The 139,147-nt window shown below is 42.5% G+C and overlaps 2 protein-coding genes and 1 long non-coding RNA gene across 5 annotated transcripts; all 3 read right to left on the bottom strand.

Annotated features, from left to right (window-relative positions):
* Nucleotides 1-6,882: 6,882 nt before the first annotated feature.
* Nucleotides 6,883-18,280, bottom strand: LOC124232918 (neuronal acetylcholine receptor subunit alpha-9-like). Its single transcript, XM_046649829.1, has 5 exons — nucleotides 18,190-18,280; nucleotides 17,750-17,895; nucleotides 16,665-16,819; nucleotides 10,397-10,929; nucleotides 6,883-7,427 (listed from the first exon to the last, which is right to left on the bottom strand). The coding sequence occupies exons 1-5, from the start codon at nucleotides 18,251-18,253 to the stop codon at nucleotides 6,883-6,885; spliced, it is 1,443 nt and encodes a 480-aa protein (XP_046505785.1). The 5' UTR covers nucleotides 18,254-18,280.
* Nucleotides 18,281-50,384: 32,104 nt separating this feature from the next.
* LOC124232927 (uncharacterized) lies at nucleotides 50,385-74,543 on the bottom strand. Of its 2 annotated transcripts, none has more exons than XR_006886944.1 (4): nucleotides 74,469-74,543; nucleotides 60,510-60,630; nucleotides 59,166-59,272; nucleotides 50,385-50,809 (listed from the first exon to the last, which is right to left on the bottom strand). It is a non-coding gene; the product is annotated as an uncharacterized LOC124232927 (long non-coding RNA). The 2 variants fall into 2 exon arrangements; XR_006886943.1 differs by lacking the exon at nucleotides 50,385-50,809 and adding an exon at nucleotides 56,518-56,905.
* Nucleotides 74,544-85,310: 10,767 nt separating this feature from the next.
* On the bottom strand, nucleotides 85,311-120,269 carry LOC124232963 (rho-related GTP-binding protein RhoH). 2 transcript variants are annotated; one of them, XM_046649930.1, is made up of 3 exons: nucleotides 120,037-120,269; nucleotides 86,570-86,690; nucleotides 85,311-86,276 (listed from the first exon to the last, which is right to left on the bottom strand). In XM_046649930.1, exon 3 carries the CDS (start codon nucleotides 86,069-86,071, stop codon nucleotides 85,481-85,483), a length of 591 nt encoding a protein of 196 aa, XP_046505886.1. In that variant the 5' UTR covers nucleotides 86,072-86,276; nucleotides 86,570-86,690; nucleotides 120,037-120,269; the 3' UTR covers nucleotides 85,311-85,480. The 2 variants fall into 2 exon arrangements, with proteins under 2 accessions (XP_046505886.1, XP_046505887.1); XM_046649931.1 differs by lacking the exon at nucleotides 120,037-120,269 and adding an exon at nucleotides 111,815-111,864.
* Between the last annotated feature and the right edge of the window lie 18,878 nt (nucleotides 120,270-139,147).

Here is a 139,147-nt window from a genome sequence, read left to right on the forward strand (position 1 = left end):
ACAGGATTGGCCCTGAACCCCGGCTGAGAGGAGCTGGAACCAAGTGACAGGGCTGCTTTAGAATCTGCAGTTGGACCAAGGTTGGTGGGCTTACCTTGGGGACATGGAGCAGTGTATCTCCTGTCAGGTCCCTGTGTGGGCAGGACTACTTCTGGACTGCAGCTGAAAAGGGCTGGAACCAAGTCATAAGGACCCTTCAGGATCATGATTGGACTGAGATCAGCAGGCCTACCTCCAGGGGCACAGATGAGCACGTCTCCTTTTGGGTCCCTGGGTGAGCAGGAGTATTCCTGGCCCATGGCTGAGAGGGGCTGGAGCCCAGTTACTGGGCCAATTCAGGATCTGCAGTCAGACTGAGGTTGGCAGGCCTGCCTCAGGGGGCACAGATGGGCATATTTCCTGCTAGGTCCTTTGGCACATGGTGCTGGTGGCAGAGCCAAGGCCAAATGAGTAGGCAAGTCCACAGGGGCTGTTTTTAGATCTGTAGCCAAGACCACAGTCGGTGAGTCTGCCACTTGGACATGTGTCTCTCTTCTCAAAATGGCTGTCCTCAGTCTTGGGCTCCACCAAGATTTCACAATCTCTTCTCTGGATCCCACAACACTCCCAAAAAGGGACTTTGGTCTGTGAATGGCTGCCGAATTATTGTTGCTGAGGGAGGACGAGTAGGGGACCTCCTACTCAACCATCTTGTCGATGTCCTCCTAGATTTTCTCACAAGATTTATATTATTTCGTTTTCTTTTTTACGTTTAAGTCTTTAATCTATCATGAATTAGTATTTGTATCTCATTTAAGACAGGTGCCCAATTTTTTTTTTAATGAGCAGTCTTTCCCCACTGATTTGGAATACTCTCATTGTCATACGTTAAATTTTCACATACACTGAGATCCGTTTCTGGATTCTCAATTCTTTTCCACTGATTTTGTTTGTTTGTTTGTTTTCGTCTATTTCTAGCCTAGTCCTAACATTATTTGCTTATCATACCCTCCAATATCCTCTCAGGCAAGCACCCCTCACCGTCTTCTTTTGCATATTTTTCTTGACTGTTGATATTAACCACTCGTTCTTCCATATAAACTCCAAGATTCAAGGTCTCAGGTGAGGGGACATGTCTAGCTCAGTCTTAGTCACATGCCCAGGGTGGGAAGGCAATTTTTCTCTTCCTTTTTTAACCATCAAACACCAAATGTCTTAATTCTATACCCACTCTCATGATGAAGATCCTGATTGCTCCTAGGGATCTCAGACTCTCGTGACAGAAAAGCTCTGATTATTTCTCTTGCAAGAGATAGTAGGATGGTTATTTTCTATGACAAGAAGGTAATTTACACTCCCAGGGTGAACAAAGGAACCCCTTTTACTAGAGCAGCATAAAAGAAAACACACATACACACATTTTTAATCTCTACTATATCATATTAAGGAAGTTAGACTTTACCCAACTTGTAGGTATTTAGTTAGCCATTTAAAAGTTTTAGATGAAAGAGTCACAAGATCAGTTTCGCAGCAGTGAGGAAGATGAAATAGAAGAGGAAGAAACTGGAGACGGGAGGCCCAGTTAAGGTACTACTGCAACCATCCAGGCAATGATGACAAATACCTGGAATAAGGCAATTGCCAGGGATATAGAGAGAAGAGGATAGATTTAAAAACCACTTAGCAGGTAAAACTGACAGAATCAGTGATTAGTGTAATGTTGGGTTAGGTAAGAATACAGAATAACTGCCTGATTTCCAGCCTGGGTGGTAGAGCTGATGGTGGTGTAGCTAAATGATACAGAAACACAATGGGAGGAGTAGCCTTGATTGTCAATGTAGATAATGAGCTTAGTTTGGGAAATGTGGAATTTGAAGGTCTGTGAGAGATTCAAGTGGTGATACTCAGTTGACATGAAGAATGTATTGGGTTTGGAGCCAAGGGGAACACCAGATTGGACAAGTGGTTTTGAGAACCATCAGGATATATGTGGTAGTAAAAATCATGGGGGAGGAGAGCTGAGGACGGAACACTGAGGGACATCAACCTTTACCAGAAGAGAAGGAATTGGAATCAGCCAAGAGTTCTGAGAACGAGCCGTTTAAGAAGCAGAAGGTATTAACACAGAAGAGAAGAGGTTCAAGAAGGAGGAAGTGGCCTGTTGTGTTGAAAGCAGCAGAGAGGCCCCAGAAGTGTTCAGTGGAATTTGCAAATGGTGAACTTGGCAAGAGCAGTTTCATCTGAGTGTGGTGAAAAGAAGTCAGGTTTTAAATGTAGGTTGAAGTCAAAGAGTGAGAGAATGTGCCACATGTCTCCTCTTTGTCCCTCTAGATCTGTGTTCTACCCTTTACCACTCTGTTCTCTCTCCCAGATAAATAGCAACATCAACAGATTTCTAGGACTCCACAGAGTTTGGCCACTGGTAAGCCTTGGGAGGAGATTGGAGGGAAGAAGGAAAGTGGGGTGGGGATACATATTCCCCCAGTTCCCTCCCTTACGAAGTCTGCTGCATTCACTCAATCAGAGGTCACTCTTCCCTCCTGCCTCCTCTCAGGCCTCAGAGTGGTAATAACTCTGCTGTGCTAGTCCTGGGGTTCTCAACCACCCATTGTGTTGCTCTACAGCCTGCCCACACCTTTATAAATAGCCCTTTATTAAACCTTCCTTGAATTATCCTAATTTGAGCACACTATTCATGTCCTGCTGGAAGCCTGCATGATGCAAGGAGGAACCTTGGCTGGGAAGAGTAGAGAGAGGGAAATACACAAAGACAAGGGAGGTTTTGTCAAGGGCTTTATCTTTTAAGGATTAGAGAGGCTTAATTAAATATATTGACAAGTTCATGAAGTTTTAACAGCCAGGGCCTATTTCAAAGGTGTGATCTGAGAGGAAGGAAGAGACAGGCAGAGAGCCTTTGCTAGCCTCTGGAGTTGACGACATTACAAGTGGCCTCACTACTGTTGGCTCAAGATGCTCTCGAACCTGTGTTTCCAGTTTGACCAAGACAGTCCATTTGCCAGGTTTGCCCATGGCTGTGTTGGCAAGTGTTGATCTGGGCAATAAGCTGATGGAAAAGTAGGTACATAGGCTAAAGAAGGGGAAAGAACAAGATCAGGACCTCAACAAACCCAGGCCCATCTCAGAGTACCAAGGCAGTCAGGCAATAAACAAAGTCGTTGGTGTTTTTTTAAACTTTGCAAGGCTCTGCCTGTCCTTGCCCTGCTCCCCTGGCCAGTCTCCTCTCTCTCGGGTCGCTGATTGGGTCACACTTTGGGCTTCCTTTCTCTTTCTCAGGAAATAAACTCTGTTCTGCCCTTGAGTCTGAATTCTGACCTTTCCACTGCCTGCGACCTGGCACTTTGCCCAGCTCTTACCCTTGCTAACTCCTTCTCAGACTCAGATCTCGTCTTAAACGTCACTTTCTCAGCAGGCAGACCATCCAATCCAAACCAGGCCCCTTTGTGACCATCCTTCAGAGAGCAGTGGACTCCTCTTTCGTAGCAGTCACCACATCTTTAAATTTATTGAGATGGAGAATCTTATTTGGAAAGTCTCCTAGATTTTCTTTCGAGCTTTTTGTTTTTGTTTGTTTTTATATCTAAGTCTGTTTACTTTTTGTTTTTTTTAAGATTGGGACCTGAGCTAACACCTCTTGCCAATCTTTTTTTTTCCTTCTTCTCCCCAAAGCCCCCCAGTACCTAGTTGTATATTGTAGTTGTAGATCCTTCTGGTTGTGCTATGTGGGACACCACCTCAGCATGGCCTGATGAACAGTGCCATGTCCACACCCAGGATCCGAACCAGCTAAACCCTGGGCCACAGAATTGGAGCATGCAAACTTAACCACTCGGCCATGGGCTGGCGCCTACATCTACGTCTTTAATTCATTGGTAATTTATTTTTGTATACTGTATGGGATGGGGGCTCTTTCACAGTCCGTGCTTCTATAGCATTTTGTGAGACCCTCTTACACCTCTTCCTTTCACCCACCATCCATTCAACAAGCGTTTAATGGCCAATGACCTCACACTAGGCCCTTTATTGCACACAAAGGATAAAAAGAGAACACCCTTATTGTGAAGGATGAAAAGAGAATAATGACAGCTTCTGGGCCATAGGCCTATATAGGATCTCAATATATTTGGGGAAGTGGACATGTGAATGGAGCAATGACAGTGTAACAAGCTAAATGCTTTAATGACGCATGATGATTATAAGCTTCTGGTATTATGGCAAAGAATGTGTTTCTATTCATCTGAGTCTCTAAATGCTCGTAGCACCACGTCTTACCCACTGAAATCACTTAACAAATACTTTAATGATTAACCTGAGTATAAAATCTTCTTTTTTAAGCTTTCATTTTTCTCCAAAGTTCCAAATACTTGTTCAACTACTTACTAGATATCTCCACCGTGGTGTCCTATGAGCATTTCCAGCTCAAAATTTCCTCAGCTGAATTCTTTCCTCCAAAACCTGGACCTCCGTTACTCTTCACCTCAGTTGTCCGAGATAGAAAGCTCGGAATCATTCTTGATGCCAATCTTTCCCTAACTCCACATCCAACCTGTCACCACGTCCTGTCGATTCTAGGTCGTAAATACAGTGTGATCTGTTTTCTTATTCCCACCATCTTGGGTCAAGCCTTCATTACCACTTCCCTGAATTGGTAAAAACATTCCAACAGATCTTTCTGCCTCATCTCTTTTTTCTCTACAATCTTCTAATTGCCACCACAGTCTTATTTCTGAAACACAAATCTGACACTATCACTCCCTTGCTTAAAATCCTTTTGTGCCTTCTCAGTGTTTTTAAGATTAAGTTCAATTTTTTTAGCATAGCTCAATAGGACCGTCTCAATCTGGCTAGAGACAAATCCAACTCAAACAAATAATCTAAAATGCAGAAAATGTTACCTCCACCAAGTTGCTCATTGGGTACTGTATTAATTTTCTATTGTTGCTGTAACAAATTACCACAAATTTAGTGCCTTAAAACAACACAGAGGAAAGATGGAAAGATTCCTGGACTTAGTAACTCTGGATTTATTTTCGTGTAGATGAGTAACTTCTGTCTGCCTAAGTCGTGGTCCATTGGGTTTTCTGTTATCTGCAGCCAAATGCAACTAAAGCTGGTAAAAGTACTTATGTAATTAAAATAAAGAAGAAAAATTGTCTGATTCCAAGTTACATTTCCCCAATTCCCTGTCATCCATTTCATGAATAGACCAAGCCTCTTCCTTTCTAAGCTCTGCTCACACTCCTTTCTTTTCCCTAATGCCTCCACTTCCTGTCCTACTTCTTTCTCTGTCTAGCAAACTCCCACTCATCCTACACAGCCCAGCTCAAATGCCACACCCCACAAAGTCTTTCCCAAGTTTTCCCTCATCATCATTGTTCCCATGGCATTTTGTCCATGCTTCTGTGGTAGCACTTTTTACACTAGATTGTGTTTGTCTATTTTCTTGACTGTCTCCTTTACTGAACTGTGAGACACACGTGAACAACTGGAGGTCGAAACCGTGTTTTGTATTTGTTCCCTCCAAGGCTGACTTAGTACTCAGTATACAGTAGTGCACAATAAATGTTTTTTGAATAAGTAAACACAAGAACAGAAAACAATGTCTATATGTTTAAACCACATGCCATCCTCTCTTTCCCAGGCTGACCCCTATCTTCTCTCCACTTCTCTTCCTTTGTTGGTTGGTTTGTTGTTAATTGGTAACAGAATAGTCAAGGAGTTGGAAGTTAGGGAAGGGGTATTAGTACTTGGATCAATTTAATCAAGGTGGAAATGGGGGGACTTTAAAGACATTTAATTGAAAATAGGAAAAAGAAGTTGAGAAGGAGAGGAAGTAATTTCAGGCAGAAACTCAGAGTTAAGAACGAGAGTCCCTCAGTCTCTTCTATCCTAAATCATGATCTGTCATGGCCAAAAACTGTGGCTTCAGCAGATCTGACCCAAACTTGGAGTCACAGTGCTGAGGGTATGACTCCCAGCCCCCTTACCACCTACTTGGATATTGAGAAGGTAGGTCGCTTTCTCTGACACAGTTTCTTCCTTTGAGAAAGAGGACTAGAAATACCTGCTTGCCTAGTTCACAGAATCATTGTTAAGGTCAAAAGGGATCGGCCCTGTGCATCAGATTTGCTGTGACACCCAATGCAAATGTGAATCATGTAGCTTTAATATTTGTAGGAGGAACTCAATAAATGTTTGGTGAATAATTGAATGAGCTCGGTTTGCTGATTATCTTACTTAAATCAAAGACTAAATGCAGGAATGACTTCATATTTAGGGTTTCTATAAAACATAACCAACATATATGACGTCATCATTATAAAGAAAGCTCTCTTCCCCATTAAGTTGCTGATCCTTGGACTTTCTTGACACAGGACAAAACTTTGTATTCCATCATTTGAGATATGGCTTGAAATGTACCCTGCCCGAGAAAGGTAACATCAAGACTTAACTGACATTAAAAAATATATGACTATTTTCCTTTTTTAAAAGCACATTTTACTAGGGACTAAGGAAAAAATAAGTTTGTTTTGTTTTGTTTTAAATTTAAAACAGTAATGTAGTGCACTTTATCTGCACTGCTAAACAGGAGAATAATTGTGTGATCTAGACGCAAGCCACCCACCACTCTGGTAGGCATAAAGGGCTCCTTCTCTATTTCTTCCATCTCCCCACTCTTGAAGTTTTGGACCTCCTGCTTAATTTAACCTGACAGGTAGCTATAACATTGATTTGAAGTTAAAAATAAAAAGTAAAGACAATATAACCCCTAAATTGTATATAATAATAACAAATATATACATTTGTGTGTGTATCTGACTTGGAAGAACATTAGAATAGATCACAGAGAATTGCATTGATTTATCCCCACATACCAAATGCCCACTAATCCGCTCTTGCTATGATCAAAATAGTCATCACAAACACCATAATGAAAAAAATCCACATGAAGAATCGGTCTATGACCTTTGCAACCTTCTTCCATTCGCTCCCCTTGGAATTGGTGGCCTTGTGGTCTTTGAGGCACTTGGCAATGTATTCGATATTCCTTGTCAGCACTCTGTACCGTGCACAGTAACTGCCAGCATCCTGCAGGTTCTCACCCTCACACCCCAAGTCATGCTTTAGGAATCTGCTCATTTCCTTCTTTCTGGGAAGATTTTTGTTCCTTGCTGTTTTCAGGTTAGGCTCTGGGAATTTGCCATAAACCCTCGTGAGGCGGTCCCGTTCCTCCCTATTGTGGTGGGGGCTGAGGCAGCTCTCACCCACATCGTAGACAAACAAGATCCTGGACATGTATTTCAGGATGACCACCCTGGCCCAGTGTGGCACTGGCCGGGCCTCAGCCCCACAGAAGTGGATATTCATCACCATGATGGTCAAGGCAGTGGAGGCTGTGATCAAGGCCATTGTGGCTATGTAGTATTTGCCTGGAAAATAACAACAGTCAAGTTAGCTTGAAATGTCATGTTTGGCTCAAAAATAAACAAACACCTTTTCTAAGGAAACTGTGGACACTAATAGTCACCAGTATAGACTTTTGAATCAAACTTCTTGGGCTTCCAGCTCTAGACTTGTGACCTGGAGCAAGTTATAGAATCCTGCTAAATCTCAGCTTCCTTCTCTGTGAAATGAGTATAATAATAATAGTTATCTCATAGGAATATGATGAGGCCTGATGGAAATAATACATGTAAAGCATGTCCCTTGTGTTGAGTTAAAAAGTTCATAAATGTTTGCTGACATCATAATGTGAAAAACTTCCACTTTTGCCAAACAAACACTTAATGATCTTGGCCAGTTCTCAGACATTGTCTTCAGACTTAATTCATACGAAAGCTCATTACACTGTGTCACTATTAGTCTTTAACATGAGATTTTATAAAGCAAATATTCATGAAAAAGGAAAGTTAAGGAAGAAAACAATAAAGATAAGGGCACAAATTAACAAAATATAGAACAATAAAACAAGAAGATAAAACCAAAAGCAAGCTATCTGAAATGAGTAATAAAATTGATAAACCTTTGATAAGGCCTTTCACAAAATAGAGGCAGTGGGGGCAGGGGAAGGTGTGGAGAAAGAGACGGAGAGGATGCAAAAGAGGAAATAACAGAACAGAAATTTCGAAAACAATAAAATAATATTACAAATAGCTGTATGATAATACATTTAAAAACCTAGATGAAATTTCTAGAAATATATTAGATGTCAAATTTAGCATAAGAAGAAAGAACACTTGAATAGAAATGGGAATTAATCAGATACCTCTACCTACCCATCCTGCAAAAAGCTAGGGGCCAAAAGGTTTTATAGGTGAGTTTTACCAAACTTTTATGCAACAGATAACTCATATCTTATGCAAATTGTTCCAGAGATAGAAGAAGAGTTCAAACTGCCGAGCTCATTTTATGAAGTCAATTTAGCCTCGATTTCAAAAGTAATAAGAAAGGAAATATTAAGGCCATTTCACTTATAGACATATTGGAAAAAGTCCTATAAAAATTATTAGTTAACCAAATCCAATGGTATTTCTAAATGATAATTCATCTTGAAAAAAGAGGGTTTAGTTCAACATCAGAAAACCTAACTCACTGCATTAATGAAGTGAAAGAGAAAATTCACGCGATATCTCAACGGATTAAGACAATGCATTTGATGACGTTTATCATCTATTTATTATTTGTTAAAAGCTCTGAGTAAACTAAAAATTAATGGGACCTTTCTTAATATAGTAAAGGCTATGGGCCAGAAGCTACATCAAATGCTACACTTAATGCAGAAAACAAACACATTTCTAGAAGATTGAAGTACCTTTCATAGGTGCTACAAATAACAAATTGTGATTGTTAGTAAATATTCTCAAGATCTGTGTACACCCTTCCTAAAAAGATACATTTCATATTATCACAGAAACAGGACAACTAATGCTTGCAAAATTCCTGAGGCATCTCTCTTCAGAAATTGAGCCAACTTGCTGTTGAATGTCACTGCTAAAGAAGAAAGAGGGATCTGCCAATGGATCCTGCCTCAAACAGGCTATGATTGGATGTCGCCACTGTCAATCCTTTCTGCCTCAGGAGAGGTATTAAAAATGCCTATACACCTCTTCCTCTTCATTAGTGGTGGTGGGGGCAGAAAATCTGCTGTGTTTCTCTCTAAAAAAAGAGTGTGTGTAGTACTTTACTTGGAGAGACATGAAAAGGAAAAGCTCTTCAAACAGAGAAAGCAATGTAGCAACATCTGGATATTGGACAATACTGGACTCAGTCGAGGGGAAAAGGGCAGTCCCATATCCCTTTGATATTCGTTTCTAAGTCTCTTGGCATTCTGAAATTTCTCCTCACTGCTTGTTTAAGGTCTAGCTTATGATTTGGGTAAGCATCTATTACAACAGCGAGTCACTGAGACAGAGGTGTTGGAGCTGAGTGGTGTCCTCGGTGGCAGGGAGTAGGTATTAAAGGCGTTAGAAGGGATCTCATAACAAGGTAGGTAAAGCAAAAAGGAGGCAGGAATGGTAGCCGCAGTCTACACTCCTACCCTTAGCGAGATATTTCATGATTGCAGGGTTTTGAAAATGTGGTCTACTTTAGAATCAGCTCAGATTGATACTAAATCCAACTCGTTGGGTATAGGAACCTACATTTTAGCAAGCTCTCCCACACCTATTACCACCCAGTAAAGGCTGAAAATTATTCTATTAAGGGTAAATGGCAGGATTAAAAAGCCAGTCCATTTCTATCGTGTTTGTTGCTCTTCCCAAGAAGAGATCCCTTGTGCTGTGAAAAGATAATAATAGTCACTGTTTACTCAGTGCTTACCATATACCAAGTTCTGTGCTAAGCAATAACACAATGAGGTAGCAATTACACAAATTGTGCAGGTGATGAAGCAGAGACTCAAAGATTAAGTAACTTGTCTAAAGTTGATCAAGGAATGAGAGAGAAAACCAGAGTTCAAATGCAGATTTCTTCAACTTCAAAATCAGAGGCTTAACCTCCAAGCCAGAGGAACAGAAAATGCATCAAAATTACCTGGAAATCTGGTTAAAACAGATTGCCAGCCATCACTCCCACAGTTTCTAATTCAGTAAGTCTGGGGTGAGCCCTGAGAATTTGCATTTCTAAAATGATGTTGTGCTGTGGGTCCAGGGAGCACACTTTGAGAACTATTACTCTAATATACATATATTTCCTCTTTTGTGTAAACCTAGAGACCGTAAGACCAGTTTTGTTTCCACAGTCACATCTGTATTCAAAGATGCCAACTGAAGAAACTAAATGAAGTACATGACAGCCTGTGTTGAGTTTGAAGTTGACCTCACTGTTAGGAGTTTAAAGGCACAGGCACAACCCCAGTCACTACCAAGCTAGGCTGGAAGTGTAAGACATTTGAACTCACCTATCAGAGGGACATTTTCTGAGGCTGGCATGATCTCTGCCACCATGAGCTGAAATACAGTCATGGCCAACAGGATGGTCACTCCCAGAGAGACCTTTTCCCCAGAGGCTGCTGGAAGATAAAAGCTCAAGGGGGCCAGGAAAGATATGAGGACGCACGGGATGAGGAGGTTGACGATATAGAATGAGGACCTCCTCTTCAGAAGGAGAGTGAATGTCACATCCGGGTAAGGCTCTGAGCAGCAGCCATAAGAGATCACATTCTTCACAGCGGGCATGCCATGCACCTCCCACTCCACATCTTCAATGAAGTCAGAGAGGTCTCCGCTGTCCAGGGCATTGAATATGTCCACTTGATTGCCATTGTAGGTCCAGGAACCAAAGGTCAGGTTGCACTGCTGGTTATCAAAGGGGAAGTAGGTGACATCCACCACACAGGAGCTCTTGGTAATGACAGGTGCATCCCAGGTGATCAGCCCATCATACCGCAGGACCACATTGGTGTTCACAGGCTCAGAAGATTCATCGTCAGCCCTGGAGGTCAGAAGAGAGAAATAAAGTTGCTTGCCAGGAGAACTCACCAACTTCCTTACTCCAGACAGCTCATCGCCCTGTGCCCATCACTTCAGTGTCTTTGGCAATGGTTCACCATTCTCCCCGTCACCCTGGCTTGAAAATCTGGAATCATCTCTAATTCTCCCTTCTCCTCCATCTCCTATAGTTTGTCAGGGCCCAGTTCTCTTGGATTCTTCCTTTAAAGCATCTCTGCCCTGTGTGCCTTCCTCTCCTTGGTCCGGGTATAACGATTTAAACATCCAGACAAAAAGTTAACCTGTCCAGGCTAAAGTCCAGGGAGGCTCTTCTCTCCGGACTTGTTAACTTTGGGTACAAGATTATTAAAACAGCTTTTTGTTGCTGTTGGGAGAGCTGTACACGTTTATTATAGAATATTTGGAAAACACAGAGAAAAAATTGTTTACGCATAATCTAAGAAATAATCATCTATTCTGAATATATCTTCTTTTTTGTTTTATCAACATTTATGCTTGGCATTTTTGAGTGCAGAATTTCTATTTCCCTTGACTCTTTCTCCACCACCATTGCGAAGCACATGAATGTTGACTAAGGCACCCCAGCATCCCCTGGCTAGGGGCTGCCTGTGTGACCCGAGCGAGCTCCAACGAATCCACTCTCCCTGGAGTTTGGATTTAAGCAGAGTGAACCAAAGACCAAAAACAGACACCCAGGTGAGGGCTCCCTGTTAGAAAAAACAACAACAACAGTTCAACAGTCCCTGCTCCCTCAAAGTCTAGAGCAGTCCTGGTCTGTCCTTTCCAGAGCCTGGTCATTGATTTTTTTCCTTTAATTCAGTGAGCTGTACAATATCCTTCCAACAAATTCCTTTTTTCACAAGGTAGCCAAAGTCAGTTTCCAATGCTTACAACCAAGAATCATAATTGATATGTTCCTGTTAACATTTTAATGCATATTTTTCCAAATCTTCCTTATAATTTTTCCCTACAAAATATACTATGGAGGGGCTGGCCCCGTGGCCGAGTGGTTAAGTTCACGCACTCCGCTGCAGGCGGCCCAGTGTTTCGTTGGTTCGAATCCTGGGCGCGGACATGGCACTGCTCGTCAAACCACGCTGAGGCAGCATCCCACATGCCACAACTAGAAGGACCCACAATGAATAATATACAGCTATGTACCGGGGGCTTTGGGGAGAAAAAGGAAAAAAATAAAAATCTTTAAAAAAATATATATATTATGGCTAAATGTCCTGGATTGGATCCTGGAACAGAAAAAGTACATTAGTGGAAAAACTGGTGAAATGCAAGTAACATCTATAGTTTACTTAATAGTCTTGTATTAGTTTTAACAAATGTACCACAATTATGTAAGATATAGCATGAGGGAAAGCTGAGTGGAGGATATACAGGAACTCTCAGTACCATCTTGGCAACTTTTCTGTAAATCTAAAATTATCTCGAAATAAAATAGTTAATTTACCAAAAAAAAAAGAGACAAAGCTTAAAAATACATATGGTCATCTGTTCATATTCTTCTGCAACATTATTTTCATGGCTAAATAGTATTCATTATATTCCCTTATATAGATATGCCATGGTTATTTAACTGATTCACTGATGTTCGACATTTTAGTTGTTGCCAGTTTTGCATTTATAAAAAATTCTGTAGTGAACATCCTTGTAGTCAAATCTTTGCATTTATCCACTAACTCTTTCTTTAAGTTAAATTGCTAGAAAAGGATGTGCTAGATCAAAGAACTGGCATGTTTTTAAAGTTCTTTTTTCCTCCACACATTAAAAATTGAGCACCACAATGTTAACTGTAATGGTCTGATTGGAGTGGACCCATTCCCACGGGGAGCTACTCCAATCGGCCCATTATGGCTAACATTGTGGTACTCAACTTTTAATGAAGGGTTAGAGAGGGGATCTTTAATGAGGGTCTTGTAAAGATAACAAAATGAATTTCTTAAAATGCCTGAACTTAACCTCAGTAACAATGAGAATAAATAGAGTTAGCCAAATGAGAAGTGGGAACTATAGATGAACTGAGAGCATCCCTAACTCTTCCTACTTTTCTTGGAGCGAGAGGAGGATCTGCTGTCACTTCTTCATCTTGCTTTTATTCCTTGAATTTAGCTTCTTTCCAATGTGTGCTCTTTTTTTTTTTTTTTTTTTTTTGCTGAGGAAGATTCACCATGAGCTAACATCTGTTGCCAATCTTTCTCTATTTTGTATGTGAGCCACCACCACAGCATGGCCATGGATAGATGCATGGCCCCCAATGTGTGCTCTTCCAAAGGTCACTCATGGCTTGCAAACTGGCAAATCTAAAGACCTCTTCTAAGTCCTTATCCTCTTCAACTCTTCCCAAGCATTTCACACTGTGGGTTGTTCCTAGACATCCTTTCTTCCCTTGGTTTCTATGACACCTCTCTCTCAGTTCTCCTTCTACCTCTTTAATCATGGCTTCCAAGTGCCCTCTCTAAATTTCTTCAATGAAACTCTTCAACTTTGTCCTCAGCCATTTTCTTTCCTTCCTTGAGTAGTTCTATAAGGGCTGAAAGGACTTTTGATATCTCCCTCCCTGAACTTATTTCCAGGCTTAAGCCTTGCCTTTGCAATCTCTTTATTGGTTGTCTCCATGTGGATGTTCCTTTTGGTCCCCCAAAGTGAACAAGTCTCACACCAAACTTATCTTCTTTTCCTCCAAACCTGTTCCTCTTCCTCTTCCTCTTCATTTTCAATCTCACTTAAAAGTTTTACCATCCTCTCAATCATTTAAATTATTTAAGCAAAACTTAAATTCTTGACAAATCTTTCTGAATATAATAGGGCACCTAGTTCCTCACTAGGTCTAAAATCTAAGTATTAAAACTGCTTATTAAAATCAAACCATTAAAACTCTCTCATAATAAATGCACATTTGGATTTCTGTAACCCACTCTTTACCTCATCTAAAAATGTCAGGAATCCTCGCAGCCTCTTATACTAACCATTATATTGGTCGTATACTTACATTAAACAACCTCACTGGAACTTTGAGCCTCAATATATCTATTCCTTTACTGATTTGGTAACAGAGCCAACATCTGCTTGAGCCATTATCTTGCTAAAGAGCTCATTGCCTCTTGGGAAAATTCATTACTCAAGTTATTAGCTACTATTTTTTTAAATTGCTTATCTTTCCTTTAACTTCGACTCATTGTCTTGGGTTTTGTCCTCTGCAGCAATTTTCTCTTTTCTCTGCCTTATTTTCTCTATGATTGCCTAAGATAGCCATCAAGTCTTCCCAAGGACTTCTCTCTTCCAAGCTAAGCATCAACAAATTCAATGCCCCTCATATGAAGTAGCTTCCAGGCCCATCACCATCTGTCACTCCCTAACAAGTCTGGCCCATGAATACAGGCACCACTGGTGAATCTAGATGCTAAGCATCTTCCTACCTAAACTATCTTTATCACACCTGATTGGCTCACTGGCCTTATTGCCCTCCTTCTCTCCCTACCACCATGCAGAAAGCCCATTTTGTGGTCTACAAGGCTCTATGCCTGCTTCTGAGAAGTAGTGATATAATATCTGGGATCAGAAGATTCTGCAGGTCCAGAGATTCAGCTAGAAGGACGAGGGTCAGGGAAATGGGTATGACTGGGGTCCCTCCTTTGCCCCATTGTATAACTTTCATCCATTCTCTTATCAGTTGGTTAAAGGAATGCAAATGACATCCAATCACAGCTACATTTAGAGTTTTCTCTAAATAGTAAAACGCTGATGTTACTCAGAAGGAGAATGCAAAGGAGATTAGAGGATCTGAAAGAGAACTGCCCATGACAGGAGGGCAGAGAAAACGAAAGAGTCAACCCAGGGGAATTGAAAAGAGCTGATTAATCAGTATGGTAAACAGGCTCTGTGTGTGAAAGGAATGGGGAACAGAATTCACACATCTCAAAACCAGCGATGGGCGGGGAGGGAGGGAGAATGGGGACAGAATTTACCAAAGCCACAGTAGGTTTGTGTGAGCTCACGAGCGCATAACTGGCTTCTCTATTAAGGGGAGACTAGGGCAGGCTTAATTTAGGTCACCGTGCAAGCTCACAAAGAAGTGGTTCAGTAAGAGTTGGTCACTGCTTCAGCCAATCAAAGCAGGAGGGAGAGGAGAACCAGCATTCTGTTCGTTTTCCAGGGAGAGCTGTCAGCACTTATAGAATGCTGTAAGTGATCTATGTAAACTGTATTCTCTGATCACTCTCCTGCACCCTGTGGCTGCGAGGAGGTGATGGACAACATGGCTCATTCTCTTTCTCCTGTGCAGGCACTAGGGGTCAGGGGTGGGGGGAAACTAGAGTAATGAAGCACTGGAACTTGGAGGTTATCTTGCTTGGGAAAGGATATGGAAGCTTCCTCTGGCCACTCAGAGTGGGGAATAGTTGGCAGGATCAGGGTCATGATCCAAGAAGTCGTGACTCTTGGACAAGCTCTCTGAGTAAATAGTGAGAAGAAAGTCCAGGCTGCAACCCACGAGTGTTGCTTCCTGAAGGGAAACTCATGCCCACTAGAAGGGTGGGCTCTCAGGAGAGCCCCCTGAACTGTCCCTCAATCAGCTTGTTCTGAGTCAGAGAGGAACCTTTCCCAACCCACAGAAACCTGGGTTCCGGAATAAAAAGGGAGAGAAGCCCCTTTCACAACAGGTAGAGCAACTGAGCCTGAATTGTGGCAGAGAAATCTGGTTCCTTCTCCAGGTGTGGTCCATGGACCAGCAGCACCAGCACCTAGAGCTTATAGAAATGTGGAACATCCAACTCTATGTCAGACCCAGTGTATTTTAACAGGCTGCTCAGGGATCACGTGCACTTTGCAGTTTGAGAAACATAACCTCACCTCCCTGTTTACTCGAGGCCCCTTGCCCTGGGACCAGGAAAAGGCCAACTGCTAATCTTATGGTCTAGTTCATCCTTCATCCATACAAATTCCAAAATCCATAGGCCAGCTTCTAGATGGCTCATTCTGGTTTAATCTTAGTAGTATCATCATTATTGATACTTGGTCTTAGACAAGGGAGCACCACTGTTATGGACTGAATTATGTCTCCGAAAAATTCATATGTTGAAATCCGACCCCTCAGCACCTCAGAATGTGACCTTATTTGGAATAGAGTCATTGCAGATGTAATTAGTTAAGATGTCGGTAGAGTGTAGAGTGGGCACAAAATCCAACATGACTGGTGTCCTAATAAGAGAAAATATGGACACGGACAACACACAGGGAGAATGCCATGTGAAGAAGGTAGAGATTGGGGTGATACGTCTACAAGTCGAGGAACAACAAAGATTGCCAGCAACCACCAGAAGCTGGTGGGGAGGCATGGAACAGATTCTCCCTCACAGCCCATAGAGGGAACAACCCTGCCGACACCTGCATCTCAAACTTCTAACCTCCACAACTGTGAGCCAATGCGGCTCTGCTCTTTAAGCCACCCAGGTTGTGGTACTTTGTTCTGACAGCCCTAAAAGGCTAATACAGCCTCTAATACAGTTTCTCACCTGAAAAGGAGAATGTAACCCTAAGCTTTTCTGACCTATTATTTTATCATCTAAGATTTTATGACCACCATTTCAGGGCCTAGGAACATGAATTGGTACTTAACTACATGCATGTTTTAAACATTCTTTTTTATTTACATTTAAATTCTGTTAAATTGACAAGTTCATTCTTGAGAAACTAGTGACTTGCACTTACTTGTTATACAGGACGATATCTGGCCTCCACACCAGGTCACTGGGGATCCTGATGGAGTCCAGTCCATCATACTTGTCTCGATCCCACATGAGGTATGCATCATGCCAGATTTGGCGGATCCATAAATAGGCAGTCAAAATTTGGTTTCTCTCATCCTGCACAATTAACCAGATATAATTTTGTTCAGTAGACACCTCAACTGAATGCCTTCCATCTCTAGAACCCCTGTTATTCACAACAAAAATTCCAAGAGCACTAGTCTATTTTCAATAAATAAGTGAGAGCTTTTCTAGTCTATCCCATTGGTTGACTGCCAAGGCCATATTTTTTTCTACTTGATTTAGTGTTTGGAATGTAAAGCGGGCAAATATTTAAGTCATCAGATCTTCGCATGGATCAGCTGTCCAGATTTCTCTGAAAAATTGATCAACTGATGATTCACTTGAATGAGAAAGTCAGGAAATAGCTGCAGTGTACAAAAGAAAAGTCTTTTGAGTTTTATAACTTTGTGTAATTAAACATATATAGGCACTAAATAAGGTATGTCATTTTAAAACACCATCTTTTTTTTAAATTGGGATAAAATTAATATTACATAAAACTCACCATTTTAAAGTGTACTATACAGTGGCTTCCAGTATATTCACAATATTATGCAACCATCACTACTACCTAATTTCCAAACATTTTTGTCACCCCCCAAAAGGAAACCCTATGACCATGAAGCAGTCACTCAACCATTCCCTGCCCTTCCCACAGCCCCTGAAAACCACTACTCTGCTTTCTGTCTCTATAGTTTTGCTTATTTTGACATTTCAAAGAAATGGAATCATACAGTATGTAATGCCATCTTTCTTCAGATGATGTAAGACTGTTACTGTTAATGGCCAGGATTAGGTAACATTTAGCGAAATTAATTTTGTAGAAAGCTTCCTTCCCCTGATGTTGCCTTCTCCCAACAGTTTGCACACAGAGCTCCCTGTTCTCAGTTCCTCTCAAATTCCCAGTTAAGACACCCCCTTTGGAAAGGACTGTTAGTTCATTCTAAGCAACATTCCAAAGGGTCACCACTATATGTTACTCACCATGTCCTTAATCTGAGAAAGTGTAATCTGCAGTGTGACATTCAGGACTTTATCTGTGTCTTCTACTGGACGAAGAGCATTGGAATAATCTTCAAAAAGGTCATTAAACAACTTCTGAGCATATTTTCCATCTGCAGTTTCTACAGCTGCTCAAAAAGAGGGACCTGGATCAACATTTAGGGCAGTGTATGTTTCAAGGCAAAGAACAACAGACTGAGGACTAGAATAGTGGATGATCCAGGATCAGTTATGGACAAGCTTTGGGTCAATGAGAGTTATTTTTCTGACATGCCCTACCGGGATCAGCATGAGTCAATAAAAAGCACGGAACACTTGCCTGCAGTTAGATCATTTGTTCTGTTTCCTGGCCTACCCCACCTCCTACCAAAGAGGTGGCCCCAAATGAGCCGAGATGGTTACCAAACCCACCAGCCTCTTACCTCTCAGTCTGGAGGCAGCAAAGTAAATCCAGCAAAAGGAGATGCAGGAATGAGGCCAGTTCATCTTTTCCCTGAGCCTCTATAAATTCCTAGCCAGGCTGCTTGGTCTTGCACTCCCCTCCGTGAATGGGAAGGGTCTAGGCACAGGGATCCCACTCTATCGTAGTCTCGCTCTGGCAGATGGAGAGCTCAGACCTGCAGCGCACACAGAGCCCGAGGTCCTGAGATCCAGACCCACCCTCCCTCCCCTCCGGTAATCTGAGACTGGCAACTCCAGCAGCTGAGATGCTGGGAGCCAGGGGGGCTAGGTCAGGTGGTGCTGCTCTGGGGGAGCTGTCACAGTTGAGGGACCCTAGCCACCTTCAAGAGGAACATCCAGAACAAACTTTCAGGAGAAGAGAGGTAGGGGAGCCCAACACCCCCAAATCTCTGTCTAAGCAGAATGGGTGCTTTCTATACCTGCAGCAAGCAGATTCAGCCCGAGTCCAGGGACTAAGGGAAGCTGAACAGAGCCTGCCATGAGACAGCCTTCCAGAAAGGCCCTGTGAATGTGCTTCCAGCAGCATTTGAAGAGGGAAAGAGAAGCAGTTCCATAATCTCCAGAACAGGTTGCCCTGCTTCTCCTCACTCCATCAGTTGTCACAGTGGGCGTGGATCTTGCACAGTAAGGTGTGTGAGTCTATGCGCGGAGGGCTGCGTTGGATGGGAAAAGAGCACTCACACCCTTCAGAAGCAGCAGCACTGTAATTTGGATTAGGAAGCAAAGACCTCCTAGGTTTGACTGCCAGCCCAAACCCTTCCTACCTCTGTGATGCTGAGCCTTCCTGAACTGAAGACTGGGAAAATAATATTCCCCCTCTCCCGGAGCTACTGGGATACCTTACATGAAAGCACTTTGTAAAACTTTAAAGTACTACGTAAATGTTAGTAATTTTCACCTCTGATCAACTTCTTAAATCCTGAATTTCCATATTTATCAAGTCACCCAGGGTTTATTAGCTCTAAAAAAAAAGTAGTTCAAAGGCTAACCAAATCAGCAGAGAAATGATTCATAATTCATGATGATATTACCAAGGATGTTATTCCTTTGCATTTGAATGCTGCTTTATATAATTTCACAGTCATTTCTCATATGATCTAATTTTGCTCCCACAAAAGAATGTCAATTTCCAATTGCCATCACCTGTCCCTCCTCTTGCCTGGGGAAACTGCCTTGGAAAACCAAATTAAGACCATTCGGTTGCCTGGAGTCAGAGCAAGGACATTGGAGAGCTCTATTTCATCAGTTACAGCCGTCTGATGAGTCACCCTGTCCCTCTCCAGGAATACATCCCCGAATGGAACAGACACTCAAGCCACCAGCTAAGTGCGTTTCTTAATTGCCTATGCTCTTGTGTTGATTGCGCAGACATTATTTTCCTGACATCCCTAGTCTGACTCACCCATCAAATGACACAGTTCCTGGTGCCCACGCTCAGGCCTCCTTCAACAAACCATCCGCTCTGGAATCTCAGAGGCTGAAGGTCCTTTTGAAATTGAGTTGAACGCCTCATTTTTACCTGGGGAAACTGAGGTCCGGAGATGCGAGTGGCTTGCCTCCAGCAGCCCTTGGCCAGAGGCAGCATCCAGGCCCCCTGTCCAAGCCCAGTGCGCTCATCACACTATGGCTGCCTTTCCTCCTTCTCATTGTCATTCATCCGCATGGCACTTGATGCCAGCTAGGTAGTGACCTCCTCACGGCTAGAGACTCCCTACCTTATGTTTCTTTGATTCCTCATGACAATTGGAGTAGCCCCTGGTTACAGGCACTCAGTGAACACCTGGTGCTGTGGCTGCTGCTCGAAAGCTGCCTGGAGGGTGGTCATCCCTGGTAATCCTTGATTGCTTTCGATTAACTCAGTTCATTCAATTGGTCACTCACAATTTTTTTAAAACATGGTAACAGTTGATGCCTACCTTGTCAACGTTAACACAATCCAAATTAAACGAATACTTTTGTGGGGCAATTCTGCCTTTTAGGGCAAAGATGCTAGTGACTAAAAAGCAAACTCCTCTCAAATTCATTCAAAAAGAACAAGGCATGAACAAACTGAGAATTTCAATGAAAAGATAGAAAATATATTTTAAAAATTCATTCTAAAAACAACTCCTGGGTGTTTTCCCAGACACCTGCTCATCTTTACTCCATCACTATCTCTTCCTCAGCTCCAAACCATATAAAAAAAGAGAGAGAAGCCTGTAATATGGTGTAGCTTACAGGACACTAAATGGAAGAAGAAATCCTTAGAAATCACTATATAGGGTTCAATAAGGCTGAAAAGCAGGTGGATATGCTTTAGTTGATTTTCTAAAATGTGGGCTCAGGCAATGACAATAATCTGAATAAACCTCAACCATCCAGAAATTTGGACTCTCTTGAGCACATCCAGTTTCCTGAGTCCCATTAACTTAGGACTGGTCCTATCTGTTGGCATATTAATTCAGGTTAACAGAGCACTACACCATTTAAGTTCAGTTCATGATTTTCATGCCAGCAGCTACCTTTCCCTGGCTCCTAGGTAGAATTTCTGAACAGCATCTCACCATAGTTTGTGCAAAATCATCACCCAAGACCAGAAAAAAAGGACCCATAATTCAAATAATTTCTAGAGAACATAATAATCTTTTCAATACCTGTGCCTTTCGAGGAGCAGTCGTCCCTTTTCACAAGTTCCCGGGCATAAAGTATTCCAGCCATTTCACAGTTGCAGGGAGCCAAATCCTAGCTTAAGGACCAATTCTGAGGGACTTGTCTATTGTCAAAATGTGATAATGGGATATTAGAGATTTTCCATAAGATCTTAATATTTTTTAAACATAATTTTTATCACATAAGTAATACATGTCTATTGTAGAAAACTTAGAGAGTACAGAAAAGAAAGGACACCCAGAAGAATCCAGCCAGAGATAGATAGGGTTCACGCAGCACCCGTCTTTTTTAAGTTCTCATGGAACTGTGTTGTCACGTCCTGTGAGACCTGGAAGGACACAGGCAGCTGGCAGAACTGTCTTGCTCCATGCAGATCATGAGCACACAGAAGTGCAGAGGATGCTTCTAAACACTCTTTTCCCGTTCTCATAGGGTTGCATGGCAGTTCGCACGTGGTCTACCTTGAGTGGTCTCCATCATGGTCTACCTTGAGTGACCTTCCATCCTTCCCTACTCCTCTCCCCTCACCTCAGGGTCCCTGCTCAACGCTTTTTGGCTGAAGCTGCTGAGAACACTTTGCTCATTGGGGTCAAGTCTGCAGAGCTCATCCCTGGCTTCATTCCAGGAGGATGATGCAGTGCTCCCATTCCTTGGAATAGAGCTCTTGCCTGACAAAGAATCCTAACGAATTCTTTTGCTAAAAGACCTCTCCCCAGTAGCCAAAGTGGGAGGAGGAAGGATAAAGGTGTGAAGAGGACAAATACCTTCATTCTGTTACATGTATTTTTTTTAACAAAAATTGCAAAAATCTAACAATGTTTTGTAAAGGATTTTCCTCCACAAATTAATACAGCATGAATATTTTTTTCCATTTTATTAAATCTAGAATTAGAATATTTTTAACTTGTGAAAAGCTCTTGGAGACCATCTGGCTGACTCCCTCATTTTTTTTTTTTTACCTTTTTTTTTTAATTGAGTTATTGATAGCTTACAATCTTGTGAAATTTCAATTGTACATTAATGTTTGTCAGTCATGTTGTAGGTGCACCACTTCACCCTTTGTGCCCACCCCCCACCCCACCTTTCCCCTGGTATCCACTAAACTGTTCTTGGTCCATAGTTTTAAATTCCTCATATGAGTGGCTGACTCCCTCATTTTACAGATGAAAAAACTGAGGCCCACCAGAGACAGGATAGATGGGAAAGGATGTTAACTTGCCATCAAGAGCCAAGCCAGAGACTCTCAGCCTCCCCAAGGAGCCCAAGCTCCTGGTAGAGGAGAGCTGTCTTGGGCACTCAGACTACGTCACCTGCTGACAATGCTTCTTGACTCACTGACATCTCAGGAGATGCCTCAGTGGGCCTCCATGCCTGAGGACCTATTTCACTACCACTTTCTAAATTTGCTGGATTCATCCTGGGCATGTGTCTCGAAACTAAAAACTCAAACTTCCTTTAAAGGAGTAGTCTCCAAATTCTCTCACCAAGCACCAGAGTCGGAGATAAGGTTTGGTGGCTGGGATACCAAGCCATGCCAAGAGGGCTGCCCACTAAGGCAGATCTCTCTAAACACTTTCAGGGTTGTTTCTGTCCTTGTTTTTGTAATCGAGAAAAGCAGTATAACATAGAGTTTAAGAGCATAAACTCTGAAGTCAAACTGCTTGGATTCAAGCCTGCCCATCACTTACTAGCTGTGTAACTTTGGGCAGATTACTTAACCTCTCTGTGCCTCAGTTTCTTCATCTACAAAATGGGGACAAGTATAATAGTGCCTCCCTCTTAGGGTTGTCTTGAGAACTAAATGAGTTAATATATGTGAAACCCTAAGAACAGTGCTTGGCCACAAAAAGCGCTAAATAAGTGATAATTAAAGGGGGGGGGGGAATGCACCCCAGCATTTTTTTTAAAAATTGAGCATGTAACCTGTAGCCACAATTCCTCTGTCCATCCATCTATCTATCTATCCATTTCTCTCTCCTCCCCACTGCCCCCAGCTCTTTTCTCTCTCTCTCTCCTTCTCATTCTCTCTCCACCCACTTCTTGACAGACCTGATTAGAGGATTAATATTTTATCTGACAAGCTGTTTGTACTATGGTGGGAGAATATCTGTCCTGCCATTTTCTTGTTGTCTTTTTTTTATTGCAATTGTCAACCCACAGTGGATTTAATTATTTACTTACTTATTTTTGTGGTAGTCTTTTTAATTCTCTTACCGACTTGATGAGAGTTAGCCGATCTAAATCTATCACAGAGGCTGCCAAACTCTTTCTGTAAAGGGTCGGATAGTAAAGATTTTCACTTTGCAGGCCATATGGTCTCTGCAGCAACTCCTCTTCTCTGCCGTTGTGCTGTGAGAGCAGCCACAGGCAATACGTAAATGAATGAGTATGGCTGTGTTTCAATAAAACTTTATTTACAAAAATAGCTGGCTGGCCACAGTTTGCTGAGCTTTGATACATGTCATCCAATCCTTAAATCACTGAACCAGGCTCAAGCAAACTGCAGTAGTGGGGTCAGCATCCCAGGTGAAAAAGGAGCACAGCCTGAAGGGAAAAGAGAGTCACGATGCACAAGCTCGATGTGGGCAGGGGCATAGTGAGGCCAAGGAGATGCTGAGTGAGGCTCAGCCGGTAAATTCAAACTGTCTTCTGGTGCAGGCCCCCGGGGGGGGGGGTGCCCGTCCCTGATTCCTGGAGAAAGTGCTCTCATGCATAAAAGGAGCCTTTCCATTGAAGAGCCAGACCACCTGGGAACAGGAGAACACACAGCAGCCCTGTTTGATATCTGGAGCCTGGACAGGCCTCCTCAGTTTCACATAGCGACCACTGGAGTGTCACAGGCAAGGAATCAGAGTCTCCAAATATGGGTGACATGCCAGTGATGACACACACTGTGGCTGCAGCCAGGCTAGTGGCTGAGAGCAGTGGACAGCAGGGGAATGTCTCAGAAGTACACGTGAGTCCCTCTCAGGTCCCCACGAATGAGACAGACAGAGCCTGGAGGCAGAGCTCTAGCAATTTCACTAAGTAGAGTCCCAGGACACTGTTTTGTTTCCAGGATGGTGACTCCTAGCCCTCAATTGTACCCAAATCCATTCGGCTTAGGAAACGCAGGTGAAATCAGAACAAAAGGGATTCCGGAAGGGAGGGAGGGAGGATCTGGGAACAGGAAGAGCGGCTACAGATCTCAGTGTGGGGCTGGCACCAAAAAGCCCTCCTGCTGGTGTGGGGCCCATTCCTCCTTTGTAACTGCACGTGTCTGTGTCTCGATCTTTCCCCATGGTCTTCTGGCAGTGTTAGAAGGGTGGAGTGGACTGGAAAGGTCTTCCTAGTGAAACCCTGAGGGGCAGGCTGTCTTGGTGCTTCTGAGCATTGTGAAGAAAGGTCCAACTCTTAAACTTTTCTGACCATGACTTAGAACAGTCCACGCTCCTGGGTATCGTCTTTGACTCCTCTCTCTCTCACGCCCCATGTGTTAGCCAGCTCAGGCTGCCGTAACAGAATACCACAGACGGAGTGGATTAAACAACAGAAATTTATTTTCTGACAGTTCTAGAGGCTAGACGTCTGAGATCAAGGTGTCGACACAGTTGGTTTCCTCTGCGGCCTCTCTCCTTGCCTTGCAGACGGCCATCTTGCCCCTGTGTCTTCATGTGGTCTTTCCCTTTTGTGTGTCTGAGTCCTGATTTCCTCTTCTTATAAGGATGCCGGTCGTATTGGATTAGGGTCCACCCCAACGACCTCATTTAGCTTTAATTACCTCTCTAAAGGCCCTATCTCCAAATACAGTCACATTCTGAGGTACCGCGGGTTAGGACCTCAACATACAAGTTTTGGGGGATACAATTCAGCCCATAATACCCTACATTCAATCTGCCAACATATCCTGGCTGCTCCACCTTCACAACGTATCTGGAATCCAGCCAGCTCTCACCCCCTTCACTGCTATCATCCTGGTTCAAGCCACTGCCGACTCCCATCAGCACCACTGGGTTAGCCTCCTACCAACAAACCTTGCCTGCATTCCATTCTCCGTATACGGGCCAGGTGGGCATTTTAAAACACAGGTGAGACCACGTCATCCCTCTGCTCAGGCCTCTGCAGTGGATTCTCATCTTGCTCAGAGTAAAAGCCCAAATGCTACCAGTGACTGCAAGGGACCTGGCTTTCCATCTGTAACACTCCCCCTTGCTTACTGCACTCCAGCCACGCTGTCCTCTTTGCTGTTCCATAAATGTACTATGCCACTCGTGCTCGGGGCTTTTGTTTTTTCTGCTCCCTTGACCTGGGGGGCCCTTGGCCATATCCTCTCGGTTCCCTTTCCCTCTTCCTTCTTGGTTCAGTTGAAATGCCCCTTTATCAGAAGGCCCTTCTCTGACAACCCTCCATAAAGTAACTCTCCACCCTTCTCTAGCCATGTTCCCTGCTTTACTTTCTCATTGTACTCATGACCCACTGATATATGTGCCCGTGTGTGCACTTGCTTGTTTATTGTCTGTCTCCCTACAAGAAATTGTTTCATGAGAGTGGAGACTTGGCCTTGTACTGGGCTGTACTCTCAGATACGGAGAAGATATTTATTGACTGAATAAATGAGTAATATCTAGAATGAGAAAGGAAATCTAGGAAATTAAAAAGTAGGAAAAAGGCCAGCTTTCAGAAAAAGGATGGTGGATATATTTCCTATGATTCATAAGCTTACCAGAATCTTTTTCTCACTCATGGCTGGGGTGTTATTTACGGCCTTACATTGGCTAGTCTACTGCTGTATTGTATTTTAACCTATGTCAAAGCAAAATTCTTTGAGAACATGGATCACAATTTCTACTTCTCTATATGTAACCTGTGCCATATACATAGTCCTGGCTCAAGGGGAACAACCACCAAGATCAATTAGCAGTGTCTGCCATGGATGCAGGAGGAGGGAGTGGAGGCATCTCCCCTATATCTCCACGGACCTAATGTAACAGAAAAAATGTTAAGACAGGAGGAGTCCTGGGACCCAGGTTCAAGTCCTGAGACCACCATTTACTAGTTACACGAGCTTGAACAAGTCACATAATTTCTTTGAGTCTCAGTTTTCTCATTTGTAAATATGATAATTACAATATTTACTTAAAAGGGTATTGTGAGGATTAAAGAGAAGACAGAAAAAGTGCCAAACATACACTTGGCATATAGCAGGCTCTCAATAAATGTTCATATGATTACCCCGCTGAACCTTTACTGGTAAAAACAGACTCATTACACTGCCAACAGAAGAGCCAGTTTCATCAAGAGACATGAGCAGGTGATAAGGGATATGCAGTTTTCTGGGTCAGGAGAACAGCTGGTACATGATACGGGGTATCCAATGTGAGCAGGTGAATGATCCGGGGGCTGTAGCAGGCTCTGGTGTCTGTGCTTTGTTAGAGAGCGCATACTATTCCCCCTGAAATCCCCTAAGGGAATATATTTGAAAGCCATAAAACTTGACACAGTTGTGTAGGGTGAGCACCTTCGGCTTCCTCTTATCTCTGGGTCTTTCTTCATCATAGGCTGAGGAACCCCCATCCATGAGACCCTTTGGCTTCCTTGTTAGGTCACTTGATTCTTGGAGCTCTTCTGAAATTTTCCTTTGTTCTTGAGTTTCTGATCCCTTCTCACTCCGGTATGTTCTCACCCTACCAGCTTTCCTTCCTCTTTTCACGGCAGCCTGTGTGGTTACAATTGCACAATATTTTCCTGCTATTTGCAGTGACCATCTCTCTGATGACGGTGCAAGAGTTAGGTGAAAGACGAGCCCGGGAGGAGGCAGAGGGCAACGCTCTTCTCTGGTCAACAGTAGCACGCTACTTCCAGCTTGCCGATCCTCGTGAAGGGGAATGGGGAAATGCAGAGACAGCACATCCAAACCAAACTGGTACCCTTCGCAGGCTATTTGGGAATATACTAGCTACCAACATCTCCCACAGACATGAGACCCCTGAAAAGCAACATGTCCCTGTGGTCCCAGATCCTCACTTACCCCACCTCCATCCCCTGCCCCGGTCCTGGTAAGCGGAAACTACAGAACGCATTAAAACAGAAAAGAAGCAAGAAGTGGCTTTCTCCCCAGAGCAACACCCTCCTCCATCTCCCATGCCCACCTGCCCTCAGTGTCCACGTCTCATCGGCAAAGAGCAGCTCACTGGGATGAATGATTTAGGCCCTGCTTCTGAGAAGCACGTTTGGGAGGAAGGAGGGTCCTCAAAAGTAAAACAGGACAACTGGAAGATTTAATTCCCAATTTTTTCCTTCAGGATCACTTTTTAATTGCGTATTTTCTGTTTCTTCTTCTCACCTGTCATTGCCATTGACCTAGGCTCCCTTACGCTTGATCTGAATGAGAGGAGACAGGGAAACCACAGAAAAGACAAGGGAAACCATGGCGGGTGGGGGGAGTGGTGGCCATGCATTCATTGACCGTGAATGAGCCAGGTCCAGGGCCAGGCCATTGGGTACATTAGCTCTTTTCAGTGCCTTTCAGATCTGTATTGGAGCCTGAGACAAAAGAGAAAGTCAGTAATACTGATCCTATATTTAAAATTTTGATATTTTTGTTTATGATTTTTTTGAATTCATTTTGATGTTTTAAAATATTGCATTAAAATGTTATCTGTATTTATACTGAGATTTTTGGCACTTCCTTAAATTTGCACTTACCTCGCCCTGCTCCCGGCTCTGATAGATTTAGCCTAGCTGATGGTACTGGTCAATTCACCTGGTTGATGATTTCTTTAGGAAAGAAAGGCTGGAGGCTATAAAAATAATATAGAAGAATCAAAGTCTATTTTTAAAATATGCAACTGCAATCCTATGGAAAGAATAGGAAAAGGAATGAAATTCTCAATCACAAAAATAAGCAAAATTTTAGACACAATTCAAACCCTTTATTTTCTAACAAAGCCAGGGGACTTCACCTTACCAGCCACCAGGTGTCTCTAAACTCCCTGCAGGTCCGGCACAGGCGCTGAAGGTAACGTCATAAGTGAAATCTGTGGTTTTTAACCGGCTCCAAGGAGATGGTACACACACACACACACACAAAAACAGTTTGAAACGCAACAGCCTCATATACCAAATCTACGGAGATCCATCCATTTAGCCAGGATTTCTGGCTAATAGCTAAATGCTTAGGATAATAATGATTTAAGCTATGAAATAAATTGAGTCCATCTCTCCTAGTCAATACACTTTCTAGAATGTTCCTGCGTTATTCTTTCCTCATCCCTTAGCCAGATCAATTTCTAACAGAGCACAATCCTGCAAGACCAAAACAGAGTATTCCAGGAGGGTCTCAGAGGAATTAATTCTTCCCTGGGTTTGGAACTAGATCTCTCACTCACACCTTTAGGGCAGGGAATTTTGGAAATGATATTCAAACCATTTGCTTCTGTTAAAAAAATAAATGCATGTTATAATCCAATGTTACTTCAATAAATTTTTTTTTAACTAAATGCATGAAGTCAAGGACCAGAAAATGAGGTGGTGGAAAATTTGTGCCATTCCTCAAAAATAAGTTTACTTAGGTGTGTTATCATCCTCTCCCTTCGTGCCACCTCGCCCTGCCCTCAGAAGGAAAGGTAAACACTTTAGTGAACAGACTATTTCCTCTGACCTTAATTTTTTTTCTGAGTTCATTCTGCAAATCAGCCCTCCTTCATTCAATCCCCCGCAGGACCACAGATCCTTCCTCCAAGCGTCCGAGAAAATGTCTCCTTTGGGAAGGCTCTGTGATGATGCTTCTTGAGTATCCCCACCTTGACCAAGACAGCACCTGTCCTTCATTTTTGAATCACTGCTAACAACAATCACAACGGGAACAATGGCTGATGTTTACGGACTGCTCACTACATGCCTGTCGGTGTGTAAGAGAACCGGGCAAACACTGTGTCCTTGGAAGGTCATTGTTCTGAGCTTCCACGACAAGCTCTCTTGGTTTTCTCCTAGCTTTCTGGGCAACTTCTCCTCAGCTACCCCCTCCTTCGCTATTGGATTTCTCAGATTCAGTCCCAAGCCCTCTTCGCTTGACCAGTGTAGCAGAAAATCTTAGCAGTTAAAATAAAATCTCAAACTATAAGAAGAGAGGGAGAAACTGTGAGTTCCAAGATGATAAATTAATTGCATGTCCTGAAGAGGGATGCCAACTGCAGGCTTGATCCCTCATTTCCAGGTAGATGAATTCTTTATATTAGCGCTTCTCAACTTTAAAGTACAATCAAATCACAGGACAGGGGATGGGAGAAATGTCTTGTTAAAATGCGGATTCTGAGTCAGCTTGTCTGAAGCGAGGCTGAGATTCCTCATCCCATGTGATGCTGATGCTGCTGGTCCGTGGACCACACATTGAGTAGCAAGGCTCTAGATGACTCTATAATTATAAAGAGGCACTGATAACACATACCTAACTTGCCCATCACACCAAAAACCAGATCAATGTACAATAATAGCCAAATTCAGGGAAGGGGAATATAGATTGTGAAAAATTTAAAGAATACATGCTTCTGGTTTCCAAAACTCAAAATCGATTTGAACTTAAAAGGGACTTAAAAGTTCCATGACATCTGAAATAATACTTGATTATTTTTAAAAGGGCTTAATCTAAAGACTGTGCAGGTTTGAATTGCGAGGTCCAGTATCCCTGTCAAAAATGAATGATTTGATAACGCAGAAACTGCAACTTTGGCAGGAGGGTGATCTGTATGTTTATTGCAACTGCAAATTAATATAGAAATAGGAATCCCAGAAAGGCATAAAATAAAAATTAGACTATGGTAACAATGGAGATGATGAACAAATAGCCTTAAATCCATGATAATATTAATTTAAAAATAAATTTTACATAATTTCTGTAATCATTGTGAGTAGTGTGTGTTTTCTCAGTTTTTAAAGTGTTTGATGTATTTAAGAAAATCCAATGTGTTCGCATTGTGAGTTTAATTAAATGAATGGAAGAACTCAACTGAGGTTTGCAATCAATACTTAAATGTTTGGGGGAAATTATTTTCTTAAAATCCTAAGTCTTGCTTTATTAGTTATATATGTAGTGAATAAAGAGAGAAATGCTGACTGCTGAAGATTTAAAAGAATGCGAATTGCTTAATAAATTTATGAGACGGTCTCATTGACCTTCTTTAGGGTATCACACACTCCAAGTTTCCTGTCAAAGCAAGACTTCTGCCATTCCTTTTCCCTAGAATGTACTTCCTCCAGTTTTGACATATCTATTTGTGTCTTAGTGCACTTAATAATTCTTACCCTTGATTGTGAACTCTATGCCACCAAAATCCTTATAGCCCTACGAAGTTACTCACAATATACCATGTATGGATGAGGAAAGCAGCCTTGGAGAATTCCGGGTGAGTTTTTTGTTTTGTTTTGGTTTGGTTTTTTTGCAGGGGAAGATTGGCTCTGAGCTAAGATCTGTGCCAATCTTCCTCTATTTTTTATGTGGGTCACCACCCCAGCACAGCTGACAAGTGGTATAGGTCAATGCCCAGGATTCAAACCCACAAACCTGGGCTGCCACAGCAGAGTGCACAAAGTTAACCACTAGGCCACGGGGTCAGCCCTCAGCCTTGCAGGGTTTTAAGTAGCATGTCCACGTGGCAAACCTACGCTGGAACCAAGGTCTCTCTTACTCATGAGCCCATGATTGATCATTATTATAATGTTGAGTTCAGTAAACAGCAACCTCTAACGCTGAATGATGACGCTGCTCAGGTAGTCTGCTATGATTTGCAAACACAAAGTCACACAATTACGGGAAGTCCCAGACCTTTCCTAAAAAAGATTTGGGACAAATCTTTAAACACTGCTTCCCGGGAGGACCAATCATGGGGGAACACAAGAAAATACACACCTAGAATTTAGGCCTTAATATAAATCACGCCACTTGCCCTTTACAAAATCCATGGACTGATAAGAACTCGAAGGCCCTGCAAAGTGATATTTCCTCACGTTTTTTTACATGGAGAGGCATCATAGCACAGTAGTTAATTGCCTCTCAAAGAACGCTGGGCCCAGACTGTCTGGGTTCAAATCCTGGAACTGCCACTTTTCAGTCGAACGGTCTTGGTTAAGTCACTTACACTCTCTGTGTCCTGTTCACTCCTCACCAAAGGAGGCATAGCAAAGGACTTACCATGAAGCCGTTCTGAGGACTGAATGAGTAAAACATGTAAAGAGCTTAAAACTGTTACTGTGTCTCTAAAAGAGGTAGCAAACATTTACTACCCATCTGATAATCTATTTCAGACACCCAACTAGTTAGTTAAGGAATCAGAACTTGAACCAAGGACATTAGACAGTCACCTCTTCTCCCCCAGATCAGATCTCTGCCTTACCCATTTTAGCTGGAACTTGCTAACATTTTCACCCTGCAGGCACGATGTGCCCTCCACATGCCCCTCTCCCTCATTTCCACTGCAACATTCTTTTTTCACTGTGTAATTTAAAACTCTGACTGCAGAAGAAGGTTTATTTATAGGTGGAAAAAATTAGTAGCTCGAGCTTTTCTGCAACCATCAGTCCATTACTGTAAGAGCATCCACGTTTACACTGCAACATCGTTCTGTTTTCCCAGTGCCCTGTAATCATTAATTAGCTACTCAAAACAACACTTATTGAATGTCTACAGAGAGAGAAGCCTGATCCAGTTTCTTTCATCAGAAAACAGAGCCTTCCCTGAGCTCAGATTCCCACTTACCAACCACTTACTAGATAGCTCTGCTTGGCTGCACCAGAGTCGTCCGTCATTTTAGATGTGGTCAAACTTTAACTCACCTCCCTCTGAGCTTCTCCCTCACCTCCCCTCATTTGTTCTTGACTTTGGCGAATGGAGCCACCATTCCTATCACCTATGCCAAAACTAGGAGTTGTCCTAGACTCCCCTCACACATCACCACATCCCATCTGTCATCAGGCTTCATCAGTCTCACCTCCTAAACCCATCCTGCTCCTCATCTCCCCCAACACATAACAAGGTAGTGTGACCCGGACTATTGCAAATGACCTCAGGGCTGGTCGCTCTACTTCAATCTTTTTCTCCTCTAGTCCCTCCTTTACCTTGTCATTACATAGATCTTTTGAAACCTGACTGCGTCACACCCTCCTCCCTGTTTGAAATCCTTCCATGTTCCCCCATCATCCGTAGGATGGAGCCCCACTCTAAGTCACAGCCTAGAAGGCCCTTCATATTCTCAGCTCTGCCTTCCCCATTGGACTCATCTCCTGCCGTCCCCAAACAGCTTCGGCAAAAAGGTGGATTTGCTGCACTCCCTCACGCTGCAAGTCATGTGGTAAATGTTGCTCTCTCGGCCTGGAATACTCACCCCGCCTTGCACAACCAGTGAACAGCGTCTCCTCTTTTAAGACTCATTTTGAGAGTTCCTAATCAATGAAGCTTTTCTCCAACCTCCCTGGGCAGAATTCTGTACTTCTGTGTCCTTGAGGTTTTGTTTACATGCTACTATTATAAGGCCTATCCTATTGTTTAACTGTTTACATGTTTGTCCCCCCAACCAGACTGAACACCTCCCAAATGGTCTATTTGTCTTGGTATCCCCTGTGCCTGGCACACAAGAGGTGCCCAATAAATGCTCATGAAATACATGATTGTAGTGGCAAGAGCCTGTCAGGAGGTCTCCTGTTGGCCAGTTGACTTCCTCCCAGGCCACACTTCCCCAGGCGTTCTCGGCCAGCCTCCTCTGAGACATGGCGCTGCCTGGTGTCCACTGTGAGACAACGGTGGGAGCTGAGTGCTCTAGGTCTTAACATTACTGCACCAAACCTATGCCAAGCTTGGCTCCCTGGAAGCCAGCCCTAACAGGAAGAGGAAACAAACCCGGATGTAAATGGGCCTGGCAGAGAACCCAACTACTTGTTCCCAGGTCCATCAGTGTCCCAGCTTGTCAGAGAGGAACACCGTTTCTGAAGGGGTGTGCTGTGTTTGGCCTTGGAGCCGACAGATTCCCATCAGAACAGAAGGAGCTAAGTGAATTTAGATTCCACCTTTGACCCAACAGCCAAGCTACACATGCGCTGAAGATTCTAAGCTTCTAGAGAACGAGATCTGTATTTAACTTATCTTAGGTCACAACGCTCCTCATCAGGGTCAAAAGTCACTTAACTGGGTCTTTTTGAGGAGAATAAATGTTTTCAGGTAAAAATCAAAATGGTATCCTGGTTTCCTAGTACAACCGGGCCTTGGGAGGTAAGTTCTGACCAGAACTCTGCTTCTTAATTCACTCCTCCTGCAAATATTTACCAAATGCTGGGCAGAGAGTTTACCAAAGAATTAACACATTGTCCCTTCCTTCAAGGTACTTATGGACTGTTTGGGGAAAAAAGACAAACTTCTAAGAAAAGCTGAATAATAATAAAAGAGTTCAATAATAGAAGAAGAATAGGCCTTAAAGGGTGACTCACTGCCAAGTGAGAGGTTCAGAGAAGAGAAGTTGGCCCCCAGGGTAGATGCATTCAAAGGACACAGAGACAGTGGGGCTCTCACCTCACAGATTGGACCGGCAAGATGGAGGGCATAGGGCAGGAGTGGGGGGCATCTTGGTGGAAAAAAAAAGAGCAGATCCTTTGGAACTTGGGGTTTGAGTTTCCATTCTGTCATTTATTAGCTAGAGACCTCAGGCACTTTTAAACCCCTCTGCACCATCGGTAAAGCAGGAATAACGTTATCTACCTCATGGGCTCCGTATATCACCCAAGACCACGAACATTTAGCACAAACACATGTGCTAAGCCTTGGAGTACAAAGATGGAAAGAGAAGGGTCTTGCCCTCAAGAGCCACTACATGAGGAGGGGTCGGCAAATACGAGGCCCCCTCTTTCTTTACCCTCCAGGTGTCTTTCACGTTAAAGGAGAGGTGGCCAGACCCAGGGGACCTTACTAAGTGGAATGTAAGACATGGGTTCTGAAGTTTAGAGACAGAATCAGCTCTTCATCTTCCATGTTGGAAGCTTCCTTGTCCCATCTTCTATTAGGTATTGGGTCTGTCCCAGTTCTGAGGCCAAGCTCCTGATTTTCAGCCTCTCCCCTAAGCTGTGATGAAATCTGGGGGGAGCCAAAGTCAAAGGCAGTAACCCTTAGTCAACTGCTATCATTACCCAAAATGCCTGCCATTACATCCTCACAATTTTTTTAATTGCAAAAGACAACCACTAGGGGGCTTAGAAGCAAGAGCTGAGCTCTGACCCCATTTATCAGGCAGCATGCCTTTCTTGCTGAAAAATGTAGGCAAAGTCGACGACACATACATTGTGGGCTGGGAACAACACCTTCTGCAAACTTTTCCTAAAGAACACGGCTCCCTTGAGGCTAAAAGCATTCTTAGCTCAGCCTGTCCTCCACAGCCCATCAGGCTGGGCCAAGGGTTTCTTATCTCTCATTCTATTTTTCAGTGCTGCCTTCTGATTAAAAGCCCTTTGGCTCAGCAGGATTGTCTGTAATGATAGTAAATGGTTCACATGATGATGAAGCAATCTTTTCACATCGTGAGCTGCAATCCGTCTTGCAAAGCCTTGCCACTGTCTGAATTCACAGCCTTGGATTCTCAGCAAAGCCATCGAGCCGGAGTTACTGGTTTTGGCTCTTGTTCCTCACCCCTCACCCAATTTCCCACACTATATGCAGAGACTGGAAAAGCTGTGTACTCTACCTACCTATGGCAATCCCCATTAAAATCATTTGCCAAAAAAAAAAAATCTCAGGCCCCTATGTGTTTTTGGGGTCATGATAACTCAAGTCCCTGTGACCAAAACCGGGTTGCAAAGCCTTTATGTCTTTAGCAGGAGTCGGCTTTCGCAAGGGTTCCTCTCTTACATTTTCTCTGAGACACTCATGCACACTCCAGCAACAATGGAAAAGAACATGATTTCCCAAGCAGGTTGCCTAGAAACCACTCCTGTGTTTCTGAAACTAATTTAAACATGAAAATTCAGCGCCTGACTCATGCCAGGAATGAATGTCATGGTTTTCTCAGTATTTTACTTTCTTTTTCTTTCACATTACAAAATAATGCATGCTCGTTGCAGAAAAATTGAAAAGAGTATGAAAATTTAAAGGTCCAGGACAAGAAAAATCTCCCAAAATCTCACTATCAGAGGCAACCATTGTTGTCATTTGGGGATATTTTCTTCCAGGCTTTTTTTCCTAAGCTTCCCCCCCCCCCCCCCCCCACAATATTATTGAGAAATAATTGACGTGCATCACTGTATAAGTTTAAGGTGTACAGCGTGATGGCTTGATTTACATATATTGTGAAATGATTAACCCAGTAAGTTCAGCTAACACCCCTCTTCTCATATAGACGCAATAAAAAGGAAAGAATAAAGGAAAAAAATTTTTCTCCTTGTGATGAGAAGTCTTAGGATTTGTCTCAGCAGCTTTCCTGTAAATCCTACAGCAGTGTTAGCTGTAGTCATCATGTTGTACATCACATCCCTAGTGCTTACTTATCTTATAACGGAAAGTTTGTGCCTTTTCACCAGCTTCTTCCAACTCCACCCCCCTCCCCCCACCTCTAGTAACCACAAGTCTGATATCTTTTTCTATGTGTTTGGTGTTTTTCTTTTTAGATTCCACTTACAGTATAAGTGAGATCACACAGTATTTGTCTTTCTCTGTCTGATTTATTTCACTTGGCATAATGCCTATGTATTTTTAACATTGTTGATATTAATGCTGAATTTACATAGATCTTGCTTTTTTCCACTTAGCATATTGTCAGCATTTCTCCATCTGGCTCAAATTTTCAGAAACTTGAATTTTTAATGACTGCATTTTATTACAGTCCATTTTCCTTTATTTATTAACCATTCTCTTAATGCTAGACACAGGTTATTTCCAATCTTACAGCATTTTAATAAATGATCATCTTAGTACAAAATATTTGCTCTATCTCTATCTCCTTAGGATAAAATCATAAATGGAGTTTCAAAGCGCCTGAAAATTTTTAAATCATTTTTTTTTCTTTAAAGTTGAACTAGGGGCCATGCACAGCAGTTAAGTTCACACGTTCCACTTCTGCAGCCCGGGGTTCACCAGTTCAGATCCCGGGTGTGGACATGGCACCGCTTGTCAAGCCATGCTGTGGCAGGCGTCCCACATATAAGCAGAGGAAGATGAGCACAGATGTTAGCTCAGGGCCAGTCTTCCTCAAAAAAAAATTGAACTAATATATGTTAATGATTTCTTAAAAGATTTAAACAGTACATTACAAAGTAAATTTCCCTCTCCCTTCTATCTAGTACCTCTCCCGGAGGTAATCACTGTACCAGAAATTTTCTATGAATATAAAAGCACATATATTTTTTTGTGTATTTGACACTATACATTGTGCTACCACTTGCCTTTTTCAGTTATTATACCCTGGACATCTTTTCACATCAATCCAAATTGCTCTATTCTTTTTAGAAGTCGCACAATATTCAATTAGATGGTGTATTATCACTTATTTGCCCTAGACACAATTTTTTAATGCACTTGGAACATATTCAATGAGCTGGGTTTCCAGCAGCAACTCTAAATCGACACTGCTCCGTCTACACCATATCTTTGCTGGAAGAAGGAACAGATGGTGGCAAAGGTAACAGACTTACCTGGTTGGAATTAGTCACTGTTACGGTCTATAGAGGTCTCCAAACTTTTCCTTTTTTTTAACTGAAACTTTGTACCCTTTTATCAACCTCTCCCCATTTTTCCCACTCCCCAGCCCCTGGCAGCCACCGATCTACCCTCTCTTTCTGTGAGTTGGACTTGTTTTTTCAGATTCCACATATAAGTGATATCATGCAGTATTTGTCTGTCTCTGTCTGGTTTATTTCATTTAGCACAATGCCCTCAAGATTCATCCATCCTGTCACAAATGGCATAATTTCTTTTCTACAACCAAATAGTATTTCATCATATGTGTGTTTGTGTATGTGTGTATAAAACATTTTCTTTATCTATTCATCTGTCAACAGACAATGAAGGGTTTCCTCGTCTCAGCTATTGTGAATGAAGCTGCAATGAACTTGGGAATACAGATATCTCTTCGAGATAGTGATTTCTTTTCCTTTGGATATATACCCAAAAGGGGTTGCTGGATCACATGGTTGTTCTATTTTTAATTTTTTGCGGATCCTTCCTACTGTTTTACATGATGGCTGTACCAGTTTGCATCCCCACCTACAGTACACAAGCGTTCCCTTTTCTCCACATCCTCACCAGCATTTGTTATCTATATTTTCTTGATAGTTGACATCCTAACAGGTGGTTAAGGTGATATTTCATTGTGGTTTTGGTTTGCATTTCCCGTTGATTAGTGATGTTGAGCACCTTTTCAAATACCCGTTGGCTATGTATACGTCTTCTTTGGAAAAATATCTATTCAGTTCTTTTGCCCATTTTTAAATCGGGTCATTTGGGTTTTTGCTACTGGAGTTGTATGAGTTCCTTGTGTATTTTGGATATGGACCCCTTATCAGATGTATGGTTTGCAAATATTTTCTCCCATTCCATAGGTTGCCTTTTCATTGTGTCGATGGTTTCCTTTGCTTTGCAGAATCTCTTTGGTTTGATGTAGTCCCACTTGTTTATTTTTGCTTTCATTGCCTTTGCATCTCCAAACTTTTCTGATCTCCATATCTATTAAAATTTTGAGCGTGTACTCGCTGCCATTTATGTATATTTGTTTATTTATAAACTATATACATATATTGCTCTATGAATATATTACTATTTACATGATAGAACATACACTAAAAATGGACATTTTAATGAGTTGAATTAAAGATGAGTTAGATATTAAATTTATTTATTTTTATAATAATAAATTATATAAAAATAAATAACAATAAAAGCATTTTACTCTTTCTGATAGGAGCAATGTGACTGAATATGCTTTATTATATTTTAAAATATTGATTTAACGTCTTGCATCATAGTTATTTTAGGGTCTGATTCTAAGTTCGGCTTATTTCGATAATTGATTTTAAGGGTTGTCATCTCAGGAAAAGACTCCTTACAAATATACGTAACTTCAAATGGAAGAAGAGTGTTGCTGGTCCCATTTCTAGTCCAGCCCACCAAATATGCAAAATTGTTTTGTAAATTCACTTGTACTCACATTGTTAGTTTATCTTTGACTCATGATTCATACTTTAGAGAAATCTTTTAAAGCCAGCTATGCATTTTATAAACTTTTGCTTATTAAAATTAGGTAATATACTCCATAAATCCACTTAACCAAGCAGATGTTCCAAACCAGAGCCTCGCCCTTCCACTTCAGACCTGCTCATCCCGCCATCTTGCCTGTCTCAGTCGCTGACAACTCCTTCCCCTCATTTGATCAGGCCAGAAAACTTGTGTCTGTCCCTTGCCCCCTGTCCTTCTCAACTCCACCTGGACTTCATCAGCAACCCTATTAGCTCCACCTCAGGGACGTATGCAGACCCTGAGCGCTTCCTGTCTCTCCTCCTGTTACGGTCCTGGTCTAAGCCACCATCTTCTCTTACCTACAATCGCTCCAGTGGCACCTTGACCATTTGCCCCTCTTCTGCCCTTTCCCCCGCCATCTCTGCATCACGGCAGCATGGGGGAGCCTTCTAAAAGTTGTACTGTTTTTTTATTTGGAAAAATTTCAAACTTACAGAAAAGTTGCAAGAATAAGAATAGTACAAAGAACTCCCTATTCCCTTAGCCCATATTCACCTATGGTTAACGTTTTGCCCATCTGTTTATCTGTCTACCTATCTATCTACCTATCATCCAGCTAGCATGTGTCATTCTAAAGGGCAAATATTGTGGTCCTTTACTCTTTTTTTTTTTTAAAGATTTTATTTTTTCCTTTTTCTCCCCAAAGCCCCCCGGTACATAGTTGTGTATCCTTCGTTGTGGGTTCTTCTAGTTGTGGCATGTGGGACGCTGCCTCAGCGTGGTCTGATGAGCAGTGCCATGTCCGCGCCCAGGATTCGAACTAATGAAACACTGGGCCGCCTGCAGCGGAGCGCGCGAACTTAACCACTCGGCCACGGGGCCAGCCCCATGTGGTCCTTTACTCTTAAACACTTCAGAGTGTATTTGCTAAGAATAAGTATATTCTCTTACTTAGCAATAGTACAGTACAAACCTCAGTAACTATAGCATTGATACAGTAACTTTATCCAGCCTAGCATCTGTCTTCCTAGTTTGTCAACTGACCCAATAGTGTCCTGTACAACAGTTTAATTCCTGTAGTACAGGATCCAGTCTGAGATCAGGGTCAGGTACAGTATTCAGTTGTAGGAACTCTTTAGTCTCCTTTAGTTTGGAACATTTTACAACATCTTTCTTTGTTTTTTTATGATACTGACATTTTTGAAGAATACTAGTTGTCTGTCCCCTATTTTTGAATTGAGTTTTCTCATTTTGGGTTTTCTGATCTCTCCTCACCATTAAATTCAGGTGATGAATTCCTGGCCAGAACGTTACGTAGCGATGTTGTGTCCTTCTCAGGGCATCACATCTGGAAGCTTACGAGGTCCATCGGCCCCTCACTGGCAGCGGGAATCTTAATCGCCAATCAAGGTGTGGTCTGACTTCTCCACTGCATAGTTACTGTTTTTTCTCTTGCAACTAATAAGCAATTTTTGAGTAGGCACTTTGAGACCACACAAATATCCTCTTCCTCATCAAAATTCCCACTTGGGTTTAGCAAACATTGAGGATTCTTGCCTGGGCTAATCTTCAGATGGGTGATTGTAAATGATAACGGTCTGATTCCAGCATACCTGCACATTTCTAGTCAGCATGCTGCATTCTGCTGTCTGCACAATCCCTCCCTTGCCCCTATCTATTTATTACCAGTATGACGTGTAGATGCATATTTTTCAATATTCTATAACCTGTGGCTGTCCTTATTATTTTGGTGCTCAAATTGTCCCAGATTTGGCCAGTGGTCACCCTGTCACACTGCTTCCGGTGCCCTTGTTTTAAAATTGGATCCTGTAATTCCTCTGTTCTGACTTCCGGCCCTGCCACCTCTCCAGATGGAGAGCCTATCTCTAGCCCTGGTTTTAGAGCCCTCTCTCAAAGAAATAGCATGCAGCCCTGACAGTCATGGGCCGTAAGGAACGATTCGCCCTGAATGAAAAGGTGTCTGTTAGAGACAACACGGTGCTTATGGATGCACTGGCTCAACTACGGCACCCTCCTGAGGGACAGGTGCGATGCCCTGGGCATGGAGGGCCAAGTAAGAAAGAGCTCTGGAAGCATGCAGGTGCATCCGGGAGGCTGATGTCTAAAGGGACAAAGCAAAGCGAGGCAGTGTTGCATAGTGGTTAAGAGCAGAGGCCCCAGTGCCAGACTGGCTGGGTTGAAACCCAGTTCTTCCACTCCACAGCTGTATGACTTTGGCAAGTTCCCTAACACAGCTGTGCCTCTGTTTTCTCCACCTGTAAACTGGGTGTAATCATGGTACATCTGTCTGATAGCACTGCTGTAACAATGAAATGAGTTAGTGCATGTGAAGTACGTAAACCGGCATCTGGCACACCGTAAGCTCTCAATAAATGTCCGCTGTTGTTAAAATAAAATACAGCAATAGATGTGCTGTAAAAAGGAAGATGTAACCCTCCTGGGAGCTTTGAAGGCAATGAGAAGTGAGCTAGACCAGAGGGAGGAAAAGAAGAAGGACTCTCAGGCAGCCCGGGAGCTCTCCTCACGGAGGCAGCATTGCATTCACTCAGCGCCTGCTCATTGTTTATACACTTTGTCTCTCCCCTCCCCTCCAGCTTCTTGTTTTCCTTGTTATGTAAAGGAATGAGCAAACTTACCCATGTATACCATTCCCCATGGCATACTGACAGCATTTCACAATGTTAAATGTGACTGCAGTTCAGTCAGGATCAGCTCTCTGCCCATCTAATCCTACCTCCCCAGGCTCTAAATGTCCTCACCAGGCCTACTCTGATTTTCCCAGGCCTAGGCACGGGAGAACCAGAGAGTCAGTCCCAGGCCTGGTTTGGGATGATGAAGGGATGGGACAAGAGTCATGAACTCAAATGTGGGGTATTAGCCAAAACAAGTGAAAAGGCAAATAAAAAAGGCAATAGGGAGTAGTGGGGACTGTGGAGCTGGTGCTATCATGACCAACTCAAGAATTCCAATTCGTATTTTGAAAACACTGTGTGAGCAAGGGAGATATTAAAAGTAATTAACAGGGGCAAGCCTAGTGGCATAGTAGTTAAGTTCACACACTCTGCTTTCCCTGCCTGGGGTTCACAGGTTTGGATACTGGGTGTGGACCTAGCACCGCTCATCAGGCCACACTGTGGCAGCATCCCATATAAAACAGAGGAAGACTGGCACAGATGTTAGCTCAGTGACAATCTTCCTCAAGCAAAAAGAAGAAGATTGGGAACAGATATTAGCTCAGGGCCAACCTTTCTCACCAAAAAAGAAAGAAAGAAAGTAATTAACAACATCAGCACCAACCCCTCAGAACAGATAGCAGCATAAACAATCAGCAGGAGTACAGACCAGCTGAAGGCCACCCTACACTCTGGCCAAAGTAAACATATCCATACTCAAGACCCTGGATACCCAGCTGGTGTCCAAGTTGCCACCTTTACCCTGGTCAAAGTCAGAGCATGGACGGTAGGTGTCAAAAGCAGGATCATACACAAGCACTGTACATTGTAGGTACTCAATAAATATTTGTTGAATGAACAGGCATCATGGTTAGAATCATGGACTCTGGAGCCAGATGGCCTTGGGCTAGAGTCCTGGCTATGCCATGAACTGGCTGTGTGGCCTTGAGCAAGTTACTTAAACTCTCTGTGCTTCAGTCACTTTACCTGTAAAGTGGGGAGAATGGTATTTGTGAGATTAAATTAGATAATACATGTTAGAATAGTGCCTGGCCCACAGTGAGAACTCAGTAAATGTTAGCTATCGATATCAGCTATGTAGCATTGAAAAAAGAGGTGTGTCAGGGAGAGTCGTGCCAAAGTGGACAGCCACCAAAGCTGACATGGAGGATCGAGGCCACCACTCAGGCAGAAGGAGGTCACAAGGTTGGCCAGCCCCAGGAAAGAAACTGCTCTCACTTAACTAAGTCAGACAGTTTTTACCAGAGTGTCAGATCAAATCTGCCTTGCTGTAGAACTTTCTGTATCCTTTCCCCTTTGATTCCAGGCTTGGTCTTCCTGACCCTGAGGAGTCATCCTAGTAAGAAGGCAGATGTTATCCTAGAGCTACACCTGGGAGGGCCTGTCCTCCTCATCAGACGGGCCAGTCTCTGGAGAGCCTCTCTCAAGTCAGGAGCAAGGCTCCCTGGGGCTGAGGGCACGGCAGGTTGGTGCCTCGTTTCCTGCTGGGTGTTCTTTTTGTCCTCTTCCTGACACCATACAGCTCATCCACTATGTCACATGGGGCTGGAAAAGTAATATGACATAGCCATGGTGACCAACCAGCAAGCTGGTTCACTGGCCCCAAGAAGCAGACAAGGCTGCCCTTTTGTTTGCAGATTCGCCGTGTGTAAAGGCACAGATACTGGTGTTCATTGGCTATTTGGAAGGAAGTTTAAGTAACATCGACTTATGTCTTTCCCCCTCTGGGTGGGGTTAGGAGGTGTTTTCTCAAACATAGTGTTCCTTGGCAACTGAAAGGAACTCCAAGAGGGCTCCCTTCTGGTCTGTGGCTAATCCAGGTGCCTTTGGGATCCCCATTTCCTCCTGTGAGGTTGGAATGCTCACAGCAGATACCCTCTTTATCAATTGGCTGCATGCACTTCCTGTTGCGGTGGTTTGAGATGGGCAATTACAGCCACTACTCCCGGATGCGAACAGAGACTCGGCGACTGCGAGGCTCCCCGTCCTTCCCTTGAGCCCTTCTGCTTCCCAAGCTCGGTGGGAAAATAAAGTCCACCCCCGGGCCAACGACTCCATTGTGAGCCAGCTCCTGCAGGAGGGGGTCCTGCTGAGGGACGACGAGGGTTAGAGGATAACTGGGGGCCAGCAATTGCTTATCTAGTCTTAATTCTCCACAGTATTATGTTCACAATGGAAAGGAAAAAGAATATGCTCATTCTCTATTTAAATGCTTGGTTATAGATGCCAAGACAGTGTTACATAATGTTACATAATGTTAGAGCAGGAAGGGACCCTGGAGATCAAATTAAGTAACTTCATTTTAGAGAAACTGAGGCCCGGGAATGTTAGGCAACTCTCTCAAGACCATGACAGTGGTGAGCAGCAGAGCTGAAACTAGAAACTCTCTATCCTGGCCACAGGGCTAGAGCATTTTCCCTCGAACCGGTGGCGTTTCCACAATGAACAGAGAGAAGTGCGAGCGTCTGATCCTAGTCCTGGGATCCAGTCCTACCTGGGTCTGAACATTTCTCACAAACGTAGCCATAGGCTTGTGGAGGAGACGCTAATTATCTCCCAAATCCGTTCTCCCACCCTTCAGTAATAACATGCCAAATGTTAGCAGGGGACATGGCTGCTCAGGAAAAAAGTGTCACATTTTCTAGTATGACTTACAATGAAGTCATGTCTGAGTCCTGGTCAGCAGGATGACCAGGAAAGTGGTGAGCACTCTAAAGGAATAGAGTGCACCCTTCTCTGGTACCTTTCCTCTTGACCTGTGACTGGAACACTTGACCGAAGGTCTGGAGCTGGAGCAGCCACCTTGGGCCACAAGGTAGAAGCCACATATTGAAAAGAGTAGAATAACAAGACAGAAAGAACCTGGTGATCAGGAAGCCACCATACCAGGCCTGGGTTGCCTCTATTTACGTGAGAGAGAAATTTTTATTTTTTTTAAACCACTGTTATTTTGGGTTTTCAGTCTCAAGCAAAATAATGTGACTCTAACCCCAGCAGTGAAACTATTTTGAAAGTTTCTTGCAGAATTTCTTGGAAATAAATATAGGGATTTCATTCCCTCGACCTAGATGCCTACTTAAAGAGAAGCATCTGTGACAAAGAGGAAGCCGGGAGGCGAGGAAAGACACCCATCACGAAAATACGAAAATATGGCCACTTCACTTCCTGCCAGTTTGACTTCATTCGCTTTTTAAACCAGTTCCTCTTTTAAAACAAACCTCCCCGGGAAAGCGAAGCTCATTGGTTGTTCACACCTGAGAATCAGAAACTCCTCCACTGGTTTGTAAGGAGTTTGGGGAAGGGAGATGTTGCCACCAGGGTGGAGGAGGAAGTGACACTTTGGGGAGGGCAGACCACGGCTGATGTGGGAGCTCGGGGAGGGGAAGTGGCAGAGGAAGGGAAATAAAGAGGTGAGAAAGGGGCCAGAAAGAAAGGTGTATGGGTTCTGGGTTCTAAATTGCAGTGGGTCTGCTTGGCTTGACTTGTATTCAGGACTCTGGGACAGCCCATGACCACCAGGGGCAGTGGCAGGAGACCCCATTCCAGGAACTGTTCACAGGCTGGTGAACTCCAGGTCCCCAGTTTAACCCACTTCCGGTCCAGTCTGGGCCTCTTTCCTTTTCTTGGCCCAAAGTCACTGTTCTTAACTAAGGGGAGTGGGGAAAGAGTCACTTCCCTGAGCAGAGGAGGCTGGGCCCGCAGCTGTCCTGTACATCAGCTCAGGGTCCCCTGAGGAAGTCACTCCTTCCTTCTACCACTTTCGCTTCTCTAGATCACACATTTAACATGTTATTTAAAAAGACTTTAAATTGGATTGCATTCTTTTACTGAGCCTTGCCCTAAGCAGTAAGACCCGTGAAAGGACAAGTTTGATGTACTAGCTATATACATGTGGCATAATTACGACAAAATGTCTGTGTCACCAGCAAATCATCTTGCTACCACCAGTGATACGCATATCACGCTTGGAGAGGCATCACGTTGTTTCTTTCAATCTCCCCAACGACCCCACAAAGAAGGTAATATTATCATCCCCATTTTACAAGACAAGGACACTGAGGCTCCGAGAGGCTAAATCGCTTCCTCCAGAGTTTTCACCAGAACTGGGATTTGAACCACAGTCTGTTTGACTTAAAAGGCAGTGGCCGCTGCTTTCTCCCGGGAGAAGGAAGGCAGAGACCCCTAAAGCTAAAGAAGAGGAGGAAGAAGAGTGAAGCCTCCCCATCCTACGTGAACATCCTCCCTTCGAGCTTCCTCACTTCCTCCTCTTCTTCTTTGTCTTCGGTATCTAAGGATGTCTCCCTCTCACCAGAACAGAGAACCCCAGAAGGCACTCCTTATGCATAAAGGCTGCCAACTCAACAGCAGGGATAAAATCCCCTTTGGGAATTTTTATCACTTCTTAAATTAATAAAAAATTTCAGCTCTTTGTAGTTCTGGATGCAGTGTGAGAGAGGAAGAACCAAAGATTCGGGAGATTCTGCTACACACCTGCGCAAAGCTGAGTAAAGTGGACTTATCACACTGAGCCCTGAGGACTGCTGGGAGTAGAAACCTTAACGTTTATCTGAAGTGACTGCTCATACCCTCGAATTATGGCAACTGGTGTGGTAGAAAGAGAAAACCCTAGACTCTGCCACTTACCAGCTGTGTGACCTTGGGCAAGCCGCTCACCCTCTCTGAGCTTCCATTTCCCCATCCAGAAGAGAGGATAACAATCCCTGTCTCAGAGGGCTATCATAGCATTGAATGAGGAATCTATGAGTTAGTGCTAAAATACACTACTACTATTATTATTTTAAATTACTGTGAGAGTAAAAAGGGCCTTTGTGTTCATAACCCAGCTTAAAGTAAATTGTAGCACTTGGCAAATATTGCCTTTTCTACTCGGAAACTCACACACACAAAAAAATGAGGTGAAAGAACAATTCCTAAAGCAAAAGGAAATTGTTAAATTTTGAACTATCCTTGACCCCAAAGTTCCACTTCAGACATTGTTTCCTCTTCCCTGATATTCTAGCCCAACAAGCAAAACCCTTTGCTTCTACCCCAGGGCCCCACAGAAGGAAGGGATAAGACAGACAGGATGCATCTTTGCCCAAATTGGTTTCACTTCCTCCCAACCAGGCCTGGGTCACGGCCATGGAGAACTGTCTTCCATGGTGGGAGGGGCTGCAATTTTTGGGGAAGATTAGCCCTGAGCTAACTGCTGCCAATTCTCCTCTTTTTGCTGAGGATGACTGGCCCTGAGCTAACATCCGCGCCCATCTTCCTCCACACTATACGTGGGACGCCTACCCTGGGCTGCCAAAGCAGAACGTGCACACTTAAGTGCTGCGCCACCGGGCTGGCCCTGTTGCATTTCTGTTTTTGTCAGTGCAAGGCAGGCAAGGGACTTAAGTCAGAGAGCTTGGTGAGGCAACAAATTTTCCAGCTGCCACTTACACTGGAATCTCATCACGTTTCTTTGTCATCCTTTCTCAGCCCAAATCCAGCAGGCATCCACGGTCTCATTAACAAAGCCACGTATTAGCACTATCGGTGAAGAAGGATGAGTGAAGCTGCCTTTGTCTGCTGCCTGTCTACCATCTGACATCACAAGACGGAAGCGACATATGGAGAGCAGCAGAGCCGAAAGGTAAAGGGAGACTGGGTCTCCAACATCATGGAGCCACGCATCAGCCCCGGAAAGCTTCTGCATGATGAAATCACCGAGAAGCCTTCTGGAAACCAGATGTCCCTGTCCTTCTCAGGACCGTTCCCATCCCCTATGGCCCTCTGCAAGCCTCGTCTCCAACGTCGCCCTGCTCTGTCCCGGCACAAACATAAGTTCCGCAGAACCACGGAGAGCCTTGCGAGCATCATTCTCTTTGCCTCGTCAATGTTTCTATTTTATACCCTTCTCTGCCTCTGTCTGGAGAATGGTGTTCAATCACCCGAGACACATTCTGTAGAAAGAGCTTGAATGACCCAGGGGAGAAGACATCAGACTTGTTACAGCCTGAATGTGGATGCCTGGGATGCCAGCCTGTCCACCCACTATCACAAAGTCTAAACAGCTCCATCTTAGACAGCTTCTCCATTTCTGAGGATTTTATCCGTGTGACCAATGGTCTTAGTGTGGAGGAGTTTGGAGCTATCAGACGCTGTCAATGGTTGAGAGGGAAAGAAACATGTTAAAACATCCGTTAGCAGTCACCTGTGCCAAACAGAACTCAGATTTGTCTTACGTCTAAAAAGCTGCTCATTGACTTTGGGGTTTTGCTGATGCTGTTAGAAAATATTTTACCACTAAATGAAATTAAAGATGAACTGCCTCTCTGAAGAGACAGAAGATAAGAGATAATTTTTTAAAGGAAGAAAGTTGACACAATTTTCTTTCATGTTTGAGGACATTCGGTGTCCCAGAACACTGCTTTGGTAATTATTTTCCCCTGTGATCTTGCAGAACAGTATGAACGGACACAGAGGCCGTCTATGCAAAAGAATAACCTGGGTACAAATGGCAAAAACGAAAGAATTTGCCAGGAATGAGAAAAGCACATTTATGTAAATAAGCAGAAACGTTAACTCCTCTGTCTGGCTGACTGTCAAGTTGAAATCCCTTCTCTACTCCATATCATCCCAACCAGTGGCTCAGCAACAGCCTTCAATGTAAAGAGCACACGAATATTTATTTTTCAGATTTATTGCATCTTGCTGCCAGGTCAGCCCTCCCCATGCCCATGTGCTGTCTCCCTCTTCCACAGTCCCTTCTCCCTCAGGGACCGAGTGGCACTCGTCTTGATATCTTCTGTACACTGTGGGGCCTTAGCACGATCTAAGGCAGGTATATAGTCTTTTTAAGATGGCTCTCCCACTTTCTTTTCTTGCTTTCCTGCATCTAATACAGACCACTCTCCTCACCATGATACTTCCACCCCTGGCAGTGTTGTCCATGATCTTACTCGCCTCCTCCTCTGATTAGGCCAGCCTTAGAGCTTCCATGAGGCTGCAGGATGTGGAAGGAACATATGTCACCAGAACATCAAAATCTGGCTTTTTACTTCTTAGCTGTGCACTCTTTGTCAAGTTACGTAGCATTTCTGCTTTAAGAAAAAGTAGTTGTAGGGACCGGCTCCGTGGCCGAGTGGTTAAGTTCGCGCGCTCCGCTGCGGCGGCCCAGGGTTCGGATCCTGGGCGTGGACATGGTACCGCTCGTCAGGCCATGTTGAGGCGGCGTCCCACATCCCACAACTAGAAGGACCTGCAACTAAGATATACAACTGTGTACAGGCGGGGGTTGGGGAGATAAAGCAGAAAAAAAAAAAAGTAGTTGTAATACTATCTCATAGCACTTTTGAGATGATTAAATGAGAAAATGTGTATAACATTCATGGCACATTAAGTGCTCAGGAAACAATCGTTCTTTTCTTCTTCTGTCTGTTCTCCCCAAATAGCCCTGGTTTGGAAGACTCTTTGTCACAGGCTACACTAAATAGTTTGACATTATTACTACCTGAATTTCATTCAATACTTTCATTCATCATTACAATGTGGTAACATATCATTTCTGGCACCTGCCTCTGGGGAGATAGTAACGTCTTTTTTTGTCAGAGATCATTTTCATAACTGGCCCTTTGCCCTCACATAATACAGCAGGGTCTGCTCAGATCGAAACTGTGAGGATCCTCAATAGTTTCACGCTTAGCACCAGGAGCCTCTGTCAACTGAGAAGTTCTACTTCTCTTCCACTCAGAGGACCCTGACGAGAAAAGGCTGGCGGGCTGCCTGCTCAAGTGTGGCCCTCAAAGACAGGGTGGAGCTCGAAAAGAGGTGAGAAGGTGGCACAGCAGCCTGTGAACCTGAGACACAGTGTCTGTGTGTGTCTTCTCTTGAAAACCAGCAGATCTGGAACACCGAGCAATTTCTGCTTGACGTTATTATCAAGGGTGAAAGCAGCTGCCCTCAAAGTGGGGCTCTCCCGTTTACTCCACCTGTAGGCTCCACCACCCACATAAAACATGCATATGTCCTATAGCCAGCAGGCTCACTGATTCATAGTCCTGTCTGGCCCTTTGTGCAGAGTGCTAACTGTCCCCCACATTACACTGTATCCTTCTTCTGTAGTAACGGTTCAGCTGGACTCGTGATAGCCCATCTGGGACTACATTTCCCAGCCTCCCTTCTGAGTGTGGTCATGTGACTAACTTCCGGCCAATGGTATGAAAGTGGAATTGATGTTTGGAACTTCCAGACTGCTTTTAAAGGAAAGTAAGGGGACTAGTGGCCCCTAAGGAGCCATTTGTACAAACCACTTCACAAGTAGAAGATGGAACCACCTGCAAATGGAGCCTGTGGGACACGGACAGGGTTTCCCAATATTGTTTTTACCTTAAAGAGGATTATGCCTCATCTCGGCTCACAGTGCAATTTCATTTGATGCTGCCCTCAAAGGTTCTTTTTACAAGGAAAAACAACTTGCAAAATCATGAATTCTCTTTTCCTTTCTACCTCAGTTCCAATTAAGCCAGGGGCCACAGACTCAACTGCAAACAGGGATGTATTAGTTAAGATGAAGTTGAGGCTGCTGTAAAAAAAGAGACACAAAAGTGGAATTTTATTTTTCTGATGTAACAGTCTGAGCATAAGCTTTCTAGAGCACGTATGTGGCTCCTTAGTATTGGAGACCCAGTTTCCTCCTATCTTTTTACTCAGCTATTCTCAATGCATAACTTTCATCTTGTGACGTCAGATGGCTGCTCCAGCTCCTGCCATCACGTCCACATTCCATCTGGCAAGAAGAAGAAAATGAGCAAGAGAGGGCATCTTGCTTTCCTTTAAAAGCAGTCTGGAAATTCCAAACATCAATTCCACTTTCATACCATTGGCCGGAAGTTAGTCACATGACCACACTCAGAAGGGAGGCTGGGAAATGTAGTCCCAGATGGGCTATCACGAGTCCAGCTGAACCATTACTACAGAAGAAGGATACAGTGTAATGTTGGGGGACAGTTAGCACTCTGCACAAAGGGCCAGACAGGACTATGAATCAGTGAGCCTGCTGGCTATAGGACATATGCATGTTTTATGTGGGTGGTGGAGCCTACAGGTGGAGTAAACGGGAGAGCCCCACTTTGAGGGGCAGCCACTTTCACCCTTGATAATAACGTCATGCAGAAATTCAGGCTCAATGTTCTAGATCAGCTGATTTTCAAAAGAAGCCAAAAATCAACATTTTTAGAAAATATGATACCTCTCAATTTTAAAATGTTGGCTCAAAAAAATTGTTTTAAACACTGTATGGGCCAAAAATATCCGTGCGCTGGTATTTGGGGCCCTGTGTTAGATTTGATTTGCATGAAGTGTCAACTGTGCTTGACTGTCTGCCTAAAGTGCTAAATTTTTGAAATCCAAAATTAGAGCTAAAAGGCAAATAGGTTTAGTAAGGAGTTGTGATCAAGACAAACTCTTTAGAGTAAATAATTCTTTGGCTTGTTAATTGGGCATCGAAGCAAGAAGATCATGGCGTACTCATGATTTTCCCATGATTTTCTTTTATCCTTAAAATATGATATTTCACTTTCAGGTGTGAGATAATTTTACTCTCTCTCTCTCTGGGTTGCAGTGACAGGTAGTTAGTTAACCAGAGAAACGAATTGGAGGAAACCCTCAGGATCTGTTTTTCACATGTAGGATGGAAATGATACGCGTGACAGCCACGAAATACGCAACTCGGATCTCCTGCTGTGGGGAGTATAACTGATTGTCACCCGAGATGCTGTCCTTCAGGATCCGCCACTGTGTTCATACGAAGGCCACACTCCCCACGAGCTGCTCCCAAGCAATGACTTAGCACGGAAGGGGGACTTCTCCAGTGGTTGACTTTGGCTCCAGGGCTCCTCAGCGGTCTGGCCAAACCTTTCTTGTAACTGTACTGCGGTCTGCGACTCCTCTGGCCCAGGCCTCCTTCCTCTCAGAGGTGTCAGAACTTCTCTCGCCGCTTTCTCCTGCTCCCTCCTCCTGTATCCGCCACGGGTAGACGCCAACTAACGGATGACGCTAATGAAAACGACAGGAATCATAGGAGCAGTTACACTTCATGGTGTGCTATGTGCCAGGCACTATGCTCATCCAAGCAGAGTCCCCTGGCAATAGTAGTAATAATCATGGCTAACTTTATTGAGTATGTTCCAGGACCATGCGTTACGGCCTTACAGGCATTGTCTTCACAAAAATTCTAAGGCGGGTAGTGAACTGCCTTTCTTCTGATGTTAGAGACGTGGAACTGGGTTAAATCACTTGCTCACGGTTATGCATCCAACAGGGGCAGACAGTGATTCAAACCCGAGTTTGACTGACTCCAAAGCGCGGTTGCTTCTACGTCAGATGTTTGCGTCCTGCCTTCCCCATTTCTACCACATCCAAACATCGCCACATACGACCTTCGTGACTTATATTCCTTATGAATAGCACCTGTACAGCTCTTTACTTAATGTTTTTCTTTAAATTAACTAGTTTTTAAAACTTGAATATAGTCATTTTAAAAAGAAACAGTAGTTCTGAAATAAATAGCAAACTGCTATCCCTTGCCATAAATTAAAGATAATCCCCAAAAGAATCACAATTAAAACAAAACATTGTTATTGAACTCTATCTAGACAACATTTAAGTAGACACTATATATAACTGAAGACTCCAAATCAGAGGTCTGCATTCCTTGTGTTTTGTTTTGAAAGGAAGATTAGCAAGTGTTAGATGTTAAAGAAGTACGAGCTTCAAATGAAGATTTTTTTTTTTACTTGACAAAACCAGAAAGATTGAAAAAAACTGAAAAGGGACTAACTTTCTCAGTCTGTGGCTCGTGCTCTTCAGTGCTGCGCCCGCGTGTCCCTCTTGGGTGGTACGCTCTGGGAAATGCGGACTGATGTGAAAGCGGAGAATGTCGTTGGATAGAAAAACAATTCTATACAATTGTCCCTTGCCCCCCAAAGAAAAGGAAATCCATTTTATCACTTTTCAGCCTCACAGGTTCTCAGTGCACACAAGTGTACCCTCTGGTTTATCTGGAGGGTGCAATCTTTCAAAAGTAAAACACACCAGAGCCTTCAGCAGAGTGAACCCTGCTTTGGGGGCAGGTGTATCCGGTAGAGAAACAAAACACGGCTCTGTGGTTAGGCTGCCTAGTGCACTGGAGTTCAGCACATTCACAAATCTGCCTGCCTGGGAGGGGGCTGAACCACACACATCGACAACGTGGGGCCTGTGTAGAAAACTCCCAGCCTCTTTGGGTTCAGAAGACAGCACTGATCCACAGCTGAGCAGCATTGATGGTCAGGGATAGGCCATACCCCCTGCTGGGCTCTGCATCAGGCACTTTCCAGCCTCAGCCTCCTTGTTACTCATTGAGACGAGGAATGAAATCCTGCTGCAACAGACAGCACTGCTTTCTTGCAGTGTGAACACATTTCAGGAAATCATCCCCCACTGTGCAAGGTTTAACCCAAAAGAAGAGACCAGGGGCCAGCCCCGTGGCCGAGTGGTTAAGTTCATGTGCTCCGCTTTGGCGGTCCAGGGTTTCGCCGGTTCGGATCCTGGGCGCGGACATGGCACCACTCACCAGGTAGCGCTGAGGCAACGTCCCACATAGCACAACCAGAATATACAACTATGTACCAGGGGGCTTTGGGGAGAAGAAGAAGGAAAGAAAATAAAAAAGAAGATTGGCAACAGATGTTAGCTCAGGTAGCCAATCTTTAAAAGAAAAAAGAAGAAGAGACCAGCATCTGGCCACTCTGTGAGCCGGACAGTGCTGGGAACCCAGCAAGGAGGTGGAGAGGGCTTGTCACTAACCCTCCTTTCTGTCTCTGAGTTCCTGAATCGACTTCCATCAGGTATCATTTGTATTTGGTTTGGTAAGTGGTCGGCAAATTTAGTTGGACCTGGAGATAGAGAAAGGACTCGGTTGCCATAGTGAGAAGTGTTTCAGGTCCTCCATTCGTTGTCACAAAATCCCATTCATCACAAAATCCCAGTCTTGTGCCCACTTCACAGATGGGAACACAGAGTCACTAGAAACTAAAGCGAGTGGCTGAAGGCTGAGGTCTGACAGTGGGTCTATGGCAGATTCCTCATTCTGTACTTCCTTAGATTTCTGGATCTTTAGCATATTATCCTTTTGAATAAACCACCATCCTACCAGACACAAGTAGTAGAGCAGGAGGAGGAATGATCAACATTTGTTGAGTGTTAAAGACCTCAAATGCTTCGTCCCATTTAATGCTAAAACCCCTATGCTAAGATATAGATAGATAGATAGATGATAGATAGATAGATAAAGATATATATAGAGAGAGAGATAGATACCTATCTATCTCTCTATATATATCTGCCAGTGAGAAAATTGAAACACAAAGGGATTAATTGTCAAAGATCACCCAGAGCGAGGATTCAAGCCCAAGCTGTCTGACCCCAGTGGTCAAATTCATAACCGCTATGCTGCCTTTTGAGTCAGACATACTTCAGTTCAAATCCAGGCTCTATCTACTAGTAGCTGTGTGACTTTGGGCAAGTCACTTGACCACTCTGACCACTGTTTTCTTATCTGTAAAGTGAGGATAAAAATAATGCCGATCGTTTAAGGCTGGTAAGAAGAGTAGTTAAATGAGGTAGTGCGGGTAACATGCTTTGCATGGTGCCAAGCATACAGGAAGAGCTCAATAGATGCTGAGTATTATTAGCAACATAATCATTGCCCAAAGAATTAATCCACTTCCTGTTTACTTCTCTAATGGCTGTCCTCTTCCCAGTTACTACCCACTGTTGACCTAAGCAGAACTTTCCATTTTACCTCGGTCACCCCATGCAGCTGATCTAGGGAGGGGAAGCCCACGAGACAGAGACAAACTCATCCTGCCACCTCATACAGCCTCTTCCTCTTGGAGCATCACGCAGGGGATCATGGCAAGCCCCACAAAGCACTTTCAGAGCCATCAAGGATTCGTAAAGGCAGTGACAAAATGCAAGAGATAGATGGCATCATAGAGCTGTTTGTCATAAAAGCTAATGTACCCAATATGGGGGCCTCTGAGAACAAGCCCAAGCGTGCTGAAGATCTCTGCGTGACCCCGGACATTGCCGAGAATGAGCCCACTGCAAGGAGTGAACTGAGGAATGACCCTTCTTTGATGAGAACCATGACGTTTACAGAATTTCTACATCTGATGGTTTTAAAACACATCTGTGAATTCTTGGACACTTCTCACATCAAAGGTGGAGTCTCATTCTTTTAACCTTGAACTTGGGCTGGACTCAGTGACACTGTGTGATTTCCGAGGCTGGGTTATAAAAGGTGTTTTAGCCTGGATCTCAGGATGCTTGTTCTCCAAACTCGGCTGCCGTGGTATGAGGACGCCCAAGTGACAATGCAGAGGCCAAGGATAGGAGTTCCAGTCCTCAGTCCAGTTGGAGTCCCAGAGAACAGACGGCCTTTGAGACGACGCGAGCCCCAGCCACCATCTGACTGTGACCTCATGAGAGACTCCAAGTGAGCAGCGCCTCCCGAGCCCAGTCAATAACACACGACTGTTGTGTTAACCTGCTAAATTTGGAGTGGTTTGGTATAGCGCAGTAAATAACTAGAACACTGCAATGTATTTCACAAAGCTCTGCCTACAGGTCACTGGTAGCTACCATGAGCTTTATGTTACACTGATTTTTGTTTCTTAGAAACTATTAATTTAGTAGTTTTTTCATGACACATAATAATTATTTATTTAATTTTTTGGTTGAGGAAGATTGGCCCTGAGCTAAAACCTGTGCCAATCTTCCTCTATTTTGTATGGGGGACTCCACCATGGCATGACTTGATGAGCCGTGTGTAGGTTCACGCCCAGTATATAAAACTGTGAACCCCAGGCCACCGAAGCAGAGCACACAAACTTAACCACTAAGCCACCAGGCCAGCCCTCATAATAACTCCTTTTTGTTAGGTATTTATCAAATATTTTTATGATCCACAGTAATCATTTTTATCCATTTATTTAAAAATAACTCTGTAATAAGAACTGGAAATATGAGTCACTTTATGTGTTCTCCTGAAGGAAAAGCATAGATAGCCTTTCCTTGGAATAAACCTGAGAAGCATTCTTTAGCTCCCTAAGCCACCAGAAGCAGGGAAGCTTTAGAATGAATTGACCCCTGAAGTCCTCTTTGAAGCAGGACTGGAGCCAAAAGACAAGCAGAGCTTTGATCCCCAGGCAGCACCAGCATGTCAAGCTGTGAAGTAACGATGTAGAGGTTGTCTGCAAGCCAGCAGCCAACTGCCAGGAGTTTTCTAGGAGCTAACCTTGTGGTCAACGCTTGTGGATGTCAAACTTCCAACCCTCGGCAGCTACAAAATAATAGGTATCTGTAAACGTTAATACATACATACACATACACACAGCGCCCCACTGTCTCACCTATTGTGTGTCTTGAACGAATTACTTAACCTCTCTCTGTCTCAGGTTTTTTGTCTCCAAAATAGAAATAATAATACTTTCTTCATAGGACTGAAAAGTAAATGAGCTTAGACTAAAAACACTAGAATAGACAATGCTCAATGAATATTAGTTGTTATAGTAATTCATACATATACACACACACATAGAAAAGAGAATGGAAGAAGTTTCACCAAACAGTTACTGTGGTTCTCTCTGGGTGATAGGATTATGGATGGTTTTCATTTTCTCCTTTCTACTCTTTTATATTTTTAAAACATCCTATAATGAACCTGTATTTCTTTCACTAATTTTTTAAAAACATCATTTCAGTAGAAACTATTAAAAAACTTAAAAATGGAGGTGGTTACTGCAAAGATAATAGAATTATGGATAACATTTTTAATGTTTATAAATTTATTTTTCAGTGTTTCAATTTTCTTAAATTGACTTAATGGGTGAGACTTTGAGATTCAAGGAAATGAGGATGGAGAATGAATTCATGCTCAGCCATGTGGTACAGATTCAAGATGCCATAGAGTTTCATTAGATGGTTAGATGGAGATCACTGAGGACTGCGGCAGTCATGGTGGGCTTCTTGGAGGTGTGGGGCTCAAGGTGGACATGGGAAGATAGGGGCCTTTTCCAGAGGACCAGTTCCATTCATGTCTCTCTCTCTCTCTCTCTCTCTCTCTCTCTCTCTCACACACACACACACACACACACACACACACACACACATTCTTTTGAGCTCCAACAACATCAGGTGCTTAGAGAATAAAGAAAGAATCCCTATTTTCAAAAGTTTACTGCCTAATGGGAAAGGTATACACATAAACAAGTAATCTTTCAATTTAATACAGTAAATACTAACAAAGCTAAATGCACAGGTTTCAATGGAAACACAGACAAAGCGCGTCAGCCCACCCCGGAGTTCAAATTAGCTTCTTGGAAGTGAGTTTCTTGAATTCTTGAGGAGTGTCTTAGTCAGCTTGAGCTGCCATGCAAAATACCAAAGGCAGGGGATTTAAACAATAGACATTTCTTATAGTTCCGGAAACTGGAAAGTCCAAGATGAAGGTGCCAGCAGATTCAGCGTCTGGTGAGAGCCCTTCCTCCTGGCTTGCATACTCTGCCTTCTTGCTGTATCCTCACGTGGTGGAGAGAGAGTGTGCTCTGGTCTCTTCCTCTTCTTATAAGGGCACTAATCCCATCATGGGGGCTTCATCCTCATGGCCTCATCTAAACCTAATTACTTCCCAGAGGCCCCACTTCCAAATACCATCACATAGGGGATTATGGCTCCAAAATATGAATTTTGAGGAAACACAAACATTCTGTCCATAGCAGGGGAAGCGTCAATTCCAGGCATGGAGAGATGGGCATTCCCAGAGGCAGGAACAGCATAAACAAAGGGACTGAAGTGTGAGATGACACGGTATACACAGTAAAATATGAGCAGGTGGGTATTACCAAATGAATGCTCTTCAACAGCTAACCCCCCAAACACTCACAGAATCCGGTCTTCAAAGAAAAAGTCGTATGTGGGAACTCCGTAGATAAAATTAGATTGGCTGTGTAGGGCCTGTAGTGGATACCTCTCCCCAGAGGTGGCCCATGAGGCATGTCCTCACAAGGCCCAAGGCTCCAAGTGGGGCAGGGGGTAGGACTGGAGATCCTGCAGCACAGAGGACAAAGAGGGTGACTTTGCTGGAGCAGCCAGGTCCTGGGTGGCCTAAAGTACTCAGCCTTTGTAGGAATGCAGTGGGGCAACACTGAGGGAGTTTCATCTGAGGAGTGTGTGCTCAGATTGGTGCTTTGGGGAAGAGAGTGGCAGCATAAAAAGGAAGTGCCTTACTCTAGGGGGAAGGTCATAAAGGCTTGAGGGCAGAGGCCGCGCAAGGAGAGGGTGGGTTGCTGGAACACTTCACTAATACAACTTCTCAGAAGACAGTTCTCCTCTAGAGGATTCATAAAGGGAGGCCTGGCTGCCTGAGGGGGATGTCAGCCCCTTCAGCAATCCCGCAGTCCATCATTCATACCACCGTTTTTCCACAGCCATTTACCCATGTAATCCCAACAGCCCAGTTGCATCAATACCTATTTTAAAGGTAAGAACAAAGAGGTATGTGGCTGTGGTGGTTAATTTTATGTGTCAACTTGGTCAGGCCAACATCTAGGGGTACCCAGACATTTGGTCAAACACTGGTCTGGATGTTGTTGTGAAGGTATTTTTTAGATAAGAATGACATTTAAATCAGTGGATTTGAGTAAAACAGATTACACTCCATAATGTGATGGGCCTCATACAATCAGTTGAAGGCCTTAGAGAAAAAAGACTGACTTCCCTGAGGAAGAGGGAACTCTGCCTGCAATCTGCCACTCTTCCCTGGGTCTCCAGCCTACCAGCCTCTGCCACAGATCTTGGACTTGCCAGCCTCTGCAATTGCATGAGCCAATTCCTTAAAATCTCTCTCTCTCTATGTGTGTATATATATATGTACATGTGTGTATATATACACATCTACATATATCTATCAATATATCTATATCGATATACATTGATATCGATATTGATGTATCTATATATATCGATAGATATATATATCTCCTATTGGTTCTGTCTCTCTGGAGAACCATGACAAATACAGTGGCTTACCCCATTGTCCAGTTACACCCTTGTCCAGATAAAGGCAAGAATAAAATGCTGATTTGTAACAATTTATTAATTTAACTTCACCACACTTCCTGGCACAATGGCGAGTTCAGAAGGTGGAGTAGGTCATGCCTGCCTGCTCAGAATCTTCAGTGATTCGCTGTAGCTTTCCAATAAAGCCCCAATGACATGGTCTAACATTCAGAGTTCTCTGTGCCCTGGGCTGGATCTCCATTCCCCATCCTACCTCTCATGACTGATAAATTGATTATTGTGCACCGTATCTACTCCCTCCCCCTAATAGGATTGTAAATCCACATCCTTTGCCTTGTGGCTTGTAGTCTCCCCATGGGAGAAGGGTAGATTCCTGCTCTGTTGATTTGGGGCTGGTCCGCATAACTTGCTTTGCCCAATAAAACGCAATCAGACATGACGTATACTCGTCCTAGCAGAAACTTTAAATGCTTGTGCGGTTTGGCTGAACTGAGAGTAGGTGGCCCCTAGGAAGATGGGGAAGAAGAGTGTAGAACTCTCTCACGAAGATCGGTTTACTTTTCAAGTAGTAAGAGTAACAGCTGCCCCTTCTGAAACTTTTTCTTGGAAGTAGAGATTTTACGCTCTGCCGTAGTGTGAAATTGTTTCATTTTAAGCGATGAACAGCCTGTGTTTCTCGAGGGTTTGTTAAGTCACTGAGGATTTGGAATGTTTACATTGCACACCAACGGGTTTCTTTGAATCTCAACTCAGCGTGTTTGGGAAAAGTGTCTTACGATGATGCCTTGTTTTGCTTTTACCATGTACCAGGGTAGGAAAAAATATCTTAACAGCTAGCGCCAACTCCCGATTTGAATATAAAATATCTTTGTTTAAGACAACAGCTTTACAGGTCATTTGGGATGGAAAGTGAGACCCTGAGACATGGGAGAAGTGGTGAGGGGGAAATGAGAGATGGGTAAACTGTTCTGTTTTAGAAATAAATAAGAATGGGGCGGGGGAGGCAGAGGGAGAGAGCTGAGATTAAAGGAGAGTGGAAAGAGAGAACAAAGAGAAGGAGCAAGATTAAGCAAAGGGCAAGAGGCTGGAACCCAGGTTGGCCGAAGCAGAGACCTCCAGTTGTCTCTAAAACCCTGTTCTCCCTTCTTGCACAGTAATAGAGTTCCAGCTGGGCACATGACCGCCCTGTTAGAGACTACATTTCCCAGGCTCCTCGGAAGCAGCGTGATCACATGACTACATTCTTGCCAATGGAATGAGAATGGAAGTGGTGCATGCAACTACTTACTTAGAAGAAAATCGTAGTTTCCATTCCCTCCTCTTCTCCTCTTCAAATGGGCTATTTGTGGGTGTGGTTTGACCCAGCTTTGACTTTGGAGATGAGGACAGTCATTCCTAGGGAATGGCAAAGTAACAAGATTGAAGGAGCTGTGTGGTTCGAGTGACAGTGGGGAGCAAAGCTGCCACTCAGCCTGGACTGTTCACCTCTGGACTGGGAGAGACAGATAAAGCCACAGCAGTATTTGGTGGGGGGTGGGGAGGCTGAGGAGAGGATCCTGTTTCAGCAGCTTAGCCTAAATCTTAACTAATACACTGTCAAAATCCCTGGGAGCCTTTTGGAACATGGAGATAACTATTATACAGTGTTTTTAATGTGCATTTTTCTATGTTGTAAACCTTCCATCTTTTGACTTTTGGCAAAATGTCTTAGAAACGTAAAGCCCTCTGTGAGTAAGAGGCTTGGTAGAAATCAAGGAGAGTAACCAGGTCGCATAGCTGGTCCGAAAAAGCAAAGACAAGCAAGCGAACACATGCTGGATGATCCATAAACCGAAATCATTCCACAGAAGCAGGAGCTCTGAGCCAAAGATTACCATGGCAATGTGAGCTCTCCTGAATTTACAGAAATCTCAGGGATAGCTGGACTTTGCACAGAATACAGAATGGAGGGGTGATCCATTCAATCTAGGTGGTAGGGGTCAGGATAACTCCAATGAACATCTGGACCAAAACAGCAATTAATCCCAGAAGGCGGGAATATGTAGTGATGGAGAGTAGAAACTCCAGAGTCAGAATGCATGCATTCCAGTTTCTACCACCTACAACTTTGAAACTTCAGGGAAGTTACTTAAAACCTAAGCCTCAGTTTCCTTTTATTTTTTTTCCTGAGGGAGATTAGCCCTGAGGTAACATCTGTTGCCAATTTTCCTCTTTTTTTTTCTTTGCTTGAGGAAGATTAGCCCTGAGCTAACATCTGTGTCAATCTTCCTCCACTTTATATGTGGATGGCCACCACAGCATAGCTGACCAGTGGTGTAGATCTGCGCCCAGGATTGGAACCCGCAAACCCAGACTGCTGAAGCAGAGTGCAGAGAACTTAACCGCTATGCCACAGGGCATCCCCACCCCCAGTTTCCTTATCTGTAAATTGGGTACAGTAATAATGTCTACCTCATAGTGTGATCATAGAGAATTAAAAGGAATAATGGATGCAAAGCGCTCAGCAAAGTGCTCTATGATGAGGGATAAATACAGATTAGCTTTCATTATTAATAATCATCATCATTAATTTCATCATAAAATTAATATGAGACCCTAACTTATTATTCAAATCTTAGAGTAAAATCATTACCTTTGAGACTCCTTTGGCAAAGTCATAGGCTCAAATGTTTCTCACTTGACCTGAGGAAAGTGGGTGGGAGAAGGGTGTCCGCCAGCATTTGAGGTGTGCAGGACTCAGTTTAGTAGCTCCGCTGTTTGCGTGAGAAAGAAGAGAATTGAGAAAGGTGCCTGAGGTAGCCAAGAAGTGGCAGAACTAGGAATAAAACTGGGACTCAACCCATCATTTGAGTTCCACGGCATTTTAGCAAAGCCAGAGTGAGAACAAAATAAGAACACTTTCACCTGCAGTTTCAGGTGCCCTGGAGCCTGCCCCTCGACGTCCCTCCTCCTTCCCACTGTGTTCCCCCCCTCACTGAATCACCCACCGTCACCCAGGAACTGGGGCAGGAAAGCCACAGCAGTTCTGAACTTCCTGTTTTCCCTCAACCCCGACTTCTAATCAGTCCCCAGGTGGTGTCTATTTCATCTCCGAAATTGCTCTGAAATCCATCCACTTCTTCCTCCCTCCACTCCCACCAGCCTGCTTCAAACCACCCACAGTAGCCTCTTAATTGACGTCCACACTGGCTTTCTTCATTTTCCTCTCCTTTCGGCAGCCATAGGGATTTTTTAAAACGCAAACATAATTATTCCTGTCCCTGCATGATGCTCTCGTTGGCTTCCCGCTGCCCCAGGATGAAGTTCAACCAGCCTACTGTGTCAGCGTCAGCTTATAACACTCCCCCAGCTCTCGAAGCTCAAACCACACTACACGGTTTTTCTGTTTCTAGAACAGAGCTCCCAGCCTTTGAGTGCCGTTTCCTCTGCACAGGACACTGTTTCCTTCTCCACTTCCCTTCATCTAACTAACTCGTTCATTCAAAAACATTCGTATCAAGCTCCTACTATATGCTATGCAATGTTCTAGGCCACAGGGATAAACAGCCTTTTTTGTGCCATGAGCTATATTGGCAGTCTGGTGAAACCTATGGCCCCCTTTCTCAGGCTAATACTTTTTTTTTTAGGGTGATGAATTTTATTTAAATATCACTTTGTATCATTGTTTAGTTATTTCACTGGAGCCTTAACGCAAGCCTGTGGTTAGACACGGGAGATGGTATTGTACCCCCTCTCTTTCCCAGCACATTACAAACAGAGTTGAAAAGACTATTGCAGTGAACACTGGTACGGTAGGCAGAACAATGCCCCCCGACAAGACGGACATGCTCTAACCCCTGGGACCAGTGAATTATGCTATGATATATGGCAAAAAAGACTTTACAAACAGAATTAAGGACTTTAATATGGGGAGATTATCCCTACAGGGAGATCATCCTGGATTATCCGGGTGAGTCCAACATAATCACATGGGCCCTTAAAAGAGGAAGAGGAAGGAAGGCAGAAGAGTTAGCCAGAGAGATAAGATGGAAAAGAGGTAGGAGAGATGTGAAACATGAGAGGGACTCGACCCACCATGGCTGGCTTTGAAGATGGAGAAGAGGACTGCTACGGGTCGAGCTGCCTTGAATGCATAAAATAAATATAGCTAATTAAAAGAAGCCAAATGCATTGAAATAGTTACCAAAATATTTTTAAATTGTGATATAGTAAGATATATGTTTCTTTATTATTGCCTTAAATAACAAGATCTAGCAGTGGGTCTAAAAGATCCTGTAAGTTCATATTCGTGATCAGTGTAAATGATATTTCAAGACATCTGTAAAACGGTTGTGTGTGACAGTCTCAAGTGCGGTTCGTAAGACTGTGGTTTGTTGTTGATGAAGGAAACGCTCAATTTCAGTTAGGGGTTAGTGAAAATAAAGACGTCATTTTTTTCTGTCCAAATTCATAGAGCCCAAATTCTACCCACAGACTCTACAGGGTCCCCAGAATTAGGTTAAATCAGAAGAATACAGGAGGAAACACAGGAGCTGATGTTCTGGTTGGGAGGGGCCTGATGATAAACACAATAACTTCAGATGGTGATGAGCTGTTTAAAGACAATGAACAAAATAGTTTCAGATTATAATGAGTTATTTAAAGAAAATAAATAAAATGGTAGAGGTTAACTAGTAACTAGGGTGGTTGATTAGCATGATTGGAAAAAAAATCCCAAGGAGGTGACCTCAGCTGAAACGCGAAGGAAGAGAGGAGCTGGTCTCATGAAAAGCCAGGCAAGAGCGTCGCAGAGAGGACAGTAAGAGGCAGGCCTGGGCTTGGCAGAGAAGGGAGATAAGTCAGAGAAGCAGGCACACGTCAACCTTACAGGCCAGCAAAGGAAGACCTTGAGCTTCTTCAGTTCCCTTTTCTTGAAAATTAGGATGGCGTTGACACCAACATCGAGGGCTTATGCTGGAAGGCCTTGAGACAATGTGAGCAAAAGGACCTGGTGAACCAACACACCTTGGGAGCTTCCCAGGGGTCATGCAGCATCTCATTTTACCCTATGAATGCATACTGTTGTCCTGTGAAGTGCATACTGTTAGGGTCTCCATTTCTGCGACATGTTGGTTAAGTCGTTTTCCTAAGGTCACATAGGTGACATACATGACAAAGCTGGGGTTCAGATGAAGCCATTGACTCCAAGCCCTTTCACTGGACGACCACCCTTTCTACCTCTTATCTGGATAAGATAGATAAATACAGCATAAATTCTTTCAAATCAAATTCATCCACCTCCCCAGAGGCTCTCACGACACACCTGTCTATGATCCTTTCCCCTTTGCAGAGCAGCATCTCCCAGGAGGAGAAATTAAACATCCAAACGCAGCAGCTAAAAGCTGCAGGGCCCTAAGGGAAGCCACTTAGCCCTAATTTCCTGTTAAAACCAGCATAACCATGGCAACCCAGGGCTTTTATTAAAGAGTCTAACAGTGAAAATTGGCCTAAATCAGTTTAAGGAGGAGAGGCGTTCCATTCTAAGCGCTGGTTCCATCCTCCCATAGCACCCTGAGGTGCTAAAAGCATCCCGCGGCAGGGCGGCCCGCCAGCCCACTAGGGACTGCTCCTCCTTTGGTGACAGCAGAAGCTCCGGTGAGCACTTCTGTGTACTCTTGGGTCTGTCTCCCTTCCTAGAGAAGTTTCTCTCCCAAAGTTGTTAAGGGTCTAAATGAGAGGTCACATGTGTGCTGTATTCACTTTCCTAAAATAGCCCAACTCAGCCAGGAAGTGTCTCCTGTCTAGTTTCAAGGAGACGAGACAAAGAGGGAGAATCAGGAAGAGGGGAGAGTTGGGTCAAACCTTCTCTATTTTCTCCCTCACTCTTGGTTTTCTCTTCCTTTTGCCATCTGTCCAACAACTTGACCTCAGAGCCTTCCTCTCAAGATGCCTCTTGGGATCTCCTTCTAGTTGGCACTTTGGCCTAAAGTATTTGGAGTACAGGTTCTTCAGGCTTCATCGAGGTATGTGGGGGCAGTAGGAGCCCTGCCTCCACTTGCTCCCTCCAGGATGAGAAAAAACATCAGTAGCTCTGTACCCTGGTTTGTGTGAGGGCTTCATCCACTTCACTAAAACCTTACTGGATTGGGAAACATTCCAACACCCTGGGGGCAAAGTGCATTCGGTGCACGGTGGGCAACTTACATTAGGCCAAGTGGTGCATCTTCCCACCCCTTTTATTTCGCTATCACCAGCAAGACTGAGGAGGCCCCAGAAATGACAGAGGTGAACTTTTTACTGAGTCTCCATATGGCCCAACCCTGTGCTAAATGCATTACTTCCTTTAGACTTAATTACATTATGAGGTGTAGACATTATCTCATCCAATAAAAAATTGTCTTATAGGACAGGAAACTGATACAATAACTTGTCTGCGATCACTCAGGGTTTTAAGCTCAGGACATCTGACTCCATGGCTTTTATTTTCCCAGATATTGTCCCCTGGTCAAAGAATGGGTCTAGATCATTGCAGCAGTGATTAAACCAAAGTTTACTTTAGGTCCAGAATTGATTTGTCAACATGAGGTGACATGGGTAATGTTGTGTCATGGGGACTCTTACACATTACCATAAAATGATCACAGATACCTTTGTAAATGGAAAATATTAACTGCCCCTAATCTTGCTATAGGTGCCTCATGGAAACACGGGAATGACTCATACCCACTGCAGAGACCCAGTGGTGGCAGCAGCCTCCTTTTCTGATGTGGCTTTCCTCTCAAGTGTCTCTTGCCAAACTGCTAGAGAGAAATAAAATTCCTTCCATTGGACTAAATTCCTACTCATCTTGGCTGCAGCACATAGGAGGGAGGAAAAGCAAAGAGAATTAAAGAGAGCGAGTGGGTGAGCTTCTAGCTGTGGCTCGTAAGGAAGATGGGCTTCCCCAACCTGCACAACCTGCCACTCTGCCACTCACGTTTGACAGATGGAAAATACACTTAGAGGTGGGTGGTTCCCCTCAAGCTGTCTTCACAACACAACAGACCTTGAGCTCTACCAGGAAAAAATAACACTATGAAATAAGAACCTTGCCAGAAGAAATGAGGGGACCACTTGTTGAGTTTGTTTCTCAGCCTCTTACGAAGGACCCCAGCACCTAAAGCCTTCCTGGGCCCTGGGCCCCAGCATAATCAGGGCACTCACTTCCCTCTTTTTGCTTCGTATTTCCCTCCCAGATGGCAGCTCCCTGAGGAGAGGCATGCAGCTCCGTGTCCCATTGTTTCTCCAGCGCCCAGCGCAGCGCTCTCCACACAGTGGGTGCTCAGCACCCTTTTGGTAAATAAACTCATGAAACTCTGAAACCTAGGGTTCAGCTTAAAGAGTCCTTTGAAATCAAACCCATTTTCTCCTGGGAAACGTAGGCCCTTAGCTTAAGAAAGTACGGGTCGTGCCACATGAGAACAGAGGCTAGAGTGGGATCAGAGCAGATGATGGCTAGAAAGACTCTGAAAAGGAAAAGGATGTGTCAAAAGACCATGAGCAGTTTTGCAACGTGATAGGAAGTGCTGCTCCACATTTTCAATGCCTGCTTTTATTTGGGTTAAGAGCATTTCTGTTTCCTTTGCTTGATTATAAGACTTACATCCCCACCTAGGTACACGCAAACTCAAGGCTGAGGACTGGGAGGCAGCATGGTGACGGGTACGAGCAGCCAGGACCCTCACGGTGCCGTGTCTGTACGTGTGCGTATGTGTATATAAGCCTATGCGTCTGCCCATAGACCTATAGAGTATGCATACTCCAATCATAACCACAGCACCACTGAGGCCTCGGAGGCTGTCCCTCAGTCAGTAACATTTCTCTTCCCTATCCAGGTTCTCAGCAAGTTAAGAAACAAAACAGAAGAGAAAGCCTGAAGCCAACATGTCACCTTTGTTACTGATAATGCTAAATAGAAAGACATGGCTTAGTGTGAGAACTAAATGAGCTTGCTTCCTGGGCCCCAGAATGATGTGGATTTCTCACCCATTCTCAGCGCTCACCAGGGGCAGGGGGTGGAGAGAGGCCAGGGTGGAGGAATTTACTCTGGAAGGACTTTCCCCATGAAGGATCAGAGGAGAACACACGCTCTCCTTGGCTATTCCTAGCCCCGAGGGAAAACAGAGAGAACTGAGCTAAACATACCCAGTTGTTTTCCCCAGTCTACCAGAGTGATCAGTCACTCCACCTCCAGGGTGTGGAGTACATAAAAGGGCACAGAGAGAGAGACCAGAGTTGGACTAATCAAGCTCCCTTCCCAGGAAGGCAGCATCAGGAATGAGAAAGATGTGTTCCCCCACTGGCAAACATCTGTAGCATTATTCACACAAATGAAATGTTTGTTTACACATTGTCTCCCAACTATGACCAGAAGCCCCTTGAGGGAAGGGATTGTGCTTTATTTATTTATCTTTGTCAAAGCCTTGTATTTGGAAGGCATGCAAATGTTTGCTGAATGAATATGGACGTGGAACCTAAATAGTCCTAGGGTTAAATCTCCTTCTTGGCCAATTACTGTGGAAATGTGAGCAAATTAATTACAGAGATTGCAAACAGAGGACTCACAAACTACATCCAGCTCAGACATGATCTATTTGGCCCGCAGAGTGTTGGCCCAACCTTGTCTTAAAAGATTGTAAATAAGTTGACAATACTTAAAACTCAAGAGATTTCACATAAAGATCTGGATTTCGGGCATCTCCTGAAACCTTGGAAGCTTCATATGGTAGATTGATAGCAAAAACGGCCTCAATTCTTTACCCTCCCCCACCTTCGTCCACACATTTTGCAATGTCACTTTACAGTTCTTCCCATAAAGGGTAGAAATCTATATCCTCACCCTTTATCTATGAATCAGCCTTGTGACCTGTCTTGGCTAATAGAATATAACAGAAATGACAGTGTGCCAGTTCTGAGCCTGGACCTAAGAGGGCTTGTATATATACTTCTTCTCTCTTTCTTGGAAAACTGGCAAGACTCCAGGTGAACAAGCTGGAGCTAGCCTGCTGGAGGATGAGAGACCATATTGAACAAAGACAAGCTGTCTCAGTTGTCCCAGCCAAGGCCTAAGACATGTGGAAGAGCCAGCCAAGATCAGCAAAGCCAACCCACGGCTAACCCACCAGCTGACCACACATGCCTAAGTGAATCCAGCCAGACTAGAAGAACTATCCACCTGATCCATGGATTGTGGACAATAATAAATGCTTATTGCTTGAAGCCACTGAGTTCTGGGGTAGTTTGTTACATAGCAATAGCTGCTTGATACGCTTGGCCATGTTGCACCTGCTGTCACTCATGGCAATACTTGGCTGGAATGAGCAGCCCCTTGAGATGAGGCATGAATTTTGCAGCTCCCCACTGTTCCTGCCACTGTCCCCCTGACCTCGTCTCTCTGACACAGTAGCTGAGTGACAGTTGACATTATCATTCTTGAGCTGTTGTTTTCTCATCATAGGGGTAAGTGCAGACTTAAATACTTCTTGGAACCATGACTATCCATAGAGATGGAGAGAGCTATATATTCTAAGCAAAATGAGACAGCGGAGGGAAAAAATATCTTCCTACTCCAAGTCCTTGTATGTACCTCAGTTTGAGCTCTTGATTTAAAGCCGCTCAGCCTCAGTTTTCTCCATAAATGGAGTGAAATACACATGCCTCAGAAAATTATTTAAGCATTGAGTTAGGTTTAGCAGAACAGCATAATGGTTTAGTGCATAAACTCTGGAGCTAAATTACCAGAGTCTAAACCCCAGATTTGCCATTTACTAACTGAATCCATGCATAGTATCTAGACACATGCAAACTGCCCCCGATAGGCGTTCAGTAAAGCTACTTGAGTCCCTTTGCCCTGTAAGAATTATTTCTAATATTTACATTATGCTAGTAAGTTATTATCAATCAAAGCTAACTTTAAAGGAGACTATTATTTTAGAAATATCCTAAGAACTGATAGTGGCCAAAACAATGTCAATTTGCTAAATGTTAAGTAACTTGCACAAGAATTATAGAATATTTATACCTTCTGATTAAGGTATAAACAACTTCTGAAGATACACAGAGAAATAATATAAATGCAAAAATATTTAAATATTTATAGCATCCACTCATACAATGAAATATTTAGCCATAAAATACATATCACCATGGGAAAATATGGAAATTTGTTCAGAAAATAATATTAAGTGAAAAAATATATACACAAAATAGTATATACACAATAATTGCAAGTCTACAAAAATATAACTACACAATGAAAATGACTGAAAGAGAATATTGGATAATATAAATAGTTGCCATCCCAAGTTTATAAGATTCTAATAAAATTATTGACAAGCATACTGCAATTTTAAAACTTGGAAAATGTAGATCATTATAGTACACTATCATAAAAAGTAAGTATTTGTAGGCCATTACTCAAAGTGAATCCCTATATATTATTTTATCAGTATTTATCAATAAATTTAATTGAGTATTGATATGTTTTATTGGTAGACATAAGAACAAGCTATTATATAAGCAAAAAATTTTGTTCTCTTAAAACCTGCCATTTGAACGCTTACGCTCAGGATCTTTCCCCCACTCCCAAACCCACATTCATCCCTCTTTGTCGTTAAAAACCAAACAGAAGGAAACAAAATTCCAACCCTCCCAGCTCCAGGTCAGACCATATCAGGGGAATCAGACAAAGGTTGCGTCCTCGCCGATTACTCTGCCATGAGAGCAGGGTGCTGCGGTCAGCCACCCAGTTGGAACAGCGTCATCCCTCTTCTCCCTGGTTCCAAGTTGTTCGCTGGAACATTCACACCCAGTGTGTCACCGTCACACTCAGCTTTCGGCATGGCCGCCTCTGGTTGCACGTGGAAAGGAAGCTCTCCCTCCTCCTGGATGCTCCCACTGAGGCGAAGCCCCTCCATCCACTCCAACACTCTTCCAAAGCAGGGTTTGGATGCTTTTGTGGTTTACGTTCACAATGGGGGAAGGAAGCTAATAAATAAAGACAGCTTAATTGACGAGCGGGTGCAACTCGATTCTCTTGCTGTTTCTGGCCAGTCAAATATGGATTCTGGTTTCTCTATCTGCAATATGGGTTGATTCTCTTTGGCCTTTCCTACTTCACAGGTGGTGGTGGTGGTGGTGAGAGCAGCTAGTGAGTTCATACTATGTGCCAGACCGCATGCCAGGCTCTTAACACTCATTTTTCTCACTTAATCCCCACAGAAACCCATGAGAAAGGTATTTGTATTATCCCCAATTTATGTTTGAGACAACAGGGGTTCAGAGGCGCTGCCTAATTTGCCTTTGGTCACACAGCTAACAAATGGCCATGAAAGAACTTCAATTCAGATCCATCTGATGCTAAAACCTGGCTTTTAAGCTTTAAACCATATGCCCTTAATGAAAATTTCTAAAATGTCACAGGAAAGCACGTTAAATATTCAAAAAGCCTGGCAGAGACATATTAAAAGAGGAATGGAAAGACAGTTTCATGTTATTATTCTTTGTATGGGGCTCCAAAATAAACTTCATTTCTGAAACAATCTTTCCTATTTGTCAGGAAGTAAAACAAAAAAAATTTTTTAAAAATTGCTCTCATGGGCCAGCTTGGTGGCATAGCAGTTAGGTTCACGTGCTCCACTTTGGCAGCCAGGGGTTCACAGGCTTGGATTCCAGGTGCAGACATGGCACTGCTCATCAAGCCATGTTGTGACGGCATCCCACATAAAATAGAGGAAGATTGACACAGATGTTAGCTCGGGGCCAATCTTCCTCACACACACACACAAAAATTGCTCTCAACCCATGGAACTTACAGTCATGTGAGATCAGCTCAGAGCACCATAAGGGACCTTCACGGTCATAGAGGCCAGTTGCCTCCTTTCATAACTGAAGACACTGTAGCTGGGAGAGCAGAGGGTCATGGTAAGACCACACACAGCTCCAGTCCAAGCCTGATTCTGCCAGGTCCCATTTGGTTTTCTCCTGGCCCCTTCTTCAGAGCTTTAACTTCTGTTCAGATTGTTCTTGGAAGCTCTGAAAAATTCACCTGCCCCCCCTCCCTTCTTGTGTCTGTCCCTCCCCCAGCCCCCACCAACCACATCCTTGGGCCCTAGGTCATTGTCAAGCTGTCTGTACTTGCTGGGCTGCCTGCTTTCTCACATCTCTGCAGGCAGGTACAGGAAGGGCTGCAGGGGTGACCTTTGGTTAAACGGTGAGAGACTCCCTCTGGAGCCTAGCTGTTCTCAGCTCATACTCCAGTAGTCTCATCACTCCGCTGCAGAGAGCGGGTCCCCGTCATGCGAAGGCAACTGCAGCCGAGGCGTCTGCAGAACAGCATCTCCAACCTTTGCACAGATTCAAGCAGGAGCAAAGGAATAAAATATAACTAAACGAAATAAAGAGCTAGAGATACAGCTAATGAAGGCCCCAATCTTTAACCTTTCACTTGATTCAAATGGAAAATTCTCTCTGGAACACACTGCCATCAAGGCTTTGCCAACACCTTTCAGATGAGGCTGCTCTTGAGAAGGTCACTACTACATTAACAAATCCAAGGGACAATTCTCCGTGCTCTTCCACTTGAACATCACTAGTGTTTGACACAGTTGAAGACAGGGTCAGTGCCCAGATAATGATTTCACTTGGCTGACAGGTTCATCAGTGCCCTGGTGACAAAGGTTTGGTAGTTAACGCCAAAGTGGACCGGCATGCTTAGTGGCTGTTGAATATATATTTGTGCTTAAGATAACTGTGTATAGGTCCCTCCGTGAAATAAGTTGGATTCTTCTCAACTTAGCTTTTTTATTGTCTTTAGGAGGTGCCAAATTTATCAAGTCTATATAATTCTGTTAACAGAAATCTGCTACACCTATGAGGATGAGAGTCTACTGTGCATCAGGAATTGCGTAATTTAGTGGTTTAAGGTCACAGACTTACTGGAATCTTCTGGAGCCCCACTGTCTAGGTTCGGATTCTGCCGCTGAGGCTTACCAGCTTAGAGAACAAGAGAAACATAAAACATGAAAGGCTAACACCAGCAGTTGCATGAGCTGTTCACTGCATAAAAGTGCTCAGCCAACGAGGGAGTGGTGGCTGCAATTCTGCCCATGTTCCTCTCACCAAACCCTGTGTCCAGTGCAGGGCTACGTCCACCTGAAGGAGAGGCGTGTGCCCATGAGATGCAATCTTATGTCCACCCGCTTGCAGGGGTGTGTGCCCATGAGACGTGTCTCTTCAGAGGAAGTGACTTTTTCTAATTTACACAAAGGTGCCAAATGGCTTCACAGCAACTCAGAAACTGGATTGTCAAGAGGCAACTCTGAAATCGGGACCTCTGTCTTCAATATCATTTGGTCGAGAGGTCAGTTACATTCAGGATCCCAATGCCTAGAACACTACCTGGCACATAGCACTCAACAAATATTTGTTGAATAAATGAAAATACAACAATCTGAGAACAAGATATAAGTACTGAATGTTGTGGAATATAACAGTGCTCCTCAAAGTGTGGTGCAGGAACCCCTGGGGCTCTCCAAGACTCTTTCAGGGGACCATGAAGTCAAAACTAATTTCATAATAATACTAAGGGCTTACTTGTCTATTTCACTCATTCTCTACAGGTGCAGAATTCATTGATACAGTTTAGATTCCATATTGTAACTAACCTTTAAGAAACTACAACGTATCGATTTTTGGAGTACTATCAAAGAAAAACATCCACAATGATCTGAAAAGGCTATTAAGATATTTCTCTTTGTTCTAACGACACATATGCGTGAAACTGAATTTTCTTCATCTATTGCATCCGGAACTACAAATTGCAAATGGCACCAGATTGAATGCAGAAGCAGATACAAGATCCAGCCATCACCTATGTGTTTAGACATTAAAGCAATTTGCAAAACTACAAAACAATGGTACTCTTCTCATTCAAATTTTTTGTTTAGGAAAATATAGTTATTTTTTGTTTAAGAAGGTGCTATTTATGTTAACATTTAAGGGATTTATTATTGTGACTTTAAATGAATGAATATATAAATATTTTGTCATTTATCCATTGTAATTTTAATTTGGTTAATATTAGTAGCTACAACTCACATCAACAAAACTCTTTAGGTTTTTCAATGATTTTTGAGAGCGTGAAGTGGTCCAAGACCAAAAAATTTGAGAACTGCAGATATAAAGCAAACTAGATTATCAGAATCACCTGTGGATTTTAAAAATACAGATTCTGGGCCCTACCTCTCTTGATTCTAATTCAGTAGAGCTGAGATAGAACCCTAAGAATTTGTATTTTATAAGAACTCTCCCAGTAATTCTGATCGCCAGTCACTGATAGAAACAATAAGTACAATGGAAGTTTGGGGACCTACATCCCCGAGGTGGGTCTGTACTACAATGGCCAGAGAAGCCTTCAGTTATCCAACAAACATTTACCAAGCACAGACTCAGTTCCAGGCAATGTTCGGTACATTGTCAGACACAGGCCCTGTCTGGAAGAAATTCACTGACCAGTGGGAGAGACAGACAGGGCAGGAAAGAGTTCCAGCACACCGTCACGGGGTTCGTGATGGGGAAAATGCGGTGCTGTGAGAACACAGAAGCTGGGTGCCCCACTTCAAAGAGCTGGCCTTAAATGATGGAAGGTTCTGGGAAATCAAGGGGAAAGGGGCGACAAGGGCCTAGATTATGAGCGATGACCTGGAGGCAGATGGTCATGATGCCCACGTGGTGGGCGGTACGTTGACCAGCCTGGCTGGCATGGAGGGTTGGCTAGAGAACAGAACAAGATAAGGTCAGAAAGGTTGAGTGGGCCAGATGATGGAGGAGCTTAACTGCAATGAGCTGCTTGGAGTTTAGTGAGATATGATGAAAGACACGTTTTAGGATTGCAACTCTGGTGACATAATGGAGGGTGAGGGGCTGAAGAACGGGAAACCTGCTAGCTGGTGATTAGAATAACGTAAATCTGGGGGCCATCCAAGCCAGGCAGGAAAATAAGCAGCAATGTTCATGCCCATGGTCTAAAAGAAATTAGATAATCTGCTGAAAATCAGACAATGGGACAAAATAAATTTAATAAACCCTCCCTGAACTTTCTCTGCCCTCTTTGTTTGGATTTCATGAATTATTTTACAGTGGTGGTTCTTGAAATATCAGGGTCATGGACTCTTTTGAGAATCTGATGAAATCTTTAGACACTCTCTCCATGGAAAAACAATGAATTAAGGCAAAAAATTGTGTGTGACTAGGCATGATTTTCTCCACTCTCATATTCATTTACCCTCTTATCTTCTTTTCTCCTTTTTTCTAAAAGAAGTGTCATTAGGTAAGAGAAAAAAACAAAAAGCTTCTTTCAGCAGAATAAGGCACCAGAGCTTTCCAGAAAGAGGAAGTGAGCATTATCAGCAGAAAGGCTGGGGGCAGAAATTTCACTCTAAAGTCCAGGGAGCCTCTTCCTGACGAACAGGGACAGAGTCCAATTTTGGTGGAAGAGGAGGGGTGAACTAGATTATGCAAGGTTTGAGCGATGCCTTGATGGAGAAAGTCAAGAGCTGCACTCGACGAGTAAGGTGACGGCCTAGTAATGAGGCTTTCCTTCTGGAAATGGACCATACCTTTACACCCACCAGACATTATAGCCATAACTAAGGGAAGGTTTTACCTCTTCACTTATCTCAGTTCCTTTGTGAGCCCTCATCTTCCACAGCATTTGGGACCGGTCTTCTCCTAGTCAGGCCTGCTGGTCACAGTTGTGCAGGCTGTTCACTGAACAAGCCTCTAAGCAGATAAGACAGTAGAGACCGAAACCCAGCCTGTGCTGTGCGTGCAGAGCTCTGTGAGGGCTGGCATGAGACCATGTGCACCCAGAGCAGGCGCCATTTTCTAATTCTCACAAAGGCACCCTGCAGGCGAGCAGCACTGTGCCACCTGCCTAACTCTCTGCTCTTTCTCTTCTCCTGACTCCTCCTCTTCCCTTTACCACAGAGGACCATGGCAGAGAATTGTCAGTTTGTAAGTCTCCACAACACAATATGGGCTGGGAGCACTGGCCAGACTCCCATCTCCCCTCCTCCCTCTCCCTTCACTCTGCTCCTCCATCTCCCCCTCACGTCTCTCCCAGAACCTCTTATGTATGGACTTCACTTTCTCAGAAAAAGCAGATGGAGGTTGAAGAAGAAAAATTACCCACTACCTGACAAGTGTACTTCTTCTACCAAGAGCAGAAAGAAAACAGACCCAGACAGAATACAGCAGCTTCCCTCCCCGACTCAGCCCAAATCTCGAGCTAAGAGAAAAGCTGTGAAAAGGGACAGCCCATAAGCGGTACCTGAGCAACAGCCACAGCACAAAACCGCAGGACAGCTCTGCCTTCGCCCACAGCTGTGGGGTGAACAGGCTTGGTGGGGTTCCAGATCACACACCTGCTGTGGCTCAGGCTCCGGTGTGAGTCTTTCAGCCAGAATGAGCCCCAAGCTCATTCTAGTTTAATTCCCTCCCCTCTGCCTTAGGAGGAGCTTTCAAAGTGTGGGAAATGCGAGCATTACCCTACATGCAAGCCCGGCTGACTTACCGCTTCAGGCAGCCCCCTACTTCCCCTGAGGGACTGGGCTCCTGCTACCACGGAGAGCCCCTTTCCTGAGTCCTGTGATGGGTCTGCTCCTTCTAGTCTCATTCCTGCGAGAGTAAGCTAAGGCCCAGAGCTTGATTTGGAGCCAAGTAGTGTTACTGAACCAGTAGCACTGGTCCATTTTGCCTGCCTTGTGAGATGCCAATCACTGAGACAACGAGTTTGAAGCAGAGAAAGAGTTTATTCACAAGGCAGCCAAGTGAGGAGGTGGGAGAAGAAATCTCAAATCTGCCTCCCCAAAAAATGGGGATTAGGGATATTTAGGGGCAAGGTGGTCTGAAGTGTGAGGATAGATGATCAGAGGTAAGGAGAAGTGAGGTAATTAATGATCTGTGCAAGTGTACTAGGGCTTCATGGCTCTTCATAGGATGCACATTCACGAAATGAAGGTGATAGCATGATCTGAAGCTGGAGTTTTGGGCTCTCCGACGTCAGACAGTCACCTATCAGGCATTCACAAAGACCCAGGTGATGAGTCGGTGGTCTTCACCAGCCTGAATTGGACAAGGAGTCAACTCTCAGTTCCTGAAAAACAACTTAAGCACCCAGCCTGTTACCATGGTGACCCAACCATCAGAGATGTTATTTATAGGGTGGGTTTTAGTTATATATTGACTAACTACTTTTGCTAACAGACAACTAACTGAGCATAGTTAAAGCTGGTTGGCCCCCCATTTCAGTAGTAACCTGATACTATAGGGCTTTTTACTTCAGGAAGACCAGAAGTCCATAGTCGTCATCACAATAATGGTGAACACTAAGGTGCACTTATTATGTACCAAGCCCTTTCCACTCAATACCTCTCATAATTCTCCCAACCACCTCCTGAGGTATTACTCTCTCCATTTCATAGATTGAAAAACTGAGACTCAGAAATATTATAAAAGCTTGCTCAGGGTCCCTGGCTTGCACCCACTCCACCAACCCATGAGAAATATCTCCTCCTTCCTCTTTACATATGATCATGTGTCAAACTGAATTGTGGCCTTTCTTCAAGGGAAGGGGCCTCTAGGAGAACATTTCAAAGATTTACACTTGACAAGAATGGCCGGATAATCATTATTAGACTAGACACAGAAAGAAATGAACATCTGGTTAAAGGTCAACTAGACTGCTGTCTAAGAGTCACCTGGGGGTAGGGGAAGGGGACGGCGAGGATGACTGGTTTCCCAGAACAAGTCTTAATCCCGTTACAATACATCAGAAAATTGCACAGGCATTTTATCAGGGGCACCGATTTTCTTCCCAGAAGGAGGTTTTGAGTTACATCACACACAGAAAGGTCTCTCCCAGACTAGGTCTGGAACAAATTTTCTCTTCAGTGCTACTATGGTGAATATCACAACACATTGATGTATTACATGACTATTGAAATTTAAGTATGTAATAATAACACATAATCATGGTGTCACAGCAATCCCAAGAAAGTTGGGATCAACCTATATGCCTCACCTATAACAGGTCCTTAATGTTTATTCAGAGAAGGAATGAGAAAACGAATGGACTTCCTCAAAAAGAGGAGAAATGAGTGAACTTGATCAATGCTACTCAAAGTGTGGGTCAAAGACCAAGCAGGGTAGGTCTGCAAACTGTTACTGGACACAGCCAGATAAGCACAGAAATCGAGAGCACGTATTCACAAAGTGTGTTAGCAATTGGATAATTGGAATCTAACAATATAAAATGGGACTTGCATTTTACATGTCCTTTTTTTAATTTCATTTTTTCTTATTAATACTTTGTCTTTTTTTCTTCCTCATCTTCTAGGAATTCACTGCACTTTCGAACAGTACTGGTTTGCAATGATTGGAAATTTTTTAAGAAAAGGTCTTTTACCACAGCAGTTTAATCAGACCATCATATACCCATTTGAAAAGAGTTTATCACATAAGTTCCATTCTGAAGAAAATACCCAGAGAAAGAGACCCTGGGTCTGACCTACACAAACCTGCAGCCCCTCAGCCTTACCTAAGATGACGAGTCATTTTTTGGAGGGGAGGGAAATAGAGGTGTCCATTCAAGGCTCCTCACCTACAGCTTCTTAGAGCCATGCCATAGCTTGGAGGCACGGCAGCTCTCACGCTCACCTCCCTACCCCACCCCCAAACTTCAGAACGAACCAGGGAGAATCAGAGACGTTAGCATCAAAGCAGAGCAAAATCCGAGGCTCTGTGTTGTGGCAGGATGGGGGTTTTCTTCCCCCCCACACCTTCACCCTCTCCTTTCCTTCCTCCCCAAAGCCCCCTCCCAGCCCTTCCTGGGAGGAAGTCTGGTAAAATGGAGGAAAGTGACTCTGAGAGCCTTACAATGAATCGTTCTGTCTGACAGGTGTCAATAGTAACAAAAGAAAGTTGTGTTTGTTTTGTAGCTGTTGGGCTCTGAAGGGTTTAAGTCTCCTCCAGGGACCTTCTACATGCAGCCCAGCTCTGCAGGAAGGGCAGAGAAGGTAGAAAAAGGTGATGGGAGAGAGGGGAAAAGACAGGCGGAGAAGATCAGAGACAGAAGTGCTGGATGGATGGCCATGATACTGCAATGAGCTTACAGGTGACTTGGTAGAAAAGTAAAGAAATCTCTGGACTTCCCATCTGGCTTACGAGGATTTTTCTTTCTGGGACTGGATGTTCCTACAGGCCCTCCCAGTTATGAAACAAGGAAGCTAGAGTGTGAAACCAAGTAGGTGGAACCACCACTGGAAGTGTGCTGGTCGGGAACGCAGGCTCGAGCCAGGTTGCCTGGACTGAATCTTGACTCTGACACGTGCTAGGTGTCTGACCTTGAGTAAGTTTCCTCCTCATCTGTAAACTGGGGATGATAACAGTACCTTTATTTTGGGTGCTTACAAGTAAAACAATTATATGTATGTAAAGTGCATAGTGCTAGATAAATCTGTGGTTTTTACTATGGCTTTAAGCAGGGCCATACACGCATGCGCGCGCACACACACACACAGACTTACATTTCCAGTACAAAGTTCACTAGAGGCCCATAGACGCAATTAACAAACATTTGGTTACAGATTCCTTGGAAAAATCTGGGGTAGTTACCACGCCCCTTTACACACAATGGCATAGGAGTATGTATATTCATTAACATGCTGACGCTGAAAGCAGTTCACAATATAGTAAATGAAAAAAAACCGATTGGATATCAAATTGTACCATACGATCCTGTTTTTATAAAAATACACACAAATAAGTATAGGAAAAATTCTGGAAGAGTAAATACAAAAAATTTATGTAATGGTGATCGTCAGAGTGATTTTTATTATTCTCTTTTTGCTTTGCTGTTTTTTTCCTAATCTTTTTAACAATAAGCATGAAGTATTTGTATAATTTGGGGGGGACAGACATAGAAATATAAAGAATCTCTCTCCTTTATGATTCCTTTAACCCACCCTAACAAGGCTGGCTTGCAAATTTCCCTTCTGAGACTTTGGGTGGAGGGTGGGAGAGCACCCTTCATGTTCCCCCCGAACCCACAAAGCCCCAGCCCTGGGTTGTTCAGGACTCGTGGCTCTGGCTGTTGAGCTTGTTGATAACAGGCAAGGCAGTGCTCCTGGATGGCTGCTGTGTCCTCTGTCTTCCTGCTTCTCTGCTGTTGCTGGTTTCATGTCCTGGCCTTTGCCTCTGACGTTTTCACTTTTTTTAAAATCACCTGCCAATGCCCCCGACATTTTAAGCAAAGGGTAAATCTTTAAACTTCCATTATTGAAACCTGGAACAAATAGACACAGAGTTTATAGCTCAAAGGTAGAGGCTGGAAAGTCTGAAGCCTGAGGGAAAAGGGAAGAATGCCTGGTAGCCGAGACCTGGCACTCGAGTCCCAGCTTTGCCTGAAGCCACCTGTGTGTCCTTGGGCAACTAGGACCATCAGTTTCCTCATCTGTAAAGTGGGGAGTTGGGCTAAATCTTCCCTGAGGTCGCTTCCAACTTTAAAAATGTGAGTCTAGTAATAGTTGTAATAATATAATATCATAATATATAATATCTTATATAATATAAAATAATACACTATATAATATAAATAGTAATACTATATAGTATAATAATAGGAACAATATGTTAAAAATAATAAACAGAAGAAGATGTTCCAGCCAGGTTGATATAGATATTAGACTCTCAATCAAAGTATACACACTAACAGAAGGAAAAAAAAAATTAGTAGAAGATTGCATGCAGTGTCCAGAGAATTAATGCAAATGTGGTCTGGAACCTGGATTAACAGATACTTTTCTTTTTTTCAGACTTTTCCATTTGTCGAACAGAGATATAATCTACATCTCACCAAATGAGTGCTTAGCAGACAACCAGACAGTAGTGGTCCAATTTTAATGGGAAATGTGTTCTGATAATAAGGATTAAAATAGTGACAACGAGGGCATGGAAATGGAGACCTCATTGCTGGTCAGTAACTGTGTGTGTGGCCTGGACATGTCACATTGCCTTCCTGGGCCTCATCTCTCTCACTTCTATTTCACAGGCTCATCCTGAGCCTCAGATGAAAGCCTGGCGGAGTGGAAAAAGGGGAGTTTGGAGCTAAGAGATCTAAGAATGGTTCTGGCTCTGCCAAGCATTCGTTAGATGCATGTAGGTGAGTCATTTAGCTTTCCTGAGGCTTGGCTTTCTTGCCTGTAAAATGAGCCAAATAATAATAATGCACAGCATTGTTGTGAGGTCACGTGAAACAACGTACACATAGAGTGCTAAGCAAATGCTGGCAATTATTACCAGGAGATATGGAAAAGTACTTCGGACACTTTTAAAGTGCTATATGAATGAAAGTGTGAGATGATGATAATGAGGATTGATTCACTCAAGAAATAGAGGTCAGCATCTCCTATGGGCACAGCATTGTCTCAGATGCTGGAGCAACGAGAGACAGGTGAGAGGGGCACCGGGCTGCAGAGAGACATGAAGAAGACAACAAAGAGGAAAAGGAGGAAGAAGAGATGTATTTGAGAAGTATATGTGTACAGTGATTGATTGGGGCCTTTCTGGAAACTTAAAAAAAGAAACTTCCCAGTCAAAATCCTCAGTAAATCTTCAGTTCCCTGAGATGACAGCTCTACCGCCCAACAACTGGCCTTGGGTTAAGTCCAGTGACTCACTCGTAAATCGCACCCCTGCCTGTTTCCACCAGTGTGAAAGTTCCACCATCAGATGGGGGCAGCTCACTGTGTTTTATTTAAACAATATGGCTGGGAAGGGCAAACGCATGCAACTGCATCAGCAGCTGGGCTCTCGTGTGCCGTAACCTTGCTGTTTCTCAAGCCCGTGCTACCACGCACACACACGGATTCTTGGAACTGCTGCACAGGGCCCAGCAGACAGGCCCTGGGCTCTACTTTGAGTCCTATCTAGACCCTGGGTTCTAGTCACTTCCTTCCTCATTTTCAGAATTCGTTGGAAACCACTTGCCTGTGTAAGCCGCCGGCACCACCCTGCTTCTGTCAATCATGTCACTTTTCTGTTCCAGTCTGTTTGCTAATCCATTCCTTGGAACAGCCCTAACCCATAGGCAATGGGTTGGACTCCCCACTGAAGTGAGTCACTTCTGGAGGACACTGAGTACTGAGCACTGATTGTTGTGAAAATATGTGTGTCCCTTCTCGGGGACTTACAGAGAAAAAGTTAAGCCTGCTTTCTTTTTAAGAGGGCTGGCTTATTTTGAAGTGACGCCGTCTGTCCACATCACCCAGGCTTCTCCTCAGTTAGGAGAAGAAACTACTGAATATTCTCTCTCCTTTTTGGTATTTATTTTCTTTATAGCCCTGATCCCCCACCCACATTTGTCTGATTTGTTTACATGATTATTGCCCGCACATTCAACCTCTCCCTGCCTAACTAGATCCGAAATGCCCAAAAGCAGGAACTCTGGCTATTTGCAGTCCTGGTGGTCAGAAGCTCAGGGTCCAGTGGGGAATGGAGACATAAACACATGATTCTGAGACAAAGCGGTAAATCCAGTGATGGAGATATGCTCCGTCGTTGTCTCTTTTACGGACTGAGCCCTCTACTTTCTCTGAATCACCCCCATCGAGGACCTAAGGAGCTTAGTAAATGCTGAAGGAATAAAAGCAGATCTGTTTCTACTTAAGGAACTGAGGCTCTGTGGAGCCCTCCTGTCAGAAACTGAAAGGCACCTGCTTTGTGCTAAGAAACAATACTATAAATGATAGAGTACAGACAACCTGGATTGAAAAGCGAACTTATGAAAAGCGAACAAGGAAAAGCTCCAGTGAATGCTGGAGACGTAGAGAAGGGGTCCAGCAGGAGCTGCAGCCGTGGAGGGACTCACAGCTATTGACAGATAAGCATCACCAAGCAGGAAAGGAGTAGGAAAAAAACACCCAACCCTTCTCTCCTCCTACCCTCTGACTTCTAGCCAGAGTCTCCCACTGGCTGCACCCAAGTGGAAGCCAGCCAGGAAGAGATCCTGGGTGATGGAGTCCACAGGGTAAACCTCCCAGGCACAGAGGAGGGCAGCGAAGGCTGGAAAATGGAAATGGAGGAGGTGGGGACAGCCAGCAGAGACCACCAGGACAGTGGGATATGAACCACCTGAGGCTTTCACCGGAAGAATGACAAAAGGAAGCTCACACAGGAAGGCTGCCAAGCTCTAATCATAAGTGTGCCCCTACAGTGTGTAACAGGGATCATTCTCACCATCTTAGCTAAATTAGCAAGTGTAATGAAAATTATATATATTTCATCATATCATTTTTTAGCTGGTCAAGTTTAATTACACCAACATTAGTGGTAAAACTAGGACATTTTGAAAAGTAATGGTACAAGGAAAATATCTCCATTTATCTGTCTGAGCCTCAGTTTCTTATCAACAGAAAGAATAATATCGACCTGATGAGCACGTTCTGAGAATTTAATTAGATGACGTATGTAAGCTGGGATGCACAGGGCCTGGAACCAGAGGCATCCAAATGTAGTTTGTTGCTATTATCATTATGTGTTATTTTACTCATCTGACTCTATTTAACATTGCTACAAATGGAGTTGCTTCTGCATGGGTTTCCCATCATGTGGCTCACTATCGACAAGTTCTAGAATATTCTAACCTGATCTAGAATATTCACCCTATGTATCTGCATAGGGATCCATCAAAAACACAGTGACACCACCATTTGCACAATAGTTTACAGATGAAAAGCCCTTCCACAATCGTTATTGTACTAATTCTTAGAATAACCCAGGAATTAGTATCTGTTTTAAGATAGGGAAACTGAGGCTGAAAGACACATGACCCAGACTTTCTGACTCCAAAATATGTCACAACTGTCTGGCCTCTTACTCCCTCACTATGGCTGTCTATCTACCATTAAGTACTAAGTTCCATGTCAGGATATATTTTAGAATTGACCAAAAAAGTTAATGTGGACTTTAGGTGCAATCAAGTACTCTTTATGAACTTATTTCACAAGTAATTTGTATGGTTCTTCTATCATTTTTTGTGAAAAACCGCTGAAGATCTTAGCCAGTGATTATGTTTCTTTGCTTTATCAGGAGAGATACAGCCTGAGGAAAAATAAGGCCCTACTCTTGAGTTGTTCTGATCCGAATCAACCCATATGATTACCTCAGCATTGGGGACAAACACTCGCAGGTGCCCTGTCCCCTCTGTTTTATCATAACCCCGCAGATATGCCAAAGTGGAACCCTTTAATCATATCTCATGCTGGGAAGGGTGCCCTTCCTTGGTACCAAACCCTTAAAAGGAAAGAACCAGGCTCTCCTCTCCCCTGTCACTCCCTCATTCAAAGGAAATACCTAAAACCTGAGGGATAGAAAAGTGAGATAAGAAAAAGGAGAATATTTTCCAAGCTTCTTAAAGCATCAAATCATGATGTATTTCATCTCTGCCAATTCACATGCAATCAACCTGGGAAATTATACTTAAAAGCCAAAGGTTGGAGCAAGGATCTTTGCAAATGATGACGCTCTATGATTTAGGCAGGTCTCATTCTCATTGCTAGAAAGAAAAATAAAAGAGGAAGACTAAGATCAGACTTGGAATATTTTATTAAAAATAATTTTTTTCTTGTTTTGGTGAGGAAGATTGGCCCTGAGCTAACATCTGTGCCAGTTGCCCTCTGTTTTGTATGGGGGATGCTGCCACAGCATGGCTGGATGAGTGGTGTGTAGGTCTGCGCCTGAGATCTGAACTGTGAACCCCAGACCACCAAAGTGGAGTGTGTGAACTTAACCACTATGCCGCTGGTCTGGCCCCTATTAAAAAAATTTTTTTTAATGCAGGCCATTTGACTGGTGCGGGTGGGGCCTCCAAGGCTACATGAGATCGGATGTGGCAAAGCCGTACAGTTGGGCTGTTCTGGGAGGAAGTGGGGCACAGTGGTTCTCATACACAGTGAGCAGAGGTTTGGAGTCAGATAGGCCTGCTCGAGAGTCCTGGTGCTGCCACTCACCTGCCGAATGGCCTTGGCCCTGTCAGTCAATGCTCCAAGCCTCAGTCTCCTTGTGTAAGATGGTACTCATTATAGTGCAGCCACCTACAAACCATGTGGTGAGATAATGCACACTCAAGTGCTTAGCATAGTGCCTGGCACATTCAAAGCACTCAACAAACTTTACTCATTAGGATGCTTTGAGCTTTCTTGTCACTCAGCTAATTTCAGCACACCAGATTCTGCCGCCCCAATGAGACAGTCAGCATAAAGTAAAACAGAATAGGATGAATTACTCGACCACTCAAATCAACTCTTTAATGTAAACAAGAGCATATTTAATGTTGCTACTTGGAACAGTTAACAATCGACATACAATAGTCTACAAAAAGGTACTGTGAGTTTTGAAGTGGAGGAAGCATACGCCTGAGTCTAGAAAGGCAAAAATAAATATATACTCATGTAGAACATACATTGCATGGATTCCAACAAAATGACGTATTTTCACTTCTTACCCCTGCAAGGCTGACGGGGGTTGGCTTCCTTCCTACCCACTTTGCGGCACAGCAGCCCCATTCCTCTCCTCTCTCTGATTCAATTCAACACAACTTTGTTTAGCTTTGTTTAGGTCTGGTTCCTTCCCTGCGCTGGGCCCTGAGGACACTGAGACGCTCAGGAGGTCACTCTGCCTTCAAGAACTCATAATCTAGTAGGGGAGACAAACATCTACTGGCCTCAGTTTCTGCCAGATCTCATCACAGGGGAGGGTTTACGTGTGGATTCCTGTTCTCAGATGTGAGAGTTTCCAGGGGAAGCTTTAAGCTTGCCTCCTGCCAACAGGCTCATCTGTGTGTCTGCCCAGGTGAAGGAAAGCCATTTGACTGTGCCCTCTCTGGCCTAGGCTTTCTCCTCCCCTTCTGCCATGGAATCACCTCCTCTTCCCTCACCTAAAGTCAGGTAACGGGCCCTTCCCATTTTCAGACACACCCCCACCCCCATCTCCCTTCAACAAGTAAGAAAGAAAAGCTTCGGGGACAGCCAATTTTAGTGAAGAGAAATTTATTCCTACTACAATGTTAAATATCCCCACCACCACCACCAAAGCCTGGCCTGAAGGAAAATCTGCTTGTTGGAAAAGAGGGCAAGGATCAACAGGGATATCAGAGAATATGAGCTCCCATCACCTCCCTGCTTGGTCAGGTTTCAGGCCCTTCAACCCTCTGGAGACCAAATGCAGAGAGCTGAATACAGAACTCTCAAGTCAAGGGACACGGGTGACACAGAGGCGAGGACAAGCCTTTAAGCTATCAGAATGGGAGGGTGTCCCTATTTATTCAGTATTTCCCTGATAACTTTTTATCCCCTAAGCAATTGCTGTACATTTCGCCTGTTCTCTGTGCGTAGAATTTGTGATTTCTTTTTGACTCAGTTACTTCATAGTCATGAAATAGTAAAAGCTATAAATTCCTTTTTCCCCATACACATACATATCTAGACACCTTCTCAATTATTCTGATTAGATCCTAAAATTATCTTCCCATCCCAACTCAGTTTAGAGCTCAAGTAACAAATTCGCCAAATTCCCCTCATACAGAACTTTGAGCCCGCTCTCTTTCACAAGACCCACAACCAAATGGGAGCCACAGTGTCGGAAGAAGCAGGGTAAGTGCACGCGTTTCTGAATGAAAGTGAGACGCCCTCTCTGCTGGTCCAAGTTCTGCTGCCATTACTTAGAACAGTCTGATTCTCTACCTGAAAGGTTCTTCCTTTTTGGTGAGTGAGAGAGAAATATTTAGTGCATAATGGGAGTTCTTTGAGTGAAAGGTAATATCGTAAATAAGAAACACTTCTTTCTTTATAATTATGGAGAAATATAGTGACAACTGTTTAAAATCATTACGCAGTAGTAGAGGATCTTACGTTATTGAACTGCATTTTATACACAACTCTGAATAACATCTGGGTGGAAAATTAATTGCAAGGATCAATTTATGGTCATTTAAAAAAAATTTGATTATCTAGTAAAATCTAGCAGGCAAGTGGCTTCAGCAAAATTATTACTTCGGGTGAAAATAACACTACAAACACATGGCAGAGCCCCAGAAGATTATTTCACACATACAGAAGTTTGTTTGTAAGTATGGAGCAAAAGACTTTCCAAGTGTGAAAACTAATTATATACCAGAGCTAAACATTTTGTTATTATTTAAATAAAACATGTCTTTAAATATGGAATTCTTTGGAAAACTCACTTCATTGTCCAAAATTATGCAGACCATTTTAGTTTTTTAATCAAACAAGGAATATGCATTCTAGCTTCCCAGGGGATCTTCCAATTGAACCGGGCAAAGAGTTCATCTCTAGAGCGTACTTAGGAAAAACATCCAATGGCCGAGGCCCAGCAGCAACTGTATCCAAACGAAAACGCTGCTGGGGACGCACCCAGAAAGAGCATCAACCCTTGCTGACTTCTCTGCTCTCCCCGTCCCCGTTAGCCTTTAGGGTGAGTAAATGAGTGTTGGGTGAAGTCTCTTGGGGTTCAGAAGATCTTGCACTCATTAATGGAGAAGAACCTCCTTCTGTTGCGTCTCCTGGCTTGGTTGACGGCAGTTCGGACGGCACACTCAAATACCTGCTGTACCCCCCGGTTGCTAAGGGCTGAGCACTCCAGGTAGCCCTTTGCTCTCACATCCTGGGCCAGTCTCTTCCCTTCTATGGCATTGATGCAGGACGCCCTGTGGGGCCCCACCTCCCGCTGGTCAGTCTGGGTGGCCACCACTAGCACGGGGGTACAGGGCAAGTTGCTCCTGATTTCACCAATCCACTTGTTCTTCAGGTTCAGGAAAGAGTTATGGTTGGCCACGGAGTAGCACATTAGCACCACATCTGCCTGCTGGTAGGATAGCGGGCGGATGCTTCTGAAGGCATCGTTGCCAGCTGTGTCCCAGAGACCCAGGCTGATCTGTATGCCATCCATGAAGACGTCCACACCCGTGTTCTCATACACTGTGGGCTTGTAGGCCTCCGGGAAGGTCTCTGAGGTGAAGCGCACCAACAGAGAGGTCTTCCCCACGGCAGAGTCTCCTACCAGCACACACTTGATGGAACTCAGCATCTTCCCAGCCTGCATCCTTAGTTATTTAAGACTTCAGAATCCCGAGGAAAAGAGCCCTCAGTGGGCTGCTGGAGCAAAGGCCATTCAACAAGGGGGATAAAAACCAGATGCGTTTGTGTTCTCAGGACCTCTGACAGCAACTTGCAGAATGTTACTTCTCCCCATCCATCTGAGGAAGACGCACGATCTACTTTGAAAACCTCCAAGGGCTAGTCTTCAACTGGAACAGAAAGAGAAGGGGGAAAACTAAGTCTTTCTCTTTTGATGACGGGGCGCTTCCTCATTGGCAAACTGGTTAAACATGACACCCACCTCAGTGTAGCCGTCAGACCCCACTCGCCCAACCCACTCTTCCCCCCAACAAAGAAGCTTGGATCGGTTATCCCCCAGCACAAGCACCCACAGCTCCACCCAGTCAAGAAGCAGAAGCTGACTTTATCTCTAAAATCAGCCTAGTGATAAAAACACAAGCAACCGCTCTGATCACAACATGAAAAAGACCTCAATAGCAACCTGGTGTGTGAATGAGACGTTGTCAAACAGCTCTCTGTTGGCTTCTGCTCCAAGAAGCGAAGGCACCTGACAGCGCTCTGCGTCCCCTTCAGTCTCTAACGCATCCCAGCCACTTTGGGAACTGCAAGAAAGAAAAAAATGTAATAAGCGGCAGCTACTATAAACACTTCCCTTCATCTATTGGTTAATCAGCCAGTCCTTGGTTTATGTGGGAATTTGAGGTTGAAGACAAGAAATTACCAGAACTCTAAAAATTTGCTATGATTTTTTCCCTTGAGGTTTTTCCAAAAACTGGCTACAGATGTAATGGAAAGGGCACCGTCCTTGGTGTTTTCTGCATCTGAAATAAGACTCCATTATCTCTACAATGACAAGGCTTTGAGACATGTTACTGGATCTCCAAGCCTCAGTTTACACCTCTGCAGGATTGTGATAAATTTAGGAACCGCTTCTCAGAAATGTTGTAAAGATTAAATTCTCTTTCTTTCAATGTCTCTGGACAGCTACCTGTATATCCGGAATTCTGCTATGCCCTTGGTTAAACCAAATAACTTTCCTAAAAGCAACCATATTCAGTGACTGTCACTTAAACAGGGCTACATAAATATGACGGAATCTGAATTTCATAAAAGGATCAAACAAATTCTCGTTTACTGCAGGTGAGAGAGCTCCAGACAATGAGACCAGCCTTGGGGACAGCGTCCGTCTGCCAAAGGACATCATCACAAGGCCAGCCCAGCTTCAAAGGAAATGTGTTTCCGATCAAAATTCTAAGTAAATGTTATTAACACAATCTGAACTTATAACCTCCCACACTGGCAATCTTCCATGTCACACGTAATATAGTTTTTAAATAATTTTTAACACAATTTTTAAAAATTACTCGTCTAAATCCTGACATTCCCTTCCAAGACATTTTTATCCTTGTCAATCTGCTGTCTCTGTTTCATTAAACATAACAGCCTTTGCAAATGAGTTAATCAAATAAATAATAAACATCACTTTCATGTGCTCACTTTTTAAACCACATATAAGCTGGATGACCTTGGCCAAGGTACTCAAACTCTCTGAGCCTTGGTTTCTTCATAAAAATGAGAATAAGAAAAGTACCTTCATGCAGTTATCGTAAAGATTTGTCAGTGTGCGGAAAGTCTGGCTTAACCCAGAACCTGGCACATGGGATCTATAGCAAGGCACCATATTTTTCTATTTCTACTACTATTTATTTAAAATGCTAAATATTGCATGTCCATAGCACAGGGGCTGGGATGTCAAATTTTCTGCTGGACTCTACCTAAAGACTCACATCAGGTCCTTCTCAGACACCAGGGTCCTGGAAACCTCTTCGTCACCTGATCTTTGAGCAACGTTTCCTTGGGAGCTCCCTTGGGTCTCAACTTCAGCTCCTTAGACCTACGAATGACTTAAGTGGATGCATCTGTGACCCCTCAGCACTTAGTCTGGGCCAAGACCTCTTAAGATATCTTTTAAGTTTGACTTTGACCCCAATGTAGCAAAACCAGAACTAGGAAAAATGTGCACATGTCAGGATTTTGGTTATTAAATAAAATCTTTCTAATAGATCAAGTAAAGCCAAATTTCCTAAGGAAACATCTGCAAAAGGAAATTAATGAGGTAAAATCATTAAGAAGACGGGCTCTAAAATCTGACAGATCTAGAACTGAATTCAGGCTGCCCAACCGACTCCCTGTGCGGCAATCTTGGAGGAGTTTCGTAACCTCCCTGTGCCTCAGTTTCCTCTGTAAAATTGAGGAAATAGTATCTATAACACCAGGTTGTTGAAACGATTGTGTGCTTAAACGTAAAAAATCCTTAGCATGGTGCATGATGCAAATATACTGTATGCACACAGGCAACACTGAGCAAACACACAGTAAGAGTCCTTATTATTAATGTCATTGTCAAATAGTAACTACTAAATATGATGGTAAACAATTATGAATTATAAGTAGGGAATTTGAAGTAGCACCAAACAGCTTTCTCCTGCAAAGGGTGCCCTGGGTATCTTACGCCAAGCTATGACTACAAAAAATATACAGATATAGGATTTCTTCTGGTAGCATAAAAAAAAAAAATGAGCAAAGAAATTCATGTCTGAGTTTTACCACGCAGAGAGCTCCAAAGAATCAGGCTGGAGAAAAGGCTCTGTTCAGTCAAGTGACCTTCCTTCCCCAGCCAGTTCTGGCACCAAGAGGCACATCAAGTCAGCTCTCAGGGCCTCAGTTTCTCAACTTGTAAAGTGGTTAGATGAGATTAGCTTTCTCTGTGGTTCTATCAAAACAGGCCAAAGGAGAAATCTTTATTGCCTGCCACAGTGAATACAGGAACATAAACCTCTGCCTTATTCCAGAGCAGTAAAGACGGATGATAAACCTGGATGATATGCATAGCCTTCAGCAGATGGCTAAATATGGAGCTGGGAGAGGAGGGGCAGGGAGGAGCTCCAGTCTAGATTAGAGCAATACCCTATATAGACATGCCAGATCAGACAGCGTGCCACATGTGCCCAAGACGGAGCCGCTGGGTCACATCGTCAGTGTGGAAGCCTAGGGGGCTTGATTTCAGTGAAATTTCTCCTTAAAGGGAGAGATTCTCCCTAAAAGGGCTTTTGGGTGAAAAATAGAAGCACGTTTTCAGCAGTATTTCACAAGTGGCTAACTGGCAGGGGCACCCCAGTCATATGTCTCTCAGTGCAGAAGAGTTACCAAAAGTGACTTCAGACAGCGTGGTGACTGATGCCACAGTGTGAACCTTTTAGGACTTAAATCAGATTGGAATTAAGGAACCTTCAATCCCAAATCTCTCAGGTCTCCATAACTTGACTTCTCTTCCCTTTCTCCTCTTTTTAACATTTTCACAGCAAGAATGCCATCAACAGGCCCCAACGGTTCGCACACAGAGCAGGAGGGAAGGGAGGCTCAGTCTTGTGAAGGAAAAGGTGTTGGGTGCTCCTGTCTACTACAGCAAAGGGTCAAAGGCCGACAAAAGGGAGAGCTTAGAGAGGAGGCATCTAAGCCACTGCATCTCCTGGAGAGCTGAGGGCTGTCCAGTAGGAAATCCCGGTTTCACTTTAGCCTCAATTCTCATCCCACTAACAGACACCCACTCTTCACTATCACTCTTTCTTCAGACACACTCTGTGCTTCTCTATTTGCCTGGAAAGTCCTGCCCTCCACCCACCCCTCAACTCCCACCTCTTCTTGAGAGTCTCCTTTGATCGCTGACCCTCTGGCCCTGCGCCTCTAACACAGCCATCATCACACTGCCAGTCGTCTTGTGCTTATCCCTCGGCTGTAAAACGGGAATAAGATCCGCCCTCCCTTCCTCACAGGGAGCGTATGAGGATCCGCTGCAAATGATAACAATACAGCAATAATTCGGGTTTGTACTTTCACAAGACTGTACCTTTGGAAAGACTCTCTTGTTTGCTCTGCGAGGAAGCCCCTTCAGAACCACAGAGCCCAAAATAAAACTACGGTGAAATTAGGATGAGCTAATTATTATTATGGCAGGTTTTAGGTTATGTGGGCTTTGATTGAGGTGGCTTACTTCAAAATGCTGATAAAATCTTCACAGTCTTTCAAAAATATGAACCCACGGCAGCCAGCGGCCAGGGACAGCTTGTCAGTTACAGAGAATGCATCTAAATGTCATCCTGCTCAGAAGAGCTTTGGTGAAGGACCTGCGCTGGCAGCAGCCGAGTCGCTCATTACAGAAATTGATTCTGCTGTGAGTCTGACACATTCCCAGGATTAGGAGATCATCATGCTCCTCAGCAACCCATCTCCCACCAGCACCTTCCATCCGCGACCCCTCCACAGCCTAGCAGGGAGGCCGTGGCATGAGCAGGCCTTGCTCAGGATGGGTGAACCCACGGAGAGCACCCCATCTGGCAAGGGCGGCTGGGTGCTTCCTTTCCTTTCTTTCTCTTGAGGGGAAAGAGAATCAGTTCAAGAAATCTTAAGCAACTTACTAATAAAAAATCGTGACCTTCTCTAAATTTTATCACTCCAAGCTCTTATTCAGTTTTCATTCTCTAATGTATATATACTTGTGTATATCTTCTAAGCATTTTTTTCAGATTTTAAAAAAATTTTATTTTCAACATAGTCTACATACTTGCCAGGTTTTCAATAAATAGCTTTCCATTGTTTCAACAATTCCTAATTGCACAGCAATTCCCCACTGCTGGCAGAGGCTTTGAGTTAGTTCCAGTATTTCAGTAATTACAGTCCCAGTAACTGATAACTGTACCATTTTTTATATATACGCACACACACAAATATATACATATATATAAACATACATATATATAAATTACTTTTATGTGGACAATTTTCTTGGGGGATACATTGACAAATGTGGCATTACTGGGTCATTTTGTGAATTCTGTTTACATTATTAAGCATCTTCCAGGGGCCATACCAAGTACTTTGTTGTGTATTATTCATTAGCTGTTTTACTCATTTAAAAAAAATTGTTTAGGGCTTCCCGTGTGGCAGGTACTGTAACAGGTCCTGAGAGCATCATAGTGAAGAAGAGAGTTGATGCCTTCATGGAGATTACTGTTTCGCCACTACAGAGCTTCAGGAGGATGAGAATCTTGCTATAGTCACACAGCGAGGAAACAGCAGAGGTAAAGTTAGACCCAAACAGAGTCTGACCCCAAAGCTGCAGCAGCTCCACGTGTCCTCCCCACCCTGTAATTTCTGTCAGTCCTATCCGAGGCGTCTCAAATAAACTACGCTTCCTAAGCAGACCCAGTTTCAAGACATTTTTCTAGCCATCCCCTCCAACCAGGTCCCTACTCGTATTCTCCCCCTGCAAAGAAGGAGTTCTTGATATTTTACAAGAAGTGTGCCGGGTCTTGATCTGGAAGCAGGGCCCACAAGTGTGTTCAGTTTGTGAACATTCATCAAGCAGTAGACCTAGGATGTGTTCACTTGTCTGTATGTAGATTAAACTTCAGTAAAAAGTATTTTTAAAAATAAGGTTACTGCCACTGCTGCGACCATCTTCTCAAGTAGTATTTTATCTTAAGTTTCATCTTGCAAGAGTTCATTTCACTAATTCTCAACCCTACTTTAGTAATTCCCCTGAGTGTTTATAATTGCTACACATAATGACTAAATCCTCCCTCAAAATCACAAAAGGAAATCATTTTTAAATCAGTTTATTTTTATACACAGATCATCTCAATTCCAAATGGATTTTGTTCTGAAAGTTCACTTGCAAGATGCTGGTTTGCAACTTTCAATACATGTTCTCCAGAGTCAAGGTTCTAGGCCGTATTTACATTGCTAAGCCTGAAGCCTATTTAGCCCCATTCTAGTTTAATTAAAACAGAACATCACCAGGCCCTGAGGCCTCCCATGATCCAGGCACCCTAAGCCTCTCTGAGTCATGAACCCTGCCCCTCTGACCCCCAGGCCAAGTAGAGACCATGGCACCCTTCCCCTCCTCTGTTCCAGGTACCCTGCCCTGACTGGTCCCTTCTACTCCTAGGAGCACAGTAATCGAGTTGTCACCACAGGTCTACAGTTCTCAATCTGGTCCAAGTAGAGAGCCAAAAACAAGACCAGGCAGCCAGGCAACTACCCAGAGCACCATTAAAAGACACTAGAATCTCGTCTCAAAACTAAGGTGATGGGAAAATGTAGTTACCACAGCTTTTCTCAAAGTGGTTGGAAGGAATATTCTGAAAAACTACTTGGAGTTGAGGGTGCAGCCCCCACGGGGCATGCTCTGGGAAGGTCCCAGGTCTCTGAGCCGCTCTCTGAGGACTGTGAATCGCTTTTAGTGAAGGACTCATGTCTTCCCCATTAGCAATGCATGTTTGGGGGCCCAAGCTGAATTGTTCAAGCACAGAGAAGAGAGGCAGATATATGCATATCTAACCTTTCTATGACATAATGATGCTATAAAGCAAGATTGTCAGACTACGCTAACCCACGGGCCAAACCCTCCATCAGTTTTTGTATGGCCTGCAAATTAAGAATGGTTTAGACATTTTTTAATTGTTGAAAAAATCAAAAGACCAATATTTCATGATCTGAATATTACATGAAATTCAAATTTCAGCATTCGTAAATAACATTTTACTGGAACACGGCCATGCTCTTTCATTTATATATTATCTATGGCTGCTTTCTTGCTACAACTCAAGGAGACTTTATCGCCCACAAAGCCTAAAATCTTGACCATCTGGCCCTTTACAGAAAACGTTTGACAACCACGCTGTATAAAGAGAGGCGATTCAGCGTAAGGAGAGCACAGACTCTGGGGTCAGGCAGGCTTGCATTTGGCTCCAACATCTGCCACTTACTAAGTGATCATCGGCAAATTACTTAACCTCTCTGAGCTTCAGTTCCTTTGTCAACAGAGGCAGTATAGCACAGTGATAAAGAGCACCGACTCTGGGACAGTACTGCCTCCCTGCTCCACTAACTACTGGCTGTGTGATCTCGTGAAAGTTACTTAACCTTAGTGACCAAAGTTACCTGGCCGTAGCTTCTCTGACTGTAAACAGGCAGTAATGATAGTACCTGTCGTGCAAGGTTATCGTATGGGAATAAATGGGTTAGTGCATGTCAAGCACATAGGACGGTGCCTGGCACAGAGTGAGTACTATAGAAGTATTTACTATTATTTACCTTAAAGGGTTGTTGTAGGATTATAAGAGCTAGTGTATGTCACGAGCCTAAAACAGTACCTGGAACAAAATAGGTCCTCACAAACCGTAGCTGCTATGACGATGCTGATAGAACCACTACTATAAAACCCAGAAGAAGGAGCAATGAATTCTCTGGAGGTGGGAGAATAGAGTGGTGATTAGGGAATCCTACATTTAAAAGGTGATATCTATACCATGCTAAGTGAAAGAAGTTAGGTGGAGAAAGTTAAATGCCTTATGAACTCATTCATAAATAGAAGATAAAAACAACAAACAAACACAGAGAGACAGAGATTGGACTGGTGGTTACCAGGCGAGAAGAGGGGAGGGAGGAGGGAGAAAGGGGTGATTCACACACGTGTGGTGATGGATGGTAATTAGTCTTTGGGTGGTGAACATGATGTAATTTACCCAGAAATCAAAATATAAGGATGTACATCTGAAATTCATATAATGTTATAAACTAATTTACCTCAATAAAAATAAATAAATAAAATAAAAGGTGATATCTGATCTGTAGGATGAATAAGATTTTGACAAGCAAAGAAGGAGAAAAAAAGACATGGAGAGGGAGCATGTGCAAAGGCCCAGCAGCAGTGAAGTACATGTTTGGGTTGGGGAAGTGGAAGTACATAGTTCAAGGAGGCTGCACTGAGGGATGCTCAGTGGGAAGTAGGAAGAGGACAGTGGAGGGAGTTATGGGAAACGAAACTGTGTTTGTTTTCATACAATCCAAAATTGTTTTTAGCTTGTCAGCATTTATAGCATACCGTTAACTCCATAGCCGATGAAAATCTCTGGGCCTTTTGCACGTATACTCTTACCCATCCACTCTCTTTTCACTGAAATCCCACCTGTTCACTAGAGTTTTGGGGCACCTGTTATGCGTCAGACATTGTGCTACACAATAGGGCTGATACCAAGTTGAATAAGACGCAGTCCATGCCCTCAAGAAACTTCAAGGCTAAAGGGCAATTCAAGCATAAAACTCAACGAGTGTCCAAATGAGGAGCACATCAAGTGCCAACAAAGTAAAAAAGTGCTGCTTGCAGCAGGCAGGAATCAAGAAAGGCTTTGCAGAGGCCACAATATTAGAACATGGCCTAAAAACAATAGAGTTTGAGATGCACAGAGATGAAAGGGAAAGAGAACCATGACCAAGGGAAGACGAACTCTTGGGGCGCGTAAGAGGACGGCGAGCAGCTCGGCTGGGCTGAGATGTAGAGTCCAGAATGGGAGATGAAGCTGGGCTTTAGGAAGCGCATTGCTGTGGCAGGTCAGGCTGGATTACAAGGGGAAGGCTCAGAGAGGCGAGTTTGGAAGTCCCTGGAGGAATACAAGAGAGTGGGAACAAGGAGGCTTTATCTAGGAGGGATGCTAGGAGGCTAGAAAGGAGGGGAAAGGGACCTTAGAGTATCCGTGAGTTAGAACCGACACAGGCCTGTGATGAGAAGACTCTGAGGCCCCAGGCTGGGGGCCTGGGAGGAAGCCAGTGGCAAGAGGAACTGCTGGAGGAGAGACGGGGCCGTGAGACCAGGCGGAGAGTTCAGTGTCTCAGACAGAGGTGCCGAGAGATTTCAGGAGAGCCCAGGGGCTGTGGGCACATCAGAAGTGATAAGGATGAGTGGGAAGGGAAGCAGTGGTGGCAGCCAGGACAGTGTTTATTCTTTCCTGAACTCTGACGTGAAATACTCAGTTACACACGTGTTCTTGTCTACGCTGTCTATAATGGGGAAAAAAGTTATCCAAAAAAGGTGGTTCTTGGATAAACTACTTAGTTTATTCCTATGATCAATATCCTTTAAAATAGCAGTGTAGAGATACATTAACTGACACAGGAAAAGCCTCCCTAAGCTGAATGGGAAAAAAGCAGGTTTTAAAATATGTCCAGTATGATTCCATAGATACGAGAAAGTCTAGAGCAATGTGTCCCACCATGCTAAGGTGAACTGTCTCAGGTCCCAGGACTGTAGGTGAGTCTCATTTTCTTCTCCTTGCTTATGTGCATTTTAAAATATTTCTGCAATAAGCGTGTGTTACTTGCGTGACGTTGAAGTGCTTTGAAGTGTTATTTCGTTTTTTAAGTTTGGCTTGGAAGGGAAAGAAAAGGCTGATGTGAGATCCCCTGAGGCTATAGAGGGTCTCTATGAGCCCCCGTCAGTGTCCAAAGACAAAAATTTTCTAGATCTGGACAGCTGAATTTGCTTAAAATTCCTAGAAGCACTATCTCTGGCTTCTGGTTCCTTTGTAAAGGTCTGTCATGGAAAGAAGACAGGCAGAGCTGAGTAATTCTGCCTCCTCTCACAAACATTCCAAGCCTGGGTATTAGATGACATTAAGGAACTCTTGGTAATTTTCTTAGGTGATAATCATATTGTGGTCATATATATTTTTTTTCAGTCCTTATCTGAGAGGAGAAACGAATATGGTGTCTGGAATTTATTTTAGATCATTCCAGAAAAACAACACAACAAGAAGTAAGGATGATAGATGAAATAAGTTTGAGAAAATGTTGAGAACTGTTGAAGTTGAATGATGGGTACATGGGGGTATATTAGTCTATTCTCTCTACTCTTGTGGATGTTCAAAATTTTTCATGATAAAAGTTTTAAAGAGTGGGGTCTTTTGTTTTCTGTAGCATTTTGTCCAAGCTGTAGTTTTATTCTCATCTTTACTTATAGAGAAAATGCAGAAAAATATCACCCCCCCCAAAAAAGTATAAATCATGCAACAGTGATTTTTCAAGTATTTGAAGGAATGCTGGTGCATCAAATAACATGAGTGACGTAGGGCAGACAGTGCAAAGGCTTACAGCCTGCCTCCCAGTGGAAGGGATGTGGAGGAGGAAAAGCAGCAGCCCTTGGGAAGGAGCCCCACCAAACCATAGAAAGGAAAACTGGAGCTTCAAGTACACGCTCTACCTGCCTCTCAATAAGACATCATCATCTGTGCCCAGGAAGTAAGTGTCTCTTCTAGAAAAATTCTAACCAAGGGCTACTCTTGGAGTACTTTGAGGTTACCTGAACTCAACTTCCTGACTTGTACAATCACCTGCACTAAGGAGGGCCCTTGGCCCTTCTTTCTCCAATTCTGCAGAATTAGCTCTTTGCAAAAGAGCAAAAAGTCATAATGAAAATAACTGAAAAAGAAAAGAAACTCAAGAGTGAAAATGTATTACCTATGCAAAACCAGATCACAAATCAAAGTAACTATGAAAGTGACAAAGACCCTCTGACCTGGTGGTCCTTTTTGTCTGAAAAGGTGAGGGGGCACTGGGGCATTTCTGCTTTAGGATTTTACGTTTTCCCCTTAGACTTAAAAGTAGCTCCCTGTCCAATCTTTACTTACAGTGAAAATATGAAATCTTCCATGTATCTGGGTAGACCTCCACCAAGCCTGGATCCCGCCCAGCTCTAAAGCAACACCTATGACGAAGAAAACCATCACGGCCCAGGGTTTCCCCATGCCCGAACACAGCAACCACCACCACCACCTCTCAACACGCACATTCAAGCCATTGGTGGTGAACAGCATTCCCTCTCTTATTTGCTGATCCAATCAGACTGAAGATGGCCTCCCCGTACTGGCTAATTTCTTACCTCATTTTCTCTGGACCATTTCTACTACACCTTTTTTTCTGATTATAAAATACATACATAATGTAATATATACATAATGTGTATAATACATACACATTATAGAACATTTCAAAACTACTGAACTATCTAAAGGACAACTAACTAGTTGGAGAAAACCAACTGCCACCTAGAACCAAAACTGTGAGATATTAGTGTGACTTTTCCTGTTTCTTTTTTTCAGTGTGTCATTTTTTTCAAAACTAATATCCTAATTTATACATAGTTTGGCATCTTGCTTTTTTTATTTAAATCTACATCATAAATATTTCCTATACCATTAAGATTCTTCAAACATAATTTTAATGACTATATAATATTTCATTATACGAACATAATATTTACTTAACAAATTGTCTATCGTTGGACACTTAAATTGTTTCTAATTTTTACTATAACAGCACTGAGTGAACATTTTAAAAATAAATTTGTGTAAATATATGATTATTTCTTTAGTATAAACAGATATGAGTGCAATTACTGGAAAAAAAGAGATGAAAAACTTGGACCAATTTCTAGTCCATAAGCAGTGTATCAGAGTGTTCATTTTATCACACTATCAACTATCATTGGATATAATATTTGCCAGTTTGATCTATTTTCATTTGCATTTCATTTATGACTAGTGAAAATTAAAATTCATCTGTTTATTGACCACTTATATTTTTTATTTTGTAAGTCATCTGTTCTTCCAACTTTTCTAGCAAGGTGGCCATCATTTTTCAATGATTTTTAAAATCTTTTTAGAGATAAAGGATATTAATCTTTTCTTGGTTAAATAAATATGTTGCAAATTTGTATATATATATATTTTGTGCCTGTGTATTCTGGGAATTCCCAAAATTCCTGGCACTCCTCCATCATTGATCAACCCCTAAACAGAATGTAAAATAGCATGTCCCCTGATGTGGAAAGAAATGTAGCATATTTCGACGCCTGAAAGGTCATCTAGTTCAACCCACTCATTTCCCGCATGAGGGAACCAAGACCTAGAGAGGAAAGTGGTTTAGCTCCTGGGGGCTGACTTGAGGCCGAGAAACCAGATTGCCTGAGTCAGCATTCTTTCCATCTACACAGGATTTTTTCAAATATATATTACATCTACCTTTTACATCCCATACTTAATTTCCTTAATATTTTAAATGCAAAGCCCATATAGATAACTTAGATAGATCTTCCAAATTGGTGATATTTTACTCAAAAGCTGGCTCCCAGTTTTAATATAAAAATACTTTTCAAACAGATATTGCCTTTCTCATTAACTTCGTTTGAGAGATAGATCATCTTTCTTTAGGGTAGATCATTCAGCCTTCCAACATTCTCCAGAATTAGGATAAATCCTTAATTTACAAATTGCTCAAACTAGAAAAGAAGTCAAGGTATTTTGTTCTGGATATTTAGCCCAGAGCGCTGATTAGAGTGAGGTGATTTAGTTTTCAGGTTCAACATATAAAATTGCTGATATTCCATAGTTTGCACAGAGCCCAGGTTGGGGAGTCAGGGTCTTGGTTAGATTTTCATCTCCATTGCTGATTAGCAGAATAATTTTGGGTAAGTCACATAATCAGAACTGCAAAATGTGGGTAATGACGCGTAGATTCTTAAGGCAGTTAAAAAGAATCTAGCTCCCATGCCCAGTGGAGTGCCTGACCCTTAGTGGATAAGGATGACAATAAACACTCACATGGTACCTACAATTGGCCAGACACTATTTGAAGTGCTTTATGAAAATTAGCTCATTCATCATGGTGACAATACTATGGCGTCAATACCATTTGCCTCATTTTACATCCGGGGAAACTAAGGCAGAGAGATGTAAGGTAACCTGGCCAAGATGACAAGCTAGTGAGGAGGGCGGCTGGGGTTTGAACCCTAGTAGGCTGGCCTCCAAGCCCATTCGTAGAGCTGTCTCTACCCCCCCTCCCACTGTCTTTCATTTGGGGGCAGCCTACCTACCTTTGCAACCTTGATGAAACGAAGCAATCTGCTAGGATTTGAATGTTTGTGTGCCCCTAAAATTCCTGTGTTGAAATCTAAGCTCCAAGGTGATGGTATTAGGACATGGGGCCTTTGGGAGGTGATCAGGTCATTAAAATGGAGCGCTCGTGAATGGGATTAGTGCCGATCTTGGATTTTCCAGCCTCCAGAACTGTCAGAAATAAATTTCAGCTGTTTATAAGCCTCCCAGTCTATGGCATTCTGTTACAGCAGCCCGAAGGGACTGAGACACAACCCTAAAATAAAGGCAGGCGGTGCAGAGGGAGAGATGGAAAGACGTTTTTCAGGTGGTGGGTGATTTCTTTCTTACTACAGTCCTGGTTTCTAACAACATTTAAAAGATTTCTCCCTTACGCAGACACTCACACACCATTGGTAGATGTGTAAAAGAGTGCCATCTTTGTGAAAGGCAATTTGACAGAATCCAGCAGTGCACTTAATGTGTTTGACACCCAGTTGATCATTTTTTAATCTCCCTCATCTATGACAAAATTAGTTTCAGTAATAATGTGTAAGAGTCAGGAACAATCATTATTTTCTTGATTCATTCTTTAGCTTTAAAATGAACAAATAACAATTTAAGAAATATAAATTTCAACTTTAGAAGTATTGTTCAAACACAGTAAAATATTTCATGTATGAACTAAAACTTGCATTTATCAGTCAAAAATATTACACTTTGCAGTTTGCAGTCTGCTTCACTGTTTTACATTTAAACACCCAGCTCCAGGAAGTCACAAAGAACCACAGAACTGAAGTAAACCAAGTGCTGTTTCAGAGTGTCTATAATCATTGTGCCATCGCTCTTCATTTTGAATCTACTGTTTAAATTTAGGAATATGTAGTGCCATAGGGATGAGAATTGCGATCTGCCCCTGAAGTCAGCTCTGATGGAATCCATACACACCGCTAAGAACTCACGCTGACTTTATCACTGCCAGGCATGGTGATAATAAAAAGCAGCCCTACAATGGTTTTATCATGGGTTTCAAATTCTCAGCGGATGATGTACTCCCTTATTGCTGGTGCCTAAAGTGGACACCCTCCATACCCTGCCTTTGGCATGCCCTTGCCAGTAGCTATCAAAATTTTAAATGCATGTACTTTTTAACCCAGCAATTCCAATTCTTTAAACACATTGCCCTGTTGTCCCCACATAAGTAGTCAAGATGTATATGCAAGAATTTTCATTGCATTATTCGTAACAGCAAAAAAAGGACTGGGCATAATTGAAAGGTCCATCAAGAGGCAGTGGTTGAATTAATTCTGCCATGTCCATACAATGGAATCCGATACAGCTTTAGAAGGAATTAGGTCAGCCTATATGTGTTGCGCAGAAAGGGTACTCATGATATATTAGTAACTGAAAAAAAACAAGCAGTTGAATAATTTGGTAAGGATCTCATCTATGTAGAGAAATAAACGCACAAGCCTGATGTGATGCCCTTAAATGCCCAGAATGGGCAAAATGGGCAGAAGGACATTGGTCCAGGCAGAGGAGACATATCTGTGCAATGGTGGGCAAGTCCAGGCTCACTGTGAGTTCTCAGTTCACCTTACACACGTCCCTCCATAAATAAAACTGTACTGGGGGGACGGAAGTTATGCCTGAGTTGTCTAAGGGAGAAGAGGAGCACAGAGGAATACCCTAAGAACACAAGTTTGCACAGCCTTTCTCGGGTTCTTTAAATCCCCTTTTGGAATATAGATGTATGCACTTTCTGCATGGATTATATTGCAGATATAACACACAGCAGTGGGATTAAATACGTCCCTAGATCTCCACTTCAGATCAAGGACTTGCAGAAACTGGGAGAAACAAGTCCACAATGACCCTGACGCTATCAGGATCCTCCAGAGCCAAGTTCTTTTTAACTGTTAATTCATTGCTCATGCATACATAATGCTCTATTCACATTTAGTTCCAAATGCATAGAAGTCTGAAAAAAATGACAGGACATCTCCCTTTAATTGGCTTTTAACTAGGCCTACTTTTAAAAAGCCTAATGAGGACAGAAGACAATAAAGAAAATGTTAATACAGTTTACACTAGGCCTAGAGCTTTTAAAAAAAACCTTTTGTTACTTAGTTAATAATGTCTCTGACCCTGACATTTTTGTTGTTTTGTTCTCTGTTGAAGAAATGACTTCACACAGAGAGGTCTGTGATGGCCTTGCGAACGCAGAATGCCAGGGCTGTATTTTATCGTCAGAAGGTCCCATAGAGCTGGGACCTTAGAGATTAAAATCCTAAATTAGAGAGAAAAGGAACAGTGTTCTGCATACAAACGACCTCACGCTCAGCTTCATCCCACAAAAAATTAAAATTAAAATAGATCAGTACTATAATAAAGGTAAATGCAAAATGCCAAGAGAACACTGAGGACAGACTGCTTGAATCTTCGAGGGTGGTGGGGCTGGAGGAGGCAGAGAGGACTGACATTTGAAATGAGTCTTGGAGGAGGGGGAAAAAATGGGATTGGCCTACCACGTGGAGACAGAAGAAGCAGCCGGCGCCCAGGTGTGCGTGTGGGAAACGGCTGTGTATTTGGAGAGTAGAGTTGCCTTCGGCAGCTGAGGCACAGGTGGGAGATGACGTTCTGCATAAAATTACCTCCATCCAGCCGCCTCTCTCTTGACTTTTCTCCTACTTCACCCAGCCATTGCTGCCATCTCTCAGGACTGTGTAATATCCCCCAAACTCCCCCTGCCTTTCCTGCCTCAATAACCTGAAGCGTGCTGTTCTCACCTCCTGAGATAGATCTTTCCTGCTCTGATGTTTCCTGGTAAAGTTCTCCTTGCCCAGAGCCCAGCTCGAATGCCACCTCCTCCATGAGGCCATCCAGAAACTCACAGTAAGCACTATTTTTCTCCTTTATTTGAGCTCACTTGTCACCTTTAAATGTTTTTATATTTGCTTTTTTGAATAGTTAATACACGCCTATAGGAAAATTTAAAGAGTGCAAAATGAAAAATGTGTCTCCCTCCTATGCCTGCTTCCAGGATTCCAGGCCACTTTCCCAGAGGCAACCATTGTATGAAATTTCTCATGCATTTTTCCAAAGCTGTACTTTACGGCATGTATTCACATGCTTGTATGCGTGAATGCTTATGTGTAATTCTCATACACACACACTCTCACTCTTTTTTTTATATACTAACCACAGCCTACTATACTATACTCCCTGACGCTTTTCTCACTTAATAATATAATACGAAACTTTTTCTTTATCAGTAGATTTTGAGTTGTCTGATTCTAAATCCCTTTAGTGGAGGACTAAGCAATTGCTCCTCAGTTATGCAACAAACCTGACAATATAAATTTAACACTAACTATAAATGGAGATCAGTGTGGTTGTCTAGACTCCTCCTCACTGTGTTGCACGTAGAGGCAGCTCGCAGTGGACAGAGCCCTGGACTGCGAGTCCAGTTCCAATCCTGGCTCTACCTCTCACTACGTGACCTTTACCCTCTTTGCACACCACTTAGCCTCTTCAGACTTCAATTTCCTCATCTCTCAAATTAAGCATTGAACTTGATGGGCTCTAAGGGCCCATCCAGTGCTGATATTTCATGTTTCTATGAAAGCACTGATGTCACATGATATCCCTTTGAGAGCAGACGTTAACAGAGAAGGTAAAGGGGCAGACAGCTCAATGTTCCTGCCGAGGATGGTCTTTCTCTACTCTCAGGCTTTTCCTCTCGCCTCGCCTTGCTTGCCCTTCCTTCCCCACCCCCTACTTTGACCTGGAGCATTTGTGCTAAAAAGCCCTCAGCCTGGGTGCACCAGCCAAGCTAAGCACAACGGGCCTCAGCAGGCGTCTGATTTCAAGACTAAGTTCGGTTGCAACTCTCTTAGATTTATACAAGATAGAAACAGAATTTGGACCTCTTTTCCTGAGAACATGTCCCAGTCCATTTTAGAGTTCACTGGCCTAATTCGTGACAGAGAAAACTTGCAAATACTGAATACCTTAGACAGCCTGATTGGGGAAAACACCCAGCCCCTTTACAGACCTCACCAGGAAAACAACTAGGTGGCCAAGGTGGCCGAGAGGTACAAAGGTGAGCGTCATTTAGGCCCCACAGCCTCCCTCAGTTCTCTAAGGCATCCTCATGGCCTTCTTGGGCAAAAAAGCAGCCATTGGCCATATCACTCATTTGCTTCCCAAATGTCCACACCAAGGACAGACATTCTCAGGCCTTGTAAAAGCGTTCCCCACAACCTTAAAACAACCAAAAACCGCTGACGAGATGTCCATGGGGGAGCAACTAGTACAGGTCCCAGCAGGGAGAGGCATTGGATAACCGTCTGACTTGCGCCTCTCGCCAGGTTATCCACAGCACGTACCTGGAGTTTGATGTTCATCCCTTATGCCAAGTCTCGTGCCTCCATGCAGGTATTACCAACATGTCTGAAGGCAGGAGGCAAATCTTAAATCTATTTCTAGCAGCAGGGACTTTCAGAAACCACACTCCCTGTAGAATTGACTTGCCATTTCTATTCATTCTTGCTTTCATTTGTCTCTACTTTTTAAATACGAGACAACTTGTCGCACAGGATAACTTTTCAAAGGAGAAAAAAAACCACACACCTCTTTTATCATTCAATTCCTTATTCTTTTAGAAAAATATTTAATAATATGGAAAAAAACCCACACATCTCTTTTATCTTTGAATTCCTTATTCTTTCAGAAAAACATTTAATAATGTGGAAAAAACACACACCTCTTTTATCACTGAATTCCTTATTAGTCTAGAAAACCATTTAATTCTGTGGAAAAAAGTATATGACAACATTGTTACATGAAAAAAGCAAGTTCGAAGCAGTATGTGCAACATCATCCTGATTTTTCAATAAAAATAGAGAGAGGAGTAAGGAACTATACCAAGATGTTAACAATACTCTTATTGGTGCAAGTATGGATTTTTTCCTCCTTTTTTGGGTGCTTATCTCTATTTTCCATATTTCCTTCATAAACATATACTGCTTCTGTAACAAAAAAAAATTGTAAAAATAACTCATGATCCTTTGCAAAAGAAAATATAAGTGTGTCCTGCAGTTCCTTCCTGGGTAAAAGTATCATTTGCTAGTATCACGGGATAGTCACTTTCAAGAAAGCATGGCACAGGAGGTCTGGATCACGGGTCAAATAGGCCCCCGACTAATGAAATGACCCTGACCAAGTCCAGGACGCCCCTCCCGCCACAGTCACCTTATCTGTCAGATGAGCAGATCTCACTGGTCTGTAAGTCCCTTTCTTACTCAGGCTGGAACTCCCCAGAGCAGGGCTCTTTCAGACACTACCCACATTTTTACAAAAAAGAAAAACAAAACCCTTGGAATATTCCAGTGATTTGGATTGTTCCCAGACCACTCTGCTCAGAATGCTAGAAAAATTCCTAGGGGAACTAAGAGCCTAAGAAAAGAGGTTTCTTGTGTAAAAGAGACAGGTGCCACTGTTAGGACTTACGGGAACTTCTTTCCTTTTGTCACTGAATACTAGAATGGTCAAGAACATGCTTTAGCCTGAGGCTCACTTCTTCCCCATGGTTTTGTGAAAGGAACTAAAATGCAGGAAGTCCATTAGCCAAGATAGGATGGGCATTGCTGAAGTATGATTCTCACACTAGCTTGTTTTCCGTTTCCATGGTTGACCAACCTCTTCTTTCTGATTAACTCCTCTTTATATATATCCAACTTCTCAAGAGATGAGTCTCGAGTCATCTTCATGTACTAGGCTACCCTAGTCTTGCCTTAATGGTAAAGGCCACCTGAAATTACTTTCAAGAAACAACGTTAAGACTCCAAAAGGAACCGCCCCACACATCAGCATTAGCCAACCTAATATCAAAGTGAACTGAAATGTGCCAGAGGATGGTCTCCTAACCTCACTCCATCCTCCTTTAACGACCTCTTCACTTGTATGTTTCTTATAACACTCACATATACCACGCAGACATCCATAAGAAAGCTTCCTTCTGCTTTATCATTCCCAAAGCGCTTACCTCGTAAGATTAAATTTGAAAATCCCCCAGCAAACTCTTCAAGGTTCCATTTCACATGAAGCTTCGCCAGCCTTGCCCAAGGTATGTGTGAATGTCATCAGGAACTAGAAGAGTGAGACCCGTACTTGCTATATTTCTAAAATCAGGTCCCAGGAAACATCGCTATCATAGAGTCAACTACCAGTAGTAAACTATGTCCCCTCCTTTTTGCATCACTGGGCACATAATAAGATAGAGGACTTCCTTTCTCTATCACATGAAAAGTTTGTTGTCTCATCTTCTCCCTTCAATGATATTCTCCTGGCTGAATTCCAGTATCTTCTCAACTATGAGTCATCACTGCTACTCACGCACAGAACTGAGTGTTATGGGCTCCTCATTCTGAAGCACTGTAGCTCAGAAGCTTCTGATAAGGTCCCCACGGCACAATTCTTGATCCGGGATAATGAAGAGGCCCCACTCAGGAGAACCCTCCCCACAGGAAGATGGCCCAGGAAGTAGCTCCCCAATCTATCAGCAGCAGCTGCCATCCCTGCTGATAAGGATCCCCTCTAAGAAAGCCGGATGGTCAGGTTTTCCAGCTAGCTGACACAGCAGGGACCCAGCATGTCCCCTTCAAGGGACAGCCTTACCAGAAGGTGCCCACCTACATGGAATGACATCAAGGGTGATGGGAAGTCTCCTCCCTACTGAACATCTCTCCTGCCATTGGAACAGTCCCCTCTCTAGAGGCTTGGTGCTTTGTTGAAATGCAAATATCCTTGGAAGGTAAAGCCCTTTTTACCATCCCCACATTTATATGAATGCTCTTGCAGTCTCATTCTTTCCTCAAAGCCAGTTTTGATTGGAGGAGCAGGAAGTTTCCCAAAAACAAAAACTGTATACTAAGAGAGGTGAGACATTGGAAGATACATTTTCTTGGGCATTAATCCCATTCTCTGGGCCAATCCCATCTAAGTCTGGAGCCCTCCTAGGTTAGAACAGCACTGGTGGCTACCATTTTCCTGTATTGTCTGTGGATTGATAATCTGAAGTGTCTTTGATCTGATTTCTCAATAATCTCATCCATGTGTTCATTCCTTGAGCACATGCCGCACTCTGTCTACGTGCTGGGCACTACACTAGGTGTTGCACAGGGGATGAAGTCAGCCGAAGAATTCTAATCCATCCCAGTCAGGTGTCCATCCTATGGATGAGGATCACCCAGGTTCATAACACCAATCATGACAAAAGTGTAAGGAAGCATTTGGTATTTATTCACTGCATTTGCTATCCATCCCATAGCACTGTGAAGTACCATTAGACCTGAGAAGTATCATTATTCACAATTTATAGATAAAGTAATCGAGGTCCAAGGGGGTGAAGTCGGTGATTCCCAGATTTGAATATCATCAAAATTACTCTGAGAGGTTGTTTAAAATATTTTCCTGGGCCCCTCATGGGGACATTCTCATTTAGTAGGTCTGGGAAGAACCAGAGAAACTTTTTTAAAGCACTGGAATGACTCAGAAGCACAGTCAGATTAGAGAAACACTGTTATACAGCTCAGCACGGCCATCTCAGGCAACTTTTTATTTGAACTTCACAATCTGGGAAGTAAGGATTATTATTTTACTGTCCCCATTTAACATGTGAAACAGCTTCAGCACAAAAAGAATCAGCCCCCAAAACAAAATCTCCCTCCATTTTCTTTCTTTTTCATCTATTATATATAGACTAAGCAATGGAACTATCATAATTAATTATCTCACAAATAATCATTTATGATATTGCTGTTTGCAAAACTTCTGTTGGTCTTTGTACCATCTACATAAGAGCAATTAAACAGCTTGCTGTGAACCTAATAAATCAAGCCAAAGACTTCAATCAATGTCTTTCTTCATCATTTTTGCCATTTAAATAATCAAATTATAGATACTTAAGAGACATAACAACCATATAATGGATGGCCTTTGTTTGGACACTGAATTAAATAAACCAGTTGTAAAAAGGTATTTTTGAGACAATCATGGAAGTATGATCATGGATTGGGTACCAGAAAATTCTAAAAGATTACCGCTAGTTTTGTTAGGGAAGATAATGGCGGCAAGGTGGTGTAAGAAAATATTCTTGATGTTAGAGATGCATTTATGGATAAAGTGACATGATGTCTGGGGCTGACTTTAAACTACTTCAGGAAAGGAAAAAGATAGATTAAACAAATATGTCAATACCTTGACAGTTGCTGCATTTGCAAGATGGGCATTTGCGGACTTTTAGATGTGTTCGAAATTTTTGTAATAAAACAAAGTTTTTAAAAAATCAACACTCTCACTTCTCCCAAAGTGCCATTTTTCCTTTGTAAAGGCAATGCCTAGTAAAATGACTTGCCAGTACACATAATTATGTATCAGATATCCTCCCCACACATCTATTTTTTCTAATTTGTTCTCCAAATAGGTTGTTTTTTTCTTTAACTAATTGCCATGGAACATACATATACTAAAAATGTTTTTATTTATCTGAAATTCAAAATCTGAACTGTCATCCTGTTTTTTTATTTGCTAGATCTGGCAACCCTAGACAAGAAAAAAAATCCCTAATCAAGAATCAGGATATCTGGGTTCAATGTTATCTCTGCCACTGGCCTTGTAACCAGAAGCAAGCCACTCACATTCTCTGGGCGTTTCTGTCATCATCTGTAAAACAAGAGGGTTTCATCCCAGCTCAAAATGCTATGAAACGTGGATGCTACTTTTATTTCAACTCCTCAGAGAGAAATACCTTTCAAATAAGTACACCTAAGTGACCTCCTCTCCTCAAGGGAATGTCGAGAGAGAAATTCAGTAAAGCAAGGGCATATTGTCCCCAAAACATCAGGCTGGTAAGCCAAGCCACCCACAGCAGTATTTATTGAGGGCCTGTAGGGCACCTGATCCTGAAGCAGGCACTTTCATTTATGAGCTCATTTTGTCCCCACAACAATCTCACTTAATGCTAATCCCAATTACGGTAAATAATATTATCCCCATTTTACAGATGTGATGACTGAGGCCCAGAGAAATTAAATGACTTGTCCCTGGTTAACTGCAAAGCCCCGTGCTTTACACCACATATCCGTGCACCCACTTCTCTCATGCAGAGAGGATCGAGAACTGGAAGGCAGAACAGAGCTAGTGGACAGCTTCTAGCAGACAGCTTCTAGCTTCTAAGTCAGGCCTTTAGATTTTTCTCTTGTGAGTGAATCCCCATGATGCTAGGTATATTTATGTTAAAGCACAAATAGAGTGGGTTTTAGAACTGCAAAGAAAGTAGAATTTCCGATTACTTATTGGCTCTCATTCTATCTATTGATATTTATAGATTTTATCTATTACTTAGCCAGCTTTTATTAATTGCCTCTTAGAGGCGCAGCACCACACTGGACATTGTAAGACATTCCCTGTTCTCCTGACATTTAGCGGATCATGGAGACAAGATATAGATGCTTGAGTCAGGCGACTAACAATTAAAGACATTAGGTGCATCTAATTAATTCACTAGACACACCAAAGAATGAAACAGACCAGAAACACAATATCTAAAGAGGATGGAGATGAATGTGGGCTGCGGGCCTGTAAATAACTTGGGAGGAAGCAGGATTTAAACCAAGCTGTGAGGGGAAGGGTTTGAAAAGGTTGGAGAGGAAGAAAAACGTCTTCTAGGGAAGTGGAATGGCCTAAGGCGTCCCAGAGGAAGTACTTTGAATACAGTCTTGAGAGGAAAGGTGTTTGAAGGGTAATAAGAGACAGAACTGCATGAGCACAAGCATAGAGGACTGAAACCAAAGATGTGTTTAGGGACCAAGAAGATCAACGTGCCTGGACCCCAGACTATAGTTGGAAAAGTGCTAGGAAATGAGAATGAGAAGCTGGACCTAGTTCCTGTAAGGAATTGGAAGTTGCTGAAGGCTTTTGGGTAGGGAAATATGTTGAAATTAATATTTGGGGGTAATTAGTCCAGCTATAAAACATATGTTAGGTAAAATGTTGTTTGTTCCATTCAACCTACAAAACATATATATTGAGGGCCTAGGGTACTAATATACGAAGATAAATAGGATACAGTTCCTACTCTTAAGAAGTTCACAGTCCAGGGGCCAGCCCCCTGGCCAAGTGGCTAAGTTTGCTCTCTCCGCTTCAGCAGCCCAGGACTTTGCCGGTTTACATCCTGAGCGCCATCCTAGCACTGCTAATCAGGCCATGCTGAGATGGCGTCCCACTTGCCACAACTGGAAGAACCCACAACTAAAATGTATACAACTATGTGCTGGGGGGCTTTGGGGAGAAGAAGGAAAAATAAAATCTTTAAAAAATAAAAAAGAAGAAGTTCACAGTCCAGTGAGAGAAGACTACCAATTGCAAGATAGTGTAAGTTGTTCATTAAGTTAATTTATGACATCGTCTGTGGCAGACATCATTAGTTTTCTACTCAATATCCGTGCCTCTCTTTGTCATCAGTAGTAGAATCCAATTTTGTTTGTGAGACAATGTGCAAAGCCTCAGGCAATGGCTCATACTTGGTCTAGACCACTATTTCTCAACATTTTTTCATTATCATCTCCCTAAGAGCATTTTTAGATACTTTTTTCCTAATCCCTCCATCCATTAAATTTTAATACATACATATACAATATATCTGTTTATGTATTGTATGTATATCTGTGCTTTATATATAAAAAGCGTAAGATTTTTTTCTGCATCTCCTCTTCCCCAAAAAACCATATTCTCCTACTTAAGGATGATAACAGTACCACCCCATTCACCCTCACCTCCACGCCCACCTCCACCCCGACTCTCACCACACTCCTTGCCCTCCCTCCTCCTTAAGAATGCATAGTCGAAGGCAATTATACCTATTCTATTTCCTGTTTCCCACTTTCCTCGCAGCTGGGGTGGCCAGGTAACTCAGTCCTAGCAAAGACACGGAAGCTGACATTTGTTTGGAAGTTCTCTGGGAAAACTTTTCCTAGAAAAAGCAACACCACTGCCAAGTCAGCCTCCTTTCCACCTCCTCCCAACTCTGCACCTCTTGATGGAGGCACAAGGCTCGAAGCTGCAAAAACCGTCTCGCAACCGGATTGAAAGACAAGAGAAGTGCAGACACAGTGTCATGGCGCCACTGAACCAGTGACAAACGCAGACCTCCAGACTGCTTGTTAGGTGCGAGAAATGAATCTGAATTTTTTCAAGTTACTGTTAGTCAGGTATTGTAAAACTTGCCGCTGAAAAGTTGCTAACTGATAATGATGTCTGTCTCATCAACTATAACTGTCTAATGTGATCATGAGTTATTGTTAAATCAAAGCCAGAGAGAAGCATGCACAAAACGAACAAAAAGTGTATTCAGAAATATTACACAAATCAGACGAGATTTCACTCATGTTTAAAGGAAAACTTTCTCCTTCTCTAAACTAATCAACTTTTCAAATAATTTTAAAATATTCCAACTAATATTTGGCATTTGAAACTAACAAACTTTTAGATATTTGATATTATTGTGTAGAAAAATGGCATGAAAGTCTCCAAGATAATTTTCCTATTTTACACCAAAACGAATACATTTGTGATTTGCCTAGCAGGTATGTCTTTCAAAATATTAGAAAGTCAATTATATCTAAATTAAATATTTAAGATGCACAAGGAATATGTGCCTCCTAAAAGACCCCTTTGGGAATCTTTGCACATGTTAAAAATTTAAAAATAATCATCTATATTCATCACTTGAATATTTTATATTTTACTTGAATTCTGATACTAACTAAAGTTAATTCTCTCTTATTTTAAAAACAAAAACTACTCGCAAACCTATTTAATAACTCCAACATCTCTCATTAAAAGTGATTTTCTATGGTTTACTAAGGTTCAAGATAAAGAAACTCGAAATCCTTTTAAATCTAAATATCCTCTAAATCTTAAAAGATAAAATTTAATTATAGGCTAAAGGCTTTCAAAGCATTAGGTTTCCTTCAAAGTGCCAAAATAATTCTTATATCAAAATCTTTTTACTAGTTTCAGTATTAACCTCACACTATAAATTGACTTTCTTTTTAATAAAGACTTTTGGTCTTTTTTATTATAAAAATAATATTTGCTAATTATAGGAAATACAGGAAAAATGAAAATCATTTTAAAAATCATACATAATCTTATCATTTACTAGATGATAATTTTTAACATATTGTTTTATCTACCTTTATATTCTGAATTCATGTACAAAAAATATATACAGGCCTTTTTAAACAAAAATAAATAATTTTATACTCTAATTTTTTTCACTTATTAAACATTCTTCAAAAAATATTTTAATGAATGTTTAATAAGCTGAAGTACAATTTATTTAATCATGCCTTTCTCTTGGACATTTTAAAAGGCACCTTTTATGTTCCTCTACTATTAAAAAAATCGTTGTGTTGAAAAGTTTTGATAAAATACCTCTTATTGTTTTCTTAGGAATAATTCTTAGAAGTGGTCAAAGGCTATGAACATTTTAAGGCTATTCATTCATACTGCCCAGTTACTTGCAATTTTTCTGAAAAGCGGTCTTTCTAAAGCCATCTAAACTGATTCAAAATAATAATTTAGAACAGAGCATACTAAGTGGTAAGAAAAAAGGATCATTCAACTCTTTTCCCTGACTAGCTGGTAATATTGTTTATAAATTGTGCTTTGGCCAATATTTTATAGGAAACGGAAAAACTCGATAACTTTAAAGTTCCTGATCAAAGTGCAAAAGACGATGGAGGCAACTGAATTTTTGTTATTTATCCTGAATTTTACCCTAGTAATTAGTTTGTTAAAGATATGGTATTTAAGAACATTTAAGCACTCTCAAAACTAGCAAAGAAACGAAAAGTAATTATAATTGGTAGGTAAAATAATGAGCTACATACCTGTTGAGGAATAAAACCAGTCACGACCAAATATATAAAGGATGAAGCACTGGTATTTAAATTCCAAATAGCGTGAATGGATGTAGGACAATTTAAAAAGCAGGATCACTTTCAGCCCTTTAAAGAGGACCAGTGAATAAGAAGCAGCTTTAAGATAACATAACTTCACAAGATTGGCTGGTCACAGGTCGGAAAAGAAAGTGAACATGAATTTCGGCTGAAAACACTGGTGATTTTCTTCATGAGTACGATTGCACAACCTAGTTTTTAAACTGAAAACCACAAAAGTCTAACCCCTATTGGAAGAGACTTTTTATTTTTCCTTCCACCTATGTGTGTTGGGTGTTTCCTGGATGACATGTCAAACGGGTAGCTCTTGGGAAAATCCGAAACTATGGGTTTGGGTTTTAAACTTCTGATCCAAGTTTTACATAGAACTCCCCTGTCACCATTCAGAAATTGTCCATCATTGCTCTAGAATTCAATAGAAACGTTGCCGCAATCTACGTTTTGAAATTGCTTTTCCTAAGATGTAGAGGATGAAAAGAAAAAGGATAGCTAGGGAACTCAGAAAAGATACCATAGTTGCCCTTTGTTAATTCAAGTGATCCTTTTGAGCATTAGCTGTATTTCTACTACATTAGGAAGCATGTTTACTTTAAGCTTCCGTGGTCTAAAGGTTACATAGGAAAAGGACTATCTCCAAAGTCATCAGGGCTCAAACAGATGTTCAGCTTCAGATAGGAAAGCCCACAGTTTACACTCAGAAGAAAGCACATTACACACTGGCTAATGCATTTCACCTCTAAGAGCTGCCCGGCTGTGTATCGGTACTTGTTGATGGGCGGCAGCTGGACCCGCGCCACTCCCTGTATTCCGGAGTTGGCCAGGTCGGTATTTTCAACCTGCCTGCATTTTTTCTGCCATCCAAGGTACATAGGACAGGAAATAAGACATGACAGTAACTAAAGTAAAATTCTGAGAGACTGCTTTCCCATATGGGAACTGACCCTGGTTTCACGTAAGAGAATTCAGAATTAAAGACTTGGAACATGAGTCGCATATACTCTGAAAAGAACCAACTCTAGCCCCACATGTTTACTCAACTTAAGGATCCAGTGCTATAAAACTACACACACATCTACCATCTTGTCCTCATTTTAGCCATCAAATGGAAAGTCAGCAGTTCTCTTCAGCAGCTAAATTCGACTTCAGCAATAATCAGAACTTTCTGCAAGGCCTCCTCTGCTGTACCGACAGCCTCTGAGGCAGGAGTTCTTAATATGAGGCCTCTGGACCACTGAGAGTCCAAGGATGGGTGTAAGAGGGCCCCTAAATCCCCTAAAATTGTATAGCAAATGTTCCTGTATATGGTCTTTTATCTCAAGGAGGAGGTCTTTGGTTCTCATCAGATTCTCAAAGGAATTTGCAAGTGAAATAGCGCTTAGGGAACACCGCTGTAAAGTGTAAACCAATAGGTCCATGAAAAACCCTATGAAGTATGGAACAGGACAGTCAGCAGGTGCTTGTGGAAGGAAGTCTCACTTCAGGTGTCAGACCCTTGCACATCCCACAGACCCTGCGTTGTGCCTCCAGTGCTAAGAGGGGTTGTTGATTCGTCCTTGATTTGTCATGCATGTCCCAAGAGACTAGTGATCCTGACGACGGGGAATGTGCAAACTTTTTCAAAGTAAAAGAATCATCTTCAGTGTAAAGTTGGAAGAATCCAAGATATTAAAGGCTATTTGAGGAGGCCAGCCCTGTGGCCGAGTGGTTAAGTTCGTGCGCTCCGCTTCAGCAGCCCAGGGTTTCGCCAGTTCGAATCCTGGGCATGGACGTGGCACCGCTCATCAAGCCATGCTGAGGCGGCGTCCCGCATGCCACAACTAAAAGGACCCACAACTAAAAATACACAACTATGCACCAGGGGGCTTTGGAGAGAAAAAGGGATAACAAAATCTTTAAAGGCTATTTGAGAGCTTTATTACAGTCAGTAAAGTTCATCTAAAGCCAGGTGAAGCAGACAATTTCGTGCCATGGCTGCTGTTATGGTGATATTGTTCACTTTTGACATACTTATTTTGTGGTATGTAATCATCACATATTATGTGATATGTTGTTACGGCCTATATCTAATTATTGTTATTATTTCGAGTGCTAAAATAAGTACAACATTTCATCAAAAATTAGACTTTCTTTGGCCACCTCCCAGTTTGGTTTGAAATAGAACGTTCGTGGGTCCTAGACTCTGCCTATGACCGTTTCTTTCTGTGCTGCCACCTGCTAGTTCCCTTATTCAGCTACTTTCAGTTGGTCAAAATGCTTGACAAAGGCAGTTGGCAAAACCGTGGAAGGGAATTTGTTGGTACAAACTGTGTTCCTTTAAGGAGTCTCATAAGAACAGCTTCCTGTTTTCAGTTTGCTTCTATAGATTCAATAGAATAATTTGTTCCTTCTGGGCTTTCTCTGTTGTCACACCCCTTTTACATCATAAGCCCTTAGATCCCAGGCCTCCAGGAAACAGCCTCACCCTCCAACACACACACAGACACACACACACACACGCACAGATACATTCCAAGGACCAGCCCAAACTATTACCTTTAATCCATTAGTTTTTCTCAAAATATGATCTGCAGATCATTTGTATCAGAATCTTTATGAGGTAAGAGGACTTATTAAAAATGCATCTCCCTGCCAACTCCCAGACCTACTGGACCAGCATCCACGCAGGTGAAACTCGGGAAGCTGCACGTGTTAACATGTCCCCCATCCATCCAGGTGGCTTAAATGCACTAAAATTTGAGAACTCAGGATTTAGAAGAACCATTTTCTCTCTGGTTTGAGACCTATTGTTTTCAGATCTAACAGAACCATTTTCACATCCATCTTGCTCATCTCTGAGAGAGCATCTCCCTCCCTCTTCCTAAGAAATTCTCTTTCCTCTCTCTCTCTGGCCTTTGCTGGTACCTTTTCTCTGGGCTGTTTCTCAGCTTCCAAAGTCCACCTACTTTAGCAAGTCCTCAGTACCCAGCCAGCCACTGGTGCCCTTGTCCTGAGCTGCTCCAAAGAAACCCCCTTAGCATCCACCACTCCAGACTGCCTGGATCCAAGCTCCCTTTGCAATACTCTGCCCAGGGATTCACAGCACACATCTGCACGTCAAGGCAAGCCTCACCCGGTCCACAAAACTCCTCACAGCTTTCCCCTTCAATAGTAAAACTACTCAAGATCACTGATTTACAGGCTTTCTCCACAATTTTTAAATGCGCATACACCACTACTACAACAAATGAAGTAAGAACAAAATTCTGTTTCACCGTTCTATCGCACCAAATGCTTTCGTTTTTCTTATGCTCATATTTAATCTTCATTCATAAAATCTGAATGCAAGTGAAATTTTTAATCCTGTTTTTCTAATTTGCCATCATATCAAATATATTTTCCTAACTACCATAACCATTACCTTTAATGACAACAAAATATCCCACGGAGTTAATGCTGCCAGCATCACTACTGCATATACAGGTTATTTTCAGATTTTGCTGTCATAAATGATAATACAGTGAATGTGTTCGTGCATGTTATTTTTTCCTTCTTTGAATTATTTATTTAGAATAAATTACCAGGGATAGAATTAATGGATCAAAGTGTGTGAGCATTTTAATGGCTCTTGACACATATTGTCGAGTTGCCGTATTTGTATTTGACACAGTTTCTGGGTGGTATGCCAGTAAACATTTAACAAGCTTGCCTCAAAAAAAAGTGTGAGGAGCCTCACTTATAGTATTTGCCAATTTCTGTGGTGTAAATACTCCTCTTATGGCCAGTTTCAAGCTATGAACATGACATCACTGAATGCAGAGTTAGAAAGAGATGCCCAGTAGCACACCATTATATAATTTCTCTATCGTACAGATAAATCAAAATAACTTCAAGAGCATAAATAATGGTAAAATATAGTAAGTAATCAGGAAGTAATGAATTTTGAGTATTTATCTCCTTTATTTTTAATACAACTTTTTAAACTGTGAATTACATAATTTAATTTTTAATGGTGGTTGTGTTTAATGACTGGCTTGCAAAATTTCTGGAAATATCATAATCAACTCTTACAAACAGGTACAGGCAGGCTCTCACACACCACTGTAAATATCTCACTTGATATTTTGTAAGAGCATGTCTTTTTTCTTTCTTTTTTCATTGAAGCCATTGAAAATTCACCTTATTCCCATCTGTGCCACAAACAATAACCATGCTTTTAGGTTAGCAGATTATGCAAATATATAATGAATAAAACATATTACAAAAAATAGATAGAGCAGGAGGTCTATCTGGGTCAATTAATTCTACCCACCCTTCCCCAACTTGGACAATAGTCTCTTCATGCATTCCTTTTACTAGTGTTTTTCCATAGGGTCACCTACAAAAACTAATCAATCATTCATATACTCAGACAATGACCAAATGGATGACTATGCATAGTTCTCACAGCAAATGTGATAAGAACCATATTTCATCTTACTTAACCACTCTCTTCGTTGGTTTTCTTTTCTACGAAATGGGGAAGAAGTCACTGCTAACTTCAGCTGTACAAGAAATTAGGTGCAGAGATAAGAAAGCTCCGACTTATGTTCTGAGAAGCAACTGAGCATTCTGTAATGCTTTGAAATTGTCTTCCAAAAGTAATTCATTAGTATTCCGTCTTACTGGAAAAGAGAAATGGGAGAGTGAATTCATGCTTTCTCCCTTGAAAGAAAATTCTTTTCTTTGGGCTTTCTCTGAGTCATAATGAATAGCCTCTATATGTATATAACACTTTAGAATTTTTAAAGTATAAAGACATTTGCATGTTAAAATGTAAATATGGTTGACAAAAATTCCCAGGAATTCTCCTAAGAAATAAATTCAAAACAAAGGAAATACTTTTGAATGAAGATATTAATCACAATAAGAAGATCATTTTGCCTCATTTCAGCACTTACTCAACTCACATCTCAGTGTTAGGGGTCTTGGTGGGAGAGCTCTGGATTAATGGCTCCCAAATGCTCACCTGCAGAACACTTGCCTCCAAGTCCCTTAGGGGAACAGGGTTTGTATTTATGATCACGCAGATTCCTGGAGCTCACTCTGGGGCTGGGGCGTGATATGTGAGATTCATTATTTTTGAAAAGCTCCCCAAGTGATTTTGACGTCCATCCGGCTTTAGGAGCTATGTTTCCAGGCCAGAAACAGACAAATCAAATTGTCTCTGAACAATGGTGCACATCCGGGGAACAATATGACCACTTCTTAGGCAAGGCATCGAGAAGGGCAAACAAGCAGGGCATTCAAGCAGCTGCCAGAGTCAAGTGACTAAAGAGCTGAACGGGAGGAGCCTTTGTTTCCGGCACCCTGCCACCTCTCTCTATTCACCCTTTCCATCTCTGACATCCTTCCTTGCTCTCACTGCCCACCCAGCGCCCGACACTGCCATGCTGCCTTCCAGCATGCTCCACTTTGGCACCCCAACCTGACTTGTGTCTCCCCCTTTCCATACACCGAGTCCCCAAATTGCCTCTCTTATGATATTAGTGGGGCTCTAGAAAGAGAAGCAATATCGCTACTTGAAAAAAGTAATCGGCACGTATAATTGAAAATCCCCTGCATAATGAACATACTGTCCGTATTTGCATTTTTTAAGGGGGGCTTACTAACTCAAAAGAATCTCTAATCTGGTGAGCGGGATGGGAAAGCAGGATGCGCTTTAATCTCGGCTTTCACCTAGACCCAAGCATCCAGTACCCAAAGAAGCATTTTGGGCACTCCTTGTCAAAATGGTCCTAATTGCTGAATAGAAATGGATTTTTTAGCTGTGCCTTGCTAGCACTAAAATTAAAATACATCATAAAATTAAATAATTTAATTGAAGCTGGCCAAGAAAGAAGAGTCATCCTCTTACCTCTGATTCCAAATACTCTATAATTCCACCCAAAGCATTCAGAGAGCATCAGCCCCAGATGGCCACAAAGAACAAAGCAGTTCCTCCGAGAGTTGCGTTATAAGATTGAGAATATGATATGGAAATGCTCTAAAAATCAGTTTCTAATCTTGTTTTCCATTTTTCATATGTATTACCACTATAAAACATCTAACCCTGCGCCTAGTCCATACTTGGTGCTCAAAAAATATTAATTCCCAGCCTCTAATTAATTCTGTCACCTCCACTTTCCTTTGAAAGGAATCTTGGCATTCAAAAAGTTACTTTACAGATATCTTGTTCCCAAGCCAGGCACCACACCGTCTTCCTTCTAGTGTCCCCAGCCTTAATAAGAATCATTAATAGCCATGTTTATTGAGAGTTTATTTTATGCCAGGCACTAGGCTAAATGCCTTTTGTATTTTTATCTCATTTTATCCCTAGAACGACTCTCTGAAGTAGGTATTTTCAGTTATTAATAGAACCACTTTACAGATTTTTTTACAATCTGAGGATTGAAGAAGTTAAGTAATGCGTCCGAGGCTCCCACAGCTCAGAAGCGAGAGCTCCGGAATTCAACAGAAGGCCATCTAGCTCAAAGTCTGGGTCTTATTCAGCGGACCGCATTTTTATTAGCATATGGACGCAGAGACTTCACGGTCCAGAAAAGACAGTGCTCCGAATCATTAGGAAAAGAGCAGCAGCAAATCCCTAACTTCTCATTCAGATATGCAAAGGAAGTAACACATAGTTCACAGGATTTGGGGACTGGGTTTTGAAGAATAGAGATTTGCTTGTAATTGGTCAACCAACTCACCCTCCCAAGAGGAAGGCCATTTTAGCTACCAGATGCTTGAAGGGCCTCCTTAAAAAGTACTAGCCAGAAATGGAGGTCTTACAGGGACCCCCAGCCACATAAACCTCTCTGCATAAATGGTGTGCTAAGGGAAGACGGGAGAGGAGAAGTGGAGGGTCAGAGACATGGAGATAAAGCAGCCCAAGGATGAAAAGGCAAGGATCTCCAGGTCCCTTCTCAGATGGAATTCTGTTAGAGCTGTGAAAGCTGAGAAAGAGGAGCCCAATGGCATAAAAAGACTGGAAAACTATTGAATGGCATCTCGTCTCAGCAGCCTCTCAAGGTCCTCCATAACCTGCCTACACTCTAATCTTCCAACCTTGTTTCCTGCCAATGTGCAAAACAAACTTTCTTCTTTTCTCCCCAGCTGGGCTGGTCACTTCCTAGTCAGTCTCACCTTTGTGCCTTTGCCCACACAGTCGTCCCAGAGTGAAATAACCCTCCCCCTCTCCATCTACTCAAATCTGGTAGCTTGCCAAGGCCCGTGTCGTCCAGGCTCCTCTGGCTTACCCTGAAGTCCCCTTCCTGTAATTCCTGTAACTCTCACAGCCTATGCCGCCCCATTCATCACTTAAATTCTCATCTTGCACTGCTTCCTACATTTTAATTCTTACCACAACTGCTGGATAATAAGGTCCTTCAACGTTGAGAATTCTTTGTATTTGTTTTATATCCTCTACAGCACAAGCTTACAACTAATTAAGTAATCGCTGAATACTTGTTGCTCGCTTGAATATTTCAATGGCAGCTTTAATTTAGTAAAGAAGCTAAAACCAGTGATTTCTCAAACTTTATTTAGGTACAGGCCAGGCAACTGATTGGTACCTCACAGCATGTCTCCAAATCAAACCGCTTCAAATACTAAATTGAATTGAATTTAAACCTATATACCTATACATAACATACCACTTTTAGAAAGAGGACTTTCGCATTGGCAGCGGGTGAAACAAACAAGCTGGGAGTTCCAGATCCAAAGCTACATCATTGGATGTTTGGTTCTGTTAATTTTCTGAATTAAAAAATTTTAAAGCTCATATTTGCACAACTCAGAGGATCTTTAGGCTTTCTTCATCAAACATATGGTGATATTTAGACTACCCAAATATTTGAGCTCAGTGATAGTCAATCACAAGCTTATGAATTCTCTACGAGATCATCTGGCAAACCGAAAAGCCAACTATTATAACTTTTTCTGTTTCAAAAACTATATACATCTTGTTAGGACTTGGGGGAGCGGGGTGTAACTGGATATCAGGGTACCTTCCTTGTCCCCCATAACATGGTTTTATACTTTACAACAGGTAGAACGGGGTAATTACTATGTTTAGGCTAGAGTAAAAGCTAAATAAAATTAGAAAGATTTCTTTTGACACTGAAGAAACATTTTTAAAGATGCAAAAGTCTTACCCATTGTAGAATGCCGAAGAAATTTCTTGACACCAAAATGACTGACTCCGGAAGTCAAATTTGTTCGGTGCAGGTCAGTAAAAACAAAAGCGGCCCAAGCCGTCTCGCTGCTATGAGTTCCTTCTAAGGGCAGCCTTTCCTTCTTCCCCAAGAATATAACTGCTTCGCCCTGGAAGGACCAAAAATATAAGAGCCGGGCTGGTAGAGAATCCAACCCAAGATGGTTAGGTTGAGTGCGCGCGGTGACTGGGGCAGCAGGAACAATCCCAATGTGAAAAAAGAGGTTAGCAAGTTCCTGTGTAGAAGTCAATTTCCTGTAGCTGGTTCTCCGAAAAGGGGGTTTCATTTGTGTGGGTTTGGTGATGTGTGTGTGCACGTGTGTTTCTCTCCATGATAATATGAGAACTTCCCCAGATAAAAGGCAGAATAAGGCCTTTGCAGCATGGCTGGATTTGTATTTAATTTATCAACCCCCTGGGACCATTTTCCTCTCCCTCGTTTCCCCATTTCCCACCAGTAAATCACCTACATAAAACTGAGGAAATGAAGAGTGAAAAACCAAGATGATTCCTTAAGGAAGTGAAATAAGCAAAAACAAATAATAAGAGAAAAAGTCTACCCCACCGATGGGTCTTGGTTAATTTAAGCTTAGGAAAAAGCACCTTAGAATTTACATGTCAGCTTGGAGAACATGGTAACCATGGAGGGAAAACGGTGGGTGGGTGGTTTGCTCAGCTTCGCTTTATTAATAACTACCAAATAATGATTCGGAAAGAACAGACTCAGCCATAGCGAGAGCTCGAACAGCCCCGCCATACAGTCACCTTTGGTGAACGGGCACCTGCGTCGCGAGGTACGTGACTAGGAGTTGTTTTCAGACTCCTCAGAGTTTCATTATTTGCCTCCAAACACAAATTTACTTGTTTTGTCCTTCGCTGCAATCCAGGTGTGGAGACCATATTTAGACGACGGCTGAGTTGCCTAAACCAAGAAATTTAACTTTCATGATGTGGTCACAATCCCCCGACCCACGCAATGCCTACGTGCCATAAGGATAAAGTCAATTCCATTCGACAAACATATATATATTTATAGAGCGCCTACTATGTGCAAGATCTAGTGCTGGGTGCTTGGGTGGGGTGGGGACACAAAGATGAAGGAGATGGAATCTCTCACTCATAATGGTCAGAATCAAGTGAAGGAGAAAGACATGGACATAAAAGAGATGCTGTGAGTCAGGATCGATTTACAAATCTCACACGAAAAGTTCTGGGACACCAGAGTCAGGTAAAAGGAAAGTGCAACCATTTTGCCAGTTAAAATAGCCATTGAATGTTAACATGGATTCTCTCATAATATCCCAAGGACCCTTGGCTGGCTAGAGAGCAAGATAATATCTACATCCTAGAGGTGGTCAAGGAGGGCCTCTTTGAGCAGCTGACATTTAAGCTGAGACCTAAAACCGTGACTCTTAGTCCTGGCTGAAAATTAGAATCACCTGAGGAGCTTTTAAAAAATACCAATACCTAGGCCCCACTCCCAGAGATTCTCGTTTAATTTGTCTGGCTTGGGGCCTGGGCATCAATATAAACTCCCTTGATCATTCTAATGTGCCACTACCACTCCAATGATGAGAAAGAGGAACCTGGGAGAGTAGGAGGAAAGACATTCCAAGCAGAGGCAAAGGCCCTGAGGTGAGAAAGAGCTTGGCATGTTCAAAGGAGTGAAAGAGGATTAATATGTCTGGTGTGTAGAGGAAAAAACAGTGCAAGATGAGCATTCTCAAAGATGGACACACATTAACTAAGCCCATAAGAGAATCTTACATGAACCTAAATGTCAATTGATTAATGCACAATAAGAACTTAATCTGTCTGGTGAAATCCTTGAGCCCTCTGATGAACACATTATCTCCTTCTACAAAATTTTGTGTGGAAACCTCTGTCACCATCATGATATGATTAGGTAAGCAGAACATATGCTTGGTGGATACTTTATTTACCTCTGGTTTTGTTCGTCAAAAGATTTAGGGCAGCTTGTAATGATACATCCAGCTTAGCAAGAGAAAACCAATTAAAAACAAGAAATGAAAAGATGAGGCCAAGAGAAATGAAGACAAAAATTAAGCTAGAACCAGGGGTTAGGTTGATGAAGAAAACGCATGGCAACTTGTTCTAAGACTTTAAGCAACTGGTATGAAGCGGCAAACACCACCACATAGAAAAGTGAATGCCCACTGGATCAAAGGAGCGTATTGCTCAGGATGGTGAGGGCTGCCTGGCTTCTTGGTACCGAGACTGAAGAGAAACTAGGCTCCTGGATTCTCACAGAGACAACCTCACGACTGAAGGGAGACACCATCCTTAGACGAAACGCAGCCAGTGGCAAGTTTTGTGAGGTGGTTCCTTACATTTTTCCTCAGGGTAGACTGACTTCATCTCACCAGAGTCGACTAAAAGCAACCCCAGGGTGCCCGCAGGGGAGGGTGTGCTGGGGGATTGGTACAGTGTGTGGGATTCCAGGACACTGCTTTGAGGTGTCAGTTTAACGCAGAGATGAAGACTGGCTTCAGATATGCTTCAGAAAATTCAGGATAAAAGAGTTTTCTCATCTGAGCTTCTAAAAGCTTCGGGGCAGCAAAGAGTTCAAAATCGGTTGTACTTCCAGGAAGAGATCTGGCGGTTTTCTCAGTGTCTCAGGGTCCCTTTGTGAAAGCAGAGGTGTTAGGCACGGACAGCCCCCTCCACCTCGAGCAGAAGGTGAGCCGAGACTCTGCCCTTTAGGAAACAAAGCAAGAGGCACCACAAGCACGATTTGTGAGTTCAGCGCCTCAGGCCTGTACGTGTTCTCCACAAAAGGGCATGCGTACTCCAGGGCCAGGATGGAGGGGTGCGTCCTCAGGCCAGAGCGCTCCCACTCTGTCCTGGATGGTGCTGGAAGGGCATCGCCGTGCTGGCTGCAAGACTCCGCTTTCCCTCTTGGCTCCTCAGCTGACTGCTCTTCCTCTTTGGATGGACTGGCTCTCCCTGGGTCTGTAATTGGAGTTTTAGGCGTTCTCATACACTCAGGCTTTGTGCTTCCTCCTGCTCCTGACAGTGAGAAACAGTTTGTCCTCTTGCCCCTTAGACCCTTCTAACCTTCACATACAGTCTCATCTCAGAGGGGATTTTCTTGAGGAGGGTGGGGGGAGTTTGGCATCAGCTATCTAACTTTCTTCCTTTCCTGGAAATCTTTCTTTTTTTCTCTCTCTTTCTCTCTCCCCACTCATTCTCTTAACAGACAGGGTAGTGGTGAGGGGAGGAAGCAAATGACTTAAAAAACACGAACATGAGGGCTGGCCCCACGGCCTAGTGGTTAATTTTGTGTGCTCCACTTCGGGGTCCAGGGTTCAGTTCCCCAGTGTAGACCTACACCACTGATCAGCAACCATGCTGTGGTGGCGACCCACATACAAAATAGAGGAAGATTGGCACAGGTGTTAGCTCAGGGCAAAACTTCCTCAAGCAAAAAGAGGAAGATTGGCAACAGATGTTGCCTGAGGGCAAATCTTCCTCAGCAGGAAAAAAAACATGCACACACTTACAGACACGCTATAAACATATATATATATATATATATATATAGTCCAGTCTTGGGATGAAAGTGGAGGAAAACCCTGGGGAATCCAGAGTGGCAGGAAGGAAGGAAACTATGGGTGTGGAAACAGACCCTTGTCAAAAGCCGAATTCCCGGAAGCCTTCCATGACTACTGCCTGCCCCTACTGCAAGCCGGGTTAGGTGTCCTCTCATGAGCTCCCATGGTACCTGTGTGAACACTGCCAGAGCCCTCACCAAACAGCCCTGTAATGACCCAAAACGTCCAGTTCAGAGGCCCTCGAGGCCCAGGGCCTGGTCTTGCTCACTGATGTATCTCAGGCACTGAATAGTCAGTCACTCAGGAACCATTTGCTGAACAGTAGGTTGATTCTCTCATCTAATCCTCACAATAACCCTATGTGGTAAACATTTTTAACTATGTTTTCCAGCCAAGGAGACCTCAGCTGGTTAAACGATTTACATGAAACTATAGGGCCTGTGAAAAGCAGATCAAAGATTCACCCCATCCATCTGTCCTGACTCTTCACACCACTGCTGTCCCAACGGGGAGAGCTGGGCCACCGAGGGCAGGGAGAGGCAGCCCAAGCCCAGAGGTCACAGGTCCATTTTCCGTCCCCTGAGCCCGGCTCCTCTGAGATTCCCAAGCAAACACAAGGCATTAAGGATCAAGGCGTCCTTCCCCCAACACACCTTCATTTGAAATGTCCTCTGATATGGCAGAAGAGTAGCTTATTTTCTCTTTAACAGTCTCCTAAGAGCAAGGACCTCTTTTATTGAGGATTTTTAAATAATATGACAACCATCTGTGTACCCTGAACTTATGCATAAGTGGTATTCTTGCTCATTGCAAAAGTGCTCTGCCATTTAGACCTGAGAGAACCCTTACCGACAATGGTAATTGTAATAAACCGTAAATCTCGGAAACCTTGCAATATCAATCATTCGCTAAGTTATTTTTACCCTGGGTAGTAAGATGCCTCGTCTTTTTCTTACTATTAGCTTATTAACTGAAATGATGTAGATTTATGGGTAGTTTTTAATGTTTATACAGACCCTCATTTGTGACATGCCACCTAATAAAATAAAATATTCCAGTGGGTTCTGAAGATGGGAAATATGTACCAAAGCCTTGTCTGAATGCTTTGAGTGTCAAACTCAGGGCATTAGTCATACTGTAAGTATTCTTACCCAGCTCCCCACTGAGTGATAAATAACTGTATTAAACCAAAAACATGCATTCCTTCTGACTGAGAGATTTCATGATGGGGATTGTAAAATGCTTGCTCTTTGTAAGAGAAAGAGCTTAATTCTGATGTATCACTTTCAGTGTAAAAATACATTCATATAAAATGCCCTTTAAAATTCAAAATATTAAAATATCTTAGGAATGTCACAGGCTAGAAATCACATGAATTATTTCCTCCTTGTGCATTTTAATTCATTATAAACAACACCCTCCCTAGCCAGATAAGATTATCATTTCAAACATCTTCTAGCTTCCTTCTTATAGCCATAACCATAAAAAGATCAGTTCCCCTGCTGTTATTCCCATCACCTATTTTCTCTTTAACTGTTTTAATGTAACATGACATATTGCTTTTTGTTTCACTGAATATTAGGTTCTCAGCATTCTCAACTGCCATTTGTATCCTGGTCTGCTTGCCCTGTATAACTGTGTTTATCTAGCAAACATTTACATCCTGGTTCTTTTGATTGCTGAGCCATAATTCATAACGATGCAAGGCCTTGTTGCAGAAGATGATAGCAACCAAAGTAATCACTCAGGCTGAGGCTCTAAAGCTATGGGACAACTTTTTTTTAACTGTCAGAGCAGAGCTGATGCAGTCAGATGACCATTACCCTTCAAAGCAGTCTCTTAGTAGCTGATGCACTTTTCCAACACTGCAGACATGAGTCAAAGCACTTGTAGAACCTTTTTACAATATCCTTCCGAGACAGTCTAATAAACCGTAAAAGAAAACCAGGATCACTGCATTCCATTCACAACTTGTTTTTGACTCAAACTATAACCCAGCTTGGTCACCCACCTGATTCACTGGATGTAGCTCCAAAGGGCTGTCTCCTAAAATCAAATCCACCCGAAAAGGACGAAGATTTGCTACCATTGAAGAGATTTAAAAGAATGTGCCTGGGGCTCTGAGAGCAAATCCAGAAGAGGGGTTTGACACATAAGGTAGAAGCAGCATCTTTGGGTCAAGTGCACGATCTCCCAGAGGAATCCAAAGCACACAGCACTCGCTCCAAGGTAGAAATACTGGTTTATTTTAAAAAAAGGAAGAAAAAGGCCATCACTGTGTCTTCTCGCATTCATATTTTACCCGTTGCCCTGATAGGGATCTTGGGTTTAGGCACAAACATCACAGGGTAACTGCAACTCGGCGCACCTGCTCAGAGTGGGGGTTGCAAACGTTTCAGTTATAAGACAGGGCCCAGGGAGTGCTAACTTGCCATCTTTTCAAAATAACAGATCTCTCGCACCGTTCTGGAGGGAACAGGTTGAAGCTTGTACCCAAAGGCAATCTGAAATTTTGGAGAAAGTATAAATTTGGATTCAGACAAAGCAAGATTCACTTCCCAGCTCTACTTGTGAGCAAGGATGAGGCCCTGATCTTCCCATCTGGAAAATAGGTATAATAATATCTACGTTGGAGGGGTTTTGTACAAAGCTGTATATTCCTTGGAATATAGCAGGCACTCGATACGTGGTGGCTGTTATTAGCACTCCTGTTTTGGACTTTTGCCTTCTGGAGATTTTTACTTGCATTCTTGTCCCCTCTTTAAATAATAACTGTTGAATCTCAGAATTTGAGGAGCTTTGCCAGTGCCCAAATTCTGGTTTAATAAAGTCATACAAGCTTATACATTGTGCATAGGATTCTAATGACATGTGTTTATTGTCTCAACAGTTTAAAAGGGTCTAGAAACCTTTAAATCAAGTTGTTAATGGTATTTTATTCCTTACGCATAATCTGAACAATCACAGAATCTTCAGAAATGCCTTCTGACGTCATCTGCTCACCACACTACAAATACCTCGAGATAAATGAGAATTTACCCTTTCCTTCCACATTCAACAAATATTTATTGAACACTTGCTATAATTTATTTTTTATTTTTTTATTTTTTTGCTGAGGAAGATTCACCCTGAGCTAACATCTTTTAGCTTCCTCTTTTTGTACGTGAGCTGCTGGCACAGCATGGTCACTGACAGACATGTGGTATAGGTCCGCTCCAGGGAACCGAACCCAGGCCACCAAAGCAGAGTGCAACAAACTTAACCACGAGGCCACTGGGGCTGGCCCCAACTATAATATTTATTAAGTGCTGTGCTAGGTGATAGGGAGATAGCAGTGAGCAATAACAAGCACAAAAATAAAGCAGCCTGCTCTCATGAGTTTACATCTACTGCAGAGATAAGCAACGAACAGGATAATTTAGTAATATAGTGTGTTACAGTGTGCTACTTACTAACAAGGAAAATAAAGCAGGGAAGAGGTAGGAAGCTTGGGTGGAATGCATTTTTTTTTTTTTTTAAGATTTTATTTTTTCCTTTTCCTCCCCAAAGCCCCCCAGTACATAATTGTATATTCTTCGTTGTGGGTCCTTCTAGTTGTGGCATGTGGGATGCTGCCTCAGTGTGGCTTGATGAGCAGTGCCATGTCCACGCCCAGGATTCGAACCAACGAAACACTGGGCCGCCTGCAGCGGAGTGCGCAAACTTAACCACTCGGCCACGGGGCCATCCCCTGGAATGCATTTTTAAATAACGTGGTCAGAAAGGTCCTCGGTGAGAAGATGAGGAAGGTAAGCTCTTTTTTAAAGCATCCACTAGCCATTTTAATGTTTAATGATCCTTAACATCCCCAGGTTTAATGATCATTTGCCTTCTCTTCACTGATGGGAGGCCTGCTTCCTCTTCTGCCCGTACCTGGGAGAGAGAGCAGCTGACCACCCAGCTCTGCGTGGCAGGAAGGGGCTCCTAGGCATGCTCACCTCTCAGCCCCAGCCTTGAACTTAACTGCTCACTCCTCCATCTTTCTGGTCCTCTCTGAGTCTCTTCCTTGAATCCTCGTAAGTCCTTTTCACGATGGACTGCTGACGTCTAGAGTGAAATATGACCAGAGCTAAGAACCTAGTGGAAAACTCCAGGGTCACACAAGCTGCCTTGTCTTTCAAGTGCTACTCTTTGCTCCTTAGATCTCTTTAACCAAGTCATATATCTTAATAATAATAGTCACCCTGGCCTACCATTTATGGAGCATTTAACATGTGCCAGTTAAGCATCTCATATGCATTTTCTTATTCAACCATCCCAACAATTATGAGGTAGGTGCCATTGTTATCTCCATTTGCCGAGGAGGGAACTGAGGCACAGAGACTAAGTATCTCACTCAAGATCACACAGGCAATAAATGACACAGCCTGATTCCATAGTCCATCTTTGCGTTCCTTTATGATGGCAGCCAGCTGAATTTTGCCAATATCTTTGGTATCTGTGATTACAGGATACAGCAATATGGTTTAAATATTATTTATCAGCTCTCTCACAACAGGTGGGTACAGTAACCTCCCAAGTCTGTTTGCCCAAATTCCACATGGCTCATTGACAAAGATTGATTTTAAATTTCAAAAGCTGCCATTATTCTCATCCAAAAAAACAGAAATATTTTCCGTTGCCCTCTCCGTGTTCCTCGCACTTTTAAAGAATAGTTTGTTGCCCCTTTTGTCTTTTTTTTCTAAGATGCCTCTCATTTCCTGCTTTAGCATAAAGGCATGAATTTTAGACATATTTTTTTAGATACTGTTTTTATTAGCTATTGCCTCCCTATAAATAGGCAAGAGGAATTTCACCCACTACTGAATAGTTGTGCTGACAATGTGTAAAATTGACATGTGTAAAAATGGCTTTCCTATGCATGCCTGAATAAAGTTCTGGAAGCTGTTACAGATATATACTGATTTATAGAAGAGGCTTGGAACCGTCTTCTGAAAATCGCATAAAACTAGAATTGATATTGGCTTGTCAGTTCATGATCTAAACAGGTGAGTCTCTTAAATGAATAAAATATGTCTTATAAGAACATATAATCAACACAAGGAGTCAAAAATAAGACCAGCAGTGTTTTAATTGCAAATAGAAATGTTAAAAATTTTTGCACCAATGCCCAGAATGTGTGTAGATTTTTCACTTTGGATGAATGTAGTTTTTTGTTTTTGTTTTAAGATTCCACTCACAGTCTTAAAAATGGTTAAGAAAATCAGCTAGTGATCTTTTTAAGCTCACCAGGAAAAAGCATATTCCTTAAGCTCGTGTTTACCTCAATAGAAAATTTATATTCGATCAGTTGGCAAACCTGGAATAATTTGGCCAGAGCTTTGGGAAGCCAGATCCAGATTAGCATATTCCCTGTTCTTTACCAATCAACTTCTTGTCTTGGAAAAATAGCCACTTGCTCAAATGATAAATGTTGAGTCAACTAAGTAAAATTGTGAATTCCATTGACTTTATTACTGATACAACCGTGTGAAAGTTTGTACTTACTTATAAATTGTAATTAGGCTCATAGATAAAAACCGAAACAAGACATCATGTCATCCAGCTGAGACTTGACACCAGTTGGCATTGCTTCTCAGGAAAAATAGTTATGGACTCAATGGAAGAGAGAAACAGTTATGTACTCAGTGGAAGTGTGGGCAGTAGAGGTAACCACTTTCTTCAGAAGGCACTGATTTCATTTCTTTGTTGCTGGTGGCTCAGGCCTAAGAAGCAGGCAATTTCAGCTCACTATTAATCAAAAAATATTTAACGACACGGAACATGCTCACAATATACTGTTAAGTGAAAAAAGCAGGACACAAAACTGGAACTTGACTTCAACTTATTACATATGCAAATGTTACAAGAGGCAACCTCCGGGGGACAGGACACCAGTGATTTTTGTGTCTTCCTTTTCTGTATTTCCCAAATTTTCCATAATAAGCATCTATTATTTATATGAACCAGCTGAGAAAATTATTGTTTTCTTTAACTGCATTGAGCAAGGCTACCTAAGTTTTCTCCATAAACCGCCGTCACTGCTTCAGTCGCAATATGTTTTGCATAATAACCAGTGATTTTATAGCAGTTGATTTTCAGAGAAGACTCACTGAGCCATGGCTGAACCTTGCTTGCAAAGTCATCTTCCTCATCGTTCAGCCTATACACATGGGGTCACTTTTAGATGATTCCAAGCAGATGCAAATTCCACTTCCATATACACTCCAAAAACAAGAGATTCCAGAGGTTTTTGCATTACAGTCCTGTCTTAAATTTCCCTTAAAATGAAAATCTCAGCTGGGAAAGACCTCCTAGGTTGTCTAGCAGCTTTCTCTTCTTATGGGAAAGATAAAAGAGTACTCAGAAGTAAAAGCAGGAGGTTTCTGGGAAACTTACTCGCTGTCTGAGCTCAAAAAGAAAGAGGTAGTGGAAATGCTCGATGCCTATTAGAGGAAAACATGTTTGTGACAAGTGCAGTCAACGATTGCAAGACTCGGTTTCAAACTAAACCTGCTATTTTCCTATTATTATTATTACCTAAATTATTATTGCTGTGCATTTTATTGAATCATTTAGGAGAAAGGGGAGTATTTTTGTAAATTCTCCTTAATGAGCACTTTCTGTTTAAATGACATTTAAAATTATGCATAAAATTTCAAGATTAGACATAAACAAATATCTACTCTTTTTAATTTTTTAACCACATAAACCTTTAAAAGAGCAAAATTTCTATTAACACATTTTTTCCAAATAAAAATTTCCAAGTTTTTAAATGTTTACCAAAAACAAAATGGCTTTCATAATTTGGGGCAAACTTATCTCTATGGCATTTATTATTCAAAATACAGAATAAAATTGATTTTGCTCTCTGTAATTCCTGTCTTTTAATTAATCTTCTAATTATAAAATAATGAGATTTTTTTTAACGTGCTGAAAGAAAAATATTGAATTACTAAGTTTTCTCTTAACTTTGCATTTTTGTCTTTCTGATTCAATACACAACTTACAAAGTACTTTTGTGTATATAATCTTATTTGATCCTCACAAAATCACTGTAAAATAGCAAAAAGCATTATTATTGTTCTCAGCAACTTTCATTTTACAAAGGAGAAAACTGAAACTCAGAAAGGTTAAACAACTTATGTAAGGCTAGATAGCCAGTGAGTGAGAGAACTCTCTAGATCAATTTACTTCTACAGCATTTTCCCTACCAGAAAACAAACTACTTTTCCAAATTGATTTATTAAATCATAATAAGAGGTACACATTGAATTAAAGAGACATGCAAAGAATGGAGAAAATCTGCTATTTTAAAAGATTCATAGATTTATTAAAGAGTAAGATAGAAAACTAAAGTATCTGTACAATAAAATCCTAATTTTATATGAAAGAAATTTATTCATATTTCTGAAAGACTAAAAATAATTATAACAAATAATAATGATTGTCTCAATGGTGAAATTGGAGATAATTTTTTCACTCCTTTTTCTTTAATTTTTTGTACTCTGCAAATTTTTAGCAATCACTAAGGATTAACTCTATAATCAGAGAAATAAACATTACAAGCTGTTTTTAATAAAGTGCTATAAATACACAGTTTAATCTCTTCAGTAATGCATTTGGTTTCACTTCAGTTTTTTGGTTTGCTGGGAATTTTTTATTTAAAAAAAAGGCAGATGTGGTTTCAATGTAAAAAAAAAAAAGAAAAACTAATGTGAAATCACAGTGCTGTATTTTTGAGGGCTTAGTTCTCCATTCTAGCCCATGTAGCAATATAAGGCAGGTTTTGAGAACTTCACCTGAAAAATCATTTCTGTGGTTTTCTTTGTCTCCACAATAAGTCCCAATGTTTAACCCTTAACTTGGATACTACCTGTCCAATAGTCATGTCTTCTTTCTTGCTAAAAGAACCTCTATTTGGGGTTGGGGAAACTGTCCTGAACCAGGGGATGAATCACGATGTCCGGTCTAAGACAGTGAAAGAGAAGCTTCTGGTTCCTGGCTTCCCAGCTTCCTTTGCAGCTGTGGGTACCCATGTGATCCCGCTCTAGTCAATGAACTATTTGGGAAAGTCTTGGGTGTTCCTGGGAAAGGTCTTCCTCACCAGTTAGATCAGGGAGACACAGTCAGAAAGCACCTGCCTTCCTTTCATGCTTTGGGTGTTGTCATATGAGAACGTGATGCTCTGAGAGCTACAGCAGCCATCTTAGGACAAGTGGAAAAGCCAAGAAAACTGCAGAGGTGCAGAGCCAGAAGCCTGACGTCATTGACTCACTCACTACCTCTTAATTTTTATGTGAGATAATTAAATGCTTGTATTATCTAAGCCACAGTTAATTATGCTAATACTTGAAACTGAATGTTTTCTAACAATATAGTAACAAATAACAAAAATCTGAAGTTGAAGCTATCGACATCTTACAAAATGTAAAAAAACTTATCCAATACCCAACCTAAATGGCCAACAGTATAGAATGTCATATAGAAATGGTTAGGTATACACGATATTGTATGTCAAATATATCTCAATAAAGCTGGAAAATAAAAAGGAATGGTTAGGTAGATTATTTTACTGGGATATCATACAGTCATTTAAAAATAATATTTAGGAAGACTGTGTGGCCGCATGAGGAGATGCTCATGATGTAAGATTATATGAAAAGAAAAGAAAAATAGGAGCTGAGATTGTATATGCACTCTGATTACAAAAATGTTTTGAAAGACTCTGAGGAAAAAAACCCAAACCACTAACAGGCCTTGTCTTTGGGGAATAGGATTGCCAATAGATTGCTTTTATCCGTTCCTCTATTTTCTAAATATTGGGCCTCATAGGTTACAATTTTAACATTAAAAAATATAAAATAAAGTACCTTATATAGACAGGCAATATAAATCTCTGGAAGAATTTATATCAAATATAAGAATAGGTTTGGCTCTCTATTGCCAAAATCAAACTTCCCAGCTTGACTTGCAAAGCCCTTTCTAACATGGCCGCTGCCTACCTTCCTAGCCCCATCTCCTACCACTCCTCCTCTTTCAGCCACAGTGAACACTCTTTCATGCCTCTGTGCATGTTCTTACCTCAGCCTTAAAAGCCTTTCCTTGAGAACAAGGTAAACATTCCTGGTTGTGGCAGAGACTGCTGGTTATTCCCCAAAATCCTTTTCCTCAGTAATCGAAAATAATTCTCAACTAAGTACATTGCAGCCCAGAATAAAGGCAATAAGCCCCAGACTTCCTTTCAGCTGGAGGTAGTCATGTGGCTTTGTTTTGGCTACTGAGGTGCCAGCAACCTCCAGGAAAGTTCTTAAAGGAAGAGGTACTCTCTTCTTTGTCCTTTCCTTCTCTGATGCTTGAACTTGAGCAGCCAACTTGGACCATGCAATGAAAGCCATGAGCTGAGCTTGGAGAAACAAGACAGAAGAAGGCCGGGTCCCTAACGATTGTGTTGCTGCCACCCCAGCCCTGGAGCGCCTACCTCTGGGTTTCCTTTGCATCAAAGAGAGAAGTAAACTCTTACCTTGCACATCCCACTATTGTTTGGGGGTTTTCTGTCACACACAATCTAACCTAATCCTAAATGATGTATTAATTTACTAGATAAGCTAGTAGCAAAAATGTTTTTAGAAGAGGGATGACAACAATGTCACTGAATTGCTATCCAGAAGAAATGAACAGAAAGTTGGGAGTTGGAGGCTGGCATGCAAAGGAAAACAGAGGCTGAAGAAGAGAGAGGGGGCTAGCAATACAGTGAGAAGCCAGGGCCACCAATGACTATTTAGGGGAGAGGATGGAGGCAAAGATTTGGCCAAAGGAGTTTTAAGAACAAAGATAACTAATATTAAATATTAAGTCCCCTGTTGCATTCTGCTATGACATAATTCCCTAATGTTACCACCAAATTCTCAGTAAAAATCTAATATACACAATAGTCTGGTGTGACAAAGTTTTTTGGAAAATCAAGGGAAAGGGGTCAAGGCAGATAAAACAATGGCAGAAGTGAAACACCAAAAGGCTGTACATTCAGTGGAAGCCAGAAATCAACACTTATGATAAGCATAAGCTTCCCCAAATCCCCAGAAAAACGGGTAAACATGCTGTATTTCCCACTCAATATGGAATGATTTTTACAGACAATATTTTGCATTTTAATTATATATTTATATAGTTTTGCATATTGTTTTCTTTATACTAGAAATAGGGTCATGCTAGACATACTGTTTTGCAACTTATTTTTGTTTTATTTCAATAAATATGCCATGGACATCTTCCCGAATAGATTAAATTTACTCTTTAATGGTAGCATAATATTCCATATGGAAGCATCATCATTAATCTAACCAGTCCATATTGATGTAAATTCACTTTTGTGCTATTGCAAACAGTGCTGTATTTGTACAAAACCATGTAACAGTTGAATGCACTTGTGCATGAGCAGTTAAATCTTGTGGAATACGTGACGGGAGGTGACTTCGCAGGGTTTCAGAGTAGATGTATTTTTTATTGTAGTAGATATTGCCAAATTACACTCTGGAGAAGCCCAACAATGATGTCTGAGAGCACCTATTTGCCTGTCCTCTCACCACACCAGATGTTATAAATCTCTCTAGTTTTCGTCAGCTGAAAATTGGTATCATCCTAATTACTAGTGAGATTCAACATCTTTTCCCATATTTACCTGTATTTATTTATTTGTATTTCTTCTCTGAAAGACATATTTATATCTTGTGCCCATTTTTTTCTATTGAATGGTTTATTGTCTTCACATTGATTTAGAAAAATTGTTTATATATTAAAAATATCAATAATCTGTCTAGATGTATTTTACAATATTATCTCCAGGTCTATTATTTGTCTTTTAATTTTGTTCATGGTGTCTTTTGCCTTGCCCAAGTTTCCGATTTTAGAGATTGCTTAGACAGACTTTACCACTCCAAAATGTAAACAATATTTCCCTATATTTTATGATTTATCATTCTTTCAAAATTATACGGCAATAACGTACTAGTTAAGATTACAGCCGTTAGCACCACCCCGCCTAAGTTCAAATCTTGATTATGCTGTGCTACCTCAGGAAAGTTATTTAACTTCTATGTGCTTTGCTTTCCTCAACTGTGAAGTTGGGTAACAATAAGCATCCATACCTCAGAGGGTTGTTCTGAGGATTAAATTAGCACATACCAGGAGTTCAGGAGACTCCACGCAACACGGCAAGTTTCAATAAACATTAGCTACTATTATTTTGCTACATTTTAATGACAGTAGTTTTCCAAAATGCTTTAATCTCTGCCGTGCCCCATAAATAAATTCTCCAGAAATGCATCCAATCCTCATAAATAGTCTTAACCTTTCTGCCACCTGCTCATATCAGTGAAAATGAAACTCTGCAACTGAAGACAGACGGAAAATTGAAGACTGCAGGTGAGAAGGGCAAAGTGCCACACAGCAAATCAAACAGAAGGACCAGCTGCAAAAACACAGCAGGTTATGAGCAAACAGAAGAGCCTAAGGTAGGAATTATGGGAGTCTTGCCCACAGGGCTCTCAAACAGCAGCTGCACAAACCTGCCTCATCCCATCAGAGGCAAATGGGGCATTCCCAGTCAAAGGAGGCTTCTTCCCTATACATTCAGCCTAGACACTTAGCAAGTTGCAGGGACTTATATTCAAACCTTCCAAAAACTTTGATTTATTCCTGAGCAACTTTATGTAGTTATCTCGAGAGCCTGTCCATTGTCCTTGTGAAGCATTATAGCTGGAACACCAAGATTGTTCATTGTTTTTACAATGATAAAGCGTGCCCGTGTTTTGTTAATAATCACTGAAATCTACACAAAAGGCACATGCCGCCCGAGTACCACTAGTTCTTCCTACAATTCCTTAATCTCTTCCGTATCTGTGAGTACCTTTTTTGTGCCTAAAGCTGAATTTTTTTTCTTTTCTCTTCTTTTTCTTGATGAGTCTTCTCAGAGTTTTCTCTATAGCATTTATATATCTTGAGGAACAGTTTTTGGTTTTACTTACCAAAGCTTATGTTATTATTTTCCAATTCACTGATTTCTGATTTTCTCAACTTCATTTGCATTGATACTGACAGGAGACAGAAAAGGTAAAGGCTGATTTTAGATTGTACTCATTTCTGAGCAAACAATTCATCCTCCTGTTACTTTCTTTGATTTATTGTGTTGTTTTCTGGTTGCTTAAGTTAAATGCTTAGACTTTTTCTTTTAAATTACTGTCATTTCATAATACAAGTATTTAGTTGTGGCAATTTTATTTGAATTTCAAAGGACAGGGTGACCCCAGCAGACATCTAGACTACACACGATTTATAAAAGAAGAGTTGCTCTCTCAAAAAAAGGCCTGTGTGCAAGATGACTGTGGAGAAAATGGTGGAACATTAGAACCAGGAGCAGCCTTAAGGAGAGCCAAAGTCTTACACTCTGCAAATGGGGGACCTGATGAGAGATAATGAAATCATTTGTCTGACTTTAAAAAGTCAGATATCTTCACACTGTGTCTATCCTCCAGTTGAGCAAGAAGTCTTTAAAAAACAAAGCAACGAAGAACTACCTCTTTTCCTCCCTTCTTTCTCGCTGCATGATACCAGATCACCCAATATCCTGAAAAGAACCTAGTTAACTGTTTCCTTTCATAAGCAACCCAAGTCTGAAATACTGTACAAATTCTATTTTCAAAGCTGAGCTTCAGCCAGGCACTGCCCCAGGCTTCCCCCTTCCCTCCAGGTTGGAAATTGGAGGAAAATTCTGGAAGGCAGAAGAACAAGGCCTAATGTTGATGACATCTGCTTCAACTGAGAATTTTAGATGCAAGCGCAGGGAACTTGGATAATTAAAGTTAACTCAGTGAAAAAAGATATGTCACAATTATTCGGGCCTCTGTTATGGCTCCTGTCCTTCTCATATTTTCTCCCAGTCACCACAGAATGGTTTCATTGTCTTAATCTTGCAGTTCTTAACCAGAGCTGGGGACAGGAGGTATGCCTATTCGAATCACCTTGGAAGTTTTTGGTCAAAATTATATTCTTTTTACTCCTTGAATGATAAACAATGATCTAATCAAAGAAGAAGGGAGTAATAAAAGATGAAAAGGAATCTAGGAATCTAGTTTTGGAAATAATTAGAAATGGGGACAGATGTTCATCATATGACTAATGATGAAAACTTTGATCAGCATGAATGTCCAACAACAGGAAAATAAATTACATTACAGTAATCCATATTATGGAGTGTGTTTATACTATTATAACTACTTTTAATACTATGAGAAATGATGCATGCTTTAACTTTTATTGCAAAATGTAGGGTACAAAAATATATAAAATATGATCTCAACTATTTAAATGTTTAATTTATATACACAGAAAAAAGATTAGACAGGAAAATCAACAAAATGTTAGCAGACTTTTGTTTTTAATGGGAGTAATGGAGAGGGTATTTTTCCCTTTATACTTTTTTTTTTTTTTTTTTGGCTTTTCAGTGTTTCTCTCAGAAGCATTGTTGCTTTTATAATCAGAAATAAATCAAGAGAGGTTTATGGGTAAACTTCAAATCTGCACCTTCTGTTTCTTACAGTCAGTTCTAGAGAAAGAAAAGGAAAGGAAGATGGGGGGAGGGAGGAGAGAGGAGGAGATGGGAGGAGAAAGTTATAACAAAGAGAAAAGGAAATACCGTTGGTTTACCAGTAGGGGTGATATTCAAAATATTTAATGAGAGTCTGGCCCAGGCTCCATACAATGAGCACACAGTTGGACTGTAACTAACTGGTCCACACAGGCGTATTCCCACAGAACGTTAGCCTGTTTGCAGGCTCACTTCACAAGGGAAGGTGTTGCTGGGAATATCCTGACCATCGCTGAACATTTGTGTACACCATCTCCTCACACAGAGCACATTTACCTGCATCTCCATCTGTCAAAATCCTGCTTAGGTGCTTGTCTTCCATGAAGCCTTTTCTAGCTGTTCCAATCAAAATAAGCTTCTTTCTCTGTTTCCCTATAGCCTCGTCCCCATTTCTCTATTGTAGTACTTACCATAAATGCTGCCTCATAGTATAGGAATTACGTGCTTTCCCGCTATTCCGTATCCCCACAGTACCTAACATGGTAGAGATTGCATTTGAGTCCTCCTCCAGCTGTATTCAAAGCAAGGACTCTGTCATTACAGAGTACCTTCCAGAGAGTCCTTGGCATTAGGGCAGCCTTGCCTTTTGCAACTTTGGCTTACCGATTGGCTCGCATCCAGGATCTGAGCAATTTCCTGAGGTGGGATAGCAGACAGGTTTCCTAAACCGGCCCCTCTGAGGAAACAAGGGGCTCAAAAGGAAGTTGGCCTGATTGCAAGGGATGCCCTCTATTGATGGTGAGAGTAGAGCTAGATGTAGGTGGTGACTGGGATGGAAGTTGGAGGAGAAAATAGACAACATCAGGGAAGTGTCAACTGGACGTACTCCCAGCGGTACCTGCAGGGAATACTGGGTGGTGCTTTTGCAAAAAGACAAAAAGTTCTTAGCTTTGGAACATCAGAGAGTCAACATAATCATTCATTTACTTAGTAACGAAACATTAATACTATCATGGTCAGGCCACGTGCTGGATATTGGAAGATTACATAACATATATTGTTAGGAAAGTTGTAGTAAAATGGTGACTGTCACAGACTTACACACACAGCTGAGTTGAATTGATCTAAATCCACTATATTAGTTTCCTAGGGCCTCCATACAAAGTACCATAGACTGGGGGGCTTAAACAACAGAAATTTATCGTCTCACAGTTCTGGAGGCTCGAAGCCCAAGATCAAGGTGTCAGTAGGGTTGGTTCCTTCTGAGGGCTGTGAGGTAAGGATCTGTTCCAGTACATTCTCCCTGGTTTGTAGATGTCTATTTTCTCCCTGTGTCTCTTCATATCATCTTCCCTCTATGCATATCCTGTGTGCGAATATTCCTTTTTTATAAGGACACCAATGTACTGGATCAGAGTTCACCCAAATGACCCTATTTCAACTTGATTAACTCTGTAAAGACCCTACCTCCAAATATCACCTTCTGAGGTACTGCGAACTAGGATTTCAACACATGAATTTTGGGAGGACACGATTCAACCCATAATACCCACTCACATCTTACAGGGTAATCCAAAACTAAATCCAAATGTCATCAGACAGCCTTGAACTGCTTCTCTGGCTGTGTTGCATGGGGACTGCCACCCAGCATTATCCTTGAGAGGAAGGGTAGCAGGAACACCAATCACAGCAGCAATAGGTAAGTTACAACATGCCACTCTCACCCTGCCAAGGGGGTTGGCAGCTTTCTCCTTGAGCTCGGCTACTGTTTTCCTGTCCAGTTCCTGGCAGCAGGGAAAGGCGCACAGCAAACAATGACGGTGATGGTGTATCTGGCACTTCACCTTGCAAGGGCTTGCCAAGGACACAGAAGA

Source organism: Equus quagga, unplaced genomic scaffold, assembly GCF_021613505.1.
Source record: "Equus quagga isolate Etosha38 unplaced genomic scaffold, UCLA_HA_Equagga_1.0 146_RagTag, whole genome shotgun sequence".
Taxonomy (NCBI): domain Eukaryota; kingdom Metazoa; phylum Chordata; class Mammalia; order Perissodactyla; family Equidae; genus Equus; species Equus quagga.

What these genes read in the sequence shown, in the direction of transcription:
- LOC124232918 (XM_046649829.1), bottom strand. Translation starts at nt 18,253, where the DNA reads ATGAACTGGCCTCATTCCTGCATCTCCTTTTGCTGGATTTACTTTGCT. An exon ending in TGCTGCCTCCAGACTGAGAG is followed by an intron (nt 17,896 to 18,189) that starts GTAAGAGGCTGG and finishes CTTTTTGAGCAG; the next exon opens with CTGTAGAAACTGCAGATGGA. An exon ending in TTTCTCAGATTAAGGACATG is followed by an intron (nt 16,820 to 17,749) that starts GTGAGTAACATA and finishes TTAATTGTGCAG; the next exon opens with GATGAGAGAAACCAAATTTT.
- LOC124232963 (XM_046649930.1), bottom strand. Translation starts at nt 86,071, where the DNA reads ATGCAGGCTGGGAAGATGCTGAGTTCCATCAAGTGTGTGCTGGTAGGA.